Source organism: Echeneis naucrates, chromosome 19, assembly GCF_900963305.1.
Source record: "Echeneis naucrates chromosome 19, fEcheNa1.1, whole genome shotgun sequence".
NCBI lineage: Eukaryota > Metazoa > Chordata > Actinopteri > Carangiformes > Echeneidae > Echeneis > Echeneis naucrates.
This window is the reverse complement of record NC_042529.1, coordinates 1,553,976-1,691,057: the sequence shown is the minus strand read 5'-3', so window position 1 is coordinate 1,691,057 and position 137,082 is coordinate 1,553,976. Positions and strand designations below refer to the sequence as shown.

Sequence of the window (137,082 nt, the reverse complement as noted above, 5' to 3'; positions counted from 1 at the left end):
GTTGGAAGTTTTGTGAGCTGTGGAGGGAGCGAGCTGATGAAATATTCTTTGGGAGTGTGTTTAATTGCAATGAATCACAGACTTTTTGCACCACCCTGCTCTGAAGCTGTGAACCTTCAGCACACAAAGTAACACACAGTCAAATTCAGCTTGACAACACACAGACAGACACCTGATGACACATTCCTCCTTCTTTGGGGGGGTTCCACAGACTGGATAACCTCAGACGTTCGTGACAGAACGCCTCTTATTTTGGCTGCATGCACTCTACTTACCCTCTATTCAGAAAAAAGTTTAGTCTGCAGATCATCAGAGCAGCAGCTCTGCGATCAGACGGCTTATCGGTGCAGAAAGATGTCGCTGCTGATAACGAGACGCCTCGATAACGAGCCATCACACAACAGGGGAGCACTCAGTCACCACCCGCTTTCTTCTTTAGCCTCGGAAATGAATTTGACTCCACGTCTGTGTCGTTTAGGAAACGACAGCAGATGAGATTTCTGTCCCACCAAGCAAAGATTCTTTGAACGAAAATGGATCCCAGTGATCGAGGTCAAAGTGAATTTACTGCATTTATTGCTCTTCTGCTTCACGTTATTGTAAATGGAGCCAATTTTTGTTGTTGGAGCATAAATGATTTTATTATTTGTTGACAAAATAATTAGTAGGCAATGAAAGTTTATTTTAAAGTACTCATTCAGTGACGAGGTAATGAAAGGATTTTATAAGACTTAAAACAGCTTCAGTGGAAGACATGACAGAAAAATAACAATTTATGAAAAAGAAAAATGCTCATTATCAGCAGACAGAAGATTGGTGCTACATCTGATTGTTTTAAGATTATTATCGATTGGCATTTGAACAACTATTGAATAATTTCCCTTCAATTGGCACACAGATTATTTGACTTCTCTATTTTAGGTTTCCTTTGCAGCTCTGATCTGCTGATAGCTGAATTATCCACCAACAGATCCACAGATCATAGCTTTTTGTCTTTAACCTGAATTCAGGATATTTTACTGAACAGGAGTGTGTACATGCAGTGGAATTTAAATTCCCCACATTCACATCCTGGTACTTTATGATTCTGCTGCGGAGTCATAAAGGGAACTCCTATAACACTGAACAGGCTCCAGGAAACCAGGAATCCACTCCGACTACTAAAGTGAAGACTTTAACCACAAACACTTCGGCTCTCAGTTCTGGTTCAAGGTGTTTATTTGGATTTTATTTGGGTGTGGGCTAATTCAGTGATCACAGAGATGATGAAATGTGACCCAGAAAGACTGATCAGACTGAAAAAATGATTTTTAATGCCTCAGGTTTGCAAAACATTTCAGAAGCAGCTTCACAAAGTAATCCAGCAATAAAGTGCAATCTGATAAATCTAGAGATAATCTAGAAAATAATCTATAATAATTAGTCCCATAAGAAGTGAAAGTGTAACAATCTTCAGCTGTATTTGGTGTGAGTTGATTTTTAATGCTAGCAAGCTGCAATATTTCATTTAGCTCAAAGCGAAGTGCTCGAGTTTTTGAAGATTATGTAAATGTGCCCTAAAAATGTGCAGTCAAAAAAAAAAAAATCAGTATTTAGAGCAGGACTTTCACTTTGGAGACTCAAATCCTGATGATCAATATCTCCTCAAAGGAAAAATATGTGGACTGGACAAATCCAACTTCAGGAAGGAATGTTATTTAGTCAAGGCCATACGCAACATGTTTTTGCTTATTGTTGTTTTATTGGACATTTTCACCCCTAAACCATCAAAACATCCGTCCATTAGTGTCCCAGTCGTTGAACTTTTGAGGAGCGGGGGTGAATTCTGTTTGAGATGGAGCCCCCGATTATACGTATCTGCAGCTGAGGCACCAGATTAAAACCAGACCCAGAATTGAATGTTTTGGCCGATCAGAGAACAACAGCATAAAACCAGATAAGTGAAATGAAACAGATGATGTCAAGAAACCTCAAAAGACCTCGACTTGGTGAGCAAGAAAACAGCCTCCGTGTTGTTGAGGCCGACAAAAAGAAAGCAGACGTGACGTTTTAAACGTAATCTCCAGCTGTGGTTGTCCCGTTAATTATCTGTGAAGTTTGGAGGAGCTGTTGTTGAAATATGTTAGAAATTTTGCCTCTAATTTTCTATTGAAGGCCGCGTCTCAACATCAGGGACATGAAATGAGGATTTTTTTTTTTTTTTTTTTGAAGAGGAGGTCTTCAGGAGATGCTGCAGTAAAACCAGCGTAGAATCAAAACGAGCCTGAATCAGAACTGATGTTTCCGACAGCAGCTGATTTACGGTCTTCACTGAACCTGAGGACGGTGGATGGATGTTTATCTGAAGGCTGTTTACAGTAAGATGCCAGCGTGGAGCTTTTCTCAGAGCAAACTTTAGTATTTTTCATAGCTCTGTTCAGTGCAGGAAAGGTTGGTTACGTCTGAGCTCCTCTTTTAAAAGCCCTGACCCACTTTGTCTCGGTTGTTTTAGCTTCCTGCTTGGACTCGACCTGCAGCAGCTTCACACTGTGAGAAACAGCAGATTCATCCCAGAGATGAGGTCGATGAAAGTAGTATAATCCTCCGAACATCAGCTGTTGATGTCGTTGGGTTAAGGTTTGGATCAGAGTAATGTTCACCTGTCTGTGTCGGCTGCTCCAGACTCAGACTTTCTCAGTGTCCAGGCTGCCTGAAGGTGATGATGACTCACGCCGCTCGGCTTCCCCGTCTCGTCTCTGACTTCTCAGGATGGATTTCAGGCCACGCGGCAGCTACGATGATCAAATACAGCATGAAATATCATTTATGTAACTTATTTATGTTAATAAGAATTCGTTCGGTAACTGTGGACAGGGAAGGTCCCTTCCTGCTGCCTTGAAGATAAAACTAGAGCTGGAATTGAAACACTTTTAACACACATTTGAGAATGTATGTTCCACAAGAACGAGCCTCTCTGAAATGATTCAGCGACGGAGATCCTGATATTTTCCATTTTTGCGTCACGTCTTGTGAGGAAAACCAAATCTGAGGTTTGAGTGGAACATTTTCAGAAAGTGCTGCTCGATGATCCGGCAGTTTGGAGGAACGTTTCTCTTTCATGTGACTCTGCGATCACGATCAGCAGCTTCCAAAACCAGGAATTCTTTTGAATGAGGCACAAATGAGTCGATCCCTCATGTACGTCATTCTCATGATGGCATCATCGCTGTGTTTGTGCAACAGTTCTTTTGGGCGGCTCAGATTCATTCATGGTCCCCTGAGGATGAATAATGATGATTTAATGGAACCTCTGCATTTTCACATTCTGTGAAATCTCAACGTAGACCGGCACAAAATGGCTTTTTTGAGTGGATGAATATGAACGTTTGAGGAATTAGCAGATGAAAATGTTTCTGATGTTGGATATTAGCAATTAGCATTTAGCTCAAAGCAAAGCCAGTGAACTCTTTGTTTCTTTTCTAAAAGTCCGGGGAGGAGTCCGTGCTTCAGAAGGTCAGCAGTGCGATCCCCAGGTTGTATCACGCTGACTTGGGGGGAGTCGGTGCAACGCTCCTGCAGGGATGGATCACCTCCTTTAGCTTTAGACTCTTGTTCTCCTGCAGAGAAGCTCCTGAATGACTTGTAGCTGAGAGGAGCAACATATGCTGCCTAATAACATAGCAGGTGCTCTTCCCACCGCATGTGGAGCGGCAGGCTTGTTATGGTGGGTTCGTCTTTAAAGTCTCTCTCTCTCTTTGTGCTCCTGCCGCCGCCCAGCAGCTCTGAGATTCTGCTGAGTTGCAGAACAGATTCATTTCTTCACCTCTGCCTTTGTTTCGTGTTGTTCCAGCGCTGAACAAAGTGTTTGTGTGTGGACAGATGAGGGACGAGCTGAAGGCATCTGGTGCTCGGTCAGAGAGCCTGAAGACGCCTGATGAAATCACAGCTGACATTTTGAAAAAGAAAAAAAAAAGGCTGAAGGATTATATTTGGTTCAGAGCTGAATACGCTGAATTATTCTCCCCCTTTGCATCCTTCTGTCCCTCCTCCCTGCCTAAGTCGTTTCCTCCTGCATCAGAAGTGCATTGACGTAAAACATGCATGTTTTCACGAGGAAGGGGGAACGTTATGTAAAAATATTCAACCTCACACTGCTCAGCCGAGGGTGAACATTTCACAGTCACAGAATCTGGAATGTGGGTCGCAACAAGGAAGTGAGGCCTTGCGGGGAGCGCCATAAATATCCCTCCCTCTGCTTTTAATGGTTCGGCTTTATTAGGGCTGTGTGTCTGTGCTCGCAGCGCCGAGTCCGAGGAACCCCAGAGGAGCTCAGAGGAGCCAGAGGCTGGAGAGTTTTTCTCCTTTTTATTCCGTCAGGCGTTGTGGGGTTCCTTAGCATGAAAAAAAAAAAGTGTTTGTGTTTGTGTTGGGGGGGGGGTGAAAACGAAGGACTCACACTGAGCCTCTGTGTGTGTGTGTGTGTTCTGCTGTGAGAGAAAAGGCAAAGTGTGTGTGATGGGAAGTCACAGCTGCATGCTGAGAGAGCAAAATGTCTCACCTGAATCCATCTCCTCATTCACAGATGGCGATAAAAGGAGGTAAAACTCCGTCACACATCAGCTGCCGTTGACGTCATCGTGAAGCCAGAACAATAACGTGAATCATCTTTTATTAACGTTTGTCCGAAGTGAAAATGTTCAACTCTTTTTTTGAGTTGGTCACATCTTTCGGATCCTTCCAGGACAGAATGTGAGACATTCACTCTCTTAGAGCTCTATTTCTGTCTCCACTGACTCCAGAGGGAAGTGTCTGTCTCTTCTCGACCCCTGATGGTCATTAGGTTGACATTGATTTGTGCCGATTCAACTTCAGTTTGTGGTTGTTTGTTTAAAGGTGTTTTAGTTTGACGGAGTTCAGTGCGGCCGTGTTCTGAATCAGTGATGTCATCCATACCTCGCCGTCATATCCATCAGCTTCCTGTTATCTCTTCTTATCCATCTCATCTGCGGATGTGATGCCGCCTCAGGAATGTCGCCTGGTGTCTCTGTCACTTCTCTGACACGGCAGATTGTGGCCTCGTACTTTAAACAAACATTTGCTTTCGCACTTTCACGACATACCTCAGCGGGATGCACGCTCGTGGTGAAAATGTGGACGTGCACGTGTTTCCCTTGATAAATCCAATTCAGTCTGTGTAGTTTATTTAACACTTGGAGCTCATGTTTCCGGTTCTTTTATTGCTTTCTTTGCAGTAATGGAGAGCAGTTTTCCCGCTCCGGTGATAATGACTGTCGGAGCGTATTTCCGAGGATTTACTGACTTTAAAAGAAGCCCACGGATTTAAAATGTTAATTACTGTAATGTTTACTCCTCCGTGTGTCGGCTGACAAATGTTATTTGATAATGATGACACCTGAAGTGCAAACATTGGCTTCAGGAAGTATTTAACATTTACTGCAATGGAAATACCGCAACGCAGCGATACAGCAAAGTAAATGCTCCATTTAAAATTAGGCAGCTTTGTGTAGCTGCTTGAATTCCTGTTTGTCTACACTGATTTTTGCTGATTTGATGTTTTCGTGCAGAAGATTGGTCTCCAGCAGCACCAAGGGAGAAGCTGAGAATTGTGGGTATGGGTTTTGTAACTTCCAGAGCAGCTTTGGAGTGATGAAACAATGAATCAGACTTCTTGGTGAAGTCTTCACATGCACAAAATGACACAGCTGCGTCTCTCCGAAGCCTCGTAGCTTCGCATCGTAGCGTTTATGTGAAGCGGTCCACTGAGTCGCCTAAAATTAGATCCCAGCAGCAGGGTTAGGGTTGTGTGTGTTTGTAACTGCTTGCATGGGTGTGACCGTGTGTGCCTGTATGTACACACACTGTATGTACTTGTGTGTGTGTCTGGTGCCAGCGGAGTCACTGGCAGGGTTTTCCCGAGGCGGCCATTAGCCAGACACATACGAGGACACATCAGAGACTGCATGCTAAACATTTTATACACGATGAGAGGCAGCAGGCGGATGACGGACGGCGTGCTCTTTTCTGATGTGCCAGAACGAACCTTCAGATCTATTTTTTGCTTGTTACCAGGCCCGACGGCATTTATGGAGGAAAATGGAGAAAATGTAGGTTACAGAGAAACTTTTTTTGACTTTATGTTCTTTAAAATGGCCACTGGACTGCTGTGAATCATTTTCTGTTCTTTCTATAGAAGCAAATGACGAGTTAGGGCCGACCACGCTGATCTCTGCTGCTACGGAGCGACTTTATAATAAATCTATTCAGTGACAGAAATCAGAAGCTGTGCCAGAGACCTGTCAGCATCGCCGCAATTACAGCGGTCACATTATTACTCTACAAGGTTGAATTCTTATGAAACTGGCAGAATCAGACGTATTGTCTGTTTTCGATTTCACAGATTGACCTTCAGGTTTAACTTTCGTCGACATTTCAGGAGCTTTCCTTTGAGTTTTGGTAAATAAATGAAGATAATCTCTCTCTGCTGTATAATTCTGCTGATCTTGAAGAAGTTAAACACTAATGACCCAGAATACTTTGTTCTGCCATTGAATTTGTGGCTCATTAAAATCCCTCTGCCTCCTCTGAGGTCACAGATTTTTATTAGCAGCCTTATCAAAGCCCAGTCTGTACTTCAGTGCTCCTCACGTACGTCTGACTCTCCGCCTGAGCTGGAAACAGCTGTTGGACTAATTAATTTGATCCGACAGTGAAATGTGACATCAGTGTTGCCGTAATGCCTGGATTCCCGCCTGCTGTCTCCGCCCTGTCGTGGGAATCTCAAATGTTTGTTTGTCTATAAACTCATCATTCATGTGTGTGTGTTAGAGCAGCAGGTCCTGGTGCTGTCTGGATCTCATCTCTAATTTGTTGTATGTGGAAAATATGAACTCACTGTGTCTCGTTGTGACTTTTAAAGTGGCACAACTGACATCAGGTCTCAATTCACTCTAATTCCTCCTTTTTTTTTTTTAAATTTATTTAAGCTCCGAGCTGCTTCTACTCCCCAAACGTTTCATTTTATAGCAAATTTCTGGCAGAAAAGTGTCAAGAACAATATTTTTCCGAGGTGATTTCTGCTAAATGACAGAGAGAGAGAGAGAGAGATGTAATCCCAAACCTGTAAACATATAATGAAGGAAGGTAGATTTTTCCTTCAGGAATTCATCAGACGCAGAAAAACCTGCAAAAGCCCAAAAGTTCAAACATGCAAACTGAGTTTACAGATGAGCAAATATCATAGAAACAATATACAATCATAGAGTAGATTAAAAGCTCATACATTCAATGAAGGGATTTATTTGGTTTTGTTGACTTTTTTCAGGCTAATCAGTTTAATATATTTGTTAATGTAATGTTTATTTCTGAGGTTGCAGTTTGCAGTAATTATTATTTCATTATAATTCAGTTCATGTGATTGTGGAGAAGTTGATCAACACGTCAGTTTTTTTGTTTTTTTTCTAACCCTGAGCTTGATTTGAGTCTTCCTGCGCGGTTCTGCAGGAGTCGGAGCACCACTCAGCCTCAGATCACTGAGGTGAACTTGAGGCTCGCTGGGGTTTGTTTTGATCTGTGAGACGTGTAACAGGAAATGGCCTCCTGGTGTAAAACTGCAGCTTCTGCATGTTACACATTTGACGAAGCGACGGGACGTTGATGGTCCCAGCAGCAAGAGAAGCGACGGGACGGAGGCTGCAGCTCTGATGGAGGAGGAAGGAGGTCAGCTGTATCCGCGACGACAGCCTAACCTCACCTCTCTGAAGGCCACGGCAGAGACGGGAAGTCTGAAGACGTGAGAGGAGGGAAACGAGTCTGCAGGACTCCATCAGTCACCGTTTACTGTCAGGCGTCAGCGCCATGAGCAACAAGATACATTTAAAACTGCAAGCCCTCCATCAGTCTGACAATGCTGTCACACGTCCAGGGCCCTGCACCATATTGTCTCATCCTGCCTGTCACCTGCTTGAGTTATTTCACGGCGCCGACGGTGCCAACATGAATATAAAGGCGGTTTTGTTTGCAGGGGGATTTCTCAGCTTTGGTTCCTAACACTGCGAACACTCTCTGGGCGTTTGTCTCCTCTTTCTCCTTCTCAGCCCTCGTCTCACAGTTATTAGTCATTCTGTGTAATTGTTTAGTATGATGAGAACTTGGCAGGAAAGAAGTCTCCCCAGTCCCTCCAATCCAGTCCAATGAGCTGTCCTTTGCCCTGCTGCCATGACGCTGTGTGTCTGGTCAGTGGCGGCGAGCCAGGACGGCTGACAGTGAGTGGCGAGCGGCTCGGACAGAAGTTTACAGAGACGGAGATACAACAGCGTCAGAGCACCGGCATGCCTGCCAAAATATGTGAGACCCTGGTGCACTCCTTCTCTGGCGCTGACCCAGCTTCTGTTCAGTGGTGTCAGTGGTGGGAGGGGGGGGGGGGGCCTGGATAAACACAAGATGTCCCCGGCAGGATGAAGAACAGCCACTCCAGCAGATGTTCGGTTTTCTCTGGCAGAGCACCTGCAGAATTTGTTAACATGTATTAGCATTTAGCAGCAGCTAATGGCTCAGCAGGGTTCACTACTGCAGGCTGCCTGATACGGATCAGTCTGGACCGTTAAAGTCACACTGTGGTGGTAAATAAGTGGTCATTTTAATAATGAAAAGAGCTGAATTTTTTTCTACATGCACCTTCTCTAACTACAGTGAAGTTATTACGAGGAAACAAGATCTACTTGGTTGTATTGAAAGTAAAAAGGAGCAACAGGCAGAAAACAAAACAAAGTGATGGACCAGATAAACCTGAAACTGACTGATAATTTAATGTGAGTGAGTGAACAAGAATCAGTCAGGTCAGCTGCAGACAAACTGAACTGTAATGAGAAGAAGACGTGCTGACATCATTAAACACTTTCCGTCTCCTCGTCTGAGCCGTCTGCTTCAGTTGTGGCCAGCTCCTCTTCTGCAGGATGGTAATAATGTGCGGCGTTTTGTCCTGCAGTTCTCAGCCTGTCAGACTCCAGACTGCAGACCTGCTGCAGTTCAGACCAGGCTGGATTTTTTACGTGGGTGAAACAGCTTTTCCTCCGCTGGAGCGAATCCTTCAAATCCCTCCAACGAAGCGTTGTTTTTATGTGTCGACAGCTTTCATGTTCAGGAGGTCGTCCTGTTGTTTGGTTCTTGTGTTGCTTCAGAAGACTTGGAAATACACAACATCAGAAAATGTCTGTGTAGTAAATGAGATGTGTGTGTGTGCGACAGTGAATCTGTGTCGTCGTTCTACAGTTCAACATGTCAAAAGCAGCATCAGTCATACAAAATAAAATATGAGGAGGACTCAGCTGTGTGTGTGTGTGTGTGTTCAGACAGGGCTGTGCTGGTTACTGCACTCTCATACGAGTGTCATGTTCATGGGTGTGTGTCCGTTTGTGTGTTCCAAATGTAGTGACAGCTTCTCCTTCTTGTGAGGCTGCGGGATGCGTTTGTGTTTGTTTTATCTGTTAACGGCAGGCGTCACCGCTTTACTTCTACCTTCAGGCCCAGATCAGAGCTAAAGCCTTCAGACTAATCAACAGTTTCTGTTATTTTATATTTAACTTTAAACTTTGGCTCTCAGGTCAGATCCCTGTCGTCCTTCTGGTATTTCATTATCATCCAGTAAATGATTTAGCTGTTTCACTCGTTGCTTCCTGAAGCTCCCTTAGCTTCAGATTTTATACTAACACTCTGTTGAGTCAGATCACCGCGAAGGATTCTGGTCTCTTTAAAGGTTTCATCACATCTTATTCTCTGCAGATAAAAACAATTAATGGATCAGATAATCAGCGAGCTCAACTGCTGATGGCGGTGATTATTAGTTGCAGTCCGTTCTGACAACATGTTGAGATCGTTGTATTTTTAGCTGCGCTGAAATATTGATACCATCCAACCAGCAAGCATTAAATTTTCAGTCTGTGTGACTGCCGGAGCACTTCCCACTTTTGGAAGAAAAATGTTAGTGTGATCTGAGCTGTGAAGACGTCAGGTAGTTAGGATGTAGATTATCCCGTAAAGATCTCACAACAAAATTCCTCTTTCTGAATCTGGCATGTCCAGAGATGCACCAAAAACAGGAAGAGCTGCCTCAGAGAGCAGAAATAAAACAACTGTTTTCCACCAACTGTGTGTCTGTTAATTAGTCTGAGAGCTGATTGGAGCTTTTTCCAGAAAGAAACTCGATGTTTGTGAGTCCTGCTGGCTGTTTTTGAGCGACAGTGATGAATATCAGAATATATTTGGGTGGGTGGCACTAAGGCAGGGCTTTGCTGACAGATTCTCCTTTAGCGTCACAGTTTCTCTTATAAATGTCCCATGATGCTCCTCTGCTGCTGGAATCTGAACATGAGAAATGGCCCGAGTTGACAAAAATGTTGACGCTCTGGTCTTAAATTATGGCGGTTGTTTGATGGGAGTTTGTGCTGGGTTTGGTCTGCCAAGTCTGTGGGACTGTGTGCAGCCTGAGGAATGCAGATACCTGCTGTTGTTTATGACACTGACAATATTCACCAATAAAGAGAAGGAAATAAATGTCATCGAATCTTTTCAAGTTACGTTTGGAAGCATTAGTCTTAAAAATGAAGAACATTTCTATTTCCTGCGTCCCGCCGTGGCCTGCTGAGGTTTAAAATCCGACTTCCTGTCTGACTTTCACAGGCGTCTGTCGCCGCATGAATTCGGGGCAATGGATGGATTGTAATAAAAAAGGTGTCATCGATCCTGCTGCTGCCCGGAAAAGGTTTTCCTAAAACTCGATGCATCTTTTCTTGTTACAAATATTCGGAGCAGCTCTTGCCACCTCCTTAGAAATGTTCGGAGGTATTTTCAGGCGACAACATCTGGAGCCCGTCAGATGAAAAGTGAATCTTTGGGGGCTTTGAAAGAAGCTCATGACCTCCTGTGGTTGATTTTTTATTTTTTCCTGCCTCGCTCTGTTTTGTTGCCTTGTCAGCGGCGGGGGCCAAGAGGCCCAAGGTAGTCCGGGTGAATCTGGAATGAGTCAGGCCATTTCATTGTATTGAGCTGAGAAAAGCTGGAGGGATTTAGAGCTCCTTGAGGGGAAAAAAAAGAATCTCTGAGCTTTTGGCTGTGAGCAGCATTTTGATTTGTTGTGCCGTGCGGAGCGGCATTCGCCCCGGGTGATTGTTTGGTTGTGTTGCTGCTGTTTACTATGCAGCGTGTGCTCTGCACTGACATCACGCTCAAGATGGTCCGTTGTATTGGCACAAGGCTGAATTTGTGATTCAAGCTCTAAATTAGCTCTGAAGCATGTTGAGAAAAGTCAGATTACGTCTTGGAGGTTTTTTTTGCAGGAGTGCAGTACAATCTGATCAGATAGAATGGAATTAATCAGGAACAGATCAGACGAAGCAAATCAACATGAGATGCAGCTAAAAGAGGTTCTAAAAGCACTGAAGGTGAAAATCACTGAAAAATGACGGGATAACTTGTGCTCTCAGTTGGATTTTGGGAAATGTGTTTGAGATTAGAGTTAAAAACACAACTGGAGCCAGGAGGCTATTAATGTAGTTCAGCATTTAGCTCAGCTTCTCTGTCAAGCTGTGAAATGCTTCACCACGCCGAGCCGGCTTTATCTTAAACCGCTCCGTCCGGGGAAACTGTGGCTGCTGAAAATGTTTCTGCGTTTCATCCACCAGCAGTTTAGTTTTTTTTCTGTTTGCAGCAGAAGGGGAGAGGATCAGTGTGAAACATCTGTCCTGTGTTTGATGTTCACCGCTGATCAAACAGGCCAAAGTAGAACAATCTATTATTCACCTGAAGGCAGATTTACACACACCACGCCGTTTTCTTGTTATAAAGATCCACCTTTTGTTTATTAAACCTCAGAAAATAGTAATAAATTACACAGAACTGCCAAAACTACCACAACTGTCATTAATACAATGCCTGCAATTAAGAATAATTCTGAAAATCTGAATAAAGAAAAAGTGGTCTTTAGCTGCAAGTATTAAATATCTCTGCAAAGTTGATAGTAAAATATTATATTTAATAATCTCAGACCATCTCTGTAACATGTTGTTATTAATATTATTCTTTATCAGATAATTTCCTGGAAACTTTCTGAATAATTTTTCCAAAAACAGCTGGTTTAATCTAAAGTTAATTATCAGACCTCCTTCAGAGTTTTCATTATAAAGCTGATTGTTAATCTGTAAATATTCTTATTATCTTCCTGGATTTTTGACCAGCGTCTCATTTTAAGGCTTCGTGATGATTTCTTATTCCGCCTTCACTCCTTGTTCTCTGACCTTGAAAAAAAAAAAAGATAAGCAGGAGTGTGTGTGTGTGTGTGTGTGTGAGAGATGATACAGACGTCCTCTCAGCTGTTGTGACAAATGAAAGCTCGACCACCGGCGCTGCACCTCGGGGCTCCCGTTGGGGGAATGAATGCCGTCTCCTCTCAGACGTTTGATCCATCTATCCGTTCTGTCGCCACATCACCTGCTGCCATAGCAACCCCCCCCCCCCAGCCATCCTGAGTTTGAGTCAGGCATCCAGAGTAATCTGACTTCACCTGCTGAACCATTTTTCTCATCGTATGCTGATTTGCCGCTGTTCCGACGTGAACAAACATCACATTGACGAACTTCATGTCCCTGAACAGGACTTTATCTTTTAACCAAACCACGTTGGACTTTTCCATTTCGTTTCAAATTACAGGATCAGCAGCTGGTTCCTAGAAAATCATTGACCCATTTCAGGTTATTACTGTGGAGGGGGTGAAAAATGACCCTCATAAGGGGCAACAGATTAAAGTCACTGACCAGGGCAGGTAATATTAAAATCACATCACCTCCCCCTCAGAGAAATAAATCCATTCCAAACAGGGCTTCAGTCATTGACACATATTGCATAAAATAGTCGTCATGGTTTGAATATTGTATTGTAGCCTGCTGCGATCGCTCTCTTCACCGCCGGCTGCTGCATTCATCATACAAAGTAAAATTACCAGACGATTTATCTGAGGATTTTTTTTTTCCTGCATTGCTGCTGAACTTAAAAACTTAAATTCAGCATCAAGGCGACAGGAGCTGTTGTGTCGTTTCTGCCTGTTAGTGTTTTATCATTTCGTCATCGGGATCACATTTTAATATGATGCAGATTTTCTGTAATTAAAGTTGTGAAAGGTTCAATAAGATAATGAAAACAGCGTATTATCACCGTGTACATCCGTTACAGCCCTGAGGTCGCCGTCACTCCTCCATCAGAACCTGCTCCGCTTTATTTATCCATTTTTATTTCAAGGCCACGAATGAAGCCAGGTTTTAGTACTTTAGACTTGGTCCATGTAGTGACAGTCAGGAGGTGACTCCACTGGTTGTAATCATTGAAGTCTATGGGAAAATGTTCCTCCTTCTCCTTGATTTATTAGTTTCAAGTCTTCAATACAACACGATGAGAACTAAAGCAGGGGATGTGTTATTGGGCGGGGCTACTGTATGATTGACAGGATAGAGTACAGAGCAGGTCAGACGATTATTCAGCAGATATGACGTCCACAGGCCTGAGGGCTCCGGACCAGTGTGGTCTCCTAGACCAGAAAAAGCAAAAAAAAACAAACAAACAAATGGCATGGAGTCAAAAACAAGCAGCGCTCGCTCCAGTGGCCTTTCCTAAAACACCTCCAAAGATTTGTCGGAGTAAAAGTCCCTTTTTGAACATCTGTTATTTCCACCTGCCTCTGAATGCTTCCTCTCCCTCCCTCCCTCCTCTCTCTGTGCCGGTGGGAATCCCGAGTGTGACGACAGAAGCTGATGCTGCAGTAAAGCACCGACTGCGCCGCCGAGGCTTTGATTCAGGAAGCTGTGACGCCCTTGATGTGTCGAACAATTAACAGAAAGCTGCAGAGAGAGAAAAGATGCTGAGTCTTCACATAATATTCTCGACCACTTGGTTCTTCCTCCTTTAATCCTTTTTTCTGTTTTGTTGTTGTCGTGGCTTTGGATGTGTATCTGTTTTTCAGGATATGTGTTTTTGGGCCCCTCCCTTCCTCAGCTGCGACCCCCACGTCATGCTGCGTTTAGAGGACCCGACCCCCCCCCCCCCAGTGGAAACGTCAGCACTTTGACAGCTGGCCTTCTCTTCTCCCACCATGTGCAGATAAACAAAGGCAGCGTCCATCAGGAGGGAATGTTAGCTGCACACGTGTTTCCTCAAAGCGGGAAAACGCCTTTTTATGGATTAAAACACACACATGGTTGAATTCACTTCATTCAGGACAGTGAAGAATGTTTTCAATAACAGCACGAAGCCAAATGGGGAGATTAAAGAACATGACCAGATCAGGTGTGGACATCACCAGAGGTGACGCTCTGAACAAAGAAGGTGGATCTGACCTGCAGTCTGTCAATCACACCGTGGCCCCGCCCCCTCACTCCCCTCTAAATGGAGCATCATTTAAAAAATGAACATGTTGTATTGAAGACTGTAAACTGGAGACTGAGACCATAAACCCACCAGCGAGGAGGAGGCATCTTCCCATAGACTTCAACACAGACTGAGTAGTTTTTACTGCCGTGGGTCCACACAGAGCACTGTAAACCTCAGCATCGATCAGAAATCTGTCTTCCTGCTTCATCATCCTGAGATCTCAGCAGCTGTTTCTCTGCATCACCCGTCTTTGTCTGAGACCTGCTGTCTCCACATGTAGCTCCTCCTCTGATAGACACGGCGTCCTGCAGCACTGCAGGTCCATGATATTGTTGAAACAGAGTTAATAACATATTAATAATGCATGCGCTCCCCTCAGGCAGACGTGTGGTCAAAGCATTATCGAATCTTGCCTCCTGCTGGTAGCGGAGGACATGACAGTCAAAGCTGCTGCCGATGCTGTCCGCTCTGTTCTGCAGGTACATCTGCAGATTTAAGACAAACAAGTCTCTCTGCAGCAGGAGCTAGCCGTTTGTTTCGTTTGCTAAGCTTTGTATTCATCAAAGCATGAAAACAGGCGAGCTGTGTGTGTTTGTGCAATCTAAACTGTTTCAGAGAAAACACTATTTGCACTGTGAGCATGTTTGGACTACTTGTTTGTCTGGGTGTGTGACAGCAGCAGTGGACCCTTCCAGGTGTGTTCACTAATTGCTACCCTCCTCATTAGTGTGTGTGTTTACATGAGGATCATTATCCCACGGTTACATTCACTGAGCCAGTAAATGCTGCGTCACGGCTCTTTGTTGTTGGAGGGGAAATAGTTTACTCGCCCTCGGACCTTCAGAATCAGCGCTGGGTTTTTCCACAGAGGTCAAAGTGCAGCGACACCACGATGTGGATCAGATTAAACCCACGTCTCTCCGTCTCAGTGGCCTTTACAGCACTCAGATACGGGATGATGTCACCGTCAAACGTTAAATGTAACTTTAACTGCGTTTGAACGTGATGTTGAACACATTCGATGTTTTCCTGAAATAACTGGACTGACACAAACTGATTAGAATTCAGTGGCCTAAGGTCAAAGGTCACAGTGGTGTCACAGGAGATGGTTTTGGTTGAAAACATGAAAACATTAAAACAACCGTTTGAACTGATGAGAAAATAAAGTCAAAGCACCTTTCTGGTGTTTTGAATGTGAAATGTTTGCTCACCTCCATTCAAAGACGACCTAATCCGAAGTTTGCGGTCAAGCTTAAAGGTCAAAGGTCGCTGAGCTCACAACTGATTATTCCTGCAATATGCTGCAACGTGTTTTTTTCCAATAATGTGCAGCATTTCTGCACAAACTGATAAACTGCCGTAAATATGTACGTCGATTTAAAAGGCTGAAATACATCATTCACTTAAAAAACAGACCAACTTCATCAGCTGTAAATCATTAGAGCGCACACAGGTGGCTTCTGGCTCTAAAAAACAAGATAAAATAAATAAAAATGAGGGTTATTCTTTTGAAACACCGACAGTGAGAGCGAGCAGAAAGGAAGGAGAGCTGGTCAGGGAGCTGCCTGCTGAGGAGATGGAAGAAAGAAAGAAAAGACTTCAGCCGGATCGATAATCATCCAGCTGGAGCAGGAGAACAGGCTCTTTTCTGCCTTCTGATTCAGACCTTTTCCTTTACTGAAGTGTGTTTGTGACATAAACACACAATATGTGTCCAAAACAACCTGCAGAGAGAGGCGAAAGCATAGAAGAGGAAGCGAGCCGAGAGACGTCAGGCGATGATAGAAAGAGTGAATGGACCAGATAGTCAGGTCTCGCTCTCCTCCTCCCTCCCTCACTCCACTCTCCCCCGCTTTTCTTGGTGAGTCGCTCAGTCGCTGCCTGAAAGCAGGCGGTGCGGCCGGTGGGGGGGGATGTGGAAGAGAAAGCTGCAGATCAGCAGGACTCGAGCTTCACGCAGGAGCAGCAGGCCGGCGTAAGTCCAACGCTGATTCTTTCACTGGAGAAGCTTGTTTGCTGATAATCTGCCGTTTTTTTCCTCGACCTGCACTTTTGACTTAAAATTAATTCATCATCATCTGGAATCAACGAACCACCATTTAACTGAATCAGCTTCAGTCCAGATTCTCTTTATTTTTTGGAGTCTGGGAATTCTATGCCTATTTCTCTACATGTGACTGAGTGTTTTGTTACATTTCAGGGGTTGTTGCATATATACACACAACACAACGAATGCAACACATCACATTATTGAGGGACAAACAAATTGACTGTCTTTATTATTACGGATTTAGAGTTTTTAAATAAATTAGTAAATGAGGATGACAGATGAGACCACATTTGGATGTTACAGAAGAAGACAAAGCAGTTTGCTTTGTTAATTTGTTGTGTGTGTGTGTGTGTGTGTGTGTAATTTTTGTGTTGTACAGAAATCAGGGCAGCCTCCTCGCTCCTGTTTGTGTTTTATCAGGCATGGAAGGGAATATGAATGCTGAGAGGTTTTCTGGGAAAGCGACGGCAGGTTGATGTATAATCGATGTGTTTGGAGTCGGATCAGAAGCGGAGCTCAACAACTCCACATGTTTCTGCTTTTGTTGTCGATTGTGATTCCACGATCTCCACTGGACGTCGGCGTTTTGTCAGTTTAAGGAGGACCTTCGTTTATACATCCAGACCTCCTGAGGGGCCTTCAGTTTGTGTTTAATGTTGGATTTCCAGCTCGAGAATTTGTTCTGAAGCTTTTCCTGCTTGAGCCCTGAGAAAAAAGATCCTCCTTGTTTTATGATTAGCTTCTGGCTGCAAGTGCTGTATTATTTATGATGTGCACAGAAATCCAGAGAGTTATGTAATTACTCTGACTGAGAACGATGCCCAGTTCTCACTGTAATAAATGATTTAATTTCCCTGTTTCCCTCCTGAGCTAACAGCCGTTTTCTCTCCTCTCTTCTAGAGCTGAAAAAACAGAAGTATTAAGTGAAGACCTGCTGCAGGTAATAATGAATCTTCATCTAATCTGGCTGTGATACATTTGGCGCCGCTCACAGCAAGCAAAAACTGTTATTGGTGCAAAGTGTTCAGTGTGCTTGACTTTTTCAAACGGCGTTCTGAAAAGCCTTCAGGCTGCGTTAATGAGAGCTGAAATTGAGCTGCTTTGCAAGATAAAGAGCTGATTGACTTTCTCCAAACTGGCCTGATAGATGACGCCCTCATCAGTTTGGTCTAATAATGAAATGAGAGAAAGGTAACGGCATTTTCACGTCTCTGACAGCCGGCTGACGCGACTCACCCCGAGCTGTGTGATTCATTTCTGTTTCTGTGTCTCAGGTGGAGAAACGTCTGGAGCTGGTCAAGCAGGTTTCCCACAGCACGCACAAGAAGTTGAGCGCCTGTCTGCAGGGCCAGCAAGGAGTGGACGTGGACAAGAAGTCCGTCCGGTCGCCGTCGGTGAGAATCGGGATGAAAATCAGCTGAATAATCACAATAATGATGAAGAGAAGAAAGAAATTCAGTTAAAAAGAAACGAAAAGTATCATAGAGCTGTGGAGAAAGAGCAACAAGACATAAAATCAAGTGTGATATATCATCATTTTTATTTATAGAGTACTTTTAAAAATACTGTCACTGAAAAAAATGAAATCATGATCAATTAAAGCAGCACAGAGGAGAAACAAAACAGAAAACATCACGGCAGTTAAATCAAATTTATTGATAAAGATAAAAGATGTCTGTTCGGCTCTTCGTCCTTTAAAGATCAGCCAAAGTCATTCTGGGAAATGTAGGAACGTTAAACAAACCAGGACTGTGTGTTTGTGTTACTGTTTGTGTGTTTTGTGCGGTTCGTTTTGTTTGTTAAATGGTGACAGACATGCCGAGCAGATGTCTGTTTATTTCTGTGCAGAAAAAGCATCCACTCACAACACTCGCACAATGTATGGTGGACGGGGCGGCAGTGCTGGGAGACGAGTCTCTACTGGGGTGAGAGCACGCACACTCTGACATTACCATTGATCACATGCAGAAACTTGACGGACCTTTGGGCGTCTCATCCGTCAGTGAAAAGAGCATCTTGGGAAATGGGGTCAAAGGTTAAAGGAGCGGCTACGATTTTCCCGGTTCACCTCTGGACCTCTGTTTGTGTGTCTGCCCCTCACTGCAGTGAATTACTCTGCATTACGTCACCTTTCTGCATTCTTTAATCCACATGTACAGACGTCAGCGTTGGCAGTGACGCTCCGGCTTTGTTTCGGAGAGTTCCCTGATGTTTCCCGCTCTCGTGGTCTGTTGCAGGAAAATGCTGAAGCTCTGCGGAGAGACGCAGGACAAGCTCGCCCAGGAGCTCATCCTGTTCGAACTGACCACGGAGAGAGACGTCATCGAGCCGCTGTACGACCTGGCAGAGGTGAGAACACAGTAAATACCTGAACTCGTGTCGTCCACAGAGGACTGTGATTAGTCTGTAATCTAATCCTCATGAGAGCGAGAGGCCTCCCACAGTACTGAGTCTGTTCCTGGTTCACACCAGCGCTGTGCTTTGTCTTCTCAGGTGGAAATCCCAAACATCCAGAAACAAAGGAAATACTTAGCCAAGCTGGTCCTGGACATGGACTCTGCACGAACACGGTGAGACTCCCCAGCTCAGACTGAAGTGGCCGTCGGTGATGTTGCTTCAGATACTTTTCCTCGCGTGGATTCAGGTCACTCGGCCTGACGAATCAGGAGCGCTGAAGCTGATGATGTGTGTCAGTGAAGAAGCCCTGAAAGGCCAGACAACTCTTTCATTTTGTCTGCGAAAACCAAGAAAATCATTTAGTTCAATTCATTGTTTTCATCAGGATTCTTTTTTTTTATATCCGTGTATACCCTTCTTAATTCTCGGCTCATTATTCCTTTTTTTTTTTTAGAGTTTGGATGTAATTTAGAGTTTTAAAGAACTGAGCTGATGTGTTTATTTCCAGGATGGGAATCAGAGGGAAGGCTCTCTGCAGATGCTGACTCACTGTCGTCCTGATGCCATTATGAGCAGTGACGGGGGAGAAATGTGATTTTCCTCACTGCAGTCCAGTCCACCAGTTTTTGTTTTTTTTTTTTGTTTTTTTTAGTGACCCAAATCTGAGTCTGTTCCTCCCATCATGCTTCAGTGCGCTGAGCTCCTCTGGCAGCTCTGCATATTATCTGTTCAGACAGAAAGTCTGACAGGGAGAACCAGAGGCTTAAGTTGAATGAATGAGGAGTCAAGTGTTGAGTAATCCAGCAGACCCCCCCCCAAAAAACCTGCCAGTTTTCTTTGTTGGTTTGTTAAAGCTGCTGATGATTATTTCTCTGAAGGAGTACCAACTTTCACAGTCGAATCCATCAACAGAACTAGTTTGACCCGGCGATGCTCTTTCAGGTTTTATCAGTCCACCAAGTCCTCGGGGCTCTCCAGCAACCTGCAGCCGACGGGCGCCAAGGCCGACCACCTCAGGGAAGAGATGGAGGAGGCAGCCAACCGGATGGAGATCTGTCGAGTCAGTGCTCACTTTTACTCCCCACACTAAAACTACACACACCGACTACAGCTCAACAAAAGCTGCTACCTGCTGCCGTCAGGCCGGTCTTCTGGCTCGGCAGCACTGACTGCACATCGCTCTTAGATAGTCTGTAATTTCATGGATCAGCCTGATTAAATCGCTTCTTCTCCCACCAGGACCAGTTATCAGCAGACATGTACAGTTTTGTGGCCAAAGAAATTGACTATGCAAGCTATTTCCAGGCGGTAAGTGCAGCATCAATCCAGACTGAGGAGAGAAACATAAATGTTCCACTTGTCCATCACAGACTGTCTGTCTCTCCGGCTGCAGCTGATAGAAGTCCAGGCGGAGTATCACAGGAAGTCGTTAGAGCTGCTGCAGAGCGTCCTGCCACAGATCAAAGCTCATCAGGGTGAGACGACACACAGAGACACACACTGACACACACTGCAGCTCACGGCCTGCTAGTCTGACCATGTCAACAGTTCCAGGTTTGCCCGGGCCTTTTTAGAGACTTCAGAATCTCCTGGTGTCCAACAGGCAGCATGAACAGAATCTATGTCTCATTAACTGGACGTCAATACATTTATTTAATGTTTGGTTTTTATTTATTTTCAGGTGTTCTCGTCACCTGATAAATAGTTTGGTCTGGACCTGCTCTATATGTAAAATGCCTTGATTTGCTATGATTTGGCGTTATACAGATAAATCTGATTTGATTTGATTCTGATGAATCTCTCTTTTATCTCTGTGTTTGGTCTCCACCAGCTCCGTTCCAAATGCTTTTATTTTCAGATCACATCAAACTTGACAGAAAATAGTAATTTTTTTTAATAAAAAAGTGAGAATGAATAAACTCTGCTAAAAGCCATTAAAATACAAATGGAGCTGCAACAGTCAGCGTTTAATTTGACATTAAAATGGAAATGTATCATTTGATCGTTAAGACGTGTTTTTCATGGCGCCCTCTGATGATCACAGTCACTCCTAATATCAGACATTCAGCTCCTCCGGTGTTGAATTCCGTTTACAGAGAAATACATGATGTCATCCAGAGTCCTGACTCCTTTACACAGACAGAAAAACACACAATTCACCGCAGGACCACAATGTTTAGACTGAACAACTGAAGCAGACAACAGTTTGTTTGTTTTTTTAAGGTCCCTCAGAAAACATAGTTTCTATTCGTGTCACTTTTCTGCAGCCCAACAATTCCTGGAAACACTGAGCAGTGAAATGTAACAGCATCCAAATGATAGAGTGCAGGTTTGTGTAACACTGTGTGTGTGTCTGTGTGTGTGACAGAGACCTGGGTGGAGAAGCCGTGCTATGGGAAACCATTAGAGGAGCACTTAGCGCTCAGCGGGAGAGATATTGCCTTTCCCATCGAGGCCTGTGTGACGATGCTGCTGGAGTGTGGCATGCAGGAGGAGGTCAGACAAACAACCCACAACACACAGACACACACTCAACAAAACAAGTTGTAAGGGATGTGGTGTGTCACCAAGTCCAGACTGAGGTTTGATTCCCACAAAGAGCCAGAAAAAGTTCCGTTTTCATTAGTCAATGTGTTTCCATCATGAGACTGGAAGAAGACAAACATGTTATGATGAACCAAAGTGAGACGTTGACACGATAATAGTCTTTTAATGGACTTTAAACTTATCTGACGGCTGCAGTTACTGATAAAGGAGAGCGTTTCTTCTCTAGTAGCAGATCTTCATTTAGATCCCTCTTTAACGCCAAGCCTGCCAGCTGTTTCCTGCTGCTGCTGCCCGGCGCCGCCGCCTGACTCGTGTCGTTGTTGTTTTCTGCCTCAGGGTTTGTTCAGAATCGCCCCCTCGGCCTCCAAGCTGAAGAAGCTGAAGGCGTCTCTGGACTGCGGGGTGCTGGACGTCCAGGAGTACTCTGCAGACCCGCACGCCATCGCAGGTAAACGCCACGCACCTGAACCGCCGTCTCCTCCTGCTTATGCCGCATCTGTTTCCATGACAACTAGTTGCCATCACCCAGGAGAGGCGGATTTATGAGCTGCTGTACCGTTTCCTGGCGTTTCTGACACATCCGCCCTCCACTTGAGTAAACATCTTTATTAAGCTGCCAAATGAACTCTCTGATGTTTTCTTTAATCCCTCTCGCTCTTGTTTTTAACTCCGCCCGTCTCTGATTCCTCACCGCCGCCGTTCGTCAGGCTCAGTTTCCTGCAGGACGTTAATTCGAAGGTCTGACTAGAAAACAGTTTTTGGCCGTTCCTGCGTCTCTGTTGTGCTTCCTTTTTACTCCACAACATGTCGACTGATAAATTCAGAGTATAACTGGGATTAGTGTGAGAAAAGAGGAGGAAAAAAAAAACAAGACGTGTTTTCTTGCTGTCTTTTTGTTGCTGTCAGTGATTTCACTGTGACTGACTACAAAAGAAAGAGAAGCTGCGACGGATCTTTTTTTTCTTTTAAGGACGATGCTGGAGCTGACTGCTGTCAGATAAAAACCTTTTATCTCATAACAAAGCTTCTTATTATTCAGCTGGAGGAAACAATACTTCTTTAAAATGTCAGACTAGTTTATGTTTTGTTTTTTTTTTTAGTTTTTGTGATTCCTCAAAAATAATATAAAATTAAAGCTTTATCTGAATTTATGATATCAGAATTTCAGCGTCTGGTAAACCTGTCTAGTGTCCACAGAATAAACAGAGCTACCCGTCTCATACTGATAACTGGACATGAAGCGTCCCATTATCAAATATCAGTCAGCCAGCAGCTTTCAGTGGAGCGAAGACAGATGATCCCTCATCGAGGCCGAGTTAATCCAACAGCAGATCTAATTTGTGAGCCTGCGCTGCTGGGGGCGCGTCAGAAGGACGTTTAATGTGTTTGGTTAACGGCGTACGTACACAAAGTACCAGGGAACACACACACAGACACACACGGCCCCTCCGATGTTCGTCCTCCAGGGGGAACTGAGAGGAAGAGAGCAGTCAGCGGCCGTCCTTTGGGTGGATTTCTGTTTATTCTGCTTCACCAATTGAATTGGAGCACAGCAGTTATCCGATCAGCCAATCAGATGGCAGAGTTCAGTTCCTGCTCTGACAGCTTCGTCTGTGTTCTAACGTGCTCATGGTGCTGTCCCCTTGTTCCCTCCAGGAGCGTTGAAGTCCTATCTGCGGGAGCTCCCGGAGCCTTTAATGACCTTTGAACTCTACAACAACTGGATCCAGGCCTCCAAGTGTGTATGATGAGCGCTGCGACTTTCACTGTTAGCCTTCGCTACAAACTGCACCTTTGCCTAAATGCAGCTCTCGTCTGACCCCCCCGCAGCATTCAGGACCAGGACAGGAGGCTGCAGGCCCTTCTGAACGCCTGTGAGAAGCTTCCTCCCTCCAACAACAACAACTTCAAGTGAGTCACTGTCTCTGTGCTGTTTTTTTAATCATCTGTGAAGGCCGGCTGATGGAGATGACCCAGTTAGTCCAGGACTGATCATAACGTCGGTGAGAGCTGCGGCCGCAGGAACTTTAACGTGGACTTGTTTAGGGGAATCATTGTCTCTTTTAGCGTCTTTGTGTCTTCCAATCGTTACTGCCCTGAAAAAAGTCTGAGCTCCGGGGAACCTTTTCTGTAGCTATATTAGCTGTTGGACTGCAGCTTGTCAGTGTCGCCATGAAATGGCACAAATAAGGCGTATTTTTAGACAGGCGTCCTCCGAGGAGACCTGTCAGACCTGTCCAGATGAGCTGCCTGATGTTCATCTGACTCAGGATGACTCATCCAGCTCGGCTGCTCTCAGCAAACCACCGAAACTGAAACCCACTGTCCGATTTCTGAGTCCCAGAGCTCCCCCCCACCGAAGGAGACAGACAGACAGACAGCAGTTTACTGGAACAATGTTTCCGCTCAGTTTGCTTCAAAAAGGCAAAGCGTTCTTCAAACTGCAACTCGGCCTGGACTGATACATTTAACACAGTATTGTTTCTGCTCAGTTTTTTTCATCAGTTTAACTGACCTTCAGTTTTCAGCTCAGTCAGATTAGCCCCAAAGAGCTTTGTGATCAGAGCCTTCCTTTTGGGACTTCAATGTTATGAGAGAGGACACTGAAGAAAACGTTTAGTTTCTTCTGCTGTTCAACAAAAAGGTGAACTGATAATGTTTAAATGTACTTTTTTTAAACAGGTATTTGATCAAATTTCTCTCCAAACTGACGGAGTACCAGGACGTGAACAAGATGACTCCTGGAAACATCGCGATCGTCCTCGGACCCAACCTGCTGTGGACGCACAACGAGGGGTGAGCCTGACAACGTGAAGACTCAGAGACATCCGAATAGATTCTAAACAGTAAATTAAATCAACATTAAAAACTTCATTTCTCGAATAATGAAAACCGATACAACAATGATAAATAATACTTTCAGCTTACAGAGTCATATAAATTATTCACCATTTGATCATTCTGATCCTCTGATGGACAGCATGCCTCTAATTTATAGGTGAGATTCAGAAAATAGTGTTTTAAGGCCTGAGGCTGAAATATGAGGAGGGAAAATCAGATTGTGATGCAGCAGCTGGGCGGGTGGAGCAGACAGACTCAGGGGACTCTCTTTATTCTTCGATAGAGCTGACGATGGTGGAGAAGCTGCTCAAAGAGCTGCTGACAAAAAGGCCTCACAGCTCCAACCTCTTCTAAAACGTTCAGGATGACTAAGTGGTTTGGGGAGGGTGAAGGACACTTCCTTAATATCTCCATGTAAATCTCACCAACTCTTTATCCCGCTCTAACTTTTAATTAGGATTTTAATCGGCCCCGACTCTGAACTGGTTTTAATTTTTTTGTCATTTTAATGCCTCTGCAGTATCATGAAAATGTGTTAATCGCCACTTCGGTAGAAATTCTTCTGATCCAGCCACTTTTGCTCTGCGTCTCCTCCGTTTGCTGCAGCAACATCACAGAGATGATGACGACAGTTTCTCTGCAGATCGTCGGCATCATCGAGCCCATCATCCAGCACGCCGACTGGTTCTTCCCCGGCGGTGAGAGGAGGAAGCACCAGAGAAATATACTCAGACTCCTTCTTTGTATATATGTCTCACTTTTTTTTTTTCTTTTTTTTTTTGCATCTTTCTCAGAAATCGAGTTCAACGTCACGGGGAACTACGGAAGCCCCGTCCACACCAACCACAACGCCAACTACAGCTCCATGCCGTCTCCCGACATGGATCAGATGGACCGCCGGCAGACGGACCAGAGCAGGCGGCCTCTCAGCGTCGCCACGGACAACATGATGCTGGAGTTCTACAAGAAGGACGGGTACGATCCGCCAAGTCTTTAAAAACCTGCAGTCTAAAAGTTTAAAATTACAGCCAGACAATGAAAGGAAACCTCAAAAATAAAGAAACATAAACACATAAAGAAAAGTAAACTCACAGTAAGTAAGAATGTCATTGAAATGCAAAATAAATCTGAGCAAAACAAACAGAAGAAAAACTCCCCCCACGATCCAGCTCAAAGCCTCTAAATCAATCAGCAGACTTCTCCCTTTCACTCAGCGTTTTCTAGACGTCCTCCTGACGTGAGCTGAGGGGGAGGAGCTCTGTTTCCCGCTCTGTGCTGGACGGACAGGAGTCGTTGTCACTTTTTAATCTGCTCAAATAAAAAGAGACAGACAGACAGAGGGAGAGCTGACATTTAGTCTGCGAAAAGGAGGAATGTGAGAATCCTGGAGCTGGAGAGGAGGATTAGATGAAAACCAGTTAGTCGCTTTCTTTCACTGCTCCTTTAATGCTTTAATACACCCACACTCTTATTAAGGCCTGCGGGTAGTTTGAGCCGTCGGCATCCCGGGGACCCAAAGTACCCCAGCTAATTAAACCTGGACCGATCAATAGAGCTCAGTTCTCTACAGAAACACACAGCGGATTATCTGCACAACCAGAGTCAGCGGCCAGCTTCAGATTTAGGTCTGCGCTTAAATGAATAAATCACCAAAAGTTACTTCTCTCCTGGAAGTTCAGACGCTAACATCTGATGCCCCGTAATGGGGAGAGTAAAATTCTTTGTACAGAGGAAGGACGCAAACTGCATCTGTTTGGCTGCTGAGAAGAATTTATAGGGAGCCTGGACAGAAACATAGAAGGCGGAGAGAAACGAGTTCATGTAGCTGTGTTTCAACATGAAGGTCTATTTGTCAGCAGGATTGTCCAAAAAAGATGATGTTCCGGGCAGATCTGGATCAATATGTATAAATTAGATTTTGGTGAACATCACCACACATCGTCCTCGATGAAGATCTGTGTTCTCTCTTTTTTCATACAAACTTCAGGAAAGCACAATGACGATACTTTTATCAGAACACGTCCTGTTAGCTCAGTTTAGCATGAAGACCGGAAACAAGAGGAAACGACTCAGTCCTCTCTGAGTCCTGCTCAGATGATTAGAACGATGATCTTTTCAAATTCAAGCTTGTGTTGCCCAGATTTTGAATCGAATGAATCAATCAGCTTCTCCTCTGCGGTTTGATGGAGGGGGGGGCACATCTCACCTGCTCTCCTCCATCTTGGTTCTTGTCTTCAGAGTTTATTATTCCTGTTCTGCTCTGATAAAGATGGGTTGGGGGACTCTTGTCCTCCCTGATCTGAACTCCTGTCCTCACTGTGCTTGTCTCTGTTTTAACAACGCAGCATTAGGAAGATACAAAGGTACAGTATTGTTCATCCTCTCATCATCTGTCTGTCTCAGCTGCACGCTGACAGGAGCTGTCACTTGTCATGTCGGGTCACGCTCAGACTCCTATAGTTCAATGTCTCCAAACGAGTGTAGGGGCAGATGGGTGACATGAACAAAGCAGGTCTTTTTTTCTGTTTACATAAGAAGCATCTTTGCAGAAGTTTCAGGATAAACTTGTTCAGCCTGTGAGCACAAAAGCCTCTTGTTGCTGCAGCTGAGTCCTCCGACTGCATAATCAAGCTAGAGTCTGTTTCTTCTGTTACATTAAAGAGCCAACTACTGAAGCAGGGGAGGAAACTAGAGTAGTTCAGTTTGAGCTATTTTAGTGAAGCGTTTCCACTTGAAATGATGCGCATCTCGCTCCACTATATCTATTTGGTAGCTGTGCTTACTGTTTAACATTATAACATACGGCCTTCTCTTGCCAACTGCAGGATGTACCTAATAAACTGGAAAACTACTACAAAGTACAGCTCAGTTGTTTTGTGATTTGTGATACATAATAGAAATGTCAATACAAGTTCATCTTTTCTAATCTGACTTTGGTAGCAGGAAGTTCCCTCAAATTAAGACCACGAGGCTTCAAAACGGCAGCTCAGGTCGCAGCACGTTTTCCAAACTGTTACTTTAAGTTGTTTCTCACAGGATCAGAAGATGCATCCAGTTCTCAGTCCATTTCATCCAAACTGCTCTTCTGTCACAGTTTATTGTGAGGAGACGTCTGTCACGCAGCGTCACCGTGCAGGGAATTATCCATTCACACCAGACATTGTGTAGATGAAATGTTGTATTGTGTTGTTGCATGTTAGCTGGAAACGACAGCAGCCTTCATAGGTGGAGCAGAGTGACCCAGCAGGCTGATCCAGGGTCAGGCCTTCTCAGTGCATAAAGCTGATCCCTTCAGTGGCCTTTGACCCCTGATGATGAGTTCAGGGTGTGGAAACCTGCCCCCCCACCCCCACCCCCACCCCCTGAACCACACAAACACACGCCCTCCCTTCATTTGATTGGCTGTGCATCTCTGTTCCACTGCAGCATGGGTGTCAGGGTGATGGACACTTCTTGGGTGTCGCGCAGGGGCTCGTCGTCCACGCGTAAATCCTCGTCCACGCCACCGAGCGTGCACCCCCCCGTCCCACCCACTGACGCTCTCATCCCCGAGCAACCTGGGGAATTCTCTGCCTCCCCCTCCCCCACCCCTCCTCCCACTAGCAGCGACCGAGCCAGGTAAGGCTGTTGTGCGCCCCCCCCCTCCCTATTCCCACCCCGTCGTTCCTGTCTCACCTCCCACCTGCTGCCCCCACCCCCACCCTCGCCACATGTGCTGCTACGCCCTGCAACTGACTCCAGATCAGCACTGTCTGCTCCCCCACACCTAGTTTTCTTGTCTGTTGTTGCCCCCCCTCCTCAGTGTCTGCTGCAGCATCTGTTGTGTCATTTCACACCTTCTGATTCCTCCCTAAGTTTAAAAAAGAATGTGTGGCGCTCACCTTCTGCTGCAGCCATGACTCCGCCCACCATGTCACTGAATGCAGAAAGAAGTCCGTCCACGGTTCAGTCTGAACGGTTCCTTGCTGCATGTGCATGAATTATATTTCTGCTTTGTTTTTGCCATCAGTCCGAGCATCATTAGCAGCTTAACAGTCCATTGTCGCAAGGCCCTGCAATGGATGAGGTGACTGACTTTCTCTTTTATTTTCATCAACATTCTTCTTCTTTTGGTTTTGTGCTGTTACTTCCCAACACACGAAGTGATAATCACCTTCATATTGGCCCAAATATAAACTCAATAGACCGTCAATATGTCCCACTTGAACAGCGTTTCAGCCTCTGATCAGCTCAGTTCCCCCATGAAACTCATATTCTTATCATTGCAGCTCGGATGATGCTTCCTCCAATTGGTCGGACTCCTGTTACGCCTACCCCTCCCCCGAGGAGGACAGGCCGCCTCCCCCTTACCCATCCTCCTCATCCTCCTCCTCCTCCTCTTGCTCTTCCTTCTCGCTCTCTCACCACCATTTCTACACCCGAGCACCTCCGGGTATGCGTCCCGTCGCACCCAGCCCCGAGTCTGTGCCCCCCGGCCCGTCCCCTCCTGCCCGCCGCTCCGGCTACAGCCCACCCCCGCCCCCCCCCCTCCTTTTGCCCCTCCCCTCAGCAGCTTGATGTCAACTCCAACCCCAAACCCAGCTCCCTGCACCTTCCCAAGCAGGCCTCCCTGTCCGATCCGCATGCACCCCCGTCCGAAACCAACAGCTCCACCCTCTACATCAAACCCCCGCTCGTTCTTACTCGTCACGATCTGTTCCTGGGCTCCCCCAAACCTCCCAACACTCCCCTCTCTGCTCCCCCTCCATGGGCAGCCTGTGCCTGTAGCCGAGACAGAGGAGCCAAGCCGACTAGGTAAATACAGACCCCTGCTGAACTCCTTCAGACTACCAACACAAGTCACACACAAATGAAGAGAAGCCCACGGGGGACGGAGGGAGGCTTGATAGAGGGGTGAGGCGAGGAGAGAGAGAAGGGGATGGGTGAGACGGAGATACTCCCAACACCAGCCAACCTGTTCTCCATCTTATTAATTCTTTTTGTTTTCTTTTTCCGTCAGTCATGGAAATCAATGTGCTTTAGGAATTCCATTATCAGCTCCATCTTTAATTTGCGCTGCCATGTATGCAATCCATAACTTCCCATGTCGCCAGGATATTCAGGAGCCAGTTGCCAGGCAACAAAGGAAATCAAAGGTTTCAGTGAATACCATTATAAAAGTGGGCGTTAATGAGTCATGCCAGTGGGCCCTGAGCAGTAGAGTAGATCAGACCTCCACTGTGAACACAATGGTGTTTGTTGACGTAAAACAACGTGGAAACTGGCTAAATTTGATGACATTATCTTGACGTTCGATCTGAGAGGAAATCCTAAAGATTCTCATCTACATCGCGCCGCCCTGATTTTAAATCCCAGCAGCTTCGGCCATCCAATCACATTTGGTCCGCTGAGAGCGAGAGCAGCTGTCAGTCAGTCGGTGTAATCTGGTTACGTTCTGACCTTCAGGTTCCTTCTCCCATTGACATTCTGGCTGCACAGCTGTAAAGGAACGGAAAATCCATTAATCCGTCAGGGTTTATTTGGGATTTCTGAACTGTTTGTGCTGCTCCACAGTATAGACTACATGTCCGTCTGCAGTGGTCACTCAGGCAATTTGACATTGAACTATGGGTGCTCTCATATTTCTTTGACACACCAGGAGACTCACAGAAACAGGGATGACATATTATTAAGGGAGAGGCATCGGGGGAGGCTGTGGGTTGTGATCGTCTATTCTTTTCTGTCCTTCACTCTCAGCACTCTGAAGAACAAGGAGCTGTCTCCGGTGATCGGGCAGAAGGCGATCCAGGGAGCGGTGACCTGTAGTGGGCAGTCGCCCCTCTCCGAGCACAGCCCCCACACCCTGAGGAGAGGTAGTGTGTGAGCCGACACCGTCAACCTTCATGTTCTTATCTCAGCCTTTCTGCGACCTGAATCAGCTCCTGTCCCTTTTTTTTTAGGGGGGAAATGCCACAACACTTATGTTAGTCCTCCGTCTTGTATCTCCTGCACAGAAAAATCAGTTTAATGAAGAGTTTAGATGCTGTGAATGAGCAGATTTTTACATTCACAGGTCATGTTTTCAGTAATTGTAAAACTCAAATAATCGTCACTCTCCACATTTGCTTGTGAGAAAGAAGGTTTTGTTGTTTCTAACTCTGTCTGGAGGAGAGCTGGGTCTCTGTTGAGGTTTCATGCTTGTTTTCTGATAAAATAAACTGACTGAACATGAGCTCTGTGTGACTACGGGGTATAAAGTAGTAAATTATCTATTGAGAGCTCTCCAGGGCTGATTGGATTAGTGAGAGGAGGTGAGTCTTCTGCGCTGTGGAGGGTTTTATGATTTTACTGACCTGCTGAGTCAGTAAATACAGATGTGTAATATCCCTGTAGCAGCAGAGGAAACGTCACATAGACCAAAATTGGACTGAACCGTTTAAAGTAATTCTGCATTTAACAGGCAGATAATTATACAATTATACTAGAGGAACTGCAGGATTGTGTCTTTCTGAGCGTTCTGAGTGAAATCTGGGACTCTGTTGCTTTGACTTTGACTTTTAAAAATCCTCCGGGTGAAAAAAGTCATTCCACTTTTGTTATATTTACATGATGTGATCTATTTTCTTCTCCACAGCAAAGAAGCTGGCCCCGATCCCTCCTAAAGGCCCTTACTGTCAGACCGGAGCCATGTCTGATCAGTCGACGGGTCAGCCGTCTCCAGTCAGCTTGTCGCCCACCCCACCCAGCACCCCCTCCCCGTACGGCTTCAGCTACCCGCAGGGATACGCCACCATCGGCTCCCCTGGTCAGGTCCAGATGGCCACCACCCCGTCCCTCTCCTCTCCGCCCTCGCTGGCTGGGACCCTCACTAAGGCCAGACCGACCCCCAAGCCGCCCCGGCAGAGGCCCAGCTTACCTCCTCCTCAGCCCCCCACCACGCCCGGCACCAGTCCCCAGCCCCTGGAGCATTCAGCAGGTCTCCTGGATGGTTTGTCTCCTGGGGAGAGCATGTCCACAGGTAAAAAAAAAAAAAAAAAAAAAAAGACTACAGCACATTAGCCTTTAGAGCGGACTATGAGAACGATGAAGTTTCTTTCATCAGTAATTTACAATATAATATGAACAGAATAGAATGGAACATATTTAAATGGTTAATATTGAAGAAAATATCCAAAGCTGCATCAATCAACTGACTCCTATAATCCATAATCAGTACTTTTATATGTCTAGATAACAGTCAACAAATCCCATGAAAAGACGATCCAGACAACGAAGAGTTAACCAGGACAGTCTGACATGTTTGTGTTCAGCAAGCAGGAAGCTCAAAGAGCTGCAGATAACATAAATTTTAAGATGCATTTAAACTGAGTTTGCATAATAAATTCACAGATTAAACAGGAGAATAAAAACTGCAGCACAACAACAGTGAATGAATAGTCATAAATGTAGTTTAAAGGATTGTGCTAAATAAATAAAATGAAAGTCTTAATGTCCTATAAAATAAACATTAGCGTTCTTGTACATCGGCTGTGTTTGTGGACTTGGAGAGCAGGGATGTGGACTCTGAGCTGGTTCTTTTCGTGGGATTTTTAAATGATAAGGAATGACTCCATATTTTGAAGGTTGGGGCTGATTTGGGAAGTCTTGACCAAAAGTTTTTGCTTTTCTGTCTGTTGCTGGATTTGATACTAACTGACCTGATCGCCAGGTTCTAACTGTGTTTCCGTCTGATTTTCCCTCCTTGTCGACTGCTCTTACTGTCTCACTTGCAGCAGTATGAGGCGAGAGGTTCAGTGTGAATCTGTGTGTGAGAGGGACTTTTAGGGTAAGCAGGAGTTCCTGTGCTTTAAGCCTCACCCTCCACCCGACGCACCCCCTCCACCCCCTCCACCCCCTCCACCCCCAATCCCTTTACCACCTCGGCCAAACGTGGGCCGGCAGCTGGCGATGCAGGTCTTGGATCAGGCTGATTCAGGGTTTGCCTCAGCAGCTTCATTGTAGAGCTGATCTCATCACAGCTGCTGCCTTCAGTTGACCTTTGACCTCATGTTGGCCTCTGCATGGTGGCTGTGATGCATGGCTTAAAGTCCAGTCTGAACACACCAGAGTGGTTTTACTCCCTTTCCCATAATGCCCTTCTCCAACCCCCTGCTCTGACTGTCACTGCCCCCCCTCACACTTCCACTCCACCAGCCAGATTGGATTGTCATCATTCTCACAAAACGGCCAAAAATGCACCAGAAGTGAGGTCAACATTAGTTTATACCCGAGAATAACTAACCACTTTGATCTGATCGGTCCTGATGGTGATCACGCCTCAGTCAGGTGGGGAGCGGGGTCGGGAACCATTTACCAGTTTCCACTTAACTCTGTGGTCACTGCAGCCGATACAGATGAAAAGCACACTTTATGTGTGCAGTTTGTTATTATGCTGTAGCTGTGTCAGCTGCCATGTTCTAGTCAATAAAGCTTCAGGATGGATTTAGTACTGCTGGCAAATACTTTTGCACGACATCCACATATATCCAAACTCCAATGAAAGCAACTGTATTAATGATATTTCAGGCAAAAGTGTGCAGCTTAACTTTCTGCAGAAAAGTGTTTTTCACTCAGCTCCAGTGTTGGGCCTCACTGATGGGAGTAAACCCTGACTAGATGAATCAGATCTGTGATTCAAGGTCAAGAATAATAAGCATGTCGATCATCCCCCCCGCCCGTCATGCATATTTTAATTTATTCATCCAGTGAACTTCTGATGACTCACGTGTCGTGTGTCGACCAGCCCTCACCCTACGAGCTCATCCTGTCTGTTTCTCTGCTCTGCCAGATTCTCTCTGTAACTTGGACATCCCCGACATCGACATGGAACTGGACGGCCTCTTTGACTTGCCCAACATCTCCCCCTTCAGGAAGTCAGTGGCACTGCTGGATTTGACCCACAAAAAAGCGGAGTCGGAGGAAGAGTCTGAGAGCACAGTGCTATGATAAGTCCCACCACACCTTCCCTCCTTTCTTCCTCCCTCTGCTGGCTCATTGGATGAAACACCAGGCTGCCACTGCTTCACCACATCGCTCCAAACCCGCTGACCTTTCACCCCTGCAGCTGGATCCCATCGTCTGGCCTCACCTTTCCTCCACAGTAAAATCACAGAAAACACAGCGGGTGTTAGAGACAGGGTGGTCGGGGGGCTATTCAGCGTTTTATGTTGGCTGGAGATTGGTTGTTTTCTTTCATTTCATTTCTCATGTTTGTTTTTGCCTTATTTTATTCACTTGCAATATTGCCTTTAACTCCACACATGAGACTGGAAACAGGCTGCGGGGAGGTATGAGTGCTCTTCACTACTGCGTTTCCTGAGTGACTTTTAGGAGGAAGAACGACACAGTGTGTGTTCATCAGTCCCGTCAACACAAAGGCTTTCTGATTCTTTTCTTTCTGCTTGGTTCTATAAGGGGTGGGGGGGTCTGTGGAAATGCCTCGCTCTGATACATGGTGGCAACAGCTATGATTGATCTGTCCCGCCTGAGCGTTCACTGTGAGTGTGCCAGTATGTCGATTTGGAAAAAGTGCGTGTGTGAATGAAAGTGTGTGTGTATTTTGTTGGTGTGTGATGTGTAATTATATTATATGATGTTGCACTGTTGGTGTCGTGGAGCATAAACAGGAATGCATGTCTTAGATATTTAGGAAAATAACTACCAGGTTGCAAAGAGCTTCAACGCCCAGACTCATCTCTCTATATTTACAAGACATTCAATCAGGATATCAATCACTGAATATTTATTGTTTATACTGTACATTCTCAGAGTATATGATATGATTAACATTATAAATCAAATCAGATCATATTTTGTATCCACAGGAGAGCTATAAAGATACCACTTACTTCAGACAGGATAAAGTCGATGTCGTCAGGGAGCTGTTATATATATATGATACGTTCTGTAGTTCGAAGACGGTACAGCAAGCTGAAAAATGACAAACTCCATGTGATTACTCATAGTTATTTTTTGGCAGCAAAGTTCCGTGGGATTTTTCATTTTTCATGAGGATTCATTTTAGGAGGCTGGCGTGTACCACAAGAATATTTACTTTAACCACTGAATAGATTCCAACAGGTGATCCTTTAATATTTCTTATTGTGCATTGCTTACATTCCAGTTGCAGTTGTCGACCTCTCTCTCCGTTGTTACATGTTGCTACCGGTAACTGTGTATCGGCAGATTTTTTTTTATTATAGCATTTTAGAGAGTGCTCCTTAGAATTACCGGCAATCAAAAACCCTGAAATGTAAATATGACAGCTAGAGAACAGTTCTTAAATTAAATAATCATATAATGGAAATTGTGTAGGAATAAAACACACAGGGGAATGACAAAATGTAAAATTGTAGAGCCTTTTGAAAATTAGTTTGGCATCAACATTTAAATTGTAGCTACGAGGTCATAATTCAGATGAAATGTGTCTTCACCTTCTGAATTTATATGAAGAACTTGTGACTATTTCCATCCAACTAATCCAGAGCAACATTTTTATTACGGATGTTCATTTGGAGTTTTGTTTGCAGTGACATGATCAGTGCAGTTTTTAATAACTGATCAAATATAATAAATAAAAAATGCAATTATTTTGTGGCACACTTCAGCCTCCATACACAGAAATCATCCTGTCGTATCACAACAACAGCCAGAAAACTGTCGAGACAAACTCCCAGATAAGAAAGCTGCTTCCTTTTTTTTTTTTTTTTTTTTTTTTTTTGGGGGGGGGGGTTGGTATAAAACAAGCACACTTTTTTTCTGATAGTGCAGTTTCACTTTCAGCCACCTCCTCATCGCAGTTTATAGGAACCATGTCTGATGATGCTGATATTTTTGGTCTATATTAGTGAACCAGAGGCAAGTGCAAAGAAATGTGTATATGTGTTTATTTTGATGAGAGTATTTATACAGATATATTTCTGAATACTTTTTACTTGGTCTGAGGAGTTGTGATTGTTTCCACTTTACATGAATCTCATCTGAGGATTTAAGAGAAGAAAATAATTTAAAAAAACAATGAAAACTAAAAAAAAAGTAAAGAAAAAGATGGGACCAGAATTTGCCTGCTGTCGCAGCAAAAGCTTTTCAGGAATCAGGTGGTTTGAGAGAAAACTTGGAAAAAATCAATGAAACTGGAGTTAAGTAGGTTCCCGTACGACAGCAGCAGTTTATTTGCCTTGCAGTGGGTTTGATGTGTAAGAGTTTCCCTTCGACCTGAGAACATCCTCCACACTCGGCCTCTCAGTCACTGTGCTGCTCCACCAACCTTTTTCTTTTAAAGTGCGATATTAATCACAGGTCTTTTGTACATACTCAAACCTCTGTACATACATGTTGTGTATATACTGACAGGGGGAAAATTAAATATATATATATATATATAGATAGATAGATAGATTGATATATAAAATACTGTATTGAACAATATAAGTGATGAACAGTATAATATTATACTGCACATATAATATCATAATGTTGCTGGTTCTAGCACAATAATGCCACACTGACACAAAATAACACGGAGCAGACTGTGCTGGAGAAATTAACAATGGCTCAGTAGAGCTCAAGATTTCTATTCAAGGTTAAGTCTACTTCGTCAGGTTTCAAAATAAAACAGCTTGCTGTCAGAAATAACCTCTTGAAGTGTGATCACAGCTGCACAGAGAGAACACAAACCTAACAACATCAACACACTTGTATCCAGAAGAGTTAATGCATTCTTTTTCTACCTTTTCTCCCCACAGCTCAACCCAAAAATTCTGTGGGTTTGTACAAGTCATAGTGACGGGTCAGTCAAAGCATGTCCGGCAGGATTTAAGAGGTCAGAGACAGAAGACAGACAGCATATAATGAGTGTCCTCAGTTCTACAACATGACTGGAAAAGATATTGTCACAGTCACGTCCTTCAGTGAGACATAAGGTGTGATTTTATAATGAGAACGTCCAAAAGATGTTGCACAGAAGTGGTTGAAAAAGAAAAAATCATGCCATTTTGTACAATTTAGGGCTGCAATTAATAATTTCTTTTGACTTGATCAATGAGCCAATTATTTGCTCAGCTAAGAAGTTAATTATTTGGTCAGTAAAATGTCAGAGTATAGCAAAAAGACTTTTCATATGCTCAAAGCGCTGTGTCAAAGAACTTTTGTCCAACTTGCATCAATACACTGAGACAGAGAACAAACCAAATTAATGATGGTTCCATTTTTCATTCAATCAATGGAATTGATAAATCAACTCAGTCTGAATCAGTTTAGCATCAAATGCTCTCATCAGTATTTCTGCCTTTGAAGAAAATGTTGACACTGAACAAAGCTGTTTTTCTTTCTTAAAAAAAAAAAGTTGAGTGGTCTGTCCTGTCTTTGTCTGGATTTGTGTAACAATGTGCCGCTCTGTTTTGTACTAAAGGGTAATCCCATCAAGGCTTGTACATAGAGAATTCATCCAAAACAACTTTATTAACAATAACCCTGTCAGCAGAGACGGGCATGGAGACAGCTTCCGGTGTTACAGCTTTTTGCAAGCATGCCCTTTGAGCACTAACATATGAAGGCCTTTTTTTAAATTTGAAAATGCGTAGGTGGAATGTACCAGTGAAGTTCACCTCGTAGGTCGTGATACAGGAGGACTGTGTGTGTCGTGCACTTAGTAAAAGAGGGAGGGGCTATTTGATACCTCCTGACTTCAGGGGCAGGGGTTGTTTGGTTCGACATTGTCCTGTGTGAAACTCAGCAGCATGCTTTTTAACCATGCCTATGAAATATGTCTCATCTTTGGTCCTATCTAAATGTGCTTGTATTTATTTTTTATAAGTGAATAGACCTTTGCAAGAGAAGAAGTCCGTGCTCCGTTTGACTTTTTTTTTTTTTTTTTTTTTTGGTCAAACTCCCCATTTTGATTCTGCCAACGTTTGTTTGTTTGTTTTCACTTTTTTCCTTCTGTGTTACATTGATACAATATCCCTCACTTTGTTATCTAAAGCACATCTCACTCAAAACAGTTTTAAAAATTGTCCTGATACAGTGAGACAAAAGATCAAGAACTAGAAAAGAAAAAAAAAAAAACATCTAGGTGCTGCATAAAAGTTTGTTTTTACTCAATCGGTTTGTAGATTACACTGTGGTGCATGAATCCATTGTGAGTACATCTCCAATCATCTTTCCTTTCTTTTCTTCTTTGTTTAAGTTTAAGTTCCAAGAAATGGGGGCCAAAATAAAAAGGGAACATGTGATACGTGATCAAGGAATCTTTTCAGACTTAAAAGTTCTTTGTGTCAAACTGATGTGATGCTGTGGACTCTTTAAAGTTTGGAGTGAAGAGGAAATGCCTTTTCTTGGACATGCTATCTCCCGGTCACCAAGTGGAACACAGTGTAAGATAAAAGAAAAAAAAAAGAGATTATCCTCATCCGAATGTTGAAACTATTAAAAATGTTTTTATATTACTCTCTGTCTCTCTCTCTGGGCTTTTGTTGTGGAATAGAGACGGATGTTTTGGACCACACAAGTGAAACAAATAGAAGGAAAAGTTTCAGGAAATGAAATGGTGTAGATCATTTTCCTTAAATGTCATCTTCCAACCACACTCCCTATCCCCTTAAAACCAGAGCAAATGAAATCAACACCATCCGCAAATTCTGATGAGTTGGGTGAACTGACCCTTTACTTGATGGCTCACACTAAATAGATGGACGATGCTGGACGATGCCTCACCTTTGACCTTTTCTCCAACTAATTACACTTTGGTGAGGCAGCTGCTTCGGGTCACTTGTCCTGTTGAGCAGTCAGAATATTAAAGGTTTCTCTCCTGTGACGATCACACGTTCATCATAAAGGTTCTCTCTTTTTGAGCAAATTCACCATAATTCTTACCAAAGTCCATGCTGATGTTTAAGGGGGAGTTGTACATCTGCAGAAACAGTTTTGGAGTCTGCAGCTCATCTCGAGTCAACAGCTTCTCCAGAACGTCCTGAGGGACAATCAGCTCTGGAGTCTCATCCAGGACTAATCCTGGGAAATCCTGAAAGTCAGAGAATCTTCTTTCAGAGACTGACAATAAGAGGGTAATTTTACTTTTATAAGTCAGTGAGTTTTATCTTTGAATCCCCTCAAACAAGCTAATATTATGAAAGTGAACACACCCTGGATCCTTCCAAGTGCTCGCCCAGACTCTGCAGCACTGACAGGACTCCGCAGACAAGAGTCTCTGTGCTCTCTTCTTCTTCTTCAAGTCCTTTTGTCCCTCCGTCCCTGGTCACCTGATCAGCTCTCAGCACCTTCAGCCAATAAAATTAAATGAAGTCCATGCATATAGATGATGGAAGACAGACGGAAAAATTAAAAGGAACACCTGAATGACTGATGACTCAGTGCAGAGTTCTAATTACCAAACTGAAGGGGTTCTGGAGGACCGTCGTGGCCTTGATACTTACTGAGAACTTTAATGTGTCCCATATCTGTGTTTGTAGAGACACAAAACAAACCTTGTAGCTCCACTGGTGGAACATCCTGTTTTGGGGGTCATGAGCCACAAACACAACCTTTGCAGTTTCCAACAGGGGGCTGTGTGAAAACTCAGATCATTAGTACGGCTCTGCTTTTCGCTGTAAACATCAACGGCAACAGATGTGCCCATCATTCTATCTTGTGACTGATCTGGTGCTTGAACTGTGAGTCCTGCTTGTAACCTTTGTGTGTGTGTTAAAATGGACATCCAATCAGCGTGTTAACATCAAAGTTTGGTTTTCTCCCACTTTTCTTAGTGTAGGGTTAGGGTTAGGGTTGTGTGTTAGCGATGTGGTCTGATCTGAAATAAGACTTTAACCTTACTTCTCTGTCTGTTGCATGTCTTTGACGTCCTTCAAAACAGGAAGCAGAATATCTCTGGATGCCTGGAAGAAAGCAGCGCAGCAAACTGTAAGCACCAACTTTCACTTTATAAACCTACCCTCTGTGATGTTGGAAATATTTATCTGGAGGGAAACTTACTTCGATGACATGCAACAGACAAGATGGATAGATTAAGAGCAGACCCGTCACATGATCCCAGCTGTACTGTTTGCTCAACTGAAAGTTGAGTTTTTCATAATGAGCTGCAAACGAACAGTACACTGTCTCAGTTAGCAGACAACAGATAAACTGAGTATCCTGACAACATGTTGTCAACACAGTTCAGTTCCAGCCTCTCCTGGGGTTTTTATTGTGCTTTTTCTTTGTAATTTTTGTAGACAAATTCCCTGAAAAGCTACCACAAAAGCTCTCACAGGGACATGCTGCAGGTTCATTCACACACAAAGGCGTGAACTAGTCAAACAAGGTAAACAACACAGTTTTTCACTGCTAAGAGTTTTTTAATTGAACCATGCTTCAACAGAACTATATATTTATTATATAGAAGCAGCAACCATCCCCTTAATTTCCCCTGAAGATAAAACCGGACTAAAGTGATTATAAACAGCTGAGAATGGAGAGTCTGTCAGTGAAATAACAATGCCTTATTATCAACCACTGAGCTGTTGTTGGTCTCAGCCTCTGTAGCTCTAAGGTAATTGCTTGCTGACCTCCCAGTTCTGTCCTGTCGGCAAGATTGCGGGGGAGCTGAGCAATTAGTATCAGCCGCTGTAGCATGATCTGCAGAGACAGAGAAAACAGTCTAAGAAAGACCTTCAGAGTCCCAAAAGACCTGAAAGTTCTTCCTCACAAATTAGATACATACATTCATAAAAGGAGGATCATTATTTCATGCACATCTAAATTCCAAAAAAGTTCTAAAAGTTAAAATTTAATGACCTCCTTTGATAAATATTGCATTTTTTCCAATTTTTGCAACATATTTAAGTTAGTATCTGTCTGCTTCAAAATCTAAAGTTCCTGATCACATATCAGAATTCAACACAAAAACTATCAACATTTTGTTTAAGATAAACTTTAGTTCGGCTCCTGTTGTCTGACATTGAATACAAACCACATCGTCTTCATCTAAATTCTTCCTCCTATTCATTAGATGGTGAAATAAACTCTTCCCAGTTTCCTCCTCTTTCTTCTCCGTTCTCGGCAGGCCAGTTTTCTCCATCTTACTCTTTATTATTCCCCCACAGCATCCAACTGTCTCCTTCAAACTCAGACACTACAGGAGCAGAGTGAGGAAAGGTTCTGCAAGCAGCTCTCCCTCAGGGTTTTATTTTAGTGTATATCCTAGAAACCCTTTGTTCTCCTGCACTCTGGTGCAACTAAACACACAGATAAACACATGAGCCAATCCCAGGACAGGACAGCCTTGTAATTCAGGTACTGAAAACCAAGAGGAGGAGAAACTGTGCTTTTAGGCTCTGCACAGGACAATGTATTAAGACTATACTTAGTCTGCAGCTGAAGGCACAAACCGTTTGCTGACAGTCATATGTGCTAATTCAAAAAAGATGAAATCTCTTATTTGATTAAGCCTGAAAAATACTTTTGAGAATTAATGTCATATAAACTTGAATGGCCGCTAAATATGAGAGCAGTCTTTATAAAGTACAATTTAAATGTGGAACCAGGAGGGCACTCCTGCTGTCTGTTCTTTTTAATTATTTTAATTAAGTTTGAGACAACATGGGATATAAATAATCACTGGCTGCTCCTGTTGTCATGAAGAAAACAGGTCAAATTCAGCCTCACCTCAGCTAAATACAACACCATCAATGATATAACACCAAACTGCTGCTTGCCCCGTAATGCATCAATGATAACACTCTATACAACACATACTAATAATAATAATAATAATTCATTTTAGTCCCACAATAATCTTGTTGCTCCTGAGTCTACTTCAATGATTTCACAAACATTTTGAAGCCTTATTATATTTATTTATATTATTTTTATTATACTTTAATGAGTTTGTTGGGCAGTTAAAAATGGCGCCCACCTCCGGCAGACGTTGCCGTTAGCCGGCCGGTGGTGAAGCCTGCCCGTTCCCGGCACAAACCTCTCTCCCTGTCCGGTGGAAGACGTCGAACATGGTCGCTGGTCCTCCTTCTCCCAGCTCGGAGTTATTTATTTCCCAGGACTTCACCGACAAACTGCGGACTTTCTGAGAAGAGGCCATAACGACCGCCGCTGCAGCTCTCCGGGTTACCATGGCGACGACGCCTTAACACGCAGGCGTCACCGTGACGTAGTTACGCACATACGTAAGTGTTCTCGCGTTTTGACCAGCAGGTGATGCTAATTTAGCATTAGCTGGTTCTCATTCGCGGCACGTGCGCAGCACCGAGGGGTTCCGTCACGAGAACACGGAAGTAAATTAACCTTAAAACTTTTAATTTTTAAGCTTTTTATTTTTTAAACATGACTTTCCTATAATCATCCCCGGAGACGTTTGTCTCCTCTGATCAGTTTGAAGGAAATATAAATAGATATTAGCGCCAGCGTTTATTTCGTTGTATATTTTAAATTTGGACGTATTTTCTTCGGAAATAGTGAAATTATTCATGCTTCGTGTTTGTGCTGGATTCTTAAAAATTTTGTGTTTCCTTTCATTCCTTCATCACGTTATTGTTGGTTTAATTTAAATGTAACGTATGTTTTGCAGACTTTTAGGTTTATTTAATTCCTCCAGAACCAATTAGAAACAAAAGTTGTGGTGCAATATGACAGGTGATGACCTCCATTAAAATGAGTAAAGGACCTGATATTTATTAGAAAAGAGGATCTGTCGGTGGATATCCGGGGTGTGTTCCCTTTAAAAGCCCAGCTGAGCGGAGCGGAGCTCAGACAGCCGGAGGAGACGGTCGGCACAGCGGGATGGACTGATCCGGATCCGTGTTTGGGGCCGAGTTCAGGTACCGGGACGTTTGTGTTTACTTCCATTGATCCAGTCTGGTGTCACAGTCGGGAAATGAAGACCCTGGGTCCGGTTTCCGGCTCCGTCGCTCGGTGGTTTGCACAGCCAGTTCTGACAGCTGAGCTCCGGTTCTCCATTTCTAGACCCGTTTCATGTTCGTGCTCAAAAGCGAGGGGGACCGTTTTTATATATATTTTCTATTGCACGTATTAAAACGCATTTTTCTATTTTCTAATATAACGATTGAAAAATAATCGGTGGTCGTCTCCGCTCGGATTAAAACCGCGTTACTTCCACTTTTCAGGTCAGTTGTGTTGAAGTAATAAGATTTTGCAGCGTGGGGCCAACACTCTGTTTTAATGTAAGATCACAGGCCAACATCCAGCTGATTCAGCTCACATTTAGAATAATTTTCTGTGTTTAATTGAAGAATCGATGCTGATATGATGGCTCGTTTTGTCCTGATTTATACCAGCTGAGTTGTCCCCTCTGCTGTGGATGACACGGTGGAATATAATCTAAAACTGAATTATTCAGGGAATGGCAGAGTGCTGCTGTTTCCTTTGATAAGATTTGTTCTTTATTTTTGTGTTAATGGCTGTTAAGCGTCTCTGGAGGACACATGGCTCCTCTGATGTTGGAGCTCAGCAGCTTTTTCTGTGACACCTCAGACAACAGAAGCATCTGTTGACCTTGCCCTTCTTCTCCTCGCCTGTCACCGCTATCACACATTTGACCTCAGCTCCTCTCAGCTCTTGTCCTTCCTGAGGTGGACCTCCTACAGGGCCCCAGGGAAAACATCTTGTGCTGGGGCCCCTGTATTCCCCCTGTAAAGACAGATGTGAGTGTGGTGTCATCAAAGTGTCAAACTATGACTTCAATAACAGCAGCAGACAACGTTTTATCTGTTGTTGTTAAAATAATCTCTCATTCAGCCGTTGGGCTGAAATAATGTGAAAGATAACCAGGACGCTGATTTCTGTGCCACCAGTTTAGCTCCATCTCTGCGCCCTGCAGTTGTTGTCAAAGAAATCTTTGGTTTTCTTCTTCTCATCTACTTCTGTTGACCCAACACTTGTCTTCAGATACCAGTACAGATGCTGCTCCTCTTCACTTTCTGAGACTTAAAGGTTGACTGGAGTTTTGGGGAAAGTGTCAGCGTGGACAGAGATCTGTATAAAGTTCTAAACCGAGTTGAAAAGTGGCTCCAAATCGGTCGTATTCGTGTGCACTTCAGAGAATAACCATCCTTCTGTTGTTCCTCATCCATTCAGCCAAGCAGGAACCTGTTTAAACCCCACAGGAGCAGAAATGTAGTCCGAGTCTGTTTTGGTCTGAAGGTTTTTGGAGGGTGGTGGAGGCGACTTCAGGCTCTGTGGTTATTTATAGACACAAACACCTAAAATGGTTTTTCATGAAGGCTCTTGTCCTGCTCCTGGTTTCATTCTGACTTTTGCTGTAATTATGAGACGGTGATGATGAACGAGGCTGCTGGCCTCAGCCCATTTCCCTCCGGGGAAATGTTTCCTTTGTTTGTGTTAGCTGATAAATGAAGATTAATGAACTGGAAGTAAAAGCCTGTTCAGAGATGTTTGTTTCTACTCAGTGTGTGTTATATAATATCCTTTTGATTCTAATTTTGACATATTTAAACTTGTAGAAGCCTGTTAATGAAGCTGAGGCTGCTGTTTTCTCTGTATCCAGTGATCCTCGGGGCTTCTGGAGTCTGGAGCGCTTTTTTGATGCTCAATTCCCAGCTGCAGTTTAAATCATTGATTTGTGCGTTTTCTTTTTTTCGTGTTGGATCTCTCGACATTTGCTGTGTTTTTATGATCTTGGAGATTTCAGGCTGAATGGATTCAGGAGAAATGGCTCTGATCTGGACAATATTAATTCATCATCAGTCTGTTGTCAAAGACTCATTGTGCTGTGACGGGAATGTGACTTCTCCTCTTTCATGACATTTCTTTTATCTTCCTGTTGTCATTTCCACCGTCTGTCCTCTCCAGATGTGTTTGCCATGGAAACAGATATGATCCCGAAATTCTCCTCCAAAGATGAGGAAATAGACTTCTGGAAGGCTCTGTCCCTCAAGTACAAGAAAGGGTATGTAACTGAGTTGTGAAGGCAAATTATTAGAAAAAGTTATTTAGAAAAGTTATTTATTTAGAAAAAGGCAAACTATATTAATAATAGAATTTATGAGTAATGTCAGGTTCTTTTTATTTATTTTGTTTTTTTAAATAATGGCGTTCCTCCACCTTCTTTATTCACTACAATTGGATCACAGCTCTCAGGTTCAGCTCAGGAAGTGACAAAAATCTCATCATGATCGTGGGAATGATGAGCCAGCACAACAGGAAAACCTTCCTCAGGAATGTTTGATGAGCTCTCTGGTTGTTGGATTTCAGTCAGCCTTTTCTTCTTCTTTAATTTAAACGGGGAAGAAAGTGTTTGCATATCCAGTGCCACTTGTGGAAGCCCCTTCCTTTGTCCCAAAGCTACGGCTGGTTTTTCCCATTAACCATAAAGGGCTCTGTCATCATTCAGGAGCTTTATGTAATGACACATCTGCGTCATTACGCAACACTAATAATCTAAAGGCTTCTAAAATTAGCCATGAAAATCTTATCATGCAGCAAGTCACTTTGTTAAAAAAAAAAAAAAAAAAGACTAATTGAAATGTGAACATCCTGAACTGAAGGAAATGAGCTCAGGCACGGTTACAGAAGAGTCTCTGGACAGTTAATTATTTCTTGTTGCATTAATTTTAACAATCTTAAACTAAGAAAATAACACACAATCTAAAGGTCCATTTAGCAGCTGTCCCTGGGCTCTCGACATTATCCCATGAGCTTCATCTACTGATGGAGCGGTCATGGCAATGCATATTTCCTTGCAATTTTAAAGACCTCTCATCTGTGTGCAGTTTGGAAAGTTGGGATTTGGTTACGAATCAACAAATGAGGTGCCTTTAGTGGCTCCGATGAGGCTTTTGATCACATCACATGAGCTTCATCCTCTCAGAAATGAAGCTGACCTGATGCATTAATAAACATCTGTCGTATGACGGCATTGTTAGCAGCTTGATCTAAAACCAAATGTTCTTCTTGGCTCAAAGATCCTTAACGCCTCACATGCACAGGAGTGTTTTGAAAACAGGCAAATGGCTGAGCAGGAAGTACCGCCATGCAGCGTTGTTCAAAGTCAGGCCTGGCTGAGTGGCGCTGCACTCGGCTTTGGAAAATGGATTTCCTGGCTCTGGGCCACTTGCAGCACTTTGGCCCACGTGATGGAAGGCTTTCCATTTTTAGACAGCTGTGTCCTTAGCTAAGCTAACCTTCCATCGTCACGTTCTCTTCTGATTGGCCGGTGACTGATCGTCTTCACTACCACAAACAAAGCCCTTCTGAAGATGAAGTGAGCAGTTGATGGTCAGCCCGTCCTGTCTGGTCCTGTCCAGAAGCAGACAAACGGAATGGAGCTGTAACCTTTGGATGGTCAACAGAAAAATCCTCAGCTTCATCCTGACAACCCAACAACACACACATGAAACAAAATGTTAGAGTTGAAATATGATGTTTCAGATCACAGCGTCCTGAAGGCAGGAAACTCCTCTTTATGTTGAGGATGTATGCTGACGGTTCAGGCTGGAACATCTTAAATGTCCCAAAGTGGCCTGTGTTCAAATAGTCTGTTTAAAATCTGCTGCCAGCGTCAGGCCGAGCTGCATTCAGGATCACATCGAAGCAATGTTTAAGTTTTCTTTTTATTTAATTCATCCAACTATTTGATATTCTGGTGTGTTCTACGTGTCACAGCCTCCATCTGTGGCTTTAATCTGCTCTAAATGTGAATTAGATTCCAACATCAGAGCTCGCTGATCCTGAAGTGAGGCAAATTGTGAATATCAGTGTGGGAGACGTGTCTGGTCCAGGTTTTATTAACCCCCCCTCGTGTCTGGACCTGTTGTCCTGTCTGCAGCTGTCAGGAGGCTCAGGAGGAGCTGCTGGAGTTTCAGGAGGGCAGCAGGGAGCTGGAGGCCGAGCTGGAGGCTCAGCTGGGCCAGGCCGAACATCGGATCAAGGACCTTCACTCCGAGAACCACAGACTCAAGAACGAGGTCGAGACGCTGAAGGTCAGTGCAGGGGATTGTGGGAAATGCAGATGAGTTTCATCAGCTCAGGTTGACTTCAGGAAGAGGATGTGGTGTCCCATCTCAGCCGACAGCCTGCCACCTCAGAGCTGTATTCATTTTAAAACTGCTGCTGAGACTTTATTGACCTGATAATGGAACAGACGGTAGATACCTGCTGTTGAACTGTCCTTTCATGTTATCAGCTGACAGCTCACATCAGCGAGCCAATCTTCAGTTTTCTAATGAAAATTAAACCGCAGACACATCGACTGTTTCTGAAGGTGGACGTTAAACTGCTCTGCTGCATTGTTGGACCCCTGAGAGTCACCGTACAGATTTATGATGAGGCAGCGTTGTCTATGTGACTAAAACCAAACAACCAAACAACGCAGATGCAGCTTTTGTCTACGTGAACGCAGATAATAAATATTTAATGCTTTCTTTAATGTCGTCCCTCAGGAGCGACGAGAAGGTGAACAGCTGCTTCTGCCTCTGCACAGGAGGTCACATCTATAGGAGCTTATAATGAAATCTTGTCGACGCAAAACAAAATCAAAGCTGACGAGCTGCAGAACAAAACTGCACAGTCAGACGTTATGATGGAGTTCATTGGACTCTGATTTCAGGAAGCTGCTGAGCTAAGTCTGCTCTGTCCTGAACGGGCTCATGAATAACGCATCAGGTTTTGTCTCTCATTTTTATTTTCTCGCCGTAAAGGCAGGTGACACATTTGTGCCTCCGTGTCTCCAGCTGGGACGAGACGTTGGCTGCCAACATGTCTGTCGGCTTTCACTTTTCCAGGCAGGCGGCCGAATCTGAACGAATACATCAGTGTGTTTCAGGGGGAGAACCCAGAACTGGCTGTTTTTGTGCTGTTGGCATTTCCAGAACGTGTTGTTCTAAATTGTACAGTACTGTTGGGAAGGTTTCAGGAAAAGATGAAATTTCAACACTTGTTTTGAAATGTGATGTCTCTTTTTATTAATGACATACATTCAGCTGTTGAGCCTGTAAATAAAATCCACCTTTCAGAAATAAACACATTTTGGAAAAAAAGATTTGAAGAAACATGACTGCAGCACAAAAAAACAAAACAAAAAACATTGGCTTCATTAAAAACAAACATTTCAGACAACAGACACTAAAACAATTATACATGCAAACATTTTAGAAACCACTGAAGATTTTTAACAGTGAAGCTGAACTGAGCTGCCTGCTGTTGAGACAGCAGCAGATGTAGGTCAGACATACAGACGGCTGATTGGTGTTTATCGAGCAGCTGAATTTATAGGTCAGGCCTCCAGCAGCTGCTGCCTCACAGTGGAGAGGAGGGAGAAACTGATCAGATCCAGATTGTGTGTTGATACTTCATCCTCGTCCTTGTGCTCCTCCTGCAGGAGAAGCTGGAGCAGCATTACTCTCAGAGCTACAAGCAGATCTCCGGGCTGGAGGACGACCTCGGCCAAACGCGCAGCATCAAGGAGCAGCTACACAAATATGTCCGAGAGCTGGAGCAGTCCAACGACGACCTGGAGAGAGCCAAGAGGTCGCTAAAATAAAGCTATCATCATCACAGCACCGTCCTTCCTCTGCTCTGTTTATTCAGTCTGCTGATCTGAAAATGGCTCAGATGGGATCAATTGGATTAAAATCAATACTGAATTTACACAAGCCTGAAATATTGATCCCTTATCATTCCAAGCCAAACAGGACAAACGGAGGACGGCCCTGAAGAGAGGTTGTTTTGACTTTTATTATTCAGCATTTTGTCTCTTTCTCCCTCAGAGCGACCATCGTGTCTCTGGAGAACTTCGAGCAGCGTCTGAATCAGGCCATCGAGAGGAACGCCTTCCTGGAGAGCGAGCTGGACGAGAAGGAGTCTCTTCTGGTCTCTGTGCAGAGATTAAAGGACGAAGCCAGAGGTGCTTATTGACTTTTTCTCTCCATCAAAGCTCCAGCTCTGTGATCCGCTGGGACGGTGGAAGAGCTCTGCTTTCCCGCAGATTTGTTGGAGTTTAATTCAGTTCATGTCTTTTTCTTTCTTCCTGCAGACCTGCGGCAGGAGCTGGCTGTTCGAGAGCGGCAGGCCGACGTGACCAGGATGTCTGCTCCCAGTTCGCCCACACAAGACAATGTGAAGATGGACTCGGCCGTGCAGGCCTCGCTGTCTCTGCCCGCCACCCCGCTGAGCAAAGGTCTGGACAACGCCTTCGCCAACCCGGCAGGTAGCTGCAGCTCGTCCTCCCCCGAGCACATTACACAGGAGCAGATGGGAAATCTGAGATGGCTGTTAATTTATGTGTGGACACATCTGGAGAAGAACTGCACAGTGGCTCATTTAGTTAAGAATTATGAAGAAAAGGTTTCCACAGAAGGAAAGATTCTTTGTTTAAAAAAAAAATAAAAAGAAGTAACATGGAAGGTTAAGAAACAAAAATATTAACTAAATTTGTGGTTTCAGATTTTAAAGCATCTTTCAGCACTTCATCAACGTAGTGTGTCATTAGCTGAGTTAGTATCCAGCAGCTAGAGCCAGATGTTTCCATCAGGAGCTACAAGTAGGCAGTAAAATCACTGTGTTCATCTGAGATTTTCAAAAAGTGAAGAGGTGAGACAAATGAAATTTTAAATGTCCAACATGTTCCACTGAAAAGACAAAACAAGATGAGTGATTTTCACCCGAATAATCTTTTACTTTAATCCGGAACTTTGCAGCTTCTGTGTTTTTTTTTTTTTTTTAAGATATTTCTGGTTTCCATATTTTAATTTATATTTGGATTGATATGATAAATAGTGAAAAACTGAATGCTCTCTCCTCTCCAGTGCTATCGAACGGTAATGGCAGCAACTCGCCGCTGACGCCTTCTGCCAGAATATCAGCCCTCAACATCGTCAGTGATTTACTCCGGAAAGTCGGGGTGAGTCCGTCCGTTTAGCCCCCAGGTTTCCATCATAAGCCGGGAAAGTCCCCGTCCCTCCATCATCTTCTTCTTCTCGTCTCTCCTCAGGCTCTGGAGTCAAAACTTGCCGCTTGCAGGAACTTTGCGAAGGACCAGAAGGCGAGGAAGGCGTACGCTCTCGACAACAGCAACGCTCTCAATGCAAATACAACTAACTTCTCCCAGTCGCTGCACGCCTCGTATTTTAACAAAGCGTGAGTGAAACACCAGATTTCCTTTTCTGGAGTTTTATTTTCCCGTCATTCATGTCTGCTCAGGTCCACACCTCAGGCGTGATGATTTAGATGACGATCAGACAGAGATGGTCACCTTCCTGCCTTAATTCTGGGTAACTGTAGATCTTGTTTAGAGCTTCAACGAGCCTCTGGGTTAGATGGCTGCTGAAACGGTGCTGGAAACTTTCCTGCTGCTTGTGTGAGTTGAGCTGTGATTAACAATGAGAGCTTCTTTGGTTCTTGTTTTTGGATTCTGTGGATGTTGACGATGAAAAACTTTACACACTTTGTGTACATTTGGAGAACTTGCTGCTTGAAGCTCCATCCTGACTGGATTCATTTCTCTGATTTGTTTCCTATAATTTACATGTCTGTATTTTGAAAAGTGGCTCTTTGAGCTTTGTTGACAAAAGTTTAAGCCGATAGATGGAAAACGAGATAAAAGCAGGCTTGGTATTCTGTTTTGGGTTTTGACCTGTTCAATGTCTTTTCTGTTGCGTCACGCTTGACAAAAGTTTCTGGTGGAGAGAGCAGAGACAGGCAGCGTGACAGTGTCCATATTGAGACACAACAAGAAGCATTGTCATTTGTTTTCAGTGCAGGGATCTTTGTTTCTGCTCATTTGTCCCAAGGACTGCTTTTATTCTGAAACAGGAGCTTAGGTACTTTCTCGATTCTGGAAAATGAAAGTTTTCATTTGTCTCTTAAAGCTGTTCTTCAGAATCAGGACTGTGTGACCGACAAAACAAACCAGCTGAAGGCAGTCAGACAGGAAAATTCCCTTCACTTCCTTCTGAAGTTCACCAATCAGGTTCCATTTTAAGCAACAAGTTCAGCTTGTTAGTTTTTGGGGTTTTTTCCTGGCTGGCATGATGACGAGGACGGAGGTCACTGCTCTGTTTTGGCAGCAGCTGCTGGAACCTGTCAGCTTGCCTGCAGAGGAGCAGAAAAGCATTGATTCCTTTTTATTCCCACCTCCTCCTCTATCTACAGAAACCCGTTGGTGACAGTCAGATAACGTTTTAATAATAATAAATCAAAGCCAAATTGCATAGAATGTTCAAATTGGTCGTTTATCTCTACATGAATATATTTCTGGCTGCTAAATTGGGTCAGTTGTTGCGTTACGTGTTGAGTTTTGTTGTGATGTTTCTGCAGCAGGACTGTGAACGGACTGGAGCCCATCACCTCCCCACCAGCTGCCTCCTCTCTGGGCTTAGTGCCCCTCGCTGTGTGACGGTAACTGCCCCCCCAAAGAAGAGTCCAGATGGAGAAGCAACACAACTGACTAATACAGTAAAACCTGGTCACCCTGTCACCCTTTTCTTCACCTTGTGCTTCGTTCCTGTCGTGGTTCTCGGTATGTCTGTATATTTATTGTGTTACTGTTGCTGCTGTTTGCTCGCCGGCTTGTACAGAGATGTTTCAGTCTTCTCTCCTAAAGAATCCCCTCCTCTGAATGGAAAAATGGGTAAAATATCATACAATTGACTGTTTTCTTCCACGAGCAATAACTTCAATTAACCACGGCGTCCTGCTGAAATCATTAATAGATAATAACTGATTTAATGGGCTGGCACAGGTGCAGACATCCTGTGTGTCCATTAAATATTGATGTTTCAAAATGTCCACCATGAGTCTGCTGTCTGAAACGGAACCTCTGGCCGTTTTCATGTTCCCTCTTGAATTTTGCTTTAAAGGGGCGTCCTTGTTTCATTGTAGTGAGTCAAACATTAACATGATGTGTACAGTATTGGTCATATTGATCGTTTTTTGACAGCCAGTGAAGCGGCGCTGTCAACCAGGATCCTCCTGTCGTCGGTGTTTTATCCTTTTAAAATCTTGTTTTCCTGATTTTTCACAAGATGTCAGTGAAGCACTTTGACCTTGTGTGAACTTTAAATGTTCCTTATTTTCATTCAAGTGCAATATTGTGTGAATTTAATTTATGAGACTTTTATGGCATGTTTTAATAAAAGACATAATCACACTCCATCTCTTTGTGACCTTCAATCAGATGAGGAGCTAAAGATTGGACGGTCCTTTAAGTTGACACCAACGGCATCCTCTGCTGGACAAACATGGAAAGACAAAAGCAGAGCAGATGTTAGAACTGACAGAGCATTTTAATTAAATTACTAATAAACATCCCTCAAAACAGACATAATATATCAGATCACACTTTACATTCATAGATGGGAACTCCAAAATATATCCAGAGTGAAAAAAAAGTTTGGCATCTTACACAGTGATGTTTCCAGCACAGACATCCAGAAGAGGATTGTCGGCCCGAGGCAGAGAATTTCGAATCCTCCTCAGGCTGCACGGTGCGTCCACATCTGTAGATCTGCCTTCAGCTGCTCGCTCCTCTCTTCCTCTCAGCCAGCTCCTCCATCTGTCTCTGCCGCCGCTCTAGGACCTCCAGTCTCCGGGCGTCGGTCCGCGCCTGCTCCTGAGCTCTGAGCTCGGCCACATCCTCCAAGAAGCTGTGCCTGAGAAAAAACAATAAAACAATATTACATCAACATTTTGGGATTACTGTGTGAAAGGTTTCAAACATATAAACAGTACTGTGCAAACATTTTAACTGCTTGTTTTGCAAATATATTTGTCCATTCATCCTTCATGGTATGAATGAAGGACTTTGTCTTATTCATTAAGAATCTTTTTTTTTTTTAATAATAATGAAAAATTCTGGCATTTTCAAAGAAAGCGATGAAACATTTTCCAGATTAAAAAACTGAATTCAAAATCAGTGTCTGATTTAGTGATTCTATAAAGAACAAAGACATCATCAGCTGAATGAAGTAAAATCATAAAGAGGAACAGACGATAACGGATCTGGATCACCAAGGTCTTCAGACCGGAAACAGCAGTCTAAAGTCTAAAAACTAAGAGCCTGCGATCTGGAAATACAGAACCAGAACCAGCTCTGATGTGGTCTACTTAGTCCAGAACTGGAGATCCCTTCATTCCTGAGATGAGCAGCATCATCAGGGAGGACTGTCCTCAGACACCAAAGGGCCAAACGGGCAGTCCTGCAGCAGGTGGACCAGTCCCAGTAAAGTCCTGATCCCAGTAAAGTCCTGATCCCCGTAGAGTCCTGATCCCAGTAAAGTCCTGATCCCCACAGAGTCCTGATCCCCGTAAAGTCCTGATCCCCACAGAGTCCTGATCCCCACAGAGTCCTGATCCCCAGTAAAGTCCTGATCCCAGTAAAGTCCTGACCCCCACAGAGTCCTGATCCCCGTAAAGTCCTGATCCCCGTAAAGTCCTGATCCCCGTAAAGTCCTGATCCCCACAGAGTCCTGATCCCCAGTAAAGTCCTGATCCCAGTAAAGTCCTGACCCCCACAGAGTCCTGATCCCAGTAAAGTCCTGATCCCCGTAAAGTCCTGATCCCCACAGAGTCCTGATCCCCAGTAAAGTCCTGATCCCCGTAAAGTCCTGATCCCCACAGAGTCCTGATCCCAGTAAAGTCCTGACCCCCGTAAAGTCCTGATCCCCACAGAGTCCTGATCCCCGTAAAGTCCTGATCCCAGTAAAGTCCTGACCCCCGTTAAGTCCTGATCCCCGTAAAGTCCTGACCCCCGTAAAGTCCTGACCCCCACAGAGTCCTGATCCCCGTAAAGTCCGGATCCCCGTAAAGTCCTGATCACCGTAAAGTCCTGATGCCTACAGTCTTTTCCCCCATAAAGTCCTGATGAGGTCGAGGAGGCAGAACTGAGACCTGGCAGGGACTTCAGAGGTCATCTTAACCATTTCTACGTTCTTTTGTCACCGTTTAATGTCCCTCATTAACGCAGCTGCTGCACGCCGACTGTCGACAGGCAGCCGATAAAGTTATTCAAACGACCCGTGCAGGCCGCACACGGTCATGACGTCAGTCTCACCTGTTGAAGAACGCAGCGGCCAGCCCGACGACCAGAGTCCCGAACAGAAGCGGTTTGGCCAGACGTTTCCCGGCGGACAGTTTGTGTTGCTTCATTCCAGTCGGATCGGACCGAAGAGTCAAAGTCTGGAGCACCGAGCCGGAAACAGGAAGCGGTGGTTCACTTCCGGTTCGGCAGTTCAAGAGAAATTCAACGAAAAAAACAAAACAAAACAAAAACAACAAAACACCAAACCCAAAATCTTCAAAGGTGAATTTTATACAGGAAGTTGACGCTTCCACGCCTCTTCAAACTATAAGATTAAGCTTAAACTTTTTACCTAACTCCTGAACCGGAAGTTAATTTGAAGCTAACTTTCGGCCTTTTGCTGACCTTTTTCTGTGACGATTAATAAACAGCACAATGACCAACATTTTACGATCTGTATAAAATATGTTATATATTATTTTATATTCCCATAAATGCATTTGGCTTAGCGACGACTTAAGTTAAAGGTAACACGGAATGTTTCTCTCACCGCGTCGTCGCCCGGAACGTTTTCAGGGACGGACCAAAGTGAGAAGCAGCTGAAAATGAAAACGGTCTTTTTGAGTTTGTTTACCAGACCAGAGGCTGAATATGTGGAAACAAAGCTCGTTTGAAGCTTCTGACCGATTTGAGTATCTACAGGCTTTGGTGACTGAATTTCAGGACACCGACAACGAAGGTGAATTGAGTTTAATTTAGTTTTGTCGTTTTTATTTATTTGTTTGAGAAAACCTTAATGGGAGCTCTTAATCAGGGAGTAGTGTCCCTCATAGACGTTCATTAAAAATATTGCTTTACTCCAATTATACCTAACAGTTTATTCGGTGTTTTTCAGTAGATCGACAGTTGGCTTTTATTATTTTTTATTTTTCACTCCAGCACTCATCAGTGCTCTCTGCTGGACAAAATGTGTAATGAGGTTTCTGCATCATCATGAAGTTTCTGTACTGCACTCGTCATGGATCTGATTTCTATGACTTCTATGAGTCCAGTCGTTATCTTGAGCTTGTGTTCACATCAGAGGCGAAGGAGCAGGTTCTGGCAAACCTGGCCAACTTTGCATACGACCCGAAGAACATGGAGCATCTGAGGACGCTGCAGGTGACTGACCTGTTCCTGGACATGCTGTCTGAGGAGAATGAGAACTTTGTGGAGTTTGGGATGGGTGAGTATCACACCGTCATCTCACTCCTGTTTGTTTGCTTATTAGATTGTCATCCTATCATGTGTGTGTCTCTGCTCTCTGCTCTCAGGGGGGTTGTGTAACCTCAGCATGGACCCTGAGTGCAGAGACATCATCCTGCAGAGCGACGGGATCAGTTTAGTGACCAGCCGCCTGTCGAGCCGGCGGGAGGAGACCGTCCTGTCGGCCATCACGACGCTCATGAACCTCCTGACGGCCTCGTCCCGCTCTGAGATCACCGCTCCGGCCATCCTGCACTGCATGCTGCGCTTCTCCCTGTCAGAGAGTCCCCGTCTGCGGAACCTGGCTGCTGTGTTTCTGCAGGACTGCTGCAGCGAGGAGCAGCTGGTCCGGGCCCAGCAGCAGATGGAGGGGCAGCAGACTGCAGTGGGCATCCCGCTGCCCGCAGACAGCTGAGGCTCCCCTGTGGGAGACAGTGGAGACGCTTCCTCTGAGTGCAGGCAGGGGCCATAAGTCTCCGGACACATGAACATCACACCACGTCATTGTTGGACTGGTGTCTGCATCAGCACCGATAGCTTCCAGGTCCGACCTGAGCCTCAGTGGTGTCACAGTGATGTTACAGTCAGGGTTTGGGATTTGGTTGGAGCCTGCCAGCTGAACTAGGAAACATCACAGCTCATGTTCTTCCGTGGCGACGATCTCTTAAATGTAGATTTATGTGTTTACCAGCTGCTAGTCTGCATTCTCCATTGAGGTGCACGTTTGGACAAAAACCGAGCTGCTTCTTGTACTTTTTCTCACCACATGACGGAGACTGGACGGTAACTGAATGGTTCTTTAGAAGCTCCGGGTTATTAGAGTGCACCTATAACAAAAAGTATTAATATCACTACATGCACACATGCATTCCTTTGAAAGGTCTGGGCCGATGTTGGACCATGTTAAATCCAGCTGGTTGGCTCTTTCTTTCAGAATACCATGTCCTGAAACATTCAATCCAAACCCAAAAGATGTTGAATTAAAAAGAATTGCAGAATAAACCTTGAGGTTTGTCTTGAAGAGCCAGCAGCGCCGTTTGTTTTCTTCTGGGTTCCTCTGAGCTATTTCTGTGCCGAGTCCTTCAGGTCTAGACAGAAGCCGAAATCCGATCCGGCAGCCCAGCGTCAGGTGGACTGCACATGTCGACCAGTCAGACTCCAGGAAATTCTTCACAGCTTTGAGTGTGTGTGTGTGATGTGCGTTCATTTTAAACTCAGAAGTTTTCACGTTTTAATCTGTGTGTATATGTATGTATGTGTGTGTGATTCTGAGGGGCATTCCAAAGGTTTAGGAAGCGTCCACCTGCCACCAAGATCAATAAAAATACCTTCAGTTTCCCGTAATAGGAGAAACGCCCTCGGCTGGTTTTAATAATGTGGCTCAAAGTTTATTTGAAGTTGATGTAAAAAAGGTTTTTATAGCTTTTTGGAGGATAATAAAGAAGAACAGTGGGGAACTTAATGGTTCTGCACTGATCCTCAATGTGGCTCAGGGTTCAGCAGCCACACACATTTATATCACATCTAAAGTTTAATTAAAATTTAGTATTGGTTTTCTATCTGTCAACAAATTCCATGAAAAGAGCAAACCTGACCTTACATTTATTGCTATCTATAAAGTTTAAAACTTCCCCTCCCCGTGTGAAGTTTCATTTTAATGAAAACCTCAAACCTCAGCTGCGGGTTGATATACATCAGCTCAGATGTAAAATTAAGTCTAAATAAACTACAGTGTGTGTTCAAGGGAAGGAAATTGTGATTTTTTTTTTCCCCCTGACGTGATTTGTTTACAGAAAATCAGATTGACATTTTAACAAGCAGCTGCAGGAAGACACAGCCCAGTGAGTGTCTGCAGCTCTGGGTGTACAACCTCTGTGTGTTAGTTTTGTCTCATGTAGTCACTGGATTTCCTCCAAACAGCAGCGGAGCCTCGTTGTCCCGTCTAGAGTCCAAGCTGCCGCTCAGCTTCCTCACGGAGTCTGATCTTCTGGATCTGAAACGTGAAAACATACACAAAGAGAGAAAGTGATGAATCGTGTGTCTTCGTTGGACCGAAGCAGAAAAAAAGCTTCATGTTAGTTTGGATTTGGAAGATTTGTGTCACTGTGATCGAAGTCTGTCTTCAGGATTTTATCTCACTAGATGAGAAACAGCTGAACTGATGGGGCCGTTTATTGACACATTTTTTCTTCTTCTGCTTTTCATTTTCTGTCGTGTCTGTTAAGTCTGTAAAGCATTTTGGTTTTAAAATGTGTGAAAAGAATATTAGTGTAAAATAATTTAGATCCTTATACAGAGATTCTGACTCTATTTCCAGCAACTTATCTGTAACTATGTGGACCACTTTACACCCCACAGAGATCCACAGGGCCGGTACAAAGGCACCCATCTACCAGGATCTCTGAAGTGTGCACCCTGCTGTGGTCCTCCAGAGCATCGCTAACTCTGAGGAGGCCTTTCTGGGTTCATCTAATAGGACAGAGCGTGCGTGCAGACGAGCTAATAGCTCCCTTTCCCTCCTGTCTGGGGGCATCTGGGGCAGATCTGCTGTAACACATGTCAGGGAATTATTTCAAACAGCCTCTCATGAACCAGAAGGGAGGTGACGATAAAGGAGCTGCTGTTTTTTTGCCCTGACCTGTGTGAACATCATCTGTTCTTTTACACATTTACAAGAACCTTGGAAGATCTTGCAGCAGCTGTGAAATCAGCATTTGGGAAAATCACCTTTCCAGTAATAGTGAGTGGGTAGCTGGTTACAAAAAGTATGTAGCGTGGAACCTTGAAGTGAGCGATCTGAAAGAAGCAGAAGAAGAGGGAGATACTGAACACAACCAACAAGCCAACAAGAAGCCAGAATATTATTCTGAAACATTAAAGAGCTAAATGCGCTTCACCTGTCCTTTGCAGAAAGCTATGATCTCCTCTGCAGTGCAGTCTTGTCCGTCCAACAGTCTGATACAGGCACAGATTTCCTCTCCCATACGAGCATCTTTGACTCCAACCACCTGATCGACAGAGGAAAATAAACAAAATGAGACTCTGCAGCATCACTGCGAACATCTGAATATCAAAAGTAAAACCAAGAAAATGTAAAGTTGTATAATAATGACAAGAAGCACATTGGAGAACAGATAAGCTCGTCCTATTTCTAATATATGATGAGATGTGCACTTAGCTGTTGGATATGAATAACAGAAAAAATGAACGTCTTATCTGATGCTATTGTGGCAAATATCTAACAGGCAAGTAGTTATTTTAAATAAAAAAATAAGTAAAATAAAGTTTAAAATCACTTTTAAGTTTAAAGTCACTACCCTCAATTTTCTAATTTTCCTTTAAAACCAAAATCTATTGGGTGTCTCCTATAATTCACATTATTTTGCCTCTATTTTTGTTTCAGTTCTACAATATTTAAGATTTTTATCCTCATTACTTGATTAAATAATTGCTTAGGTTGTCTTCTTCACCTGTGCTTCCTTCACTTTGGGGTGTGTGTGCAGGAACTGTTCGACCTCAGCTGGATAAATGTTCTCTCCTCCTCTGATGATCATGTCTTTGATCCGGCCCATGATGCGCAGGTAGCTGTATCCGTCCAAGCTGCCAATGTCCCTGCACGAGGCAGCAAACATGGAAACGTCAGCAGCTGACGTCTGTACTTCCTGTTTTCTGACAGCTCTGCAGTTATCTCACCCAGTTTTGTACCAGCCCTCCTCAGTGATGGTCTCCTGTGTTTTTTCTTTGTCGGCCCAGTACCCAAACATCACGCAGTGCCCTCTGATCATGATCTCTCCCGTCATCCCAAGAGGCACCACCTGTCCTGTTGTGGGGTTCACAATTTTAACCTGTGCAAAATTCACATTAGTTTAATTTGTAGCATAACGCGGTGTTGATGTAGCAGGTTGAGCAACTTAGTCAGGAATGATGTATTTTTCAGGAAAAGCACATTGAGTTACCTCCAGGTGGTCCAAAAGGTAGCCGACCGTATTGCTCTTCCTTTCCAGATTGTCTAAAGCGGAGCCGCAGAACGTCACAGGGCTGTTCTCCGTCGTTCCATATCCAATCTGTCAATCACACAAGCAGTGAGGGATTGGTGTCGTATTTACACCTAAAGGGAAGTCAAACTTCAACTCTTTAGATTAAAGTCACAACACGGATCTCCTATTAAGGCAACTCTTTATACTTTAAAACCAACCTTTCATACAAGTAAACAAGAAACTGGACCGAAGAGGCAGAAACCATTCACATTCCAGCATTACCAATTATTTTGTTGTTTTTTGTTTTGTGAAAAATGGAATGGACCGCAGGCATGGCCTGATGTTGTGTTAGCAGTGCTTTGCAGACAGGATGTAATTCGTCATGGTTATGTGCAACTTGTGTGCAAACATTCACAACGCTTAATATTAATTGCAACTCAAATCTAATTTAGTAACTGAGCTGCAGCAAACAAAACAAAAAAAATAGAGAGAGAGAGAAATTCCCAACTGAAATAGAAACTAGAAATACTGCTGTGATTTAACTTTCCATTCCCGTAACACAGTCAAAAGTCAATGCAGCAGAACCAGAGATATGATGTTTTTAATTCCACACATTCTTCTACTTGGTCAAAAACTGGCGCCAACTTTACCCACAAAGCCACTGGACCATAGAAGTGTTGGATGTGTTGATGATAGAAGCAGCCATGAAAATGTCTTAATTTGTCCAAAACCCAAAGATATTAAGGTCTGGTAGAAACAGAAAAGCCTCAAATCTTTATATTAGAGCAGCTGATTGCAACAAATGTTTCGCATTTTATATTGAATTAAACATCCAATGAATTGATGAATAAGTAGTCATAGATCAATTGATAGATTTTCTGTCCAATTTACTCAGTTATGTAAATAATTTCTCTTCTTGTTGATTTTTTCCACAAGCTTGTGAAAGCTTATTTGCCTGATAAGACGGATACAGTTCCATAAAAATAATCACAGAAACAAAAGATCGTTTTGATGGGGGGGTCACAAATTGAGGGAATAAAATGTGGTACTCATTTCTCGCAGAAAAAGTGAAAGTCTGCTGGACAAAAAAGGACCTTCACCTGGAAAATCAGGGAGGAGACGATATTCCCAATAAAATGCTAGATTTGTTGAGTAAACTCTAGATTCCATTTATCCTGGGTGGGTCCATCCATCTTATAAATGCACCCACCTGAGGGCAAACCATCCTCTCTGACCTGAGCCCGTTACAGTCCTGCTGCACCTTTTTTGAATTTTCCTTTATTATTAAAAGCAGGTGTCAAGAAAACAGGAAAAAAATCTTTCTTCTCTGATCCGGATAGCGACAGAATCCAAAAAATAAATCCAGCTGCTCTGTGTCATGCAGCCGAAACCTCATCAGCACAATCAATCAATCACTTCAACCAAAGAATGCAGCCGGGAATGTACAGTGGTATCTAAACCCCTAATTCCTGAGATGATGAGGCATCCTTTGTTATGAGTGAAACATCACCTCGCTTCTTTCCAAACATCTGGAAACTATTATGGGTTATAAGACAGCTGCACAGGAGTGGCTCCTTTTTCCTGCCACCGCAGACTGAAAAACAATAGAGAAGTCTGCACAGATCCAATCTGACCTCATGCCACGTTGTTCACCTGGAACTCGCTCTGATTTCATGTGACAAGAAAAACTGGTTCTTGAGAATTGTGTGGCCACGTGCATTGTGTCGCTGGACGCTCCAGAATTATGGGCCTGGTGTCGCCTTCCTGCTCGTTCAGGGTTAAATTCTCACAGACACTTGACTTCCTCTTGCAGACCTCACACTCCAACACCCTGGAAAGCCCTCCTCACTTTTTTTTCTCCTCAAGTAAATGTTATAAATAGTGCTGTGTGTTCTGTTGACTGGCCATCCTCCTCTCAAAGTGAATGTTTCTCTGCACTGCCCACCTTTGCTCACCTTTTCACTCCCTCGCTCTCTCTCCATCTGTTTCTCCTTTCAACACACAAACTTTCCTCCTCCTACACTTCTCCTCTTCTACGGGACTTTCTGCTTGTCCTTGTTCTGTTAGACTGGAGTCAGAGGGCAGAGTGACACTGTCGGGATGCGTTGTGTGAGCTGGTTGTTGTTGGGGACCTGCCTTCTGGTCCTGGGCCCCGCGGTGCAGGGGGCCCCGAGCCAGTGCCCGAGCCCCTGCCACTGCCACGGCGACCTCCAGCATGTGATCTGCGACAGCGTTGGGCTGAGGAGGATCCCCCGGGTGTCGGAGGCCACCCGTTTGCTGAACCTGCAGAGGAACAACCTGGGCAGCATCCCCACGGGGGCCTTCAGCGAGAGCAAAGGACTCATCTCTCTGCACATGCAGCACTGCCAGCTCCGAGAGATCGGATCCCAAGCCTTCAAGGGGCTGAAGAAGCTCATCTACCTCTACCTGTCCAACAACGAGATCAACAGCATCAAGCCCGCCGCCTTCGAGGACCTCACTGAGCTCACCTACCTCTACCTAGATGGGAACCAGATCGGCGACCTGGCCAAAGGCATCTTCTCCCCCATGATCAACCTCTTTATTCTGCAGCTCAACGACAACAGGCTGCGGGAGCTGCGGTCAGGGACCTTCGCCGGCGCCAAAGACTTGCGGTGGCTGCACATGAGCGGGAACGAGCTGACCGCCCTGCAGCCGGGCTCTCTGGACGACGTGGAGAACCTCGCTATCCTTCACCTGGACAGGAACAAGTTGTCCACCTATCCCATCACCGCAATGAGCAAACTGCGTGTGGTGGAGGAGCTCACGCTGGGGAGGAACCCCATGAAGACCATCCCTGACAACGCCTTCCAGAGCTTTGGGCGCTACATGGAGAAACTACACCTCAACAACATGAGTCTGGAAAAGGTCAGTCCATTGTTTTACCAGACAGACTTGAAATATTTCTGAAAGGTGCCATTTCCGATAATTCTATCAATTTAAATTGCAAGATGAGGTAGATGAAGTGTTAAATGTTCAGCTGCTTTTAAGACGGAATGAGAATAAAGAGGAATAAAGGTTAATAGGTTAACGTTTTTTTTTTTAACAGACAGAGAAAGAGGAGTAGAAAAGCAGATGAGTCCAATTCTCTCAGGTTAATTACACACTTGCCAGAATTTCTCTTCATATTTGATTTGTTCTGGGAAACAATTTTCATTTGTCGTGCCTGCTGTTGACACTCCCTGCACACAGCCAACCGTTGTTTTTCTGACCTCACACACAACGTTAGTGTGGGAACATGTTTTAACAAATACCTCTGAACAAATCACCCAAACAAACTGGATTTAGAGAAACTTTATCACAGGTGGTTGGTTGGTTTGTGTTTATCTCAACAATTAGATCTGATGCTGTACTTTTCCATCTTGATGTGATCTGCAGATGTGCTTTGGGTCATGCTCGAGGAAGCACATATGTTATATGAAGCAGACAGTTAAATTAATTTCCATGGCAAGAACACAAATTGGCAGGAAGGGCAACAGACACGGTAACTTGGTCGAGTGGGACTTTCCAAACAATGTGCCACGTTTGTGTGGTCGAGACCTGACACGGAAACAAAATACACATATCTGTGGGGCATTTATACACAAAGCTAACACACAACTTGAGCAGACACACTGGCATGTAGTCATTAGGACCATTTTGGCTTTATCTCTCCACAACAGTGTTCAAGATGAATCGGAAGGGCCCAAAAACTTTTGGAAGGAACTAGAAAAATATATTTATGAATAGTTTATGCAGCCTCGTTGGAGCATCAGCTGAAGCTGCACAAACTGATGGACTGGTCAGTATCAGGAGTGAAGATGAATATCTAACTGCTCCGAAGCTGCTGAAGGTTTACAGACCTTAATGAGCTCTTCAGGGTTCGTATCTCTATCCATCTTCGCAAATACAGTGATAACTGACAGTGAAGTCATGCAGTACATTAAAATTGTGCGTTATAGCTTCATTATAGCTTACACACACTCTTATTCATTCACTCTCTCATTGTGACCTGCAGAAATGGCTGAAAACACTAAACTGAATCTGCACTCTGTGGTGGACGACCTTGATCCAGACTTTTTTTCTTTTGGTTCGGTTTCCATCGGTGAAACCTCAACAGGGATGTTGGTATATCAGACGGCAGCCTGTAAAACGTCCATCTGTCCTCAGCTTCAGTATGAATGTATTCAGTATGAGCTCCATGTTGTAGCACGGAGCACATTTGCTCCATACTTGAGGTCAAGCCCATATTTTGAGTTTACTTGTACCACAGTATGGAGGCATCCCAGAGGGGGAAACTGTAAAATAACAGCCTTCTCACGCTGGGACTGTGTGAGAACCAGGTGGAAGCAGCAGGAGGCGGCGGGCGCAGCACACATGCCCAGTGAGATTGAGCCATTTTCCAGCCAAATGTGGGTATTTTTAGAGTGTTTTTGTTTGCTGGACCTCAGTCAAGCATGCCTAATTATTACATAAGTGTTATTTTCAGCTAGGTGTGTTTTCTACTTTGGTTGGGAGGGTCTTGTAAACAGGTCAGGAGGGGTTAGGAGACAGGTAAATAGAGGCAGGGTGTTCCACGCTTCATAAAGAGGAGTATTTTTAGCTTGCCATCGCCCTCGTTGAATGGACAATTGGGCCCTTTGCGAGTGCCTTCCTGGCAGAGGAGAGGCTCAGAGAGGGAGACGAGAGAGGGAGCGAAAACACCTCGGCCATGCTGGAAGTCATCCATCTTCCATTGCTTCAAAATACCGAGCCCTCAGCTACTTGTCACTCTACAGTGGAAATTTCCAAACAGCCTCATCTCCTCCAAACTCACATAAAACAGCCCTTCAAAGCACGGCTCCTCTCATCCGCCCTCCTCTTCCTCCTGGGTTAGACACAACTTGACACAGCGTGGATCGGTTCATCTAGCACCTCTCTGAAGCTTTTAGCACCCTCTCAGATGAATATGAAGCAGAGGTGAAAAAAGGAGGGAGGACTGTCAGTGTTTACATAAGTGCTGGAGCAGAAGGAAAGATGAGAGGAGGCTTTCATGCTAGAGAAACTCTAGTGAGATCCTCCCTCGCTCTGCATCCGTCTGACTTCTGACAAACAAGGATGGTTGTTATTCGTGGTGTGTCATTGTGCCAGGGCTTGGACTTTGAACCGTGTTTTGCCAGCAAGTTCCAAAAACAATAACTTATACATTTCTTTACCTCCTCCTAGTTCTCTGATGGTGCGTTTACCGGAGTGACGGCCATCAAGTCGCTGCACCTGGACAACAACAGGCTAAAGTCCCTCCCAAAAGGCCTCGAGTTCGGCACCATCACCAACCTCACCCTCTCCAACAACCCTTGGAGCTGCACGTGCCAGCTAGCTCCCCTGCGCAGGTAAGACTTTCACCTGAAACATCACACCGGCCACAGAAACCAGAAGGTTTAGGAAAGAAATAGATTAAACACGGAAAGGAGCTCACACAATGCCATTTGGTGGGTGACGCTGAATGTAAACAACTTTTTGTTTACATGAAATTCCCTCCATGCACCATTAATATCTTTCAAGGAAAGTTGTGCAGGTGCTTTATGAAAGTGCAGATCAGCCTGAGGGCTTTGTCCTCAGTTAAAAATATCTCCTTTCAACCATAAAGTTTGCAAATACAGAGACACATGGAGAAACCAAGGCGCCTCCACACTCTACTCCCAATCTTCTGGCTTCTGCCTGCAGGTGGATGGACTCCAGCCGCAACCGTCCAGATGCAGTGTGTGCTTCTCCGCCTCAACAGAAAGGCAAGCAAGTCAGAGACAGCACCATCTTCAGCGGCTGCAAAGTCAAGGCAAAGAGAGCCAAAAAGGGCACACGCCATTGAACACCCAGCTGTACAGGTACAGCAGCTGCCACCAAACACATGAAAACATTTTTCTCCATTAGAGACGACCAAAGTCACAGTCACTGTCGCATTGTGTCTTGATACGACCACTAGGAGGTGCCGAAAGATGGAAATCTTACACAGCAGGGTCGAGCATGACACTACATCAGTAAATTAAGTCAAACCGCACCGTTTGTGTGGAGACACTTCAACTTTGCATAAAGTTAAATGATATTTTGTCCACTGCCCGACTCACATCGTATCTCCCTGTTGTGGTTTTTGCAGCTGAGATTCTGGATTCAGATTTTACCACATGCAGTCTGAGGAGGTTTTTGGAGAGTGCAGGGTTGGATTTGCATCACTTAGTATTTAGAAATCTCTGTTCCTGACCTCAGAACTCTCAGTGTCCCTGCCTGAACTTTTCCATGTTGGCCCTTGGGTCCAGAACACTGCATCCAGATCATGGTGTCTCCGGGTGGAGGGCAGACTGTTTGATTTGGCTTCTCACTTTCTGTCTTTTCCACAGGAGACGCTGAGGAGGAGCCTGTCCAGGTGACCGGCTGCAATGCGCAAACAAAGCAACGCTAACTCCTTCTACTTCAAGAACTGTCCATCTATTTGTCTGTCGCATTTTGTCACTAGTGTAAGCGTATAGATACACATCGTCTCTATCTCTCTCACATACACACAGACGCGCACAAACACACACACACACACACACACACACACACGCACACTTACAAAGAACTTTATGGACCTCAGACATATTATCATTTCATTTTCATTCTTTTTATATCAAAAGTGAAGATTGTGTGATATGGGAGTGGACGGCTTGCAGATAACCACCAAAATAAAGGATATATTTCAATAAAAAAAGTCTACAAGGACTGTTGTTGGCAGATTTGTTGTCTTTTCCTGGTGCTTTCAGGAATGCAGAGGAAAGAATTAACAGTCAACACAAAATAAATCTGAATATCTGAGATTTTGTTTTTTTTGGCTTGCTAAGCATTAAAATTATGTAAAATAAAACCAAACTTGATTATTTTGATCATTTTTGGCAGTGGACCCAAAACCTTTTATTGCTTAGTTAACTTAATAACAGAGCAAAATAGAATTTATGGGGTTTATGGGTTCTGCCAAAGATCATCCATGTTCCCAACCCTGTAACACTACTGGACAACTGGAAATGTTTGTGTCGTTATTTCAGAGTATCTCACTCTTCATTCATGTCATAATCAAAAGTTTGAGTTTATAACTTTATTTGCTTTGAATCTCATTATCAAGTCAAGCACAAGCTGTATGCCTATTATTTCAGTGTGCAAGGACTAATAAAGGATTATTTTATCTTTGTAAATTTAGACATCTGTGTGGACTCAGACTTGGCAGATATCCGATACTGAATGAACTAGATCAGGATCAAGGCTGGATTCCTTGCTGTGTTAGCAAACATTGCTACATGTAAGGTGCTCCACTGCGTTAATTGATTTGTTTTTTGGTGATGATTTGATGATTTGAGGGGAGGGGACGGGGTTTATATGAAAACCTGTTTATGAGATTGATGAACTGAAAAGCCTAAACAATGAGCTAAAGGAGGCTGAAATGGTCCATAAGACTGCAGAATCCAGATAAAATAGTTTGTGACTAGATTGATCTAAAAGATAATGACTAAAGGAATGCTGTAAACACGTATAGAGTGACAACAAAAAGGACATAGTGACTGAGAACCGACTGAGAACTGAATTTGTGAAGTTGTAGGCAAGATAATTAGGAATAGGTTTAACATTGATCACAAATGAGAATGGCAGAAGGCAAGAAGATGTCTACAAATTAGTTCTAAAAATTATTTGAATTGTAAGAAAAGTTGAATAATTTCTTTAGAAAACAATTGTGAAGGGAGCTGCGAGCGTCAACTTTATGCATATCTAATGTATATTCAGTATCTTTACATTTCCTGGACTTGTGGTGGTGCTCACATCCAATAAACCTTTTACAGAATGAAACCTTGTATTTGTCGTGACGATAACGATGGACCTCATGCTCTCTGAGAGCTGAGGATCTGTCTCCTCCTGGTGTGTCAACGCTGAATTGCATAATTGAAATGGAAAAGTTGAAAACATTAGATGCAAGATGGACTCACTGTTATTCCCTGGATGCCCATTTCAGATATGATCTTCTTCACAAGCTCTTGAGGAACAGGTGATCCAGCTATAATGCCTATAGTTCAAAAATAAAGATATCAGCAACAGAAAAAGGGATTTAACTATAAAGTAATGTGCATGTAGCTGTTATCGTGTTTCTCACCGGCTTCCACTGATGACAGGTCGTGTTTATTCGAGTCCAGCTGGTTGAGCATATCGATGAACATGGTGGGGGTGCCGTAGACGATGGTGCACCTACCAGCAGTAGGTCAAAAGAGGTAAAAGCTGAGCTCAGCATTTAACCACATAAGGATTTTTTTTTCTTTTTTCATGAGACCAACAAAACAAGACACATTATAAAAAAAAAAAAAAAAAAAATCACACTCAGGGGGGTTTTACAGGATCGGACTTTCTGATTTTCTCAGACTCTGCAGAGTTAGGTCATTTATTCGGACCCTCTTGTGACAAAAACATTTTTCAAGGTCTGTGGCATTCCACCATGTGTCGCATTTCCTAATGCTGTAATAATTCAGTCTAAATTGGACATGGGATTGGTATGCACACAAGTCTGAATTCCTTGAAAAGTGTTTCAATGTGTTTCAAAACCCAGAGCATCCTCTTTCGTATCCTTACACTGGCACAGTTCATTTGCTGTATTAATGGTGATATTGTTCTAAGAAGATTTGATCTTTTGTTTCAGGGTATTAATGCAGCTTTTCATCATTTGGAGCCAACAATGTGCCCCTTGCAAAAGTTTCAGGGATGTCCTGGAAAACCAAGCTTATAGAGCTGGCTGAGGATTTGTGTCCATGAGGGTTGACCTGGGAAGGTCAATCATGTGGTCGAGCCACGCAAGACCATCCTACTGTTGGAGCTCACTGTCCCATGGGAGGAGGGTAGGGAGGCTGCCAACGAGCGGAAGCTCTCCAAGTATACAGACCAGGCGGCAGAGTGCAGACAAGTTGGATGGAAACCCATCTTGTGCCCTGTCGAAGTGGGCTGCAGGGGCTTTGTCGGGTCCTCGACTGTCCGCCTGCTCCGTGACATGGGGTGCAGAGGAGCAGCACGGCGAAAGGCCATTAAAGAACTGGCCAAGGAGGCAGAGAAAGGCACCTTTTGGCTGTGGCTCAGGAGGAAGCGAGGGAGTTGGGGGTCAGACAACATCTAGGGCATTAGCAGGGGGTGGCAAGGAGAGATCCCTGCCATCGCGCCGCCACCAGGAGACGTACTGGGGTTAAAGGAGCGAAACATCCATGATGGGTGGTCCCCAGCTGATGACCCATGTAAGCCCACAGAGGTGTTCAGGGGAGCACACTTGCACCAAAGGCACCGGAGGAGGTGTGACAGGCAGCAATGCCCACCAGGGTCACCTGTATCTTCTTATGTGATATTACCTTTCACTCTCCAAAACTCGGATGCTGGCCTTTCCATCATAACCAGCGGAGGGAAAGATAATGGAGATGCCGTGCATGGCCATACACATCGAACCACCCACGGAACCAAAGCAGTGATACAGAGGAACAGGCAGGCAGATGCGAGCATTAGTCTGGAGGGAGATGGAACAAAACCAGGACATTAAAGAGTGAAAACTTAGGTCAAGAATCAAAACAGCTATGGAACTGGTTTTCTAAGAGGAGGATCTGGGTATCGTTCCCCAACCCCACCAACCCACAGACAATTTATAATATTTTGATGAGAAACATCAGGCTTTAGACATATACAAACAATAGTTGTGTTTCATTATCATAGATTCATTTCCAGGAAAATAGAGACTAGAGAAGATCATCAGCTCCAACTTCTCCTTGAAAAATGGTTCCCTCTAGTTTTAAAAAACCGAGATGGCCAAAAGCCAAATTTCAAACTGCAGCTCAGAAACCAATAGGTGATGTCACGAAGGACTGGCACTACAGTGCAGCACGTTGGTAACCACTTGTTGGTTTGGTGTTTTAATGGGACTTGTTTAATGGTTTTCCAGTTTGGGAGTCAATGACCTGTTAAAGTGATTTCCAAAGACAATCAAGGTTGTCATGGTACAAGAGGTTATTAAAAACATCTCTGTTGGGGTTTTCTCTAAGGCTCACCCTCCAGTGGTATCCAAGCCTTCTGCCCACAAGGTAGGCATTGTTGACAATGTTGTGATGAGTCAAGGTGGCTCCCTTTGGACTTCCCGTGGTGCCCTAGAGATCAGACACAGAATCTGGTTTATTATCATCAGGTTTTACAAACTAAAAAGAATGAATTTCTTAATTCATAAATATGCAAGGTATTATTTATTTCACATCTGTATTAAAGCTAGAATATTGTTTGGGTTGTTTTTTGTTTGTTTTTTGTTGTTGTTGTCTTAAGCCACAAAAGGGTTTTGTAATCATCGTTCAATAACAAACATGCTTCAGCTGGCAAGGATGTGAACAGGATCTTTTAAATTCCTTTAAACCAATATCAGTTACCGAAGTGAACAGGATGTTTACTGGGTCATCAAATGAGAGTTTCTTCTGCAGATCTTGAAGCTGCTTGACATACTGGCTGCTGCCGGCCTGCATGACATCCTCCAGATGGACCATTCCTGGCAGTCGGCCATTTAAAACAATCACAGTGCGGAGATCTGGCAGTCTGGAGAGATGGGGCAACAAACAGGTTAAAAAAACAGGTTAAAAAAACAGGTAGGCCATATTTTGTGACTGAGGTGCTCTAAGCTGCACTAAAGATGCCCTGTACCTCCCTGTTGTGATTCAAAGCATGATCCTTTAATTGAACTCTGCATGTAAAAACAGGATGAGATTGAGGAATCAAATTTCCTTTGTGTTTCCGCCCATTGAAACAGTGTCCAAAGACTGGCTTTGGTTAGTGGGTTAAAGGACATTTTCCAAATCAAGTTCAACAAACAAAGTGCACTTTGTTTTTGTGGAGAAGAAAATGTGACAGAAACAGTCATCTTGTTTTGGTTCTTGTAGTATTTTGTCAGTCTCATCACAATCTCTCTTACATCGTTCAGAAGTAAGAGATAGAAAGAAAAACAGCTCATAGGTTAGCATTCCATGCAACAACCAGTGCAGCCTGCCAAATTAACCTCTGCATGTCATTGCCCTGCTCTCAGAGCCATTTATGTCTCTCTACATTACACACAAAATAATAAAAGGCATAAAATTAATAAATAATAATATCAATACAGAACAAAAGAAAGAAAGAGGCAAACAGTTCTTATGATCCTGATCTTGGGGGGCTCCAGCAGCTGTACCTGGCACTCTTGATGTCCCCTGGACTGGACGAATCAATCTCTGGACATATTTGTCTCAGCATGTCACAGTACTTCTGGGTCTTAAAATGTGTGGGACACACGACAGCTTTGCAACCAGACTGCGAGAAGAGGAGCAAAGACTTCAGCTTTTTTGGTTTTCCTGTCACCACAGTAAAAACACTACGGGACAGTAACTGACCTTCCACAGGGCAAACTCCACCTCCTGCAGCTGGTATGCTGGGTTCACTGACACCTGATAGGAAGTAAAAAAATATGAATCTCCTCATGACAGAAGCTGACACTTCTGACTTGAGAATCAAAGCAGAGACCAGTAGTTGTAACTCACCAGTATAATTCCAGCTCTGGCTGTTGCATATTGGAACAGGACCCATTCATAGGTGTTGGGCCCCCACATGCCGAGTCTGTCGCCTTTCTTCAGTCCAAGTGCCAGGAGTCCAGCTGCAGCCTGATCCACCTACAGAGAAACAAACTGCCTCCATTAGTGGGCACATCCTGAAAAATAAATAAAATAAAATAAATAAATAAATACATAAAAATATGGGTCCTATATACACAAACATTTTTATTTAAATGCATAAAGAGAGTAGTTTATTCTCAAAATCACGATTGCAATAACTTTCATCACAACAGTTTTATAATCTTGTTGTCCTTGAGCAAAGTCTGACATGCCAACAGACACAGGTGGTGAAACAAGAAACTCATGTCCAAATGAACATGTCATGTTGATGCCTTTCAAACAGCATCACAATCACCTCTTGGAATGAGGAATGAGATGAGGGATGTAGGTTTGGTTTATCTGATGCTGTGTTGTATTTCTGCTCTTACTTGGAACTCTGAAGTTCAGATGTTTAAGACAAAACATTGTGTGATTTTTCAGCTCTTGTTGATGCCTGCATGTTAGTTCCAAGACTGAATAATGCTTCAAGCATTTGAACTGATAGAGATAAGTTAACTTTTATGAGGCCTGAGAGGTGAAAAGTCCTTTGGCTGATCTAAGTTCCCTCCTGCTTTAGCTTGCCTAGAAAGGCAAGATTGTTGTGGATTGATTGCTTACAGTCTTTACAGACAGAGACAAAGAAGGTGCAGCATTATTTTATAGAAAAGAGCTAAAGCTAATTTAAAGCACTTTCTTTTTCACTTAAACTGTAGCATCTACATACTTTGCAGTCAGTTTTCTGAAACAGGTTTGGGACTTGAAAAATGTTGGCCACATGCCAACTGTGTTCAAAGGTGGGGCCAAAATAAAAAAAAAGAAAACCAGCATGTTTTTTTTTTTTTTTACAATCAAAGTAATTTTACACAAACCTTTCTTTGGTTTCTGACACCTAATCTTTGTTGGATTTATGGACTAATAAATAGCATCTGTCTAATGTGCACGTTGAGATCCCACCAGTCATCCATTAAAGTTGTGGAGATCGACACTCATGGATGCTTCGAGGACAAGGAAACTCACATCCTGCTGAAACTGTGCAAAGGTCTTGCGGACTCCGTCTTCCACAAAGACCACTGCCTCCCGGTCAGGCCAGCGCTCCACAGTCCTCAGCAGAGACTCTCCCACTGTGGTGCTGAGCAATGAGGTGGACGAGGTGCCATGAGCATAACTGGTTGTGAGACTTGGGATAGAAGGAGGAGAGTCCACATGGATGTCACTGTAGGAAAATGGGTGGGATGTTATGGCTCTGTGGGTACAGATGGAGAATAAACTGTTCTGCCACTTTGAACTGGAGAGCATCTCGTTTCTATCTACACTCTTCAACTTCATTAAATTAATCTCAAGCATGGAATGTCTTTTCACTGCCATGGGAATGATACAAGTTCAAGTACAAGTTCATCAGAAAATTAATTTTCAATAATGTTCAGAAATGATTATTTACTGGTTCAAGCTCTTTAAATGGGAATTGATACTCAAATGTTGTGGCACAGAATTATTTTTCTTTTACAGATATTGTTATATTGCTTCATAAATTATAATTTTTTGTGTTTGGCTCACTTGGAGAAAGTTATTCTTTTTTTCCATCATTGGTTTCTGTGAATGTTTCACTTGTTATGTGTCACCTACTACCTTAGTTACAAAGACTAATAGTACAGTTAGACCTTCTCTGTGATTGAACTGAAGTAAAGAGAAGTGATTGGGATCGAACCAGGTCTGAGAGTAAGTTGTAGGAAAAAAATGAAGCCAGGGAACATGTATCACAGAGGTGCCCCTCAAATGGTACAAACCACAGGCAGGTGCCTGGTTTGTCCCAGCCAAAAGGATTCAAAGATGAGTATGACCTGTGCTCAATCCAAAAAATATATCTGCAAGGAAGCACGGTTGCATAATGGTTAGACTGTTGCCTCATTGGTGTGGGTTTGAGCATTTTCTCCCTGTGTCTGCGTGGGTTTTCTCACACACACTACAAGCAATAGAAATAAGTAAATCAAAGGTCATGGGGTCACCAAAACCAACAGGGTTCATCCTTCTCTGGTGGTCACTACATTTTAAAAGATCCGGATCAAAAGTTTAAGATACATTCTTTCCGGCTACTCTTTATGTACTCAAAGAATAAAAAGTATCTGAAACAAAAACTTGGTCAATAATTTAATTTGAATCATATCTGGAGGTAAAAATCCTTGTCATTATATTTGTGGATAATATGAGGGATAAGGCCACATAGTTTCAACTTCCCTTCTGCCATTTCAAAACAGAATACTGTTAAGCAAGGCCCTGCATTTTTGGCTGATATCATATGAGGCCCAACGCAAAGGGTGCTGTAGTACATGTACATGTACATGTTATTTACTGTAGGAGTTGGATCCTCCTCACTGGTTATACAGCTGGGTAGTTTAGGAAAATGTCTGAGGAGTCCTGAAAAAAAAAAACATGTTCTGTAGCACATATGTGATCAGTTTTATGTCGTTGGAGTTTAGGTGAGAAATTAATCAGCAAAGTAACCCGCGAGCAATGAAACGCCTTTTTTTGCAGCTGGAAGAAAATCTGTAAATGTGCACTCCTTTCTGGGCTTCTCTTACTCACCGGCTTGCAGCAGGTATTCCGGGCAGCGGTGTGCTTCGGGTCCGCAGAACTTGTGGGACTCTGGACAGGACGGACCGGAGGAACATGTTGGGGATCACTGTGCGCACCGACCCTCCGCTCCGCAGCTAAGCCGACGGGAGTCGCTCCTCTGCGCTCGATCGAAACTGCTGGTTTCCACAACCAGGGGCGGCGCAAAAGGGCTGGAAAATCCATCCCCTTTAGCCTGAAACAGACAGCACCATCAATCATCAACTTCTTCTTTAGAATAACACCCAATCATTCAGGGGCAGATTGGGACTGTTCACAATTTAACTTTAAGAAACAAGTCAAACATCTGATAAACATAAATGAGACGTACAGGAGCTTTCACTGAGCTAATAAATCAGTCAGGGAGAAGGAGGGACGTCTTCCCATTGACTTCAATACAAACAGACTTTTATTTAAAACAGTGGAGTTGCCCCCCCCCGTGGTCACTATAATGCACCAGTTTTACATCCAACCTGTGAAGTAAGTGAAAATATACAACATATCTTTTTATGATTGGGTAAATTGATTCATTATTACCTGCCAATGTGCTGTTAATGAGTACAGACCATTTTTTAAGACCATAAGTCTTACCTTTTCTCAAAAAAACAAAAAAACAAAAAACAAAAACACACTTATAATGATTGAGGTTTACACAGCATTGCCTTAAAAATACCATGGAGCCATCAACATGAGTCAGAGTCATTTCTGTACATCATTAAATCACATCAATGTTCTCTGGTTAGTAAAATTCTTTCGAAATGCATGACACTCGTAGACCTCACGACTCCTTCATACACTGTAGATGCTCTGCACTACAAAAGTTACAGGAGTCACGTTTAAATCACCCAACTTTCAGACACATATTACAAATTCAGTGTTCGTCTCAGCTGTGTTGGGAGAACAGCGCCTCTTTCAAACAATAGTATCGTCCTCTCTTGGCCATCAGCTCCTGGTGAGTCCCCTCTTCCACGACTCTTCCATGCTCTATAAAGATGATGTGATCGGCCATTTCAACGGTCTTCAGCTGATGAGCCACCACCAGGATGGTCCGACCACAAGACAGAACCTCCTGCAGGACCTGAGACACAAGACCCCACAGAGAAAGGCCCTGTTAGTCCACGGCCACTCTGTTCATTTTGTTGTTATTATTTTAGAGACTGAGAACTGATATCGTCTATTTTAGTATGATGTGTCAAAGTGTTGACGGTGAAAAAGGCAGTTAACCCACATTCAGCATCCTGATGGTTAGCTTAACCCTGGAAATGGGAAGACTCCTGCGTTACAGGAGCTAAATTGGTGTCATCTGTGGCTAACTTACAGCATGCTGTGCGTCTACGTCCAGTTTGCTGGTGGCCTCGTCCAGTATGATGACCTGTGGATCTCGGATCAGCGCCCTGATAATGGCAATGCACTGCTTCTGTCCATCTGAGAGTTTACCGCCACATTCCCCAACATCTTTGTGGACAAAAATAAACACAGAACAGACACTTAGGTGGAATACAAGATATATTAAAAACAAGTGTATGTGGTTTTGACTGAGTCAGTCAGCTCCTGTGTTTGTGCCTCTTTAACTTTCCTGCAGTCAACTATTGTTGAAACATCCCATATGTACAGTAGCTTCTCTGTGCTGCCAAAAGTTTATATTTTACTACTTTCCAGTCATGTGTCAGCTATAGTTTCACTAACAGTGTGCGTCAGAGCACAGAGAAAAATTGTTTGTGGCTATTGCAGCTGATGAATAATTACCTAAGAACAATTGATGACCATGTATTATATGTATGTGGGAAAAGATGCTCTATGGAGCATGACATCACGCACAGCTCTGTACCTGTGTCATATTCATTTTCTAATCCAGATATGAAGTTGTCTGCATTGGCCTTCTTCGCCGCTTCCTTCACCTTCTCGATGCTGCAGTCCTTCAGGCCATATTCAATATTATATCTCAGTGAACCAGAAAACAGCACAGGATTCTGGGATACCACGGCCAACTGAGTACAAAGTAAACATTAATTAGTATTAGTAACATATGATGACAATGGGGAGGAACACCTGAACCTTGATGGCCGCATAAGTGATTAATTAACCAGAAAAACTTAACAAACTTTACAGCATTAAAAATGAGAGCTCCACCGTGCTTGTTGATACAATTTGCTTGATAAATAAACTACTTATTTAAAACAGTCTGTACATGAGCCAACTGTACCTTCTGATGGAGGTATTTGTGTTTGTAGTGGTGCAGTGGTTCTCCATCCAGCACAATCTGTCCCTCCTGAGGCTCATACAGCCTCTTCATGAGGCTCACACAGGAGGTCTTTCCACCACCAGAGGGACCCACAAGGGCGGTCATCTTTCCTGGCTGCAGCTCCATTGAAACTGACTGGACAGTGCAGGTAATGACAAGAGGGGACATTTGTGGTTCATCCAAGACTGAGCTCATATTTAACATGATGATGCAGTCAGGTGTTGTCTACATCAATTACCTTTAAGGCTACTTTATCTGGAGGAGCTGAGGGGTAGGCAAATGTCACGTTTCGGAAAACAATTCTTCCTTCTAGCTCCTCAGGAGCTAACTCTCCCTCCCTCTTACATTTTGGTGTTCTGTCCAGATAGCTGAACACTTTGGAAATGACTCCAACTGTGGACATCGTTTCTCCATAGCTATACAAAATCTCCTGCAGCGAAAATAAATAAACCATCAGTGGCAGGTAAATGCATTTTACTAGGGGAGGTTTATCACTGTGAATATTCATAACTTAGTTCACCTTTAAATTGTTAGTCATGGGTTTCTGGTAGAGTAAAAAGGATATGAGGCTGCCTAAACTGAGCCGGCCGGATGAGATCAGGCTGCGGGCTCGTAACAGCATGAAGATCTTTATTCCCAGAGTCACCAGCTAATTTGAAAAAGCACACAGACAGAAATTAAACACACTGTAGATAAAAAACATATTAAATAAAAATTATATCTGTCTATATATATATATATATATATATACAGTACTTCTATAGTAATATATATATATACTAATATATATATATTGTTAAAGAGGCACAATATATATATATATATATATATATATTACTATAGAAGTACTGTGCCCTGACCCACATTTCTGCCAGGAAAAGAAACATCGGAGAGGATACATTAAACTATTTGAAGGTCTTTACATCTAATAAATAAGCACTTAGTATCTCAGAATGGTTCAATTCCTTTGATGTACTATCTAATAATTTTAACTTAAAATTTCATAGTTTTAAATTGCTCCCCCATGTGTTAAAATCTTGGCTTTATCAACATTTCTCTTCATCATTTTGACTCAAGAATATAAATTACTGTCACATAAGTTTCGATTTGCCTTAATTTGACTCAGAGTTTTTGATTTGACTGTTTTGACTTTTCCTGGTGGAAATGGCTCAACACTGACCGAGTGCTTTAAAATTCAGTATGTCCTTCTGCTTCATTAGCATCATTTTACCCTCCGGAGAAAGCAGAAGGTCACTCTGTAGATTCCTGAACGTCTCTTCACAGCACACATCTGGTCCAGAGCTTCATTATACCTCCTCATTTCATCTTCCTCTGCTTTAAAGCTGCGGACGGTGCGGATCCCACCGATAGTTTGAGAAGCCTGGTCCTTGTTCTGAGCCTGACAGTCCTGCATCTGCTCTTTCAGATCCTGTTTGACAAAGAGCACAGACTTACTCTGGGACAAGGAATTCTTATCTTATTCTTTAATTGAAAACTGTTTGATTCATTGGTTCAGTCATTATTTTACTCCCATCATGGAATTGGAGGAGTTGTGGGAAGGAACCTTAAATATTAATCAGTGTGGTAAAGAGTCATTGTCCGATCAGTAACTTCTTGCATTAGCACTCCCACTACTGGTGACTGAAAGGAACTGTGTGGACAAGCAGCAGGCTCATTGATCTGTCAACAATACTACACACCCCCATTTTCTATTACTGCCTACTCAGTCTCAGTGGTAGTGTGGTTTACACCTGCCTTGGACAAAGAGATGTATTTGTTCTGTATGATGGCCAAGAGTGGCATCTCTATACAAGTGAGCACAGTGAGCTCCCAGGACAAGCCCAACATCACTCTGAGCATGAGGACCGTTTTGACTGTGCTGCGGACCAGTGCGTTGGCATTCAGTGCTACTGTGCGGCCCATCTTGTCCACGTCAGAGTGCAGGCGGGAGGAAAGAGGACCTGGGTGATAGGTGGTAGAAAGTACAGCAGCTTTAACTAGAAGCATTATAGGTGCACACATGCCTCAACTCCGTCCATCTCTGTAAAACAAAAACAAACTTTTGGATGCAGTACATTCCTTAACAAACGTGTCAAATATGCTTACATGGCCTCCTCACCTGGTTTGTTCTCCTCAAAGAAGTGCACTTCCTGCTGCATGAGGGTGTGGAACAGCAGGTGCTTAAGTCTTTTGTTTAGTCTGGCCAGTGTGCACATAAATATGCCTCCTCTCAAGCCAGAGAACATAGCACTGTTAAGACGAAGACAGTGCTAATTAGTTTTTAAGTCACTGAAACAAATGACATTTAGTGAGTAGAAATCATGGCAAGTTTGTCTCATTACCTTCCAAGGGAGAAAAGCGCCAGCTGCCCAACTGCATTACCAAAGCTGACTTCAAGCACTTCACCTCTAAGCATATCAATCACCATCCCCTGATAAAGCGGAATATATGTGTCACCTGTTATAAAAGATAAATGTCACTAATTAACAAGAATGATACTGTATATAGTGTTCATCTGTAATGTGATTATATACAGCATGTCATTATTTCACACTTACATATAACTCCTAATATGAGGAAACTAAAAGCTGCAATCAGATGAAGGGTGTCTGGTCTGAAATATTTCACCACCCTCAAAAGCAACTGTTTTGTATCAAGTTTGACGGCATCTTTTCTTGTCTTTTGATTACCACAGAGACCCTTTTCCCAAACCACACAGGCCAGTGAAGCAGACATCGGGCCCAACAGCAGCATGCTGAGGTTGGGAGATGGTCCTGTATAAGCCTCAAGGGGATTTTTCAAAAGGAACCGTCCGCTTTCAAACACAGGACAGATAAGGCAGAGGAGTGCTACCAGCCTGTGGAGCACAGCCCGGTGCTTTCCATCAGTCAGCATGGAGGTGAAACTGTGTAGAACTGCCCATTTTGCTGCTCCATATGTCCACATGACTGCCAGCTGACCACGGGTCGGACACTCCAGCAGCACCAGTCCTGCCCGTCCTGCCACGTTCAGCAAGACGTCGAAAAGAAGAATGACAAATCCACATGTTGCCGCCTTTGTCATTTCTCTTTGGAGGCCAGTCAGACTGCACGATGCTGAATCTGGTCCTAGAAGAGCAGTTATTACTGTTAATCTGTCCACCGATTACTGATTAAAATACTTCTAACACATTTCACATCACTTTATCCCTCAAACCTACAACACTTAGGAAGGAAAGGCTTCTTGTCTTATCTAACACTGAGGCGGTTGGAGTGGGAACATCTGCTTTGGAGTCCTACATCCAAAAACTGGGCATAAGTAAAAACACATGTGTCAGAACTTCACATGATGCTGTTTTATTGTTATATATCTGCTTTAAATATACTACAGTCTTGCATAATCGTCACCTGTTCTATAAGATGTTGTTTGTTGGTCTCACAATCATCAGAACATTAACTACAGCTGTCCAAAAACTGTGGTTTAGTACATTATCTCCCCGAAATGAAAGAATAAAGCAGCACAGCATAGTCATGTACAATATTAGGATACAGTAGCTTATGCAGAGTATAAAACAGCTAAAACCTTTTCTGAATTAATCGTATTTGTGTTAAAGAACTACCGAACAGTTTGGTGAGGAGCTGCTGTTGTTAGCTTCCAGCTGCGGCCGGTTGAAAAGCCAAAAACAGAAGAAACGATCTGGCTGATGAATTCATTCTGCTGGATTAACAAAACAAAAACAAACCGTCTAAAACAAACAGTTTTTATTATTTTTTTTTTTACAGATTTCAGTGGAGTAACGGGGCCGGTCGGGTACTCACAGTCAGTCCTCCCGGTAAGCTAACTCCAACGGTTACTTTCGTTTTCACTTTCAGTTGTGTTTCCAAAAATTACTAAATCCAAACAAACCCAAACCGGCTGGGAAAACACGACGTTTCAACCACTGGCTTCATTTTTGTGTGTTATTTCCTTCCAGCATGTTAGAAGACTTTTTAAAACTTCCATGGTGGCGTTTCAACGCTTAACGATTCACAACGTAGCCACAAGATGGCGGCAACTCCCGCCCATGTCCTGGTCATGTTTTTCGTTTTCCGGGAAAAGCGGTCTTTCAAAATAATGGCACGGGTCAGTGCTGCCTTTGGTTGATGTCTGCAGATTTCACTAAAAAGATTTAACACAACACTGCAGGAATACGTTTTTTCTTTTTAATTTCAATTCCTAGCAAAAGAGTTTAGCATAAACAAATCAGCGAAGGTTTGTTTGTAACAGATTTTGAACAGTGCTTTATAAATACAGATTATTATTATTAGGATTATTCTAGAGCTGCAGTACCAAAGTGCCAAATTACAGTAGCTGGCAAAGTTAGTTACAAAGGAAACGTTTCACACATTCAATATAGCTGAAAATTGTTGTATTTACACTCAAAGAAAAAAAAAAACCACAACAAATTAAAGTTTTTAAATTCAAACATTTATTTTCCCTCTGATCATAATATATAAATATTTCATAATAAAAAGGTATTTGGCCCAAAGTGAGACAAGCTCTAAAAATGATAAATGAATAATAAATCCTCTCATCATGGAGACATCTCGGTTACGCTTGTTTCTGCAACACAGCTCGTACCTGAAATCAATATTTTACTTTGTCATCTGACAACATAGCTTTGCTCACACCCACTGTTCATTTATCAAAATATAAGTTTGTCACATTAAATCATAGATTTGATCTGAAGAGAAATTCAGTTACAGTGTCATAAATTGCGTCAATTGTGCGCAGCTACTTTGTCAGCTACTGACTCTTCGAAGCATCATCCCATGAAATGGGTCAAACCATTGCACCTTGAAATCCTCTGCCTCTCTCCTATGTGTTCCTGAAGGGGGTGATAGCCTCCTTTGGTTGGATATTATCTTTTGGAAATACATAAAAAAGGCACTGTTCCATTACGGAATGAAATCATCTGGACAAAAAAATAAAGCATGATTAATTCGCTGCCACTACAGAGTACATTCCTTTTCTATTTCAGATGGTGATCGTCCAAAAGATTCAACTTTGTCTACAGTATACAGCTTCAATGATATAAAGCAACTGAAACTCATTAACGTGGGTGCAAGCAGCGCAACATACAGCATTTAATGCCTTCACTATAGTCAGAACATGAGAAGTAAATTTAGCCTGAGGTAAATAAAAAAAAGCCACAAAAAGCACACTATCCTTTCCTAGATTCTGTCAAAGGTCTACTATAACACATCTGCAGTGATTGACAGTTAAATGATGAGGCTGGTGTTATTCTAGTTTTCATTTGTCAAGGAATCCCTAGAAAAGATCAAATTTAATACAAATACAAAGTCTGTTATAACTTATTTCAGATGTCAATAAGAAAATTTTAACTGTCGTTTAGTTTAAGGTTTGATTTTGAGTCTTTTAGGGATTTTCTGACAGTAAGAAAACTATTAAATAACTCCAACTTTTTAAATCATAAATCTATCATATCCTAAATCCTACTTTTTTGCCACCTTGATTGGATTTTACAACTTAGTCACTTGTTGCATGATGACAACCTTTCAGCTTTTTGTGTCTGTGAACCTTTCAAACACAAATGTATAGAAATGATTGAATGAATTCTTTAGGAGAGGCTCATGTGTGTCATTTGGCTTGATAAAGGGAGATACGTGTGATAGCTTGTGTATCAGCAGCATTTTTACAAAAAACAGTACAATCACATTGTAAGTTCTCATCTGTTCATTTTGGTATGGAGGATCCAACCTCGCCAAACAATTCATAATATTTGTTCTGGCTTTTATGACATCTCAGATTGTAGGAGTTTAGGGAAATCTTTTGGGTTTTAGCCACACAAAAGCAAACTTTGCACACTCCGGTCACACCAAGAAAGCTGGGGCAAACATCAGCAGTTATTTGCAGACCTGTCTGAAGAGGAGTGCGATGTGTGCTTAAGGTTTACAGGCTGGTGATATACTCGGCTCCGTTGGCCTTGTCTTTGTCTCCCTCTGTGGGCACGCTGCTATACTGGCACCCAGGAGCCGGGTCGGCTGGCATGGCTGGCTGACTCTGAATCAACGCCTTCCTCTGCTTTTTGTCGAGCCAGTAAAACGACACCATGAGGAACACAGCTGATGAGGCAACAACGGCACTGCAGGCAACGAAAACGTGGAAGTACTGCCCTGTCCTGTCAACCAGGATTCCTGCAACAACAAACAGCAATTAAGTCTCCATTTTATGTTTCTTTGGTGTGTCTGACTTTTTTAGATCAAATGTTTGCTTATAATTACAAGCGTCATAGGTGTGATGATGTTAATAATAACAAGAACTCTTCAACGGTATGACTGCTGGTGGGCCCAAAATGGGTCAGGACCTCATGGAGACAGACAACTGATCATCAAACAATTCAACAAATATGAAAGATGAAGTTCAAAATTTCTGTAATGGGGACAAATCCTAACATATCTCTTTTCAGGAGACATTCATTGGCACCAATAAAATTAAGGATTGCTTAATATAGCTCTTTTCACATTTGTTAAGTAAATAAAAGTAATTCTCAAATATGTTTTATTGCGAGCATACATCAGCATACATAAAAATACATATTAGTTTGTAGTGCAATTACAGAGTGCTCCTGTTTTCTTCTTCTAAATAAAAAGGAGCAATTAATTTAAAAGAAACGACCACGTGCAATCTGTGTGCACGGCCTTCCAAAGCCTTCAGCAGACGGACCGGCTGCCTGTGCTGTCACATCACTGCCTGGCCGTGAAGCAGTCACATTTAAACTAATGGAGCATACCTGTCATTTGAGACAGAGGCCGCTCTGAGAGGGAGACACGCTGCCCTCTCTCTGCTCTGCTGACACTAAAGTCCACTGAAGCACACACTTCACTCCCTTTTTCTGTGTGCACGACTGACAGACTGACTGCAAACAGCAGCAGCCTGACGCAGGAGGTCACAGCACAAAAAACCCCAGCACAGATATGCAGGTCCAGTTTCCTAAGGCCATTTCAACGTGTGTATGGTGTTTCTGATTTATGATCTGCATTAGATTAGCACCAAACTGGTGCTAAACTGATGGTGCCACACGGCTACTTTCTACGTAAGCATTTATCCGAAGGTGCACTGCACACACCAGAGAAGATGGAGCCGATCCAAATGTCTCTATTTATAAGTTGGTGCGACTAGCTGGAAGTTGGAGGATCAAAAGGTCGACTGCAAAAAGCGTCTCAGTAAATAATGCAGTGAGATGCACTAAAACCTGAGAGATGTCTCCAAAGCTGGAACAATCTCTTTGACTCTGAAACAGGTTTTGTTTACAGTGTCATCAGCTTTGTCACAGGAACTCTCTGAAGGTTCACAGTCAGATCTGACTTTTTTTTTTTATCCCCTCACAGGTTTAACAGACAGAGGTCAAATCTACAACCTGTCACTGGTTTCTCCAACATGCCTATCACAATGTGCATTTTCTCTCTGCATGAATCAGAAATGTGACTCAAACAGTGATTTCATTTTCTACCTCCAGCACCATATCTTCTTCTGTGATCTCTTAATGCCCGCCCCCCTTTTGTTGCATTACCTGCCAGTGGGGGCCCAATCAGCAGCGTGATGCTCTCCATGACGGCGAGCAGGCCGAGGGCCGAAGGGAAGCGGCTCATCTCCACTATATCCATGAGGACGGTGAACATCAGGGAGCCAACCACGCTCATGGAGAGCCCGTAGATCACCACGTAGCACAGCAGTACGGGGAAGCTGGGCCCGAAGCAGCAGATGCTGTTACTGAGCCCGTTGACCAGCAAGGCCAGAGCGAATACGTAAATGTGTCGCCCTTTGAACCAGGCCATGTTGAAGATGATGCCGATGGGCGGCCGCACCACGATGTTAACGACACCCAGGATGGAGATCAGCAGCGCGGCTCGGCCCTGTTCCATGTTGTTTGCTGTGGCGTAGGGAATCAGGTACACCAGGGGCACCACGAACCCGAGCATCATCCAGGTGATGCCGATGGCGTACACACAGTAACGAGAGTTGTTGCACATCTGATCAAAGGCCATGTGTTTACTCAAGGAAGCCAGCAGGCTGTTCCATAATGTCCTAGCCCTCCCCTTATCCGTCCTCACAAGTTCCTCCTCTGGCGGAGGGGGCCCGTGGTTCATCAGGGGCTGGCCTCGATGCCGGGGGAGCTGGAGGGGCCTCATCACCGCCCCGCACACGCAGCAGTTCAGCAGCACGGCCCCCAGCACCAGGAAGCTTCCTCTCCAGCCCAGCTCTATGTGGAGGTAGTTACCCAGGACGGGCAGCGTGCACAGTCCCAGAGCTGTGCCCGTGGAGGACATGGCGTTGGCAAATGCGCGGCGACGCACAAAGTAGTGTCCCAGTATTGTCACGGCTGGTTGGAAGCTGAAGCAGAAACCAAGTCCTGGAATGACACATCATAAAGAGAACTGGATCTTTTTCCATCCCAATCTGATCTATGCTTTTAAAACTGAATGATCAGGGTGGAAACTGGCGAAACATACAATGAACACAACACAAGCAGTCAAATAATCACATGGGGTGTAGCTGGACCTGAACTTGCCTCAGATAATAAGCTCAAATTTGTTGTGGCAGCTTAATTCCTCCATCCTGAATCTATAAATTCAAAGCATGGCCCGTTTTCTGGCTGTTAATCTGCTGAATACCTCACCGCCTGGTCTTTTTTCCACGGTGGTGATGGAGCAGGTAAATCTGTTGAATGTTTGCTGACCTGTAATAATCCCCGCCGTGATGTAGAGCTCGGTGATGGAGTTGGTGAAGGAGCTGGCAGCCATTCCCAGCCCGCTCAGGACTCCGCCCAACATGACGGTGGCTCTGCAACCAAAGTGCTCCACCAGCACGCTGCAGAAGGGACCTGTGGATCCAATGTAATGCTCTTAGTTTTAATGCAGAGGGGAACGGAGACGGGTTTAAAGCTTACACTGCAGAGAGGGGGTTGTTTTCTTAATCCTGCTGCATATTTCACATAACTCCTGTTAATCTGCACTTGCTGAAGTACTGAAAATATGGCAGCTTGTTTATATTTTATTATTTTCTTATATTTTCACTTACATTACTTTTTTCCTTTTTTGTTTCCATCTCCTCTTTTCGTTGTGTTTCAGTCACTGCTCATAAAGCAATCTCTGCCTGAGTGAGAAGTTTCCTGTTGCCTCCGAGCTAAATACAGAGTAATATTGGCTAAAGGTCACTAGAGAGGAGTGGTAAATGTTTTAAACACATTGCGGTGCCTTTGTTGTCAAGCAACAGTGCTGCAAGGTACTGATGGATATTAAACAGACTGAAGTAAGCTTGAACAGGCATCACAGGTCTGAAACATTTATAATTGATCCCCTTTTAGGAGACAGTTCAACATATCAGCCTCACATTGTGACCTTCCTTCTCACTGAGCTACAGTCTGTCAGACTGATTTGTAGGCTGCAGCTCACAAAAAATGAAATGCAATCGTCTTAACAAACTTTGAAAGAGCCACGAAGATCATGCCATGTACGCAAAGACTATCCAAATGAAAACCAGCACGAGCAGCATGTGAGATAATAATGTGCTGTGATCTGGAGATGGAGACAGACTGGTATGTCTCTGCCTTCAGGTCACTGGCTCATGAGCTGCTCGTTTAATGAAGATAAACCTGAGATTCTTGTCACATTTATTCCAGCTCAGGAACATTTTTAAGATCAAAGCTTTGATTTAAAAAAAAAAAAAAAAAAGTGGGTGCACTTATCTCACACACAACACACACACACACACACACACACAGACACACACACACACACACACACACACACACACACACACACACACACACACACACACACACACCCCCCTCTAGACTTCTCCTTAAAGTCCATCTTTACATCTTTAAATACATACATACAGTGCCTTGCTCGTTATGCCAGCTCATTGGTTATTTCCTTTTAACAGTAGTTTCCTGTCTGTTTGCGGGTTAGCTGTGTCAACTGTGATAAGCCGGACAGTTACGTCAGACAGTCTGTTCGCCTCCCTGAAGAATCTAATGCGTTAGCCGAAGCAGCAAAAGCACAAAGAGCATTAAGTTGAATCAAAATGGACTAGTGCTTCTAAAATCAAGTTTATGTGGAAAACAATAAGTGTGCCATGTTGTCTTTGATGAATGACCTCCAGTAGCTTTAAGGATTGAATTCCTGTTGTGTTCACACACTGAAGGCAGTGTGAGCGGTGAGACAGCAGCAGTTTCTCATGGAGTAATATTTTTAAATCAACACTGGCACAGCAAGAGAGTTGAATCCAGAGTCTAGAGTCCCACAGTCTGGTTTCACCACAGCAACAACTGGTTGAAACCCACACTCCCTTCAGGTGAGGGAGCATTAAAGGGCAGTTCGTAATGAAAACAGGAACAAGAGGACTGTGCAAACTAATTATGTGGGATTGTTTATATCACATAACACAGCGAGCCCTGGGAGATCACAGGGTTTCATGCCTCACTGCTACGTTACCTCCTGCATGAAGCACCGATGTCATGATGGAGGGCACCCAGGACGTCTCACTGTTGGTGGCGTGGAACTCATTCTGCAGGTCAGTGTAGAAGAGTCCCACACAGGAGGGGAAGGCCAGGGTCAAAGCCAGGACCAGGATGGTGGCAACCAGGACCACCCAGCCCCAGCCACCATCTGGAGCTGCTACAGCCACAGATTGTCCTCGTTCCCCTCTCCGCTCCCCCTCCTCGGATTCACAGTCGAGGGCCTCTTGCACCTTCTCATGCTCCATGACGATGGCCTGCTCACGAACCCCGTCGGCCTCCGAGTGCAGGACGCGTTCACGTGTCCGTCCGATTCCATTTCTCTGAGTCATCTTCTGCTTGGCAGTTCAGGCCCGACTCCCGTGTTTGCTCTGCAGGGTGTGTGAGTTCTTCTGCTGCCCATGTCACTGAAACTCCAGCAGCGACCTTTCAGGAAACCTTTAACGACAAAAGCAAACAATCCGTCAGATTGTCTCGGACAACTATTCCTCTGCCATGAAAGCTTCATCTGATGTTCGTCGTTTTCAGAGGGTGAACCCTGTTGGCCTCAGTGATTCTCTAACTTTTTAAAGGTTAAAATCTGGACGTATAAGTGTAAAATCCCAACAATGGTCAGATTTCCAGGAAACCTTCTACAGAGATTCATATTTCCCAGAATAACTTTGATGACTCTTCACCTTTTATCTACCGTGAAGTTGAGATTTGCAGGTTTCAACAACCAGGAATTTCTGTACAAACTTCTGTATTCATCTTATTCTTGGGATAACTTATAAAACCTTTTTCATTTGGTGTCAGGTCAGAGGAGAGGAACAGGAGTGAGTTTGGACAAACCAAACAGTTTTCATACGTAGTTGGAGGCGATCGGAGTTAACTGTAATAAAAACAAAAATCCGCCTGCACATCTTCAAATGGAAAAAATGGCATGTTGGCACATTAATGCATAAAATGCTGAAAAGCTCCTGCCTCCAAAGGCTGCAGCAGGATTTAGCCGCTTCCTGTTGTTGCTCCAGGGCCTGAATTTTAACAGAATGAGACTTTCAGAGCTAAATGTCTACAGGACAGACTGAGTTCTGGTGTGCGCGGGCAATCAGAGGAGCATGACACCAACATGCGCTCGGATGAAGGAGCCTTTGTGCGAATGTTGGATCTGAATCGGAAAAGGCACCGACCAGCAGAGAAACGCTGCGGCAGGTCGTGTTTCTGAGAACAGCGGGGGAGTGACAGAACTCTGAGGTCAAAGGTCCCAAACAATTTTAAACATTTCTGTTCTTTTAGTGCTGCAGAACCGAACAAGTCACATCTAAACTCTGAATTATAAATGACAGAACATGAAATGAAAACTACAATTTCATTTGGTTAATTCAACCAATTAAAGTCATGAATTCCACATTCATCAGAAACGTCCGATGAACTGACTGACAGATTTCAGTATTTGACTGGCAGGTGGATTTATTCATCTTCCTTGTTCCCAAAATAAAAAACCAAGTGGAATTCAGAAACACACAAATTCTTGATTCAACCAACAAACCGTTGTTGCTGTTGTTGTTTTCCCACTCAGACTATCCAAAGAGTCTCAGAGGATTTCGGATCCTTTGATGAGGAAGAGTGATGCTGAACAACCTCCCTGGATCTGATGGATCTGATGGATCTGATGGATCTGAAGGATCTGATGGATCTGAAGGATCTGAAGGATCTCTCTGGATCTGATGGATCTCTCTGGATCTGATGGATCTCTCTGGATCTGATGGATCTGAAGGATCTGATGGATCTGAAGGATCTCTCTGGATCTGAAGGATTTCCTGGATCTGAAGGATTTGATGCATCTCCCTGGATGTGACGGATCTCTCTTTATCTCTCTGGATCTGAAGGATCTCTCTGGATCGATCTGAAGGATCTCTCTGGATCTGATCTGAAGGATCTCTCTGGATCTGATCTGAAGGATTTCCTGGATCTCCCTGGATCTCCTGGATCTTCTCCACGTGGCAGCCGCTCTTCATTTCGGCAGAAAATCACACGGACAGTCCGGACATGGTCCACCCAGCCCGGGCTCATCCGACGGGCTTCTCCGCTGCTCTTCTTCTGATTATCATCATGATTATTTTCTTCATTTCTCTAAAAGCCCAGACTTCCTGAAACATGCTTGTTGTTCTGCTCTGAGGCCGGTCTGCTCCTTTGTGTCACGGGTTCGGCACTTTCGGACCAAAGAGGAAGCGATTTCAGCCCTTTTTAAAAATGCAGAATAAAAACAGAAACAGGCTCACCTTCAGATCTTCCTGCTGCCGGAGCTCACACCGTCTGTCGGGTCCCCCCGGCTCCGGATCGGTGCCTCGGAGGTCTGCTGCTCTTCTGTCGGTGGGAGGGGACCGAGCGGCGTCCGAGCTGGGAGGAGCCTCCGGGGGCCCGGGGGGGTCAGCAATATCACATTTAAATACCAGTATTTTATTTCATCATATTGGAGAAAACCGTATCCGCTGAAAGTGTATTTTTGAATTTTGTTGTCTATTTCTGGACTAATTACACATTTAATTATCATTACATATGAAACATGTTAAAAAATAAACTAACTTTAACTAATTATGAATCTGAAAATCTGGAAAGTCACTGAGTTTTACTTTGCATAGAACTGAAGTAAAAATAGTCCATTTATTTATCTATTGTCTTATCATTAACGGAACAGGCCAATTTTTACTCTCCTTTGCTAATTATTGTTGCATCTTTTGTGCTATGAGACAAATGTGGCCACATATTTCGACTGTTTTGACTAAAATATTTGAAACAAACTGTAGCGTTGCGTGTTACAGCTTGCAGAAAATGACAGTAGCTTGATGCAACCACCCCCATCTTCCCCACAATGACAGAACATCATGTCCTGTGAGGACGCACTGACCTTGACACATTATTTCCTTCAACAAAACAATAACTCAAAATAAGTTTTCAATAATTCATGCAAAAAGTCAGCTCATGCATTTTACATGAATGCAGCAGTAGATGTTGAATCTTGGTGGTCTAACTCAGCTCATGCAGTTTGTGCGTCATCACTCTGGCATGCTTCTGATTGGACGCTGGACATTGCAACTTTCCTTTTGTGCAACGTTCCCCTGTTAATAGTGTGCTCTCATTTCACGTGGTGTCGCCCATGTTACCTGTGAATCTCTCACTGTGCATCAGGAAAACCTTCTAAACCTGTGAACAACCTGTTTCCTGATTATTGTAGAGCGGCAGATAAAAACTTTAAGTGAAGTTTCTCACAGCTTATCAGCAGGAAAAACTGTCGTCAGTATTCTGCTCTTTGTGATGCTTCACTGAGTTTCATATGAATCCTTTCTGACACCCGACCACACCTACGAGATACCACATGTGGTCGGAGGTCAGAGGGAAGTGAAACGATGCTGTCTTTCTTTAGCAAGTTTAAAAGTTTCTCATAAATGTGCCTTTCTGTCTTTGGCACATATAAAATTTTGTCACATTCAATAAATTGTGCAAATATGAAGGAAGATGTTTGAAAGTTAAACATGAAAATGACTGTTGTATTTACATATTTTGGGTGACTGACCCCCTAAAAACAAAGCACTTATTGTTTTCTATCACGTATTTCTGTGAACTCCATCCAAGTTTCATGGTTTTAGCAAAATACATGCAAATATATGTACATGATTTTATGTAGAAAGATAAATATGGTCGGATGTGTCACTTTGTTGAACAAAAAATACCAAGGACACCTCATTTTAAAACACAGACACATTTTATGATTAAAAACCAGACTGGGTTTCGTTAAAATTTTTACATGTAAAGAAACAACATTGGTAGACAAAATTCAAAAAATACAAAATAAATAAAAGTGAAACAAACAATTGGAACAAAAATGTTTTGTCAGCTTCCAAACATTTCTCCACAGTCTTCATTGACAATATTCACATTTTGACATCAATACTGTTGATAAATGAACACAAAGTGTAAATAGGTGACTCTTTTTTTCCAGCACGTCTAAATGAGTGTACAGATGTGCATGTCCACAAACGCATGCAGGTGTTTACAGATTAACTGGCAAAAATGACCCATGAATAAAAAAAATATATAAAAATATTTCATGTGTTGACCTGCAGAGGGAGGGCAGGAGGGCTGGATGGAGAAGGGGGGGGGGTCGCATAAATGCTGTATAAACCAAAGTTAGAGCAGAAGGGTGGACGGGGGGTGGGGGGTTCATTTCTGCTCAAAGATAGCTATTGTTTATCTACCGACCAAAACAACAACAAGGAAACAGAACGTGAGTAGAGAATATGTCGCGTTGTAGACCAACTTTTCCACACAAGAAATCTACACCTACGACCCGCAGAGCCATGCCGTCCCTCTGCTCCCCCCCACCATGCATCACACACACTTTGCACTAACACAGAGGTCAGACACAATCCAGTACACAACATCGTAATCTCTACAACAATGCATGCTCTGATGTTTTCACGTGCCCAAACAACACAGATATATATATTTATATATTATTATTGTTATTCTTTTTTTTTTTTTTTGCAGATTTGTTAAAATTGCACATTATGTGTAGACTAGCTAGTGCAGGTGAAAGTAAAAACTAATTATCAAATGTTCTTTTTTTCTTCAAGAAATAAAAAAAATGGCTGCTCGAGTCAAATATTGAGATAATTACACTGCAAAAGTTCAACGAGGTCAGTGATTCCCAACCTGCTTAACGGTATAACCTCAGAGGAAGCTATCATTTCCCCTGTTTTTGAGTATTTTTAAAGAAAAAAAAACATCCAAAGAGGCTAAAGACTTTAAAAGAAGTTGAATGTGCAGCCATGTTAGCATTTAAAAAGCAGCACAGTACAGAGTCGAATGGATCCTCTGGGGATCACGAATACCGGCCTAATAATAACAACAACAAGGCGAAGAGTCGAGCCAAAGAGGTTGAATCTGTAGCTTTGTCACTTTTAGCACTCAACACAACAGACAGGGAACTTTAACGAACGCCAACTTTAAGTCCAAACAACGCTAAAAACACCAACAAGGCTAACAGCTCCGTCATCTGCTATCACCCGTCTGCCTGTTAACCCTCTCGCTCAGTGTCCTCCTCTGATAACACCTGCTAATTGGCACTAAACACAAATACAGTGACGACAAAAGTGAAAGCCAACAGCTTTTATGGAATCTAGTCATGAAAAAATGAGGTTCATCCTCTGAGAGCCTGCACTGATTCTGACTAATTCCCTATCCCAGGTTGGGGACCACCGCACTGAAGATCAAACCGGGTCACAGCGGTGACGGGAACAGTAAGTGCTGTAAAGGCTGGCGACAAACATCTAAAGATGGGATAATTGAAAAAGATGTCAGCATGCAACTCAACAAAAAGACCAACACACACACACAAAAACAAACAAAGCAAAAAAAAAAAAAAAACAGGAAGAAGAAGCCAAACGACAGAGTTCAGAGTCTAATCGATTTTCTGATAAAAAGTGCACTGCTGGAGTTTTACTAAGATTAAAGCAGATGCTTCCCATCCATTTAAAAGTGCCAACCAACCACCAGCGTTCACAGCAGAACCTCCAGGAGTGTGAGGGAGCTCCATGTGATGGCACAAAGAAAGCAGCTGTCATTTATAGTCGTGTGGAAGAAAAGTGAAATGAATGCAGGACGTGATGAGTTTTGTTTGGCTTGCCTCTCACTGAAACACAGTTTAGCTCAGGTGGGGGCCTCCCAGGTTTGAGAGGCACCTTCTAATAAAAAGGTGGAGAACAACTGTGCACAACACAGGTCAAAGGCACAACACTGGACACAGACGAAGGGAAACAACACCCAAGGTGCTTTTTGCAAAAGGCCCAGAGAACAACGAAGGAGAGAGAGGGAGGGAAAAAAGTGACGTTTCAGCTCACGACTCCAGAAACCGAAATAAAACACATCGAAGTTTCTGAGGCGCGACGGAACACGTCAGGGAGCAGGACGACAGCAAAGGTTTAGAAGCACTCTTCATGCTTGATATAACATAACTGCATCAAATATGCTCTTTATACAAAGTGATCAATGTGGAGACGCCCTGTTTGGCTTCAGGAGCAGTGAGTGAAATGGGAGTTTCAGTCTGCACGATGGCCAACAGTCAGATGTTTCCATTTTCTGTCTGATATGTGTAAATCTGGCTCCAACTGGGAACAACATTACGTTCACGTCTGATGACATTTAGAGTTCATTCAGTCAAAAATTCACTGTCAGCTTTTCAAATGAGCATCTTTAGAAGAGAAGAGATTTAAAGACGTCACCTGGCACTCTGAGATTCACTGAAAAATGTAAATAACGATTAGTTGCAGCTCTACAGTTCTTTGAGGGCCACCAACTAATCTACTTATTTATTTCCAGAGTCCAAGAAAACATCTTCAGTTCAATATTAGTGGATACAAAAATGAGAAGCTGAAATAAGAGTCTTTGACATTTCTGATTTCTGACAAATAATTATCAAATATTATACAATAAATAAATTAGAACTTCTGATAGATACTTTTTGTTTTGGTCAATCCACGTTTGCATCAGTTTTGGTTGCAGAATGCTGTTGCATATTCTTTCTAATAATTATAAAGCCTATATTTGTATGTTTGAATCCTGACAGCCATTCAAAGGAGCAGAAGCAGGCCGGTGTCAGCTACAATGTGATGGAACAGGTGTAAAAACAACAGCAACCAGTCTGTGCCAGCGACTGGCACGGGAAAAAATAAAAATAAAAAAACCAAAGTCCCTAAATGTCTGAGTTAAAGGCTTGTCTCCGAAGCTCAGGAAGCTGAGGACACTTCCTATGTGGCAGATTCACTGACAGTACGGAAATTTCTACGACAAATGCAGGCTCAGGTATCTCAGGGCTTTAAAGCACGACACAGCTTGTGCCACAGTTGCTACAGCTGCTGCAGGACATGAGACGACACGGCCATTTGGCGGCAACAGAGGCGGCTGCGGGGTGAGAGAAGCGTGAGGGAGGAGCGAGGGGGGGTTAGGGTTGAGGCAACATACAGACTGGCCACAGTCCAATCCCCTGCCACGCCACACCGGTCTGGGCAAAATGGCAACGAGTAGTTTTCCTTGTCCCTAATTACAATTTTAAGATATGCAAGAGATCAAAGTATATTTAAGAGAAAAACTCAGTGTTTTTGAGCAACACTACAGAAAACGTGCAGCGGAGAGAGACTTGTGATATTTGGGTGGTGGACAGAAAGCAGAGAGAGGCACTGCATACACAGACTCACCCATGAGAGCTGGCGGGAAACCTTCAAGAAAACTGATATTTTCTCTTTTGTTTAAATAGACTCACCGACCAGAATATGTAAATATATGACAACTATGATACAGAAACCAATAAGTACACCATTTGCATTCAATTTTTCATATAGTTTCATCATGTAGCCTATATAGATTTATATAGATTCCTCACATGCCTTGATAAATTGTACACAGGTGTAGTCTTTTTGAGTTCACTTCTTCTGTTTTGCACTAAAATATCCCAAATATTCTCCCTGCGGGAACAGATCAGATCAGGCCCAAGAAGAGGAGACAAAATGGAGCAGGATGCCATGATGGTCCAGCAGCCAAGACCAGACGGTGTCTGTTAGATAAAAATCTGTCACTCGTTGAAGATGTTTCAAAAAGATCCAACAGAGAGGAGGAAATGCTGCGCCAGGTCGGACTCGGATCCGTTTCATCCTCCACCTCTGGACTTCCTGGCTTGGTTTGTCGTGCCACGACGTGCCTCAGATGCCAGCAGGGAGGGAGACAGGATGGGTTAAAGAGAGAGGCTCAGTCAGTGTGTGTTCGTTCCTTTATGTCCTTCGAGAGTCCTGAGGAGATTTCTGCTAAGTCGAGAGAGCCAAATGTTTGAGAGCGAGCGAGCATCCTGTCTGTTAACAGGGAGGGTGATGAAGATGATGATGATGATGATGATGATGTGGTAACTCTCCGCTGGGACCTCCATTCTGGAGGCCACATCACCGTCACACTGACCATTGAGAAGCTGCCATCAGCAGCACAGGAGAGGAGGGAGGGGGGAGGGCGTCATGGGAGCCCCCCACTGTGGAAAGGCACGCCAAAGGAGGAGGGATGATGATGATGATGATGATGTTGGTGGGATGGAGGGAGTGGGGTAAACTCATGGAGAAAATGTTCATGACATTGTTTTGTTTTTGTCGATAAAGTTGTATTGGGCTCAGGAGTCTCTTCACATCCGTGAGCCTCGTTCCTGAAGGATCTGAGGACGGACGAGAAATGAATGAGCAGCAGCAGCAACACAGAGACGTCTGTTCACAATAACTAATATAAAAAATATGACTTGTAATATAAATAAAAAAGATCCTTTTGGCTTTGACTCCTAAATGAATCAGTATCTTCTTCCAACTTCGTGATCACCAAGACCAGTTTTTTTACAGCTGGTCAGCATTTCCTGTCCTCATATTTGACCCTCAGCTCAACTGTGAGTCAGAAAAACATGAACAAAAGTGATCTGCTCACCTTGGCCTTCTCGGTGGGCTCGATGACGATGCCGTTGGTCGAGTTGTTGAGTTCTCGGGAAACTACGCATAGAAACTCTGCCTGGTCCTCGTTGCCGTAGTTATATGAGGAGCCGATGCTGATAAGCTGAGAACATTCGCAAGAAAAGTACAAGAGTTACAACAGCAGTTGAAAGATCCTAAAATCTCCCGTTCTTAACTAATAAATGATGACAGCTGTGATAAAAACACATAATATGGCAAAAAAAAGGACATGATTCATTTTGAAATGTCATGAGTTAATATATTCAGTGGTAATTCAGACACATTTCAGTCAAGAACATTTAAAATGATGCTGCCAGTTGCTCTGTTTTGGTGATAAATGTCCAAGTGATGCTGAAATAAGTGAAAACTGAAAAAAGCCTTTTGTGTACCTGCTCGAACTTCCATCCGTCCGACATGGTGGACACCATTTGTGTCAGTTCCTCCTCTTGGCACTGTAGCACCCGGTACACATGCTTCACGGGGCCCTGAGGGACACACACAGACCGCCAACAACACAACATCAATAGTTAGCAATAAATAAATGCGCTTTGAACAAAATGTTTTTGGACGGGCTGCCCAGGTTCATCCACCAACTGTATCCTCAGCTGGTCTCGACCTGGTCCTTCAGTTTTCTGTACCTGAGACGTCCGGTTCTCGTTATCCCGTATTCTCTCCTTCACCAGCCGCACCAGAGAGGCAATGTTGTAGAACTCCGCTTCCTCCAAAACCCCTGAAACAGGAACCAAACCGTCAGACCTCACCGTTCTGATGGATTGTGTTTCCTCTGCTTGGTTTAAAAAGGCCGCAGTGGGGACGAAAACGTTTTACCTTCCTCTGCCAGGTTTTTATCCATGATCAGCTTCCCGTGTCGAAGGTAATTCAGGATGGGGCCGAAGTACGTGGGGTCCCTGTCTATCAGGTAGGCTCCTGTCTCGTCCTGAAAGAGCAGAAGAGCAGAGCTGCTCTGTTATTTTCCTTTAGTTTAGTCAAACTCTAAGTGGGAGGCTGAGGAAACGGCTTCTATATTTTAACTTTATCTGACAACCTTTGATACTTTCCCTGGATGAACAGAGAACCTAGACCAGATTTATAATCAAAATAGACATGGGTGTTTGGCTTATATAATATTGGGCCTTTAAACAACAGAACTAACAGAGATTGAAAATATTCACATGTGAGAAGCAGATTCAGGCGTAGTTTAATATTATTTCTTAATAAAAATACCTACTAATTATTGATCCAAATGATCTGATCATTTCTGCTTTCAGTCCTGGTGGGTTGCGTGTTTAAACCATAAAGTATGGATCTTTAAAGGACTGTGAGCACTAACTGTATTCATATTGATCTTAAACCGTATCTGTGTGAATATCCCAATAACAGGCAGATTTACTGATTTTTGGGTCTGCTCTGCACACATGGACTCACCTTGTCGGAGTCCAGGTCCGGGTCTTCCTGACACAGTCTGAACAGGAAGGATTTGGGGTCCCTGCACAGCGTCTGTTTGGTCGTGATGAAGTAAGTCCCGCCGACGTTGAGCCGAACCCAGCGGGCTCCCGGTTTGTCCGCCGGTTCTGACGGGGAGCTGGGGCTGCTCTTCCCCGGGAACCCGAACACCGACCTGCCGCCTCCTCCTCCGCCCCCGCTGCCGCCGGGGCTGAGCTGGCCGCCCCGCGGAGGGACCATGAGAGTGGGCGACGCCAGGCGCACGGATCCCCGGACGTCGCGGTGGTCGGGCTGCTCTATGGTGCCGGTACCGCTCGGCTCCACAACGTGCAGCTCAGCCATGTTGTTTTTCTTTTTCTGTTTCTGTTTGTTTATGCTTCTGCTTTCTTCTTGCTTGTACAGAAGTCACAGCAGCGGCGCGGCTAGCTAACGACCCGCTGCGGGGAAACGGCTTCTGTCCGCCGGACTTGTAAACACAGAGAGCGGATTTTTCCGGGACGGGGCGGCGGGCATCGGGGCGTCGCTGCTCACAGAGGACCGCCGGGGGCCGCGCAGCCGGAGACCGAGACCCGAATGTGGCTTTCAGAGGCCGGACGGTGTGGGCAGCATCGCGTTTTGACGGTTTCTTCACGGGATAAATGGCTCATTCTTGTCTATTCAAACGTTAATCACAGAAGGCAAACGCTTCCGGGTTGTAACGTGATTATTGTTTACTTCCGTCATGTCATGGTTTTTCGAAATAAAAGCTTTCCAGTGGAATTCAAGATTGAGGACTTTATTTGTTGTTTTCTTTTTATTTTAAACCGGGTTACTATGGAAATTTGTACCATATACCTGTATGACTGACTGTGTCGTGCTATGTTGAATTTGTCTTTCCAGTTGTGTTGGGTTAAACTGTTAAATATCATGCTGTCACATATTTTCAATGTTTAGGAAATAAAAACCGCTGGGATTTATTTATGACATTGTATTTGTTGCTGCTTCGCTCTCTACAGCCGGTGTGATGGGGATGTAAATATTTTTTTGACTTGGTGGAAAAACGAAATAAAAGATGTTTCATGAAATTATTTTTTGTGCTCGTGACGGGCCGGCGGGTGAACGTGCAGCGTCACCTTTGACCTTTGGGGGCGGTGTCACACCGTTAGTGCGAAGAATTCAGCAGCAGAAGAAGAAGAATTGAACCGGCTGCTGGCGCGTTACTGTTGTTATTCTGTTGTTATTCTGTTGTTGCTCTGTTGTTGCTCTGTTGTGGACCCTGCTCACAGGTACGCTGCTCAGACTTTTGTTTGACTGTCTTTGCGTTAATGAAGCCGTTTAGTCAACATTTGTGCTCGCTAGCTCCCCGTTAGCATCGTTCGTTTTAATGGAGCAGGCCAGTTAGCCTGCTAGCATGGACTACCGTCAGCTGCAGCCTTTTGACACTTACTGTACGGGATGAGCTAAGATAAGCTGTGTGTGATGGTCGTCAGTGTGAGTCAGTCCTCTGTTCATGTTGTGTAGCTGTAATGGGGGTTAGCTAACCTCTTCTACACCTGCAGGGCTGAGAAGTCTCAAACAGCTGTAGTGTTAAAAGCCTAAAATATTTTCCTTTGGCCGTCGTGATGTCGATTGCACAGCGTTTCAGATGTTTTTCAGTAATAACATCACAGTGAGGTTGTTGTGATTGTGGGTTGTGTGTTTGATCCTTTTTGTGGATCAGCCTGGACCAGCAGACATGCAGCAAAACTCCATTTAACAAATCTTAATGCTGTTCAGTTAGATCCAGATAACTATTGTTACATATAGTTCTGTAATGTACAGTATATTTCCATTCCTTAAGCCTTCAGGTGACTAATTGTCCAGGACTTAGATCATCAGACAACAGGAACCAGTTAATAGATCAAACTAGTGGTGGGTTAAACTTGGGACCATCTGCATTCCAGCCGCCTGAGCCATGAGTGAGTTCAGGATCCACCACGATGTGAACGAGCTGCTCAGTCTGCTTCACGTCCGAGGAGGTGACGGAGCTGAAGGCTACATAGATTTACTGCAGAAACACAGGACTCCTTATGTCACCACTACAGTGTCTGCTCACAGCGCCAAGGTTGGAAACCCTTAAGAATGCTTTAATAAAATGTTTCAGACAGGAGAAGTCCATATTTCTAATGTCCTGAGGCAGGAGCAGCTCCAGTAATCACCATACAACACAATGTGTTTGTCAGCTGAACTTATAGACATGCTCAAAGCTGAGTTTCAGCAGAATTTGTGTGGACCTGACGATAGCGTGAGTGTATTTTGATGCTTTTGTGTTTCCACCAGTCTTATATTTGCCTGCTGCTCTCAAACTGCAGCTCATTCTTTGAACAAAGGCTCCTTTGATTAGAAATGTTACTGTGTAAGTTGTGAATTCCTTTAAAGGAGTTGGAATGCTCAGAATGTCATGCTTCGATGCAAGCAGAGGAAAGCCACAGAGATTAAACCAGACAGCTGTATATTACTGTGAAAATCATTCTGCTAAACTTTCTCTGTTTCTCACTCTTCATACCAGCTGTCTTTCTTTCTCTCTGTCAGGTCAAACTAGCAGAGTTCTCTAAAACCCCTGAGGACTTCCTGAGGAAGTACGAGGAGCTCAAGTCCAAAAATGTTCGCAACTTGGACCCGCTGGTCTATCTGCTGTCCAAACTCTGTGAGGATAAAGAGGTAATGAATCCTAAACAAACTCAAGGCAACTTTAGCAGATGTTCAGCAGGCCCCAGAAAACCAAGTCCTGAATTTGCTTTTATCATTTCTTTAGACATTTAAATGATGAACTGATCAACAGTCATTACACCATCTTAAATCATGTCTTTGTTGTGTCCTCTTCTCAGATGCTCCATTTCCTGCAGCAGAATGCCAAAGAGAGGTCCGAGTCGTCTGCAAACACGAGTTCAACCACAACCACCAGCTATACTCTGCCTCAGACCAGCACCAAGATGTCCATGCAGGAGCTGGATGAGCTGCGGAAGAAGCTGGGCAACGTGACAGCCAGCTCCAACGCTCCTCTGGTGAGCAGCAAAGAAGATCAGCGTTTCTTATTTCTACATCGTCTCTGATTACCTTCATAATTCTATCCTATCAGGACACATGCTTTCTATTGTTTACTGTGCAGAGTTGGCTTTCCTCTTCCTGGAGTTAAAGTCTTCAAGATGATCAAAACAACTCAAAGTCATAATTCACATTTTCTTCACATAAAGCTCTGAACTTGACAAACAGTTAGTCACACTTCTTGAAGTTACAAAGCAACATTATCCCTCTCTGTCTCTCCTCAGCCGGCTGAAGTCACACGGAAGATGCTGAGGGACAAGCACAACAAGAAGAACCCCACCCAGCCCAACCCGGTGTTTCCTAACTGGGTGTACGACCGTCCTGCGCTCCTCGGAGACTTCATCACGAGCCCCACCCCTGCAGGAGATCCACCTGTGGCCATTGGTAAGTCGGATCAGACTTTCAGGCTCACCTCTGCTGCACGCAGTCAGATGCCGGCTCAGTACACGTCCTGTCTGCTGCTGTCACCTGTCTTCAGGTACGTTGCCCATGGCCACTCAGGAACAAGCTCTGGTGGAGGATCTGCTCTTTGTCCTGATTGGAGTTGATGGGCGAGACATCACAGCTCAGCCTGTGCTTGGGAGGCAGAACCGCTCCTTCATCGTTGACGCCACATTGGACATGTCAATCAAAGAACTGGTGAACAGAATATTACCAGTGGCATCATATTACTCCACCATAACACGGTGAGTGTGACAACATGCTTCACTGATATGTCACAGAACAAATAGGAGACGAGATTTGTCAAATGGTGCCATTTGTTGTTTGTCAGTTTCATCGAGGAGAAGTCGTCCTTTGAGTACGGCCAGGTGAACCACGCTCTGACGGCGGCCATGAGGACCCTGATGAAGGAGTACCTGATCCTGGTCACTCAGCTGGAGCACCTGCAGCGGCAGGGCCTGCTGTCCCTGCAGAAGCTCTGGTTCTACATCCAGCCTACCATGAGGACCATGGAGATACTGGCGTCCATCGGTAAGTAAAGGCAGTAAAGGCAGTTGTCGTGTCAAAATGCAAAGCTTAACTTAAAAACTGCCACGACGACAGCAGGTTCACTAACACTTCAAGGTGAGCAGATCCAATTCAGACGAACGGAGTGAGGCAAAACCATAATTTCCAGCTTTCCTTGGACCAACTCCTCCAAGACTACATCATTTTTTTAGGAAGTTCTTTATTAGATGGACTACACCTCAATGCTCAGTGAAGCCATCAGAGGGCGCTCTGAGCCAGCTTCAAGGACAGTAAGCTCCATAACTGTTGAACCTCTCTTAATTTTAGAATATAACATTAATATTTAATGTGGGGGGAAAAACATGTAGGTGGTTTTTCTGACCATTTCATTATTTGATACAACAAATTGTTGGAAGACAGTGAACAGGACAGAGAGAAGAGGAAGGATGAGCTGGTTGGGAAAGTTTTAAAAATGCATTACATGTCTTTAAACGAAAAAACCCTTTTCCTGCAGCGTCCTCTGTAGACAAGGGAGAGTGTATGGGTGGGTCAACGCTGAGCCTCCTCCACGACCGAACCTTCAACTATACCGGCGACAGCCAGGCTCAGGAGCTGTGTCTCTACCTCACCAAAGCTGCCAGCGTTCCTTACTTTGAAATTCTGGAGAAGTGGATCTACAGAGGCATCATCAAAGATCCATACAGGTTCGGACTGATGCAGCTCAGCCTCTGCTTCGTGTTTGGGTTTAATCTAATATCTGTGTGATATTTGTGCTGACAGTGAGTTCATGGTGGAGGAGCATGAGCTGCAGAAGGAGAAGATACAGGAGGATTACAACGACAAGTACTGGGATCAGAGATACACCATCGTGCAGCATCGCATTCCCTCCTTTCTGCAGAAAATGGCAGACAAAATATTAAGCACAGGTAAACAAAAGGACAAAACACATGCAACACTCCAGGATCTTCTTAAACTCATTCATCACTTTCCTGATAATGTCTCAGGAAAATACCTCAATGTGGTGCGGGAGTGCGGCCGAGATGTGACTTGTCCTGATGCTAAGGAGGTCCTCTACACCCTGAAGGAGAGGGCCTATGTGGAGCAGATCGAAAAGGCTTACAACTACGCCAGCAAAGTCCTGCTGGACTTCCTCATGGAGGAGAAGGAGCTGGTTTCACGCCTCAGGTGAACAGTTGATGCTCTGTTTTGCTTTTTAATGGAGAGACGGGGAAGAAGTATCTGCATGCATTCCCATCAACCACCTTTTTTTTATAGATCCATCAAGCACTACTTCTTGATGGACAAAGGCGACTTCTTCGTGCACTTCATGGATCTGACGGAGGAGGAGCTGAAGAAGCCGGTGGACGACATCGTCCCTCCCAGACTCGAAGCTCTCCTGGAGCTGGCTCTGAGGATGAGCACAGCCAACACAGACCCCTTCAAAGATGACCTCAAGGTGGGCAGAGATCTACACTCTATATCTAAATATGAGGAACTGGATTATTTGATTTCCTCTGAAAAATACTGAAACAAATTGAAGAAAACTCATTTGATGTGGTCAAAGAATTTGGTTTGAAGGAGTCTCATCCAAAAAACGCTGAACGCCACTGATGTATGTGATATCACTGTTAAATTCCAAGATTTCCTTCACTGATCTGCCACCTCCAGTATTGTGCAGTCCTGTAGTCTTCCTGGACTCAGACTTGTTTCATGTTTACTCATATTATTTCACACTGATTAATGTTTGAACTTCCTGTGCTCTCTCCACAGATTGATTTAATGCCTCATGATGTCATCACTCAGCTGCTGCGCGTGTTGGCCATCGAGACCAAACAAGAAAAGGCCATCATCAACGCAGACTCCACAGACGTGGCGCTCAGCGGGTTGGAGGCCTTCTCCTTCGACTATATTGTCAAGTGGCCGCTCTCGCTCATCATCAACAGGTTCGCCACCTCAAACAGAATCATTCATACACATCGTAGTCAGAGTTGTAATCGCTGAGGCTCAGGATACGTGTGATAGGGGGAGTGATCTCAGAGGCACATCTGCTTAGCTTTTTGAAAGTCTCTGAGTCAGCAGCAGAGTAAAACATGTCATTTTACTGGGAAAATTTCAGCAGCAGGAACAGATACAGTGACGAGAAGATGGCAGCAGTCAGAAATGATAGAGAAAGATGGATGACAACACAAAAGGTGAAACTCAGCTCAGAATTGGTGTTCCCCTATTCTTTGTTTTCTCTCTGTGGAAATCTACTAGTTACTCTCTACTTCCTCTTCTATTTTTCTTTTCACTCTGTTACTCCTTACTCCTATTTCTGCTGCTACTTAAACTAATCTGAGCATTGAAGTCACCAACAAATCTCTGATAACTCAGTATGATGGCAAGTACGGAGCTATTATTGGCTGCTTATCTGACCAATTTCAGATCAAGGCATGCGGTGTCTAACACCTTATGGAGGTGTCTGCATTCACCCCCCACTGCTGATATTCACCTAGATGCGGCTTCCACGCTGCAGAGACAAGAAGCCCTGAGCTCTCAGTTTGGGGTGGGCAAAACAGCCAGTTTTTTATAAATCACATATATATATATATATATATATATATATATATATATATATCCACACAATAATGTGTCTCTGCCAAAACTTAAGAATCCAACCCTGATAAGAGGAAAATTAAGATCACACAAACAAACGTGAAATGTCGCCATTCTTTACACATTTAAAATAAAGCTGAGTAACTGTTGCATTTGTGTTGGTTTTCCAGGAAAGCTCTGACGAGGTACCAAATGTTGTTCCGACACATGTTTTACTGTAAACACGTGGAGAGGCTGCTGTGTAATGTGTGGATCAGCAATAAGGACTTCAGGCAGAACTCTCTGCACTCTGCCAAATGGTGAGCTGACGTAGAAAAGGCTGTAGGATAACATGGTTGGTTGTTATGATGATCCTGTCTTCCTCACACACCCAGCTCTAACGTAGAGTTGAATGTTTAAACCTCCTGTTCCAGGTTTGCTGCTGCGTTCGCCCTCCGGCAGCGAATGCTCAACTTTGTACAGAACATCCAGTACTACATGATGTTTGAGGTGATGGAGCCGACCTGGCACAACATGGAGAACAACCTGAAGACGGTGAGGTTGGACAGCGGACATCCTCCTGTCCCGATCACTCCGCTGAGATCTGACTTCTCCTCAGTGTTCTTGGTTGTGATGACCCTGCTTCTCTTTCGGCAGGCATCAAACATCGATGACGTGCTCTGCCATCACACCAGCTTCCTGGACAACTGCCTGAAGGACTGTATGCTGACCAACCCTGAGCTGCTCAGGATCTTCTCCAAACTCATGTCAGTCTGCGTCATGTTCACCAACTGCATGCAGGTTTGTGAAGATGAAGACAAATTTCATCATGTAACAGGCAGATTTCATATTCTTTTACTAAGTCGGTGCATCTCTGCTGTTTCAGCGTTTCACTCAGAGCATGAGGTTAGAGCGTCTCTCTCTGGAGCAGGGAACTGTGGACGGGCCTCCCACTCAGAGCGAGCACACAGAGGAGGCAGAGAAGAAGAGACCAACCACAAAGGCAAGCTGCTCCCCTCTAATTAACTGATCTGTCCCCGACTGTAGCACACGTTGGTATGCACAATACAACATATTCCAACAAGTGATTTTGTGTTTGTGGTCTCCTGCTGGTTCAGTTCTTGGTGGAGCACGTGGACGCCGTCCAGTCAGACGCAGGCTTCGAAGCAGCAATCAGCAAGTTTGACAATAACTTCAGCATGTTGCTGCTGGACCTGCTGGACAAGCTGAGCATCTACAGCACCAATGACTGTGAACACAGCATGATCAGCATCATCTACAGGTACACCTGAGCTGATGCATCACTTTGTTACTGCATGAAGGCCGCTGCGGGAGAGTTTTAATGGTTTTAAACACATTCACTCATTGACAGAAAAGACTAATTTAATTATTCAGATGCATTTTACCTTCAGCATACCGCTGCCTGTCCTTCTGCCCTTTTCACTGCCCAAAAGAATCTTCAAACTTTAAAAGAGCATAATTAAGATAAACTGTCTGAATAGTTTTGTAAACTACTTGGATAACTTGGTAACTCAGCTCTTGTATTTTTACAGGCTGGATTTTAATGGTTTCTACACGGAGCGTCTGGAGAGGATGGCCATAGAGCGCAGTCAGAAAGCAGCAGCATAGCTGCTTTGTGCATATTAACGACTACCCAGCAATAAAGAGATCCTTTCCTCACGCCGGGCCGTCAGTCCCACGCCACCCGCCCAGATATTCACCCCACAAACCTCAGCTGTCTGTTCAAAGAGTGTATATTAGACATTATGTACTGAGTGAAATGTCCACGTGTTGCAGCATCCATTCAGTGTGGAAGTCATGACACTTCTTAAGGGAAGCTAACTGTACCTGTACAGTGAAAATATGTTTGTATAGCACTTTAAAATTAAAATAAAACTGAAACTCCATTCATTTTTAGCTTTTGGCCTTCATTAACTGTTTCCATGCTCCTTCCACAGACTTGAATGTTGAAAATAAAAATTTGATAAGAATACCAATTTATATTTTTTACAAGAATCAACTTAATTGACTGTAATTAGTGTTAAAGTTTGATGTTTAATTATTTGATGATTTTAGGTCCTTTCTAAGTTGAATAAGTGAACCAGAGTCATACCGGAAATTCAAAGATGTGGACTTCAAAGTAAAAGCGTGAAACGTGTCAAAATGCAACATATTTAAGTTTTTTTTTTATCTCCTGTTAATTAGAAATGTTTAATGCTTGTTTGAGGTTAAGAAATGAGCTAATGTAAAGACATTACTCTGAAAATAGATCAAGTTCAGGTTTATTATCTGGTGATTTATTTTAAATTACTCACAGACTTAGTTAACATTAAGCACAGAGGCAGAGTAAAGAAGTAATCTAGAAAGCAAAATGTAACACTAAAATAAAGCAGCTAGTGAATAACATGATAGAGAAATGTGCTTCAGTTTTTGCTTGTTAGGATGTTTTGGAATTTTATGGAAAATACAAACGCACAGAATTAAAATAAAGTAATTATATATATATATATATTATAAGAATACTTTAACGTACGTCATATTTTAACATTATATACTATTTTTGGAAATATTTTACTGTAACGGAAGTCTCTCTCGGTCTTTTTAAAAACAATAACCGTCGCTCACTTGACGGTTAATTTCCGGTAAGTGTGTGACGCACCGGGCCGTCACCGGAGGGGCGGGGCCTCCCGGTGGGGCTGATTGACCGTCCGAGGCGGCGGCAGAACGGACCGATGGGGGACAACATGTGGACCGTGTGGCTGCTGTTCGGTAAGGACTGCACTTTAATCAGCTTTTTATCCTCATTATTAAACACATCTTTATGTAGGTGCAGAAAAATCATGTTTTACCATAAAAATAAAGATTTTAGAAAACTATCAGATTTCAGTCTCAGCATTAAAACGAAACGGAAAAACTTTGAAGTTACTGTTTAACTGCAGTTTAAGTATTTCTGAGTGATGTTTATTCACAGAACTGAAGTAAACAATCAGTTCATTTTAAGGGAGTGTCGCTGATGGTAGTACAAGATAAACCCGGCTGAGTCCAGAGAGCAGGTCAGCAGGCAATAATAAAATAATAATAAAATGATAATACAAATATTACATGATCTCTATCCTGCTAAACACAGTAACTCCAGACAAAGACTCTTTATTTGTTATTGTTGCCTGATAGTTTGAGTTAAATAATTAATGACATTATTAGGAATTTCTGTTGCTCGGCGCCGACTGTAATGTGATATGAATGGAAATATAATAATGGGCCCGTTTATCACTAATAATCTCAGCTGGTTTTAATTCAATAAAGGAGCTTCTTTGTTGGTGTTAAATGTCTTCAGACTAAGTCCACGCTGCTGAATGTGTTCAGTGTCGCTGTGAGTAATGACAGTGTTGTGTGTTGTGTTGTGTTGTGTTGTGTGCAGTGTGTTTCATTCAGACTTCTGAGTTGTCGTCTCCTGTGGGTCGGTATGAGGTGGTCAGACCTCAGAGGCTGCAGGAGAGGCAGAGGAGGAGCCTGAAGGACGGACAGGTGAGGGACATCTCACCTGCACATATAACAATCTAATTCAAATCAAGTTCAATGATTTGGGATATGTTTCTTGATTATTTATGTTTGTGAGAGAAATCTAAAAGTTGTGGCGCCACTACATTTATCTTCGAGTCACTAATTACTGATAAATGAATTAACTGATATGATATAAACTCTGGAAATGATTCTGATTTTCTGCAGCTGTACCCGCCCACGCTGCAGTACGAGTTGGCCATTGAAGGGAGGAATTACACAATTTATCTGGAAAAGAACAGGTTTTCTTTTTGTTTTTTAAATAGAAAATCTTTCCTGTCAACTACACAACAATTTCACTGACATCAAATGAATCATTTGAATATTTGGAGACATAAAGACCATTTTCTCTTATATCCTGTTTGTTATAGTCATCTTATGGGGAGAGGCTACACTGAAACACATTATTCTGAGGACGGGAAGAGAGTGACAACATCACCAAGAGAGGTAAGAACCTTTTCACCTGTCCTCATGTTCTGGTGAAGAAATGTAGAGTCGCAGTTTTTCCTTATTTCTGTTAATTAATCAGGAGATTAATTGACCTGAGATGAATTTGTATTGTTCATGTTAATGGAGTTTTATAAAATTTGATCCTGGTAAAAAATTAAATTGTGTCAGTTTCAATCCACACTGTGTGATTTTTTTATTTTTTTTGAGGGGGTCTTTAACTGATATATGAAGCCAATTAAAGATATTAACATCTGTGTATAAATGCTATACTGTAAGCGTTTCACTGGAACAGTGTGGTCTAAGTGAAGTTGATCATTTTCTGGCTCATAAAAACAAAGAAGGCCTTTGTCAGAAGGCAGTAAAGCTCAAACTGTGTCTCCATGCAGGAGCACTGTTTCTATCATGGTCACATTAAAGGCATGACGGACTCTTCGGTCAGCGTGGGGATCTGCAGCGGCATCAGGTGAGAAGATCAGCTTTGACCTTCTGACTGTGTAATTATCTCCAGTTAAAGTTTCTTAAATGGGTTGCTTTGTGATGTTTAGTAATCTGAAAAATGTTCTTGGGTCTATAAGAGCACAAGAACATTGTACAGAACCAGATCTGTGGACCAAAGTCATGTAGACTTTTCTTGTGTGTGTTTGCAGCGGCTTTGTGAGAGCGCGGCAGCAGCTTTACCTGATCGAGCCTCTGGGACAGTCTGTGGACGCCGACCACGCCGTTTACAGGCCGGAAGACGTGCTGGTGAGCCGCAACCCCGGATGTGGCACCTCGTCCAACTCCTCCACACTGTACGACCAGGACCAGGACCAGGACCAGGGCGCCCGGCCTGAGGGACTCTTTAGATCCAGATCCTGGGTAGGATGATGTTTTGTTTAGTTTGGTCATAATGGAAGTTTACAGCCACAGTAACTGACAGTGGAACCTAAAAAAATATTTGGAAAACTTGTTACAGCAAACAGCTACAGAGCAACATTAGCATTTATTTATTCACTGGTCATGTCTGTGTCCAGTATTCCCTCTTTTATCTAAGTTTTTGGTCTCCACCAGCTCCAGAGAATGTTAATTACAGAGTTTCAGTGGAACACGGCAGTGAAACTACCGAGACTAAAGGTCACATCAGCTTGAAATTACGCACAGTGAAGTGACTAATAAATGATTGTGTCATGCAAACAGCAACTGTTTTCATCTTTAAGGGTTTTGAACACATATATATTAATCATATATGTTGGTGTGGTGAATGTCTGAGACAGTCTTTGTGTCTTAGTTCATTTCAGAAACACAATTTTATTCTGTATCATTAAGATTTCAGATGTCCTGAAGTGCAACAAAGCAGCTGTTATATGCTCATAAAGATAGTGAAGATAAACTTTATCCAGCAAATGTACCTCAAAGACACAGTTAAACTTTGTTTACATATTGAAATTTAAATCAATTCTGAGTCCACGTACTTTGGGCACACAGTATCCAAAACGTGCTGTGTAATGTTATATTCATTTGTGTTAACATCATGATCACTTTTTTTTTTTTGCATATACAGAGATAAGTGAAAGAGTGATGAAGTGTTCAGACAATAACTGGGAGGTTTGTGTGTCTGTGTCCTGTCAGAGATCCAAGTCGCTCACGCAGAGTTCGCAGAAGTTTGTCGAGCTGTACGTGGTGGTGGACAACGCTGAGGTAACTCACTCATTTCATTCAGATCAGACCATTTAGAGTTTTGGTTCCGTGGCCACATAAATCTGATCCTGTTTATCTCTGCTCCTTCAGTATAAACGATATGGAAGTGAGACTAAATCCCGGATCCTCGGAGCTGTAAATCACATTGACAAGGTAACTTTAGTTTTTTTTTTTGGTGGAAGTTTGTGTTGTGTAAGCTGATTTCTTGGCAGCCAGTCAGCAGCGTCTCGTCCTCTGCCTGCAGCTGTACCGACCTCTGAACATCCGCATCATGCTGGTGGGCTTGGAGATCTGGACCAACAAGGATTGCTTCGACGTTGACCTCAACTCGGAGACGACGCTGGATCATTTCCTGATGTGGCGGCAGGTTGAACTTCTGCCAAGGATGAAACACGACACCGCCCAGTTTGTGACGTGAGGATCGGCCTCAGAAGTCAGTTCAGGTGTGACGGTTCACAGTGACGGTTTGACCTAATGCTGGCTTTTTGTCTTCAACAGTGGCAAAGACTTCATCGGAGATACGGTCGGGTTGGCCAATAAGTTCGCCATGTGCACGGAAAACTCAGGTGGAGTCAATCAGGTATGAGCTGACACTGACGCAGACCACGAGATGAGGGGATTTTATACTTCCTACACAAATTAAAGGAACTGTCGCCACCTCTCCTCCAGGATCATCACGATAACCTGATAGGCCTCGCCTCCACCATTGCTCATGAGATGGGACATAATTTTGGCCTTTCCCATGATGCCCCAGGGTGTATGTGTGGCCCATTCCACAGTGAGAACTGTGTCATGGCAGAAAAACTCAGGTGAGAAGATTAGAACAGTGCATTGATTATTTTTTCTGTTGCATGTTGAGAAGATCATTCAGCTGGAACATACACAAGAATATGGCCAAAAGTATGTGGACACCCCAGTTGAGCCAGAACATAAAGACTTTTTCAATAGCTTCGTTCCTCCGACCGTGTTTGGCCATTTCCTGTTGCGAACTGACTCTCTCCGGTGCACTAAGTACCATGAAGAAATGTTCTCACCAGTTTGTTGTCCTGACCTCGGTGTCGGACCTGATGGGAGAAAATCCCCGCAGGTCCAACATCTGGTGGAAAACCTGAAACCAAAGAGTGGAAGGTTTCAGAGCAGCAGATAGATGTTAATGTTTCATTTTGAGGTTGTCCACCTACCTTCGGCCGTCACGTGTATTCTGTGTTTTTTGGTGAATTTCGCTGATTCTCCTCGCTCGTCTTCAGGACGGGGAGTCTGGCTTTCCCAGAATTCTTCAGCAGCTGCAGTGTAAGCCAGCTGAATGAATTCATGGAGCGAGCTCAGCCCAACTGTTTGGGTAAACCCAGCTCTGTCAACACCTTAACCCCAGGCCCTCGCTGTGGCAACGGCCTGCTGGACCCCGGAGAGGAATGCGACTGCGGCACCGTGGAGGTAAAAACCTTCAGCAGATGCAGTTTGTGGTAGATTAGTCATTTTTAATGACCCTGGAAAGTTTAAATATGTCCTTTGGCGAAAGACGGGGCCACGTGGGCTTTCTGTTGAAGCTGCTGTGGTTTCCTGTGTGAAGGATGGTAAGGTTGATCTGCAGCACACCCAGCTGGTGTTTGGCCTCAAAGAGTGAAAATAGCTTTCCTGTGTGCTCACGGCTTATCAGAGGCCTTTTCTTGGCAGACGCTGCTGCTTGTGTGGGAGATTTAAATCTGTTGAGGCTGAAGTTTCATGTGTTCTTGTTCAGCAGGGAAACTTGATACGTACAAATGACACAACTGGAAAAAAATGTTTTGTTTTGTTTGTCTTTTTTAGGAATGTAAGAGCCCTTGTTGTGACGCCTCCACTTGTCGGCTGACTGAAGGATCGCAGTGTTCTCACGGACAGTGCTGCGACAACTGTCAGGTACTTCAGCTCTTTACTCAGCTGGCCGTAACGAAGACACTAAAATGTGTTTCTTTTTATTTTTTTTTTTTGGCACAAACCAAGACTCAGAATCCACAGCTGTCCTCTTTGAGTCTGATACTGAATGTCTGTAGACACTGTGGGCTCGAATTTCATTTCATGGTTATCCATCCAATAATTATAGAGATATTTCTGTCGGACCAAAGTTCAGGCCTCAGAGGTCGGTCATACGGACACACCCTGTTTCTGCTTAATATCTGAGTGTTTTGATGGCGAAAGAAGGTTACTCGCTAATTGCGCTGAAATAGCAGTAGTTCAATAATTACAGGAAACAGAAAGTGATATCCGCCTGTTTCCATGAGCTGCAACTCACCACATCCTTCCTCAGATGACAAGATCAAGGCCTGGCAGAGATGGCCACAAGTCCTCAAACACCATGTGAACACGAGAAACATCCACTGCTAACTTTTCTTTGTTCTCACAGTTTTATCCCAAACGTCCTTTTCCTTCCACAGCTCAGGTCCAGCGGAAGTGTGTGCAGGATGTCGGCTGGGGACTGCGATCTGCCTGAATACTGCACCGGCGTGTCGGGTGATTGTCCCGACGACGCCTTTGAGATGAACGGGAAAGCGTGCTTTGACAGGGTGGCGGGTTTCTGCTACAACGGCCAGTGTCCGTCGTACGAGCAGCACTGCTGGAGGCTGTTTGGACTCGGTACGGTCAGCGTGGACACTGAGCCAACACAAAGAAGACAAATACTGAGAAACACTGTTGAGAGATGACAGGAAACTTTGGAATAACATGCAGCAAAGATTCCTGGACTGATAATGAGTTCATTTTTCAAAATCCAAGCAAACAACAAGCATCAGTCAACACAAATGATATCAAATTATTATCATTATTTTTTGTTGTATTATTTTGCATTCTTTGGACTAAATCTAAACTGTGACTCTTCTTCCTTCAGGGGCCATAGTTGGACCTGATATGTGTTTCAACCTGAACATGCGAGGCGAAGAAGGTGCCAACTGTGGGCGGAGCAAATATGGCTTCACCCGCTGCGCTCCACAGTAAGTGCTGAACTGAACATCCTGCTGCTGGAGCTTATCCTGAAACAAACAAAAGAGTTCCAGGACAGAAAGTGGCAAAGTTTGATATGAACCACATGAAAGTCTGTCTGTTGTGAAAGAGTTTCTCTCTGTTGGTTTGTAGGGATTTAAAGTGTGGCTCTATATTTTGTGGTGGAGGCGGTGAGTCCATCACAGGGAAAAGAGCGTCCTACACTGTTGGATTCATTGAATGTAAACTTGCTGTGGATGATGACAAGAACAGAAAAATGGACATGGTGCCTCAAGGAACCAGATGTGGGCCAAACATGGTAAAACAATAAGCAAAGAGACTTTACAGACAGTTTTCTGCTCATGTTGGCCGTGCGGCTCAGATGTGGCTGTTTGTGTGCAAACAGGTTTGCCTCAACAACAAATGTGTGGACGTGTCCGTTTATGGGAAAAAGGAGGATTGTGCAAAGAAATGCAACAATAACGGGGTGAGCCAAGCTGTTTCACTTTTGCTTGTTCTGGATCCAAAGTTCAGCTCCGAGTGTTCGACTCATGGTAAAATTCATTTTATCTTCAGGTGTGTAATCACAAGAAGCAGTGCCACTGTAACCCCGGCTGGGCTCCACCTTACTGCAACATCCAGTACACCGATTTACCTCAAGGTAAGACTGAAGGTCGAGTCTCAGGCGGGTCACACCTGCTGCTGAATCATTCTGTAAAAACAGAATGATTCAGAATGAGTGATCTTCAGTTAATGATCTCTTTATCTTTCCCTCCTTAAAACTCTTATTGTCTGGATGCAAGTTTAAACCAGACACACTCAAAGAACGACCTCACTCTTCTTTTTTAATTAGTTAAAATTATGTCGAGTCACTCAGTTCTCATAAAAAAACGACTCAAAGCCAGAGGAAGAGGAAGAGTTAAAGACTGAGGAGGTAGAGTTAGTAAAGACTGCACAATTTGTTTCAACAAAGTTATTTCACAAGATGTTGAAAGATTGATTACGGGCAGATCAACATGAGGACGAGAGCACGACTGTTTATACCGATTAATAAACAGGAACCACAAACTTTTTCTTTCTATTGGAACAAACAAAACCTGTCTGTTAAAACATGTCCTACAGCTGAAATATATTTTAATTCCATGTAATTCAACAAAATGCATTCATTCCGTTCTTTAAAAAAATTTTTTTTATTGAGCTGTTTTTTGTCAACCAATTTAAAGAAATTTGAGTTGGCACTGATGCGTGAAAATGGAGAAAGGCAGCAAAATGCTCACCATGCAGGAGTGACAGGAGAGAACTGATCAGTTTTCTATTTATTTTCTGTGGACTGCTTCCACTTTTGTTCAACGAGTTATTGTGCTAACATTGATAATTAGCTCTAAACAGAATGGAGGGAACGTCAGTTCTGCAGGTTTGAGGTCACAAACGAAACTGATTTGATGTCCGAGGAGCACGAATGTCTGGACCAGATTCTTTGAGACATTTTAGTACAAATTAGTCAGGCGAGTGCGTGTAATTAGAAATTAAATGTGTTTTTTCCCCATTTAAAAGCTATGTAAACGTTGCCTCCCTTTCTGCGGCTGCAGGTTCCAGCTTGATCGTAGCTGGTATGTGTGCAGCTCTCTCCGTCCTTCTGGTGATCATTGTGGTGATTGTGGGACTGGTTTGCTGCAGAAAGGACAACATGGACAACTACAGCTCCAAAAGGTAGTTTGTTTTCCTCCTCTCGACTCGTCGTCAGTCTGCATCAGTCGCTCGTTTCTCAGCTGAACTGATTTCGTGCTCACAGGAAAGTGTACTCGGCTCCGGATAAGCTGAACCCCATGTTCCAGGACGGGAGCGTGAAGGAGAGGCCTAACATCAGTCAGCCCACTTTCATGGCGTCGACGGCGACCCAAGCTTCGGCTCCTTTGATTGTCACCGTGAGTCCGAGCAGAGCCGCCCCGCAGGTACAGTCAGCCAATCAGAGATGAGTTCCTCATGAGCAGAAAGCTTCCAGACAAGTTTATTCTTTAATATTGACAAACTGCGTTTTGATTCCAGCCACCAAATAAAATCTCTACAGCATCGTCTACCTCGCTAACCGAGCCGGTGAGCTTCTCTTCTTTTTCTGCTTATTGTTTTTAAATTCTTGCAACATTAATGTATAATACAAAAAAGGGCTACACAAAGAACCAAATATAAGCCAAATCACAAAGAGATATACAAACGCTTCACAATATCACGGTGCATTGTCAAGACAGGACGTGTTGGGGGGGCAGTGAGACAGACAGGGAGCTTGTTTGTTGTTAAAAGGATTTAGTAAAAGTAACTGACTGCAGATCTTTGGGGTTTTATTCTACTTTTTTGTTTGCCCACATTTTCCATAAAAAGACCAAAACCAGCCACATGGTCTCTGACTCAGGCCCTTCGGCCTCACATTACATTTTTAACAAACGCTCGGTAACCCCCCCACCAAAAAAAAAAAAAAAAAAAGGCAGATCAAGACAGGGAGTAACGTTTGATAAAATCTTCCCTGGAGTGGAAACTGTGTTTGTTACGGACTATTTTCTGCTGTTATTCATACACATTGGGGCTCCTGGAGGTGTTTTGGTCCTCAGGAGAGGGATCTGTTCATTATTCATGGAATTTACCAAGATATAGAAAAACTACAACAGATATACAACACACAGATATTGGCAGTTCAGATCATAAGAGAAAGAAAAGAAACTGGAAACAAAATGTATTTAAGTCGGACATCACGTTGGATTTCGACAAAAACATAACTTGTGCAGCAGCGTTGGCTCTGAATATAACTGTGTTTTAAATGAAAAACCAAACTTCTTCTTCTCCTTCAGAACAAACCTCAACCTCCAGTCAAACCTCTCCCACCTCTGAGCAAACCTCAGGTGAGTCACCACAACTACTGCAGTTTCACACATTATTTGTAAAAATGGATGTTATCTAATGACAATCACGGGGCGACTCCACTGACTGTAAAAAGAACTCTTCTCCCTGATTTATTAGCTCAGCTATCAGCTCTCAGCCTCTAGTTTCAACTCTTAAATCCAACGGGGAGATCGTTAACATCTTTATGTCCCATTTTTTGTCATGAGTTAGAATTTGTCTCCTCCTTCAGGAACCAGATTAAATTTAAGCTCATTAAAATGTGTAGAAGATTCAACTTCCTGCCTAAAATATCATTTTGTTTCCTTTTTTAGCAAAAGGCAGACAAACCAAATCCTCCTCCTGTACCTCCAGTCAAGCCCAGTCCTCCCCCAGGAGCCGGGAACAAGCCTCGTACCCCCCCACTACCCCCAGTGAAGCCACAAGTCCACAGACGCACATGAAATCCTAATTACGGGAATCTGATCCGGAGCTGAAGTCATCTGCTTTTAGCTGTTCGTACAGAAAGAGAGCGACGGGATCAGACGGTGAGTCACTGAGGCCACAGTTGGGAAAAGTTTGGTCTTGAAGACGTCGTAAGGAAGAAGGTTTCCTGAGACTCTTCTGACTCCAGACCAGCAGCTGCAGCTGCGAAAAGTGATTTCTTCTGTCAACTAAGTGTAACATTGACTTGTCTCTTTGCACTTCTATAAATGTGAGCAAAATGGCGCTGGCCTGAAAATGTACCTTTTTAAGTGTTTGAGATATTTGCTGAAGAGACTGGATGAAACTGATTGGAGGGTGGGGGGCTCTGTTCTCCCACACTGAAGCGACGCAACCTTGGACTGACGTCCCAACGTGTTTCTACAGAGATGGCCTGAACATTTAATCTGCTGATGTTATAGTTGGGATTGAGGGTGTTCTGGTTTTCTTCCCAGCTGAGGTGTTGGGTCTGTTGAAACACAGTCGTCTACGAGGTCAGAAAATCCTACGTGTAACTTTATTTATTCTGTGTTTTGTCTCTCTACACACACCAGGATGGTTTTATTACCTATTTTGTGAATGATGATGTAATTTTATTGTTGCGTGTCCAAGAATGGATATTCCACATCTCAGCCCAGGCCAAACATCCCCCTGAGACCAAGTCTGGACTCTGGTAGATCTCCACTCCCGTTTGGTTGGTGCAGGATTCTTCTGAATAAAGAAACAAACCTCCTTTTGGAGGGAAGTGAAGCTGCAGAGGTCCTGAACTGATCCTGATCCTTTTCGTTCAGTCCCTAAAGTGTCTCCAAAGCCAGTTTTCACTGGCTTTAAGGTCATTTTTATCTCTTTGTACTGTACTTGAAGACTTGTGAATGGTACACACATTATGGGAGGCTTTGCACAGTTCAGATGACCTCTGTGTGTGCTGCTACAGTTCAGCTTGAAGTATTTACATGCTCCTTTATTTGTTTTTCAGTCCCAGGCGGGATGTGTGACGAAGCCTCGAGGAGAAATTACTTGGGTTTTTTTTTTTGCACTGATCATTTTCATGGGAAACAGTCATGGGGTCCAAACCTTTTAAATTAAGTTGTAAAATTAGTGGTTTGTCACTTAAAACAGTTTTACCATGGTCAAAGTTCTATGTTTACGTCTGTCACATTTTGTTTTGTTGGATGTAAAAACTTTGTGTAAAGCTTTTTGCTACAACAAATAAAGTGCACTTTATTTCTAAAGTATGATGAGATGATCGTATTGCATCAGCAGATTTTGAAATTAAAACATGAAGCAAAACATGGTGAGTCATTTTTATCTGTTGTGGTTTTCAGAAGTACCTTATTACAGAATGATTCAAATTGGGATCTGGTTTCTAACCATCTTTGTGCTCCTTTTGTTAGCTGTTGTGTCCTCCACAGCAAGTTGTTTACATCAGTTCACAGTTAATCCGAATTTATTGGTCCGTAATGTAAAGCTGAAGGAAATGGGTGGAGCAGATTTCCCATTTTGTGGATTTCCTGCCTGGGCCTCTTAAACAGCGAGACCCAGAAGGTTCACGGGTTTTGTTATGTTTCCAGCTCGACACAAGCTCAAAGTTCTCGTGGGAAACAATGAAGAGCTGTATCACTGAATTACTGAGCATCCAGCAGCAACGACTGTCAGTCCGCCAACCACAAAAACTCAGTAAAACATTTGTGTTCAATCATTCAGATTTTAGTGTTTTAACCATCTGTTTAGTTTCACTAAATCTACACGAATTAACGAGACCGTGCTTGGTTACGGTTAACAAATATCAAAATATCTGCTTGTTAGTATCAGCTTGACAACATTTTTAGCTTCTTTCAGCTTGTTTTGGCTCTACAGCTGTAACTGTGCATTTGTATTCAAATAAATTTCCAGACAGACTGAATTAGAGTCGAGCTGGAGGAGACCAAAAACAGAACTAAAAACTATTTGGTTTTATGTTTTCTGGCATAAATATGTTAAAAGTGGGAAGAAAAAGAAAGTTTGCTTGGAGCAAACTACAGCTGACCAAGTAAGAAGAAGTAAAAAAAAAAAACTCTAACACAACTAAAAACTGTATGACAAATGTGTAAATCCAACTATATATGGATACAATAAGTCAGCACTCAGAGGGGGAAATTGAGATTAAAGGAATGTAGGCTGGGAGCAGGGGGGGTGGTTTCTCACCGAGTGATTCACAATCTGAGCTGCTCGTAAAACATCATTTACAACGAGCGTGGCTTGTTTTACATTAGAGCTTTGTCTCTGCTTGTTGCCTGCTCTGCTCAAACACAATGAGCAGGAGGTGATAGAGCCAGCGCTGCGTTTCATCTGATTTACATTCCACTTTCTGAATATTTCACAAAAAACCCACAAGAGTTTCCAGCAGCACATGCCAGAGTCAAACCAGGACAAGTTTTTCTGTGATCTGATTATAGTCTTATCTGGATGATCTATGGTTCATGTTTCAGCGATTCTGGGTGCGATTGTATCTCCAGCTACATAAACTTTTAACATGCAAAAAAAGAAAAAAGGCAGCAGTATTGACTGCGTTGATGTGTTGGAGGTTGAAACAGTAATGTCAGACTCTCCTCTGGAGGCATTGAGAGTTTTTCTTGACCATAAAACTCAAATAAAAACGAACAGGTCTGACCAAAAGCCACTCTGCAACTGACACAGAAAAAGAGAAGGACGGAGGAAGAGGTAACGTTAATCTGACCAGCTCGATGACTCAGGATTAATCACTCAGTTTAAACACTGACCAACTCTGGTTCAATAGTTGACTCAAATTATCTCAATTGTTCCCAGGCCCCCCCCACAGCAGGATAACCTGCTGCTGCAATTGTCTAAAAATGTGTTGCAATACAAAATAAACTAATGCGACCGGTGTGTAATCACACAGATGTGACATTGTTTGTCAGAACTTTCTTGGGAAAAAAAGTGAAAAACAGGAACTTGTGACAGCCAGCTGCTGCTGCTGCTGCTGATTTTGTAAAATGTGAAAAATTCGAACCAACACCAGCGTCATGCCAAAGTCTTTATTTTATTACCAGGCAAACATTTGATCTTTATACAATGACGTGTCTAAAAATAAAACAAAAACATTCAGAGTTAAACCATCAGATGGAAACAAATATTCAAATCAAAAGAAACGTCACTTAAATACCAAATAATATCTTTCTCCATTGCACTTCGGCTTCATAAATATAACTCAGCTAGAAAAGTTTGTTTCTGTCTGACCCAAAGTAACCGCACGACAACGCAGCGAACACCCGACGGTGTGACGTAGTACATTCAGTCGTTTACTGTTCCGAGTTTCCTGCGAGCGTCTCAGATCATCCGATCAGCTTCCCCTGTTTGGGTCAAAGGCTGAAGATGCCGGCTGCTACAGTGTTTGACGGAAACCTCTGGGACAAATGCTGCGTTCACCTCATGTGTGACTGGTTTACTGCTTCACTAACAGACGAGCGAATTAATTCATTGATTAGTCCTGAAACTAAACAAATGGCAGCTGTAGAGTCGTAAAATATCTGTTGGTTTTTTTGGACTATTTCTCACCAGAAAACATCCCAATGGACTCTGGAGTGCTGAAGGACAGCCTCAGCCAATGGAATGGGAAATACACATTGCACATTGATAATCAGAAACTGTAGGCAGCTGGATTCAATTCCCCCCCAAAAAGGTAGATTTTGTTGCAATTCTTTAGAGCTGAAATTAACAATAAAAAACTAAACAAACAAACATCTGTCCGGAAATCTAGAGATGCTTCTGTGTTTGATGGAGAAGTAATTATTTTGACCCTAACCCTTTTAAACATTTTCTATGACATGAATGCAGCATCAACCGTCCAAAGAAATAGTATGTGCACATAAATGAGACTGAAAAGCCATTTTTAAAAAGACAATACAGACACAGTAAAAACATGATGGCCCGCCACGTCTGTCACACTCATGATGCATTACACTTTATTAAAAAAAAAAAAAATGTACACAGAATCTAGATCCCATTATGTTTATAGTAAAATATATTAAAGTGATTGTGAGACAATAACAGTTTCCGTCTTGTTGTGACTGTAAATTCTGCAACAGTTTTGGCAGCCTGGAACGTTTCGTCTCTTCACAGAGGATACATGGGAGTATCAAAGTGCTGTTTGCTTGATTGTAATTTCCTCCTCGACCCCTCCCTCCCTCCCTCCCTCTCCCACCACTTCCTGCCTCTTCCTGGTGTGTCACGAAGCTGACCCAGTTCCCTTGTTTCTGCCTAATACTCTCCCATGTGATGAATCCATCTCGACCCCCTGAAATCTGGTGCTACAAGTTTGCTCAATTTTTGTGATGACAGTAGAAATGAAAACGATCAGTTTTTTTTATGAGTTATGATAAATATTGTGCAGCGAAAGGAGAAGGAGGAGAGAGAGACAGCTTCATTTGTTTTCTCATACAAAACAAGTTTGTTGATCAAACTTTCCACCGATGACGATGAGTTGACGGACATCACTGAGTATGTGGTCTCCATCTTATTCATTGATTCTTTTTTTTCCTCTTTCTTTTAAAAGAAGATCAAGAGAACTGTTTTTAGAGAATATCCCGAGTCCATGTACAGCTATACAAGGTTTGGTGCCGCTCCGCTGTGACGACAGCTCACAGTCCTTAGTGTTACTCGGAGCACAAGCGGGGATGGAGGACGCGACAGGTTCTTACGCGTTTCGCTTTTTTAATTTTGTCGTTAATGTTTCGTATTTTGTCCAGCTCCAGTCTTGGTCCTTGAAAGAGGAAAACCTCGGTGTTAAGATGAAACCAAACCAAAAGCAGAAATAACGAAAATAACCATAAAGTTTTGACTGACTCAAGCTTTAAAATCTCTTCCTCTGAGCTGCACTATGAATCTAATACACAAAAAAAAAAAAAAAAAAACAACTTCTGCTTCCTTCTTATCCTTATTTAATTTTAAAGTGTGTTCTTGTGCAGAACAGACACTTTATTTGTTCCTTCTGTTTCTTCGATGTGAACTAAATTATAAAAAAAATGAAGAGCTTTTAATGCCCATAAACTGGCGTGCTGTCAGTTTCACCTCTGGAAGTCGCGATGAAGAAACACTTTGTATGCTTTTGCTTAATAGTATAAAATTGATTTCACTGTTTCCGGTCAGCACTGGAAAACATGGTGTATAATGTAAATAATCTGACTTTACTCCTGTTTTTCTTCGAGTTGATTTTTAGATTGTAATTACTTAAAATAATAAGACTTAGTCCAGTGTCATTAGCTCCACTGCTCACGTCCTCTCACGTTGCGCTCAAAAAGAAAATTGCTTTAAAAAAAGAACAACTCCTGAGTGGACTCACCACTATGCTCTTGGCCTGTTCGTCGGCAGCTTCCTGCATCAGGCTGGTCAGCTGACTGAGGTACTTCTGGTTCTCCTGCAGCAGACGTGGAGCAGCATCACTGAGGGGAAACGACACACAGACTCTTTGAGAAAATGCTTCATCACATGACAACTCCATCTTGAACATATGTACAATGTAATGTAGTATTTCAGCACTTAAAGCGGAATGGCTGCAGGGATGGAGCACACTGAAATAACCTTGTAATGACACAGTTTGTTTCAAACTAATATGAACGGCTTGTGTTCAACACCCTGTTGGATAAAAAATAGATCCCATTAAATCTGTGGCTTCTTTATGTTCCATGAAAAAAAGAAAAGGCAGCACTCTGTATGTGAAACAAGGATTATAATTATTTATTAATAATAAATAAGAGAGAAAAGAATCAACAGAATTCACAGAGAAGCAGCAGTTTTCTACCTCATTTCATTTTTTAAACTATCATTGGGTGGTTACCTGTCGTTGGGCCCGGGGAGGGACGTTAGAGGGTGGGGGGAGCTGACAGGCTGCGCCGACTGTGACCACTGAGAAACCTGCAGCAGGTTGGACGACTCTGGACTGGCTGCTATCGAGCTGCGTGACGAGTTCTGAGCCTGACGGAGAGAGACGATACTGACATGTGAAACAATAACAAACGTGTCGTCTTTCTCCTACAAAATGAATGCAGGCAGCTCGGCCTCCCGCTGCACTTTGTTTTTACAACACAGATCGAAAGTCTGACTCTGACTCAGGGGCAAAGTGTCAGAATCAGTGGTGATTTTTTTCATTCAAGTAAAAACAAAGAGGAGAAAATGAAAAAGAAATAATCTGGATAACAGTTAAAAATGCAGAGTAACTCACACAAGCGATCTTGAGTAGATGCCAGAACTCTCTCTGTCTCTTTATCTGCATCTGCATCACTGTGTTGTCTGCATCCTTGATGCTCTCCAGGGTTTTCTCAATTCGTGGAAACAAGTCAATAATCTTCTGTTTGCTGATCAGGATCTTACTGTTGGACAGCGACAAGACAGCCCTTGAAATGGTTTCTAATCAAATTCTTTTAATGCATCTACTCTCATCAAACAATACATCAATAATCCAAATTCAAAAGACAGGAAGTTGAGGGGACAGTCGTCTCACCTGAGGTGGGTGTACAGATCTTTGAGGACCTTGTCCTGGTTCTGGACGGTCTGAATGATGGCCTTCACCATCTCGGAACTATCACTGCTCACATCTGTCTCAGGTACTGAGAGACAAATCAGATAAACACTGAAGTGGCTTGTCTTTTTGGGGAAAATAAAGCCTTTCGATGACTTACTATTTGGTATCATAACACTAAGAACAAAAAGAAATCTCTTACTTTTACACTTCATCTTCAGCTGCTTGTAGAGATCAATGGCTTTGTCCTCTCTGCAATGAAATGAATTCAGACTTATACACATCTGTTTTTAAAAAAAAAAAATGTACCCTTTCATCTTCATCCAGAAGTGGCAGATGATGAATGGCAGCTGCTGAAAGTGACAGGAAGTTCTCTCAGTCCATGAGACGACACAACAAGCGTTTCATTCATTAACAGAAAAGAGTGAAAGTTTTTAACAAACTTTTAAAATACTGAAAAATAAAAGTGTCACATGCTCTGCACATTAGTTTATAGAAGGTGGTCTACACAGTGAGTTTTATTGTTCTGCTGAACCTGAATGTATGTGACAATAAAGATCTGTATAATATCTGTCCATCTGCAGAAAGAGTCTCAGGGGACACAGATTATCTACATCGTAGGTTTTTATATATAGTTAATGCTGTCTTCATTTTATATTGTTCAAACAGCCTGGTGGAAACAACCGATTGCTTCAACCCCAAACTCCTAATTCAGGAATTTTTGGCACGGACAAGAGCTACAGACGAGTCATCAGACAGTTGACATAATGGCTGAGGACGCTCCACAGCCTACTTCAAAATAAAACCAAATATTAGCACAAACACAACCAATTAGGATCCGTTTATGAGAACCATATTTGTAGTTGCGTGTTTTCACTTGGTGATCAGATGCCTTACAGATGTTACACAACAAAAGGAAGCTTTTTTAGGCTGTTTATCTGACATGATTTCAACATTTATACAAGTTGCTCAGTTGAAAAGTCAAATTTTTACCTAAATGCAAAGTTACATCAATGCTATCATTAAAAACATCTGTTCTTTACTGTGTATACACATGTTTTCCAAGACTATGGCTGCTAGCTGCATAGATGTTGTGTTGTGTGAACTCAGGGGGGTTCAGGCTACATTCACACTCACAGCTGCTCCATCTTGTCTCCTTGGCGTCGGGCGTACGGGCTCCTCTGAAGCTCCACAATCTCTGAGTGCAGAGCCATGATCTCATCGTCCAAATGGCTCACCTCCGCCACCTGCAGGACAAATCAGGGATCAAACTTTCACAGTGAGGACTGAGAAACATCACCGGCCATTTTTATTTTCAGAAACATGATTTACCTGTGCAAACGCAGCAGCTCTCTCCTCGTTCTCCTGCCAGGCCTTCAGCATCTTCTCAGACGCTTTGGATGAGCACAGACAACATGTGAGAATGACCAACATCTTCAGTGTAACGCATCAAACCCAAACAGCAGCTGGTAAACACTCACATATCCCATAGTGCATCTGATCGCTGTACTTCTCCAGGTCGTACTGGATGCTGCTTTTAAAGAAGTCCAACTTGGCTTTCAGCTGCTGAGAGAAGCCAAACATGCTGTTCTTACACCTGGTCAGGTTGGTGTTGTAGCGGAGGAGGCTGAGCCTGGCGAGGAGACAGAAAACAACTACTTCATTTCTCCAACAAAAGAACTGAAAGAATTTTTCTTATCTTAAAGACAAAAGTAATGTAAACCATGTTTACAAAAGGAAGCATCACATCTTATCGTCTTCATTCTGTTAACACAATGAACTCGGACCAATTTCTCCTCACTGAGATCAGAGACTTTGGACATACAAGGAGCTGACAGCTCGGCCTCTAAATGAGACACTCTGATAGGCATGTCTGATATAGAGCAGCCCAGACACTACCCAACCTGGGTCACAAGTTTATCCATCTAATAATCTAATGTCACACACAGACTTCACAGAAAGAGCCAATTCTCTAGTTTAAGGGTTAAAAAAAAAAACCCCATAGCATCTCGACCTCAAACCACAGGGAAGCGATAAGGCTCATAGGAAGTTATGACTTTTGGAAGTGTATACACTCACAAAGCCTTCAGGTTAAGACTTTCAAAGACCTACAGATGAGACAAACAGACAAACAGCATCCTAAGAGACACAATCTGGACTCAGTGAAAACTCACATCTCACACACAGAACCGTCCGTAACCTGATTTCTGACCAGACAGGATCACTCTGTCCACCAAATGCAGTAAACAGACATTAACACCCTCCTGATTCAATTTTTTCTCACACACAAAATTCTGTTGTTGTAACAATTTCCTGTGTTTTTGTTCTGGTGCGACTGCCAACAAATCCCCCTCAGCTCCCTGCAGAGTGAGTATTCTCCGATGGCAGGATATTAATATTTAGGAGATTCACTTGAGTTTGGTGTGGTTAAGGTTTGTTTGCACCTTTTAAACAACCTGCAGCGATAAATATAGACTTGATGATCTGCGAGGTAAATTAAATTTGGTCATGTGACTCACATAGCCGCCCTCTGTCCCTGGAACAGTCGGCTGTAGTCCTCCCTCAGGCCACAGATGTAGCTCACGGCTTCACCCCAGACCTTCTTCAAAGCAACCAGGGGCAGCTGGGTCTTCGCCTCTTGGACTGAAAAGGTCAAACAAGTGTTAAAACAGAGTCCCTGGTGAGATTGGTGGATTGAGATCAAGTACACAACTGTAAGAATGAGATTTGGATGCCAAATGTATCTTGTACTGACACTGTAAACTTTAAATATTTAGTAGTGAAGTATAGATTTACCTCACACTGCTGCAGGACTAACTGCACCCTTTAAATCAACTCACCTATAGTGTTGACTTTGTCAGGCAGCTGTCGGGCGCTGAAGGGGCCAGAGTACTTGGTGATGCTCTTGTCAAACAGATAGACGATGTAGCTGTCCCAGCCTCTCTGCACAAGAGACAAGTACATTATCATCACTTCCTGTAGCTCATGACCTCATTCACCGAGATCATTAACAGTCCCTCAACACATAGCAAATGTGCTATGAATCATGATATCCGCTTTTTTTTTGTCCTGCATCACTTTCATTTATCAGTTCTGACATGAGTCTTTTGCACAAATTTTCCTGCTTTAGTAAATGTTACTGTGAGAGACGAGAATAAAAGGTTGGCTCTTTCAGACAGTACAGAGCTTAAGATTTGAGAGGAATGTGACCAATGACACAAACCTGATAAACCTGTTTTAAAACAAAATGTTCTTTAGTTTCAAGTTACATCAGAGGACGTTTCTTCCTTCATGTGATGATAATGGTGAACTTAAAGCTTTAACAGGTTTAAAAGGTCTGCAGTCCTACCACTCCATCCAGGACACACTGTGCAGCGGCCTTCCTGGGGTCCAGCGACACCCCCGTCTCCTGCAGCAGCTCTTGGTTCACCACCTCGATCTTGGTCTCGGCCTCGATGCGCTTCTGCAGACTGTGGAGACTCTCGTCCGGAGTCAGCTGGAAAGAGTGGACCTGAGCTGTGGTCATGTTCAGGATGTGGACCACCTGAGGAGACATGAGGAGGGGGGCTGTCATTCACACTCACAAATCTCACAGCTGGTTTAAAAGTTGGTAAAAAAGCTTAAAAACATTGAAGAACTTGCCTTCATACTCAGGATTTGCTCCAGTACTTCGAAGCAAAGAGGTTTCTTGGTTTCGGAGTTCATTTTCCCGCCTCTCTGAACAGGATCCCACTTCAACATGAGCTGAAGCAGCGCCTCCATTGGCTCCAACAGCGTCCTACAAAACAGTTGGGAGACAAAATAACAAAGGCAGTGAACAACAGAATCTGTGCTCACAGGAAAGGATATGCAGCTCTCATCTTGGTTAAAAACAGATGAAGAATCTTTCATTGTACAGATCTGAGGGGTTCCAACCTGCTCAGATTGTTGGGGTAGGGGAGGTGTGTGGAGAACCTGACTTCTCCATTCAGATCCTCTACAGCCATGATGTCTTTAGGACCTTTATTCCGCACTTTGCTGGCCCTGAGGAGGAAAGTGAGTTGATTTGATTACAATCATCTGCAACTGTTATGATGAGCAATCATGAAGCTTTTGTTCAGTCAAACGACAGAAAAATAAAAATATCTAAATATTCTTTAATCTTTTCTTGGTCTTAAAATTAATTATAAATATTTAAAATTTGGATTTAATTATACTTCACAGCCTCCATGAGCTGTTTCACTGCAGAACTACAATAATTGGCTTCTCCCTGCACTCAGATCATCAGCTCAAATAAATATCTCCTGGGCAACATTAACATGCCATGCCATCATGACTGGATCATCATTGTTGACTTACCACTGCACAGGTTGCAGGTTGTGCAAGAACGGCCGGAATCCACAACTGCATTCAAATATCATGGTGCCGAAGCTCCAGTAGTCCACCGTCACCGTGTACGGCTTATTCTCAAAGAGCTCCGGCGCCTGCAGGGAAAAAACTGAGCTTGTCAACATGGTGCATTTGGTCATCTAGTGGTTTTCCCTTCATAACGTATGAAAGCTTGAGGAAGTTTAGAATGATCCAACTGACATTAAATAAAAAATCCTTTGTTAGTTTGAACCCTTACCAGGTACTGCAGTGTGCCGACAAAGGAAGTGCACAGACTTCCCTGGTCCAGGTCTTTAGCGTAGCCTAAGTCAATGATTTTGTGAACGAGCTGTGGAAGAAAAAGTGAATGTGAGACGACGAAACATCAGAGAGATGAGGCAGGAAACCAGAAAGAAAAAGTTTACCTTCCCGTTGATATTTTGCAGCACTATGTTTTCAGGTTTGAGATCTCTGTGTATGATCTTGTTTTCATGCAGATACTGGATGCCGGACCCTAAAGAAGAAGTCAGTGGTTGAACGACACACAACACCAAAATGAAGGAGGTGCACACAGAGGAAGGACGACTCTGGACGTACCGACATCGTTGAGTAACGAGAGAACTTCACTCTCCTTCAAACCGCAGCAGTTCTCAGGTTTGCTCAGCATCTGTGACCAAAACAAATACAAGTGATACAACCTGCTGTGATGACAGACACACTGGACGACCCAGAAATATGAACTTAGAAAGAATAGCTGAGCTTGTTTTCAAATGCAAACAGCAATTTAGACTTCATCTGGTTTATTGTGGATGTCGCTCACCTTCCGCAGGTCTCCTTTGGAGCAGTACTCCATGGCCAGCAGTGGAAGATCATTTAAGGCTATTTGCGTCATCTCCTCTGGGACGTCTCGGGCCGTCACAACATTTATGTGGTTTAATCTGAGTGACAGAGAAGCGCAGGTCAGAGCTACATTAGTTTTTCATAGCATACAGATTTTACCTAGTCATTCACCACTTCCATGCCTGCACAGTAGCTCATATGTTAGATTTTGTTATAATATCAGGATATCACTCTGAATTTTCTTTAAAAAAAGAAAAAGACTATAAGAACACACTTTTTCATGATCTGGATTTCTCTGCTCCATCTGTCCTTATTTCTTGGTGTGAGCTCCAGGCGGCACATCTTCACCGCCAGTTTTTCATTTGTTTCCTTCAAAACAGACGATGGAAATTTACCACATAGGTACATAAACACATTATAGAAAAAACAGCAGGCTGTGTGAAGTCATAGGTGATTTCTATGCAGTTGTATTCAAATGCTTTGTTACATCAACAAACAAACATGGCATTGAAATAAGCCTTCCTTTAAATGTTAATCCAACCATGAACTTAAACCGAAAAGTCCTCTGTCAGTGTAGAAACTCCCGCTTTAACAGACATCACAGCGTTTCACACACATTTTGTTTGCAGCTTTGAATCTTTTTGTTTTTGATTAATGAATTTTCGCCCACTCTTCCTGCAGATGGCTTCAGGTTCAGAGGTATACTTAGATGCAGACGCAGCATGTTTCACATCTACCTACAGGATTTCAGAGGTATTCACTTGAGGGGACTGTGAAGGCCGTTCCAGAAACTCCACTTCATGTTTCTTGATGTGGTTTATGGCGGATACTGAGGTCTGCTTTGTCTCAACATTTGCATCCAGTATTTGCTATTTTCAAGTGACATCTGTGCTTCCATTTATCTGTGCATTGATGGCGCCAACTTGTTTCATTCAGTATTAGTTATGTTCATGACACGAAACAGTTTCACGTCTGTTTTCTGGACAGTTACACTAACTTCAGCTTGGTACGAAACATTGCACAGCCCGTACCCCCGTTCATCCTTCTAACATACAGAAGAGTTTCACAGTTTAAACTCACATGGTGCTGGTAGAGGTAAACATGAGCAAAGCCACCCATTCCCAGCCTCTCTTTCAGCTCCCATTCTCCGCAGCTCTGGTTCTGCCTGAAGGGAGGTTTCTCCATCGTTGTAACTATTCCTGCAACATTTAACAAACCTGATTATCTGATGAGACAAAAACTATGGAGAAGGGGATTCATCCATTTAGTCATGTTTTAAGTACAAATGCTGTACACACTGGCTTCAGTAATGATCTGAATGTGTTGGACGTTTGAAGATACATTTGGTCTCCTGTGGATGGATGAAGTATTTCTGAGTTAATTAAACCATTAGCTGAAGAGATAGCCTTTCCACGACAGCAGCAAAAAGGCCCTCAGATTTATTTTACTGCCTTTATTTCTCCAACATTTGTGCTGATGGACACACAAAACGCCTTAGACAGCTCCAGCTCAGGGACATGGCTACGTCCTGGAGAGCTGCAGAGGTTAATGTCAGTTAATGTTCGGTGCTAACGGAGCAGCTGACGGTTTGACCCGCAAACTGCCTGTCTGTTCCCCCAAAACACAGCACCGCTGCCCGGTCCGACCCGTCCACACAGCTCGTTTTATTTTAATTTGGAAGTGTTAGCCACATTTGGCTAGCAGCCGTTAGCATACCGGGAAGTAGCCGCCGCCGTTCGGTAGCGTTCCGGCGTTCGGAAACGAAGGCGGCCGCCGGCGGGGCTCTTCCGGCCGAATGCCGCCAAAACGTGCCCCGGGACTCACCTGCGGTCCGGGCCTCCGTGTCATGAGCCGCCGTCGGTAGGAAGAGTCGGTGTTGTCCGTTGCTGTGTGTTGTATTTTTTGTGTGTGTGTATATGTGTGTGTACTTTCCTGTGTGACGTCACCAGAAACCCCGGCTGTGCTTCTTCGAATCGACCCCGAGGCTGCGTTCAAGAGCGCAACCGAGTGTGTTCAAGAAATCCACTAAAAGTGTTTTAAAAACAATAAAAACCGTTAAAATTATTAAATATTCAGTTATTCTTTGGTGTCAAAGAGCAAAGACGGATAATATGGGAGAATATAGATGGAGAGAAATAACCAGGGACTGTTTAACTGCCACAGAAATACTGACAGAGCTACACATGCTGATGCTGTACAGATGAGTTTTATAAAAACACACATTTATTAATACAGAATTTATATTTATGAATATAAAATTGGGAAAAGGAATATTTCTTATTCTCTTTGACTATTGAATCAAACGAAACAAATAAAAGTGTTTTTCATGAGGGCCCTCAAAGAAGAGCAGTTTGTTTATGTTTCTTTTTAATCTGACCATCTAAAGATCAGCTGATATTTATGAAGAGTCCTAAATTATTTACAATCAAATAAAATAGAAAAATGAGGCAAAAAAAAAAAAAAAAATCGCTGTTTGAGAAGATGAATAAATGTGTGATTTTTTTTGCCTTTTTTTAAAAGCTCAAATAAAATTTATTGTAAAAAATACAATAAAACTAGAACAGCTTACATTCATAATTCATCTCTTTTCAAAGCTTTACTGTCCTGTGACTCTGTTCAACACCTGCTTTAAATTTACATTTACAATAATTAACCGTAATATTAACTGTACCGATATATTATGTGCATTATTTAGATCTATATATTATACTAATAAAACACTATTATTATTAAGATGTGGTCAACTTAATTCATTCATATTACATTACACTTCTTGCTTTTCCAAGTTTAATTTGTCAAATAATTGTATATGTAGCTATATATTTAAATACCCCAGAAATTAACTACAGGAATATACCTGAGTAAATAAAAAGATGAAAATAATAAAAAAAATCAGTTATGTTCCACACAGACACAGTAAACTTTTCAAAACACTTTTATTTTTATGTTCTACACTTCCCAAAATGAGAAGCTCACAAACAACAGTTCCTTGGTGAGTTTGAACAAGGCAGTGACACACGGAGCTCACTGTATGTGAAGCATAAAATGAACATCGCCTTACCTGCACCAGTCTAAAAAACACTGAGACGAGATGAGAGCTTCACATGTAAAAAGATTTGTATCAGCCGGCTCATGTCTCTAAAACACAACAGCGTAAATATAACCATTTCCTTCGTTCACATGATAAAAATCAAATAAAAAAGATAACATGACCATGAGCTCAAGGACAGGGAAAGAACTGTTGACCTACTTTATATTTTAACCTTCATTTAAAACTCTAATCATAATACAAACGAAGCAGGCTGTAATATCTCATGCTTTATTTACACGTCACATTCAGAAATGAGGCCATGATGGAAACGGTACAGGTGCACGCTTGAAGGACAGCTCGCCCAGACATGGCGCTCCACGACGGCGTGACTTTGAGCATCACAGAGCCGTCACCATGGGAACCAGCCATTTCCATGCTAACCAGTGCCATGGAGATCCTGCAGCTGCTCTTTTATGTAAGTGAGGGGTGAGGACGCACAGACGGGAGAGGGGAGGTAGAGATAAGGTGAGGTAGGGGAGGGGAGGGGAGACCTTGGAGGTTTTGCCAAGGTGGAAGCTCAAAAGAATGGTCTTCCTTTAATTCCACGTCCATCCCAACCGGATGGACTGAGTCTAGAATGCATATAAAAGTGTAGCAGGACTAAGTTATTGCACTAGTTGTTGTTGATTTGTTGCCACTTTCCTTATTTCAATCTCCACATGTGAAAAAACAAACATTTTCCAATGAACCCTCTTCAACCAGTCCAGACATGACGTGTCTGCTCTTCACCCCTTTAGCTCACAGTCACAACCCTGGTTTCCTTTGACACTTTCAATTTTTACGACCAAAAAGTCACCAAGCGAAGTTACAGAGGCACATAGACGGTAGAAATTCAAGACCTTTAGTGTGTCAAACACTTTGCAGCCACAAGTGAAGCAGTTGTGAGTCAGCGGCGGTCTTGCCGATATGGAGATGATAAAATGATTGGAACAGATTGAATCTGGAGCGTTAGACTTTTTTCATGGTGTATAATTTGGTTTGACGTGGAAGAAGCCAAAGTGTGTGCAGGTGTGACAATTCTTTTAAAAGAATGAGTAGAATGAGCAGCATTCATTTCATTTATCCTTTTTCAATATCAAGGATTAACAACCTGCTCAGGATTGTCAAGAAAATATTTTCAAATCACTTGATTTAGGTCGACCCACATCTTCCATTTCTTTTAATAGAAATCAAACAAACTGCATGTGCTAAAGAAGATATGATAGAAAGCTCCAGAACTCGTGATGGATTATTGTTGTTGTTGTTTGTGTTAAATGATGTTGTTGTTATAAATGGCACTGTTAGAGATGCATCGCAAAGATTATAAAAAAAGACTCCTCGACCTCGAACGTCATTTCATGAATCTGGCTGCTCTTTGACAGTTTGGCCAAACATTTAACAGCAGATTCAAACACTTAATAAATACACATGTATAGTATAAAGATACACAACTGGTTAAAGGTTTAGGATCAAATACAGTCATGGAAACAATATACACAAAAAACTGAAATGAGATGTAACGAAATCTAAAACAGCAGCAAAGCAACTAATGATGATTATTTTCATTATTAGTGAAGTGATTAGTTGAACTGGAGGAACTCGATCTGCAGCAAATTAAATTTAAGTGATATTTGCTGGTTTATTTTTTTATGATTTGTCTGAGAAATCAAATTTTTTTTTATGGAAAAAAATTTAAACCCTTTTAGAACCCATTTCTCCATCTTTTTGTGCTTTTCCTTATAAATGTTAAAAACCACACTAAATCTCCACATATTCTGAATCAGCTGAGCTATATGCGACTCACTGAAGGACCAACAGCAGACAGAAACTCAGATAACCAAAAACAGAACAACACGTGTGTGTTTGAGTTGTTTTAGAGCTGATTTGAAGTTTTTATCTTCATCTGGTTCCCAAAAAGTTGAACAGGAAAAGAGTCCTCCAAGAAAACAATCAATAGTTTGAGCTCCACCTCTCACAGAAGACGAGGACAGAATTAAATCTCCATGAATAAATAAACTGGGAGATATTTGCTTTAAATGGATTGCAGGTTAATTCTCTGGTGAATAACTGATTGATTAATTGGCATCAGCTGATTAAGCCTGAATATCCCTTCATGTCACATCATTCACACACCGACACACACTAGACATCCATAACAATACAAACAAGTCCTGTTGTTCATTTAGCCCTGGGGTGCCCACCCCCCTCCGTCCTCAGGTGAGTGGGTGATGCCATGCATATTCAGTGCAGGTGCAGCAGGTGTGATTATGGCTGAGAAGGTGACTGAAAGCTGACAGCCCCCCCTGCTGGTCGGATGCTGGCACTGCAGCTGCTTAAGGTTTCATTTCAAAAGCCTGAAGAGAAAATGGCTAAACATCAAGATAACGCTGTGGGGCGTTCAGGGCCAGCAGGAAATCATCACATTTCCTCACATCATATGGTTCAGTATTTAGACCCGTCCTGCCTCTCGTTACTCGTTTTCTTTTTTACATGCATCTCTGACGCCTGCAGCTTTCCTCTCCATCATCTTGTCAAACACCCTTCGATCACTTTCTCATGTCTGACAGGGACATAGACTCGACTATAAGATCCATATTGTGCTGAATTATTTCCACCATGTCATAAAAACTAATTAAATAAAAAAAAAAAAAAAAATAAAAATCACATGACTATCTGGTTGCGCTTTTGGGACTTAAAAGATGTCGATTGTTTGTGCACCTAATGCATCTTCACAACAGTGCGTTGAATATATTGTAAATATACTGTCATATATCCTACAATATAAGCGTACAGCAAATGGTGCATTTATATATACACAACACATCCTGGGTGTTTACAAAGAGTAGGGCTAACATAGTTCCTTTAACATTTTAAATATCATAATTCTTCATACACGACGTACACAGGAGGGTTCAACATCAACAAACGACTGTAAAATACTGTAAAAATACTGAAAAACAAGAACATTCAGGATCTGCCTGGTGAGTGTTAAATTAGGGTTTATAGAAATGAGAGAGGCTGCAGACGGACGTGTTGGAATACGGCATGAGGAGGACAGCACGACCTCACAGATAAAATCTGCTGCTCTAAGTTTTTACCCTCCGAGCCGCAAAAAGGCCTAAAAGAAGAAGCTGAGCTGGATGCAGGCATGCAGGCGGATCACCGGAGAAAACAACAACATTTCAGCCAAGAAGTAGAAAGAGAACCAAAGCACATCACGGGACAGAAGCAAAAGCAAAGCTCTGTTCAACCAGAGCAAAAACAAACAAAAAGGAAATGAAATGCAGTTATATTGCTGCATATCAGGAGTCGCCTTCCACTGGCCATCAGTGTTTGGAGGAAAGACAAGACACGCCCAGCCAAGGCGTTGCATCGTATGGCATTGTGCACGGCAGCCACGCCCTCGTCACCTCGCTTCATCTGCTTCGTCACGTGTCGTGCACTGTCCGTGGCTGGCACACCGCCTTCGGTAAAAAACGCACAGCAGGAGCTCAAAGCTGTAACGTCCCGCTCCTGCAGATGGAATGTGAACACATCGTGGAGATGTGGCAAAAAAAGGGAGCTGGAATGTAATGGCTCCGCAAGACCTGGGGGTGACGGACAGGTCCCGTTCAGCAGTTCAACTGAAACAAATGTTTTTATTTAAGTGTGTAAACAAGTTTGGTCCCAGAACTGAGTGAAAGGTTGAGAATAAAGGTGGGAGGTGCCTTGAAAGAACAAAAGGGTGGTGGGGGGGAGAAAAGGATGCTGGATGTAGCTCCCTGTGTGGTGTCCTGCCCCCCTTTACCTCAGTGCACAGTTCAGTCTGCTGCCGGGCCCAGTTCCCTGCAGACCTGTGACCGCCCCGCAGATCCTGCCACCTCCTGCACCAACACCCCCGCTGAGGGTTTCCAGCCTCTCTGCCAGTCACAGGATCTGCACCTCCTCTGTCAGATGAGAAGATCGGGGTGCCGGGTGGGGCGTCATGGTGTGGGGAGGGTGTGGGGTAGCAGACCCTCACTCCAGCTCCCCCTTCAAGCAGAGCTCCAAACCCTCCTGGCTCTCAAATAAAAACCTGTGCAGGGAGACAGCCTGCTGCTGGCAGTGCAACGCCGTGCCGCCCCCGGCGCCCCCGCCCCGTCTCACTTCTTGACGGCCTGTCGGTAGCTGTGTCTCTGGCCGTCCTGCCGGACTTTGCTGCTGCAGCCGCTGGCTCTGCTGCTGTTGGCCCCCTCCCTGGTGCTGCTGGCCTGGCTGGCCTGGCTGCTGTCCTGCAGGGTGGGGCTGGAGTGAGCCCTCTGCAGCCCATTGTCCTCCAGCAGCTGGGACTCAAACACCGACAGGTCCTCCTCGCCGCTGCGGATTTTAGCCCGCAGCAGCATGACGTAAGTCCCGTACCGAGTTTTCTGTGAAGGTGGAAATGTGAGAAACAGAGACAGGAAATTCAGGAGGGGACTATTGAGAGAGCTGCAGCTCTGTAATTACAATTTACTGCTTGACTGACTTTCCCATTTCTACCTCAAACTCCAGATACTCGTCTCGCTGGCGGTACTCTTCCAGCTCGCGACCTTTGACCTTGCGGTCAGGAGGATAAGAGCGCAGCTCGGCCAGCTCGGTGGAAATGGCTCTGAATCGAGCTTCATGGGATCTGACCTGCTCCTCCTAAAAGCACAAGGTCGACAAGGTGGAGATGAAGGAACGATAAAAACCTGCTCTGATCCTACACGACTGACGGCCGTTACAGATAAATTATAGTGTTTTATACTTAATCGTACAGATTATTATTTTAATTTCACAGTCTGGGGTCCTGGCTCGGACCAGATTTGGTCAGCGTGCAGCAGCACTTAACGTCACGATACCTCGGACAGTTTGGACATCGCCCCCGGCAGCAGCGGCCGGCTGAACTTCTTCTGAGAGCCGATGGCTGCCGGGAAAGGAGGAGCAGAGAACATGGCGGCCACTGTGTTGATCCGTGTGATCCAGGACTGCATCTGTTCTGCATTCCTGCGATGCAACAGACAGAGCGGCGGTTACTTCACCTCCACACACAGAGACAAACAGGATTATCAGTGCTGGTGCTGTTTGCTTAAAGCAGCACAGTTATCAACCTACAACTTCAAAGGAATAAATAATTATCTGGAAACGAAGCCTCGCTGTTGACAAAGACATAATATCAAAGCCAATTAGTCCAAGAGAGAAATGGGCCAGGTTTACACTAACACACCCATTAGGGGCCCATGAAGAAAACCAGAATGAATCAGGCAGCCTTGCTTAAGTCCCGGGGGGCCGTGGGGGGCGGTGGGGGGCAGAGGGAGAGAGACAAAGAGAGACACAAAGAGCAGAGAAGAAGAAAGAGGAGAGTGAGACTGAGAGGGGTACAGTATCTGGGACAGATGCATTCTGCAACTGGAGCACAGAGCCGGCCCTCCTGGGGGACTGAAACATGTGGCCACTCATGTGCCACTTCCTGGATGCTGCTAACACACACACAGTATGTCCTGTTCAACACGTGTGTGTCTTTGATCACCACAGCTGACTGATGCTGTCGGATGCTCAGCTGGAATCAGCCACGTGGACGCCGAAGTGTTAATTAATCTGTCGCTGAGCGTTGAGCTCCACTCTGCTGGTCTCAGTGTCCCTTTGAAAAGCATCAGGGAGATCCAGCTCTGATTCTGGGTGAGAAGGTCGTTGTTCCCGAGGTGTCAGACCGGTTTGAGGTCAGGACAGCTGACAGAAGAGGGTTAGGTGAGAGGAGACCTGGGCTCCGCAAGAACAACCACATTTAGTGTTTGAATGATCATCTAGTCTAAAGGTAGATGTTCCAGGTCCCTACAGTACAAAATAAAACTCAGCCTGGAAAAGAAAATCAGGGCTTGCAAATTCATCTCTACTGGGTGTGATGAAAGTTCAGCCTTTAATTTTATGCTCTGCTGCAGACGCCGTGCAGCCGTCCAATCGCCACGCTGAGCTCCGTCGGTGAGAAGATGTGTGCACATTATTTCAGCTGAATGCGGAGGCGTAAACAGGCAGACTGGGACTCACGGTGCCTGGAAGAGATACACCCTCCAGTCGGCGGTGCGCAGGTAAAACACGTTGGGCCTCTTGCTGTAGTCCGAGGCCTTCATGGCCAGAGAGTGGTGGATGGACACGGCGTTCTTCAGGTCCTCGTCGGACAGCTGCTTCTCGGGCCTGTACTCCCCCTGGCAGGACAATTAAAAATAAGAAACGGATGCTTGGTGAACACGGAGGAGTCTTAACACTTATTAACGTTGTTGAGCTGACGAAGGACATTCAGTGTTTTTATCTGAGCCGTGGGAGCGACAGCAGCCGACCCTGATGAGCCCAAACCTGCAGGCCAACGGATAAACTCCTTCTGCGCAGATCCTAAAATGCTGGGTTACTCTCTTTTCACCCCCAGTGGGATTTAAAACCAGGAAACCAACAACTCTCCATGTGCAATAATTAACTCTAAATTATACATTTCCTTTTATTACACACTATTAATCTCATCTTGTCCTCTGTTCTGCGGCTCTCTCGCCTGGTTCTGTCCACTTTGCTGCTTCAACACTGTGGGACTAATAAAGGGATATCTTATTTTAGCTGATCTCATATTGAGTGTCTGAGAAATACAGATAGCTGCTGACATTGTTGTCACATAAATGTGACATCCATTCAGTTGGAGTTTGGTTGGGACCAGGGATCCAAACACCAACTCGGGATTCTTCTAATTGATTTTTGAGCTAATTAAAGGTAAAGCAAAGAGTGACCATCAGCCCGTATGGCCCTTTAAATAACACTGAAGTATAATCAGACTTTGTTTTCTCTCCAGGAAAAAAATCCACAAATATTACAAATATATTTTTTTATTTCGCAAAAGAGGCCAAAGTTCTCAGGTGCTGCTGGTTCTTTAACTAAATTCAGTCTAAAATTAGACGTCTAGGACTGTGACATTCACCAACAGTCTCGACTGACTCAGTGAAGCCCCAGTGTCACTACAGGCTCAGTCTGGAACAGATGGCCTGTTTTTTCCTCCTTTCAGGAGGAAGTGGCAGCGTGAGCGGCCTGTGTCACTGGCAGAGGTTGCCCTTCTCCAAAGCCAGGCCCACCGCTGAGCTCGGCTCCTCTGCTCGGTGCCAGGCCGCGCTGACTGAGGACGTTATGTAAGAACAGGAACAAGCACCAAAATAAAAGTGACTGCCCTTCATTAAGATAATATCCACGTGTTAGGGTTAGGGGGTTAGAGAAGAAGTGGAGAAGAAGTCCTCTGTTGTTGTACCGGTGTTATATTTCTATATACAAACCACATTCTAATAACACAGACAACTTACTTTTTGCAGATAGAGGATTAACCCTTTCAGGATGACGTAGAAGGTCTTCCACCCTCTTTTTCCTCGCGGTGCTGTGAGGAAGAGAAACATGAAACTTACAAGCAGCTTTTACATATTCTGTACTGTTCCGCTGACTTAAATCCGACTTTCTTGTGAATTAAACACTGCAGTGCACAAGTTCTGGAGGCAGAGCACAGCACGACAGTTTTATCCTAAAGTTACATCTCGCACTGGTCTATTATCGACTTGATGTTCTATTTCTATTAATACTAACACGCCTTCACCAAATAAGAAGCTCCTTTCAATCTGATCTCTGCAGCTCTACATTTTCCTTCTGCCACGATTCATCCATCTCTGACACCTGAGTGTTCTCCAGCTTTCATACACAGAACCCACTGGGTGACTTTCAATGGCATCAAAACATATCTAGAACATGTGGTAACTGTCTTTTTGTCACATACAGAAGAAACCAGTGACGGTTTATGTAATGGTGAAAGCAAAGGCATCTGATTTAACAGAGCCGGGATTGTGTTGAACTTTATTGTTGTTGCAATAGAAACTGGATTATATTTCTTTGAAACCATTCAGGTCCCACATTTTAAATGTATTTTCAATTTTTTTTCCTCCTGTCTAAAATAAACCAACCACAGAGCTCTTCTGCACTTTGTGGGAGCTTTAAATCTTGCGATGAATGCTTTGTTTTTGGCAACAGGAACACAAAAAGGTGCAGAAGTCTGTCTGATGAATCTAAGATAAAATACGGCTTTACCGATGAATTAAGCAGACAAACTTAATTCCCCCGAGCAGCCACTGAGATTTTTCCTTGTCAGCTGCAGAAAATAAAATATTGTCATAACGTTCATGAAATAAAGGAGTGTGTCGCAGTCGTACTTCTCTTGCCGTCTGAGTCAGCGTGCACTTTGCGAACCAGGAAGCCGTTTTTGTAGAGCAACGTTCCTGGCGACTGCGTCTC

At 43.5% G+C, this 137,082-nt stretch overlaps 12 protein-coding genes across 19 annotated transcripts; 6 read left to right on the top strand and 6 right to left on the bottom strand.

Moving 5' to 3' along the window:
* Positions 1-16,303: 16,303 nt before the first annotated feature.
* On the top strand, positions 16,304-37,358 carry LOC115059697 (rho GTPase-activating protein 44-like). The gene is given in 23 exon segments (XM_029527330.1): positions 16,304-16,384; positions 17,360-17,399; positions 17,734-17,853; positions 18,308-18,384; positions 18,697-18,808; positions 18,953-19,029; positions 19,799-19,916; positions 20,096-20,164; positions 20,250-20,331; positions 21,225-21,352; positions 21,740-21,851; positions 23,060-23,141; positions 23,234-23,314; positions 24,086-24,199; positions 24,851-24,942; positions 25,039-25,219; positions 26,590-26,607; positions 27,671-27,862; positions 28,513-28,762; positions 28,764-29,038; positions 29,981-30,096; positions 30,858-31,241; positions 33,051-37,358. Coding segments are annotated over 23 exon segments (2,940 nt in total). The 5' UTR covers positions 16,304-16,322; the 3' UTR covers positions 33,209-37,358.
* Positions 37,342-41,351, bottom strand: tex47 (testis expressed 47). 2 transcript variants are annotated; one of them, XM_029527331.1, is made up of 8 exons: positions 41,232-41,351; positions 39,823-39,892; positions 39,251-39,354; positions 39,092-39,153; positions 38,746-38,824; positions 38,404-38,538; positions 38,135-38,282; positions 37,342-38,035 (listed from the first exon to the last, which is right to left on the bottom strand). In XM_029527331.1, the coding sequence occupies exons 1-8, from the start codon at positions 41,349-41,351 to the stop codon at positions 37,998-38,000; spliced, it is 756 nt and encodes a 251-aa protein (XP_029383191.1). In that variant the 3' UTR covers positions 37,342-37,997. The 2 variants fall into 2 exon arrangements, with proteins under 2 accessions (XP_029383191.1, XP_029383192.1); XM_029527332.1 differs by having other exon boundaries at positions 41,172-41,240.
* A 149-nt stretch (positions 41,352-41,500) lies between these two features.
* On the top strand, positions 41,501-52,098 carry ndel1a (nudE neurodevelopment protein 1-like 1a). 3 transcript variants are annotated; one of them, XM_029527507.1, is made up of 10 exons: positions 41,527-41,544; positions 41,948-42,087; positions 44,099-44,195; positions 46,074-46,227; positions 47,625-47,773; positions 48,013-48,149; positions 48,279-48,452; positions 49,051-49,145; positions 49,236-49,381; positions 50,561-52,097. In XM_029527507.1, the coding sequence occupies exons 3-10, from the start codon at positions 44,110-44,112 to the stop codon at positions 50,637-50,639; spliced, it is 1,020 nt and encodes a 339-aa protein (XP_029383367.1). In that variant the 5' UTR covers positions 41,527-41,544; positions 41,948-42,087; positions 44,099-44,109; the 3' UTR covers positions 50,640-52,097. The 3 variants fall into 3 exon arrangements, with proteins under 3 accessions (XP_029383368.1, XP_029383367.1, XP_029383369.1); XM_029527508.1 differs by lacking the exon at positions 41,948-42,087 and having other exon boundaries at positions 41,501-41,544; XM_029527509.1 differs by lacking the exon at positions 41,527-41,544 and having other exon boundaries at positions 41,605-42,087; positions 50,564-52,098.
* A 1,586-nt stretch (positions 52,099-53,684) lies between these two features.
* Positions 53,685-56,286, top strand: armc7 (armadillo repeat containing 7). The gene is made up of 3 exons (XM_029528526.1): positions 53,685-54,000; positions 54,343-54,486; positions 54,575-56,286. Exons 1-3 carry the CDS (start codon positions 53,913-53,915, stop codon positions 54,919-54,921), a joined length of 579 nt encoding a protein of 192 aa, XP_029384386.1. The 5' UTR covers positions 53,685-53,912; the 3' UTR covers positions 54,922-56,286.
* On the bottom strand, positions 55,879-72,915 carry acsf2 (acyl-CoA synthetase family member 2). 2 transcript variants are annotated; one of them, XM_029528523.1, is made up of 16 exons: positions 72,736-72,915; positions 71,173-71,368; positions 70,045-70,173; positions 69,898-69,951; positions 69,699-69,817; positions 68,911-69,073; positions 68,545-68,640; positions 67,858-68,009; positions 66,627-66,718; positions 66,463-66,539; positions 58,463-58,570; positions 58,200-58,351; positions 57,977-58,118; positions 57,404-57,514; positions 57,234-57,302; positions 55,879-56,499 (listed from the first exon to the last, which is right to left on the bottom strand). In XM_029528523.1, exons 1-16 carry the CDS (start codon positions 72,819-72,821, stop codon positions 56,449-56,451), a joined length of 1,797 nt encoding a protein of 598 aa, XP_029384383.1. In that variant the 5' UTR covers positions 72,822-72,915; the 3' UTR covers positions 55,879-56,448. The 2 variants fall into 2 exon arrangements, with proteins under 2 accessions (XP_029384383.1, XP_029384384.1); XM_029528524.1 differs by lacking the exon at positions 72,736-72,915 and having other exon boundaries at positions 70,045-70,211; positions 71,173-71,304.
* Positions 60,404-65,204, top strand: chad (chondroadherin). Its single transcript, XM_029528525.1, has 4 exons — positions 60,404-61,369; positions 63,686-63,849; positions 64,184-64,341; positions 64,852-65,204. The coding sequence occupies exons 1-3, from the start codon at positions 60,584-60,586 to the stop codon at positions 64,323-64,325; spliced, it is 1,092 nt and encodes a 363-aa protein (XP_029384385.1). The 5' UTR covers positions 60,404-60,583; the 3' UTR covers positions 64,326-64,341; positions 64,852-65,204.
* A 238-nt stretch (positions 72,916-73,153) lies between the features above and the next one.
* Positions 73,154-79,046, bottom strand: tap2t (transporter associated with antigen processing, subunit type t, teleost specific). 3 transcript variants are annotated; one of them, XM_029528522.1, is made up of 13 exons: positions 78,802-79,046; positions 78,603-78,728; positions 77,563-78,111; positions 77,347-77,461; positions 77,124-77,254; positions 76,760-76,965; positions 76,236-76,433; positions 75,525-75,653; positions 75,243-75,434; positions 74,966-75,139; positions 74,591-74,750; positions 74,081-74,217; positions 73,154-73,840 (listed from the first exon to the last, which is right to left on the bottom strand). In XM_029528522.1, exons 3-13 carry the CDS (start codon positions 78,065-78,067, stop codon positions 73,646-73,648), a joined length of 2,142 nt encoding a protein of 713 aa, XP_029384382.1. In that variant the 5' UTR covers positions 78,068-78,111; positions 78,603-78,728; positions 78,802-79,046; the 3' UTR covers positions 73,154-73,645. The 3 variants fall into 3 exon arrangements, with proteins under 3 accessions (XP_029384382.1, XP_029384380.1, XP_029384381.1); XM_029528520.1 differs by having other exon boundaries at positions 78,603-78,700; positions 78,802-79,045; XM_029528521.1 differs by having other exon boundaries at positions 78,603-78,697; positions 78,802-79,045.
* Positions 79,047-79,413: 367 nt separating this feature from the next.
* On the bottom strand, positions 79,414-87,875 carry slc16a5a (solute carrier family 16 member 5a). 2 transcript variants are annotated; one of them, XM_029528494.1, is made up of 5 exons: positions 87,767-87,875; positions 85,483-85,943; positions 83,724-83,867; positions 82,557-83,396; positions 79,414-81,180 (listed from the first exon to the last, which is right to left on the bottom strand). In XM_029528494.1, the coding sequence occupies exons 2-5, from the start codon at positions 85,835-85,837 to the stop codon at positions 80,936-80,938; spliced, it is 1,584 nt and encodes a 527-aa protein (XP_029384354.1). In that variant the 5' UTR covers positions 85,838-85,943; positions 87,767-87,875; the 3' UTR covers positions 79,414-80,935. The 2 variants fall into 2 exon arrangements, with proteins under 2 accessions (XP_029384354.1, XP_029384355.1); XM_029528495.1 differs by lacking the exon at positions 87,767-87,875 and adding an exon at positions 87,034-87,167 and having other exon boundaries at positions 80,936-81,180.
* Positions 87,876-89,965: 2,090 nt separating this feature from the next.
* kctd2 (potassium channel tetramerization domain containing 2) lies at positions 89,966-95,800 on the bottom strand. The gene is made up of 6 exons (XM_029528444.1): positions 95,441-95,800; positions 94,844-94,952; positions 94,654-94,745; positions 94,405-94,500; positions 93,993-94,118; positions 89,966-93,732 (listed from the first exon to the last, which is right to left on the bottom strand). The coding sequence occupies exons 1-6, from the start codon at positions 95,798-95,800 to the stop codon at positions 93,703-93,705; spliced, it is 813 nt and encodes a 270-aa protein (XP_029384304.1). The 3' UTR covers positions 89,966-93,702.
* Positions 95,801-97,391: 1,591 nt separating this feature from the next.
* tubgcp2 (tubulin gamma complex component 2) lies at positions 97,392-104,237 on the top strand. The gene is made up of 17 exons (XM_029527720.1): positions 97,392-97,541; positions 98,009-98,137; positions 98,305-98,481; positions 98,746-98,905; positions 99,000-99,207; positions 99,294-99,493; positions 99,984-100,173; positions 100,250-100,395; positions 100,474-100,654; positions 100,745-100,925; positions 101,240-101,412; positions 102,235-102,363; positions 102,478-102,598; positions 102,701-102,844; positions 102,930-103,046; positions 103,162-103,325; positions 103,597-104,237. Exons 1-17 carry the CDS (start codon positions 97,392-97,394, stop codon positions 103,670-103,672), a joined length of 2,646 nt encoding a protein of 881 aa, XP_029383580.1. The 3' UTR covers positions 103,673-104,237.
* Positions 104,238-104,755: 518 nt separating this feature from the next.
* On the top strand, positions 104,756-115,310 carry LOC115059788 (zinc metalloproteinase-disintegrin-like 2d). The gene is made up of 23 exons (XM_029527476.1): positions 104,756-104,812; positions 105,462-105,568; positions 105,770-105,843; positions 105,973-106,048; positions 106,438-106,514; positions 106,699-106,909; positions 107,660-107,728; positions 107,819-107,881; positions 107,973-108,142; positions 108,227-108,308; positions 108,398-108,537; positions 108,976-109,162; positions 109,535-109,624; positions 110,140-110,338; positions 110,589-110,691; positions 110,834-110,999; positions 111,087-111,167; positions 111,257-111,341; positions 112,270-112,390; positions 112,473-112,632; positions 112,727-112,774; positions 113,521-113,571; positions 113,884-115,310. The coding sequence occupies exons 1-23, from the start codon at positions 104,776-104,778 to the stop codon at positions 114,010-114,012; spliced, it is 2,526 nt and encodes an 841-aa protein (XP_029383336.1). The 5' UTR covers positions 104,756-104,775; the 3' UTR covers positions 114,013-115,310.
* Positions 115,311-118,235: 2,925 nt separating this feature from the next.
* On the bottom strand, positions 118,236-127,685 carry chuk (component of inhibitor of nuclear factor kappa B kinase complex). Its single transcript, XM_029527333.1, has 22 exons — positions 127,557-127,685; positions 126,813-126,931; positions 126,007-126,101; positions 125,713-125,830; positions 125,490-125,559; positions 125,318-125,406; positions 125,152-125,241; positions 124,884-125,008; positions 124,461-124,568; positions 124,188-124,323; positions 123,895-124,089; positions 123,386-123,488; positions 123,065-123,188; positions 122,027-122,178; positions 121,878-121,939; positions 121,683-121,792; positions 120,748-120,797; positions 120,528-120,633; positions 120,249-120,396; positions 119,865-120,001; positions 119,370-119,469; positions 118,236-118,790 (listed from the first exon to the last, which is right to left on the bottom strand). Exons 2-22 carry the CDS (start codon positions 126,915-126,917, stop codon positions 118,725-118,727), a joined length of 2,289 nt encoding a protein of 762 aa, XP_029383193.1. The 5' UTR covers positions 126,918-126,931; positions 127,557-127,685; the 3' UTR covers positions 118,236-118,724.
* Between the last annotated feature and the right edge of the window lie 9,397 nt (positions 127,686-137,082).

What these genes read in the sequence shown, in the direction of transcription:
- ndel1a (XM_029527508.1), top strand. Translation starts at nt 44,110, where the DNA reads ATGGAAACAGATATGATCCCGAAATTCTCCTCCAAAGATGAGGAAATA. An exon ending in GACCTGGAGAGAGCCAAGAG is followed by an intron (nt 47,774 to 48,012) that starts GTCGCTAAAATA and finishes TTTCTCCCTCAG; the next exon opens with AGCGACCATCGTGTCTCTGG. An exon ending in CGCCTTCGCCAACCCGGCAG is followed by an intron (nt 48,453 to 49,050) that starts GTAGCTGCAGCT and finishes TCTCCTCTCCAG; the next exon opens with TGCTATCGAACGGTAATGGC.
- tex47 (XM_029527331.1), bottom strand. Translation starts at nt 41,351, where the DNA reads ATGGCCTCTTCTCAGAAAGTCCGCAGTTTGTCGGTGAAGTCCTGGGAA. An exon ending in GTCTGTTGCATGTCATCGAA is followed by an intron (nt 39,154 to 39,250) that starts GTAAGTTTCCCT and finishes GCTTTCTTCCAG; the next exon opens with GCATCCAGAGATATTCTGCT. An exon ending in TCCACCAGTGGAGCTACAAG is followed by an intron (nt 38,539 to 38,745) that starts GTTTGTTTTGTG and finishes TATTGGCTGAAG; the next exon opens with GTGCTGAGAGCTGATCAGGT.
- tap2t (XM_029528522.1), bottom strand. Translation starts at nt 78,067, where the DNA reads ATGACAAAGGCGGCAACATGTGGATTTGTCATTCTTCTTTTCGACGTC. An exon ending in CTTTGAGGAGAACAAACCAG is followed by an intron (nt 76,966 to 77,123) that starts GTGAGGAGGCCA and finishes CCTATCACCCAG; the next exon opens with GTCCTCTTTCCTCCCGCCTG. An exon ending in ACAAATACCTCCATCAGAAG is followed by an intron (nt 74,751 to 74,965) that starts GTACAGTTGGCT and finishes CTTTGTACTCAG; the next exon opens with TTGGCCGTGGTATCCCAGAA.
- tubgcp2 (XM_029527720.1), top strand. Translation starts at nt 97,392, where the DNA reads ATGAGTGAGTTCAGGATCCACCACGATGTGAACGAGCTGCTCAGTCTG. An exon ending in CCAGCTCCAACGCTCCTCTG is followed by an intron (nt 98,482 to 98,745) that starts GTGAGCAGCAAA and finishes GTCTCTCCTCAG; the next exon opens with CCGGCTGAAGTCACACGGAA. An exon ending in AGACAAAATATTAAGCACAG is followed by an intron (nt 100,396 to 100,473) that starts GTAAACAAAAGG and finishes ATAATGTCTCAG; the next exon opens with GAAAATACCTCAATGTGGTG.
- kctd2 (XM_029528444.1), bottom strand. Translation starts at nt 95,800, where the DNA reads ATGGCTGAGCTGCACGTTGTGGAGCCGAGCGGTACCGGCACCATAGAG. An exon ending in TAAAAACCTGGCAGAGGAAG is followed by an intron (nt 94,746 to 94,843) that starts GTAAAACGTTTT and finishes TTCCTGTTTCAG; the next exon opens with GGGTTTTGGAGGAAGCGGAG. An exon ending in ACGAGAACCGGACGTCTCAG is followed by an intron (nt 94,501 to 94,653) that starts GTACAGAAAACT and finishes TGTGTCCCTCAG; the next exon opens with GGCCCCGTGAAGCATGTGTA.
- armc7 (XM_029528526.1), top strand. Translation starts at nt 53,913, where the DNA reads ATGTGGAAACAAAGCTCGTTTGAAGCTTCTGACCGATTTGAGTATCTA. An exon ending in TCAGGACACCGACAACGAAG is followed by an intron (nt 54,001 to 54,342) that starts GTGAATTGAGTT and finishes TGTTCACATCAG; the next exon opens with AGGCGAAGGAGCAGGTTCTG. An exon ending in CTTTGTGGAGTTTGGGATGG is followed by an intron (nt 54,487 to 54,574) that starts GTGAGTATCACA and finishes CTCTGCTCTCAG; the next exon opens with GGGGGTTGTGTAACCTCAGC.
- slc16a5a (XM_029528494.1), bottom strand. Translation starts at nt 85,837, where the DNA reads ATGACTCAGAGAAATGGAATCGGACGGACACGTGAACGCGTCCTGCAC. An exon ending in ATCGGTGCTTCATGCAGGAG is followed by an intron (nt 83,868 to 85,482) that starts GTAACGTAGCAG and finishes TTGGATCCACAG; the next exon opens with GTCCCTTCTGCAGCGTGCTG. An exon ending in GATTGGGCCCCCACTGGCAG is followed by an intron (nt 81,181 to 82,556) that starts GTAATGCAACAA and finishes TTGTTGTTGCAG; the next exon opens with GAATCCTGGTTGACAGGACA.
- acsf2 (XM_029528523.1), bottom strand. Translation starts at nt 72,821, where the DNA reads ATGTTCCTCCGGTCCGTCCTGTCCAGAGTCCCACAAGTTCTGCGGACC. An exon ending in GGCTTGGATACCACTGGAGG is followed by an intron (nt 68,010 to 68,544) that starts GTGAGCCTTAGA and finishes ATCTCCCTCCAG; the next exon opens with ACTAATGCTCGCATCTGCCT. An exon ending in CCTGTCATCAGTGGAAGCCG is followed by an intron (nt 66,540 to 66,626) that starts GTGAGAAACACG and finishes TTTGAACTATAG; the next exon opens with GCATTATAGCTGGATCACCT.
- LOC115059788 (XM_029527476.1), top strand. Translation starts at nt 104,776, where the DNA reads ATGGGGGACAACATGTGGACCGTGTGGCTGCTGTTCG. An exon ending in GGGATCTGCAGCGGCATCAG is followed by an intron (nt 106,515 to 106,698) that starts GTGAGAAGATCA and finishes GTGTGTTTGCAG; the next exon opens with CGGCTTTGTGAGAGCGCGGC. An exon ending in TGGTGGTGGACAACGCTGAG is followed by an intron (nt 107,729 to 107,818) that starts GTAACTCACTCA and finishes CTGCTCCTTCAG; the next exon opens with TATAAACGATATGGAAGTGA.
- chuk (XM_029527333.1), bottom strand. Translation starts at nt 126,917, where the DNA reads ATGGAGAAACCTCCCTTCAGGCAGAACCAGAGCTGCGGAGAATGGGAG. An exon ending in TTTACCTCTACCAGCACCAT is followed by an intron (nt 126,102 to 126,812) that starts GTGAGTTTAAAC and finishes TCTGTTTTGAAG; the next exon opens with GAAACAAATGAAAAACTGGC. An exon ending in AACCTGCAACCTGTGCAGTG is followed by an intron (nt 124,569 to 124,883) that starts GTAAGTCAACAA and finishes TTTCCTCCTCAG; the next exon opens with GGCCAGCAAAGTGCGGAATA.
- chad (XM_029528525.1), top strand. Translation starts at nt 60,584, where the DNA reads ATGCGTTGTGTGAGCTGGTTGTTGTTGGGGACCTGCCTTCTGGTCCTG. An exon ending in ACAACATGAGTCTGGAAAAG is followed by an intron (nt 61,370 to 63,685) that starts GTCAGTCCATTG and finishes ACCTCCTCCTAG; the next exon opens with TTCTCTGATGGTGCGTTTAC. An exon ending in CAGCTAGCTCCCCTGCGCAG is followed by an intron (nt 63,850 to 64,183) that starts GTAAGACTTTCA and finishes TTCTGCCTGCAG; the next exon opens with GTGGATGGACTCCAGCCGCA.